Source organism: Hoplias malabaricus, chromosome X2, assembly GCF_029633855.1.
Source record: "Hoplias malabaricus isolate fHopMal1 chromosome X2, fHopMal1.hap1, whole genome shotgun sequence".
NCBI classification, from domain to species: domain Eukaryota; kingdom Metazoa; phylum Chordata; class Actinopteri; order Characiformes; family Erythrinidae; genus Hoplias; species Hoplias malabaricus.
Window position 1 is genome coordinate 23,042,542 of NC_089819.1, and position 121,896 is coordinate 23,164,437.

At 42.0% G+C, this 121,896-nt stretch overlaps 1 protein-coding gene and 1 non-coding gene across 4 annotated transcripts; one reads left to right on the forward strand and one right to left on the reverse strand.

Annotated features, from left to right (window-relative positions):
- The first annotated feature begins 27,668 nt into the window (after positions 1–27,668).
- On the forward strand, positions 27,669–27,739 carry trnat-ugu (transfer RNA threonine (anticodon UGU)). Its single transcript has one exon. It is a non-coding gene; the product is annotated as a tRNA-Thr (tRNA).
- A 16,361-nt stretch (positions 27,740–44,100) lies between these two features.
- Positions 44,101–113,971, reverse strand: LOC136676719 (anthrax toxin receptor 2-like). 3 transcript variants are annotated; one of them, XM_066653907.1, is made up of 21 exons: positions 113,890–113,971; positions 113,470–113,523; positions 109,141–109,325; positions 108,141–108,223; positions 107,470–107,700; positions 102,937–103,008; positions 100,904–100,975; positions 99,064–99,145; positions 97,478–97,582; positions 97,042–97,110; positions 96,536–96,616; positions 92,366–92,426; positions 92,109–92,204; positions 89,757–89,826; positions 81,931–82,009; positions 81,512–81,607; positions 76,633–76,677; positions 76,432–76,527; positions 74,313–74,477; positions 73,768–73,848; positions 44,101–45,773 (listed from the first exon to the last, which is right to left on the reverse strand). In XM_066653907.1, exons 7-21 carry the CDS (start codon positions 100,966–100,968, stop codon positions 45,735–45,737), a joined length of 1,230 nt encoding a protein of 409 aa, XP_066510004.1. In that variant the 5' UTR covers positions 100,969–100,975; positions 102,937–103,008; positions 107,470–107,700; positions 108,141–108,223; positions 109,141–109,325; positions 113,470–113,523; positions 113,890–113,971; the 3' UTR covers positions 44,101–45,734. The 3 variants fall into 3 exon arrangements, with proteins under 3 accessions (XP_066510004.1, XP_066510003.1, XP_066510002.1); XM_066653906.1 differs by lacking the exon at positions 107,470–107,700 and having other exon boundaries at positions 108,141–108,225; XM_066653905.1 differs by lacking the exons at positions 107,470–107,700; positions 108,141–108,223; positions 109,141–109,325; positions 113,470–113,523; positions 113,890–113,971 and adding an exon at positions 105,355–105,856.
- Between the last annotated feature and the right edge of the window lie 7,925 nt (positions 113,972–121,896).

The following is a 121,896-nucleotide window of genomic DNA, read 5'->3' on the forward strand; positions in this document are numbered from 1 at the left end:
GGAAGTAAAAAAGGAGCTATGACAGAGGCAGCCAGTACTGGCTGTTCATTCCACAACCCCCGTTTTTTTTTATACTGGTCCTGGGGATTGAACCGTTGACCGTCTTGTCAAGCCACGTTTCTATCATTTTGACCACAGCTGCCCCATATAAATTCCAACCTAACAATATATTGTATGTAGATGTTTTTCCATAAGAAACTTCAAATGCTTATGTCTCTGCAGAAAGTGCTATCCCCTTTGAACAAGTTTGTTGTGGAGTCATGGAGTGTGACAGTACACAAGGCCAGGACAGGTTCCTAAGCATAATAGATGGCTGCTTTAACAAGGCGACAACTCCTGGAGCCCAGAATCTCAGTGCCCTGAAGGAAAGCAGTGTGCTGGTCTTCCCCCACGAGGTCCTGAAGAGAAAACTCTTCCCCTGTTGACAAATGACAGCAGCATAATGACCCACGTGTGCTAACAAATATAAATGGGTTTTGCTTACATTTAACTGTCATCAAAACAAATGCTCATTAGGCTTTTATGAGGCATTGTTTTAATAATGCATACATCTTGATTAACTCATCACAGTGGCAAATTGATCTCAATAAATATTTTCCAGGCTTAAAGTTGGTGGGTTCGCTGCTCAACATCGCCTTCCCAAGAAGGACAACTTAAGCGTGGTAAGGACAAAACCACAACATGTTTAATCATGTTTTACGGGTTATTGAAATGCATTGTGCTTTTATCAATTAAAGCACTGACATTTACAGGTTCAGGATTGTTCACAGTGTTCCAGTTTGAATGTTGGCGCAATGCATTCATATGGGAAAAATTCCCATTTTGGAAGCTTGTATACCGAAATTCATAATTTGGATCGTTCTAAAAAGCACAAGCAACGTAAATGGCTATAAGTTCTAAAATCTTGTGAAATTTTGTGGTTATAACTTGAAAACCCTAGGAGGAGTAGCATTGCAAAAAACCCAAAAAGGGGTTATTAGGCTCCTGATCCTCAAATGAATGTGCAGTTAAATGTAAACCACTTTGTGCACTTCCCTCTATTTCACCAGAAGAATCTCAGAAGACATGTCTACATTCACTGATGGTTGTGTACGTATAGTAAGTAAAATGGCTATACAAGAGTTGCAGACATTGTGATCCCTGATTCCTATTATCACCACTGTAAAGGAATTATAGCTGGTACATTGTCACACCACTTTCAATGGTTAAAATATGCACTAATTTTGGAAAATCAGTGGAATTTCCTTTTAACATCAGCCCCTGCCAAGGTTTAGCTCCTATTACACTATGCTCATTAAACAAGGGCATATGCAAATTCATTGTCAAACAAACAAACAAAAGAACAAAGAAAAATCCTTGTCATGGCAAAGGTATTAGCGCAGTCGAAACAATACACCTCTATTGTCAAAAGTGAGAGTGCTGGGCATTTGTGGCATAAATCATGGGATAACCTATATTTCCCAGCTTTAATCTGGCTGTGGATCATGTAAATAACCCCTGCAGGGTCTTAGGGATCCCTTTCAAACGAATATCCCGCTGTAATTCCAGTCCATTGTGCTGGGCCATGGCTTACGCTTGTTTAGCATACTGAGTGACAATGGACTTATGTGGCGTTTCTATCTGCCAAAGAAGCTTTGGCACCACAGATTGCCACACAGCTCTCAGCTCGCGGATCTCACCAAGTCCGATCTGCTTTGAAGCTTGACATGTGGCAGCTCCACTACGACCGTCTCCACTGAGGCCTGAGATGCTTCCAAAGCCTCTCAATTTGAGAGCGGAAGTATCCACCCCCGCCCCCTCTTTCCCGTCAATAACCTCTCACTGAACACCAGAGCAGCCACTTACTACTGCCATTACGCAGATTACAAAGGTGGCTGGACTGGACTTTAATTCACATTATTGTTAGACGGCTGGATCGCTGCTTAGTGGTGTATGAGGATTACCAAAGGGCTCTATCCATTTGATGGATAACTGCAATTTGGGATATTAGATATTTTATGCTCCTATGTTCATCTGAAGTGTGATGTAACGAGGGTATTGATAGAGATACTCAGGAGGGGTCAGGTGCACTGTAAAATTAATGAAAAACATTATTGACTGACATATTAAGTCAAAGATGTCCAACTGAGTTTAGAGCTGGAAGGCTTTTTAAATTTGCAACAACTGTTTTCCATCTTAACATATGATAAGAGCTACTATAGCACAAGCTATATACAAAATCAACCTTCGATTCACTCACACACTCACTCATTCACTCTCATACATTCAAATCAGTCACAGACATACACATTCACTCATTCAGTGTTTGCACCAGTGTCACTATGTGTCTTTGTTTAAAGTTTGGAATCACGGTACACATTAATCAGATGTTATTATATACTTTCTCTCTCCAAATAAAATAGTTTGCTACATCATTTGAGCCCAGCTTCTTTACATTATATTGTGTGGAAGTTTCACGTTTCATGATGAATGAACCAATAGAAATGCTTCAAGATCACAAAATTTAATATTTTTACATTAATTTCCACTGAAAGTTAGATAAAGTTATTATTGTGGAAATAAGTATTTTTCTCTGGAGAGGGATGATATACAATAATAACTCACTAAATAACTTTAGGGACTTTATAATGCATTTAAATCACTTTAAATATGGATTTCACAGATAATTTAATAAAATATTGAAAGTTATTATAGAATCAAAAGCAGTTATACTTCAGAATATTTTAGACGGAGCCCCTTTAACATGTAGCTAATAACATCATCTGATAAAATGGGTGTTTCATGATGTATTTCCATATAATAATTTGTAAAGGACAGTTATTTTATTGTGTATTCTTGTTTGAATTAAATGCACATTAACACTACAAAACTGTTCTGTAGTTAGTATAATTGGTGGGATGTTTTGTGCAGGATCATGAAGTGGTAATATTTCTGCCTGGGGTTTGAACAGTGGTGGTTACGATGGAAAGTGGGGGAGGAAAAATAAGCCTAGACACGTTTCCACTGTGACAGACAAAGCCTGTGTGAAAGCATGTCCACTCCAGCTCTTCTCCAGTAACTCCCAGCTGTTCCGGCCTCAAAGGGAACTCTATAGGTGATGGATCCCTCTACTGGTGGGCGTTGGTATTGCATCAGTCACAGCTGTCGTTTATCAGCCGCGTGTTTCCTGTGAGGAGCCCTGCATACCGTTTCTCTGTGGCTCTGTTTTTCTGCGTTTCTTTGTGGTTCTCTTTGCTTTCCTTTGTTTCTCTATGGCTTTGTCTGTTTTTTTTTCCCGTGATTCTCTGTGGCTCTCTTTTCTTCCCTTGTTTTTCTGTGGTCACCTCAGCTTTTTTTTCCGTTTTTGTGTTCCATGTGTTTCTAGTTAATGATTCTCAGTTTCTGTGTATTTTTCTCTGTTGCTTTTGTCTAACCCTCTGTAGTTCTCTAGCATTTTTTGTGCCTTTCTTGGGGCTTCTTTTTGACTATCTGTGTTTTTCAGAGTTTCTCTGTTGCTCTGTTCCTCTCTGAGGCTCGCTTTACATTCCTGTGTGTCTCTATTTCACTGTTCTGTTTTACAGTTCTGCCCAGTCATCTCTTTATTTATAAAACCAAGTGCTCTCTGAACAGCACACACAAATCTACAGCATATGCAAGATCCAAGTTTCTCTTCATAAGCTCAATAACATAAAGGGGATGAACTTGAAACTGTTCTTTAAGCTGCTTACATAGTGCTATGGAGTAATTACTATACCAGGGTCACCATGTAATGATGGTAGAACATTGCTGACCATGTGGAACCAGAAATATTTTTATGGCCAAAAGTTTGTGGACATTGAAATGAATTTGATTCTTAATGAGCTGGTCCCTCTTTGCTTTATGCTAAATGTTGGGACGCTGATGTGAGGATCTTATTGACAGCCACTGGAGCATCAGGATTTTAGGTTATGATATTGGATGATTATGTTTGGAACTCCAACCTATCCCACTGTTACTGGACTGGGGGTCCAGTACTCTAGAGAACATAGTTCCACTCTTTCACACCTCAGTGCTGGGAGGCTTTATACTCCTCAAACTGACATTGGGCATTGAGATCTTATGTATTCGATTCATACTTATCTAAGTAGATTATAGCAACTTTGCATGACTATATATTTGCAGTGGCTTCATGTTTATGTAGTAGCTTTCACAAATTATAAACGGTATCTGCAAAGTTTTAAACATATAATGTATTGTTTGTTGTTATCCATACACTACCTTACATCTACAAGGTGGACCAATGAGGTAGGTATGTCTAAGAGAGTGGACAATGAATGCATGCAGTGTTTAAAAATTCCAGCAGCAGATGCTGTGTCTGATCCACTCATACCAGCTCATCAAACACACCACCACCACTTCAGTGTTATTGCAGCGCAGAGAACAATCCACCACCCAAATCATACCTGGTCTGTGGGGTTCCTGACCATTGAAGAGAGGATAATTGAAGTGGGATAAGAAAGAAGCAGATGGACTACAGTCTGTAATCGTAGATTACTCCTGTGTGGTCAGTGGAGCTGAGTGTAGATTAAAGGTAGATGTTCCTAATCCAGTGATCGATCAGTGTATATCCCAGCGCAAGTCTGTGGTTTCAAACAGAGTCTATAAATGGGCTTCAGCAGCTTATTGTAGTGATGAATTTCCTCCCCCACCTTATCAAAGCTCTATTCATGCACATTTAAGCTAAGGCAACATTTCCTCATCACACATTCCCTGGGTAAAGTAAATGGACAGTCACATAGCACAGACACACTGACAGCACATGGAAAAGCAGTTGGCAAAGCTCTAATAGATGAGCTGTAATTTATTCACTACATTTGGAGAGACAGGGTCATATAGTTAACCTGAGATAGATAGGGTCCTCTAGGTGCAATAGGGAAAGCATTCTCTGATTTAATATGGCAGTGTCATTGGAGGCAATGGAAGCTCCATTCATTACCAAAGCCCTGCAATACAGTCAGCTGCTGAGGAGCCACATCTGTATAACATTAACCAGAACTGCAGCTCATCAGAACAGTGGAATATTTCAAATCAGTCCCATAAGAAAATAAACATGAATAAAAAGTACCTGGAACTTTAAATATAAACACTCATAAATGGTTCTTGTCAAGGTTCTTGAATATCATTTAAATAACATTTTAAAAGGCTTGTATCGTCATTGCACGGCAGTACAATGAAATTGAGCCTTTGCATTTAACCCCTTTGTGGCAGTAAACACAAACACACACTAGAGATCTAGAGGCTGTGAGCGTCGCGTTGATCTATGGTTTATTTTCACTTTTACACTCAGAGAAATACAGTCTTTTCCTGTTCCCTTTGGGAGATATGTGCTTTTAATCGGACAGCGACGAGATAGAGATTTCTCCACATTACGTGGATCTTTTGAAGATCTTTTTTACTGTAGATGGTGAGAAACCTAAAATCCCTGCATCGACTCATAGCGAGGATTTTTTTTTCTGTTCATGAACTTAATTTGGAATATTTTGGTCCATTTCCACAGACAAAAACTGATTTGCACACCAGAAAATTGGTCCCCAGTTGGAATCTAAGAAGAGCTGGTTCTTCAGGGCGTGATGTTGTCCATGGGCTTGTAGAGCTTCAGAAACTCCAGAAAGAGCCAAGAGTTCATGCACTGGAGCTGGCCATTTACAGCATGTTATATATATATATATATATATATATATATATATATATATATATATATATAAAGAATGGAAATAAAACAGGAATGTACACCCCACCCACAATGCCCCACATTGATGATGTATCATTGTTTCCCATAAAAACTAGTGATAACTCAGAGCCCTAAAGAGTAAAAGTGCTATAGTTTCACTTAAAGAAGCACAAGAACACTAGGTAATTTTGGGGTTTTTCCTCCTGGGTCTTCACCTAGTGTCATTTATTTTTAAGGCACTGTACTAAATCAATGGGGAGGGAGCTGATCCGTTTTCCTAACCTCCTCCAAAAGATACACAGTGTTGCTCTGCAGAGCTGAGCCTGTGGCAGCAGTGATATTCTCCCTATTACAGGTCAGTGGATCATCATACTGTAATTTTAAAGTAAAAAATTACAGTGTTCTTTTAAGCTGTTGATTTTTCACTGGTGTATTTTTGGCACCGGAGAGTCTTGGCCCATCCTCACTCATGAAGGCTAAGCTTTTTCTGGTGGCTGTTTTCATATCCAAGAATAATTTTATCACCCAAGATATTTTTGTAGCATTTAACAACATTTATTTTCTAAAACAGCCACTCTCCTAACTTTTCTGGAACATCGTGCAGGCACCAGTTGAGAAGGTTACACACTAAATAGCTTGTGTTAGTGTTTAGCTTCTGTTTTCCCTGAAACACTAGCCAAAACGGATTTACAAATCCAGTCACTGCTTTCTGTTTTGATTTGCATTTGAATACCTGTCACACTGAGTTTGGCACAGATTGCATGAAATCTAAGCTACAAAAAGTTGAATGAACGTCCCCTCGTTTGGTCCTGTGTCTCATACTTTCAGGTTCAAAAAGCCCGAGATAACCTGTTCTAAACAGAACACAGTTACTCTGAGTCTGCTCTGCAAATATTGCGGCCTATTCGAGAAGGGCTGCGAGAGAAAAGGCCTTGGGGAAAACTGGAGTCCGTTTGTCAGAGAAAGTACCAGAGCTTCAAACCTGCGTCACTTTAGATTCTCCCACATGCCGCATGATGCTCCGACTCCCCTCTCGCCCCGAGACAAAAGCCTGGCCAAGGAGCCGCAACAACACACGCCAGGACAAGTGATTGATTCTTTCCTAATTCTCTCAAATAAGATGTGCACGATGAAGGAGGCTCGGAGAGTGGAGAGTGATTAGCTGTGCCACCCTGTGTCAGGTAAACTCTCAGTTTGTAGCTAACTGGACTTGTCAGCTCAGCTAAACGTTACACTGTCAGCCTGGGATAGTGGGGTTAAAGATACAGTGCATAAATAGCTGGACACTGACACATTTTTTTCCTTTTGAATTGTTATTTATTTGTATTCCAGCGCATGTATTCCTCCCGAGAAGGCCTTAGACTACAGGCTGGAACATTGCTCTGAGGAAGCTGTAAGGAACATTGGTGAGGTCAGGTACTCGTGTTAGATGATCAGTTCTGGATCACAAACACCTCCCCAACTCATCCCACAGGTACTGCACTCAGCTCCCTCACTACAGTCCAATGCTGGGAGATTCATACGTCTGTAACCAGCATATGGCATTGAGCATGGGGATCTTGGGCTCAGTGAATGCCGCTCCAGAGCGTCCTCTTTCATTTCATTCTTTTGTTTGAAGTTTTCATTCATTATTCATTCATTATCTGTAACCCTTATCCAGTTCAGGGTCGCGGTGGGTCCGGAGTCTACCTGGAATCATTGGGCACAGGGAACACACCCTGGAGGGGGCGCCAGTCCTTCACAGGGCAACACAGGTGCACACACACACACATTCACTCACACCTACGGACACTTTTTTGAGTCGCCAATCCACCTACCAACGTGTGTTTTTGGACTGTTGGAGGAAACCCACGCAGACACAGGGAGAACACACCAACTCCTCACAGACAGTCACCCGGAGCGGGAATCGAACCCACAACCTTCAGGTCCCTGGAGCTGTGTGACTGCGGCACCAACCTGCTGCACAACCGTGCCACCCTTGTTTGAAGTTTTATAAGCTTTTATAAGAGTCTGTGTGGAGGTCACTCATTATAAAGGTTGTCTACAAACCTTAGGCCATATAATTAACTGTGTGACTGTGTCCAAAATGGCTCCCTTTTGTGTCCGAATCCTACGGTCAGATTCAAGCATGATTTTGAGGGCACTACAATCCCTCACGATGCGCTCATCGTTAATAGTAAACATCGGAGCTCACTGCATGAAATGACTACAGACCAGGATGCATTGCGAGTTTCTTTGTTACTAAGCAACCGACAGTGGAGTGGTGTCTGAATTCACTTGTGTTCCTTAGCGCCCCTTAGTGAACTAAATAGTGCCTCCCTATATAACTCAATATTAATGAGGGATTAGGGAGACATTTCGGTCACAGCCTGTGTATCATTATAGTGCCTCCCTGTGTCTGTATGGGTTTCCTCTTAGTGCTTCAGTTTCCAAACTCACACATGTTGGTACGTATGTGTGAAACTGTCCACAGGTGTGTGTGTGAGTGAGTCATGGGGTGAGTTTGTGACAAAAAGATGAATAATGAAATCAGTAATGAATGGGTGTCAGAGGAAAATGCAGTGGGGAAATAAAATACTCTATTAATCACAGTTCTGAAGATACCTCCCTGTGTTCATTACTGTAATATTCATTCATTCATTCATTCATTGTCTGAAACCGCTTATTAGTTCAGGGTCGTGGTGGGTCCGGAGCCTACCCGGAATCACTGAGCGAAGGGCGGGAACACATCCAGGAGGGGGCGTTAGTCCTTCACAGGGTGACACACACTCACACACTCACACCTACGGACACTTTTGAGTCGCCAATCCACCGACCAACGTGTGTTTCTGGAGCGTGGGAGGAAACCAGAGCCATTACTGTAATAGCCTTAGGTTAAACATTTACAAGGAGTAGTCTATTAAAAGAATTGCTAACATTTTGCAATATGTTATTATTCATAAAGCTTCATGAAACCTATATAAACACTCATAGTCTTATTTTACCAAGTGTCTTCCTAAGATTTTCTAAGGTTTAGCTTTTTACAACCACTGACGCTTATTGTAGTAGGTCTTTGTAGATGTTTATGTAGGTTTCTGTCAGTATGTGACATTCTACATTTAAGACTTAAGCAAAGAATTCAACATATTCTTTTCATCACTGGAAACAGAGGTCAGTGAGTTTTCACAAGAGGCTTTTTTTTTTAACACATACAACTCGAGCTGAAGATCCATCGCGCAAGAGGTGTGCCTACTCATCATTCTACCTCAATCCCCACCTGCTTATCAGCCATAATGAGTCAATTAATGTGCTAAACCAACACGAAGGGCAAAAGGGGACCAAATCTAGCGCTAGCTCCAGTCTGTCTCCTTTTTCGCTGGAAGACTGCTGCCGTTGCCTGGGTTTTAACAGACTTCCCACACAACACATGACTGGTACTACCCTGATTTTCACACTGCTGCTAAAGTCCAAGAGCCTAGTTTTCTTAAGTGATTTTTTTTCACAGATACAGTATGATCTTGACAAAACAAGTACTTCTGTGGAAATGGGCTCTTCATAACATAAGCACTAGCTTTTTCCCTAAAGCAATGTAAATATTTATTTATTTATTTTTTATGAAACCTTATCCAGTCATAGATTGAAAGCATCCGCATCAAACACTGTGCTTGAGTTTTATGCTTTAATTTAAAGTGTGGGGTTACTGTGTCTTTAAGATTGACCTCCTCTGATTGGCTTGGCCTCCTCTGATTGACCTTGCATTTGTTCTCATTTGTGACATCACAGACTTATAACAGGCTATTTTTGTTTTTGCTTTGTGCATCATTTGCATGGTCAGCATAGTAATTGATATGGTTTGAAACATTTGAAATACAGTGAGAAACGCATTATATGGGCCTTTAAACACGGAAGCTATGGAATTCTATGAGTTGATCTCAAGCGCAGGTTAAAGCTGGAATAATTGGCACTCAGATTTAAGACCCCACCCACTACCGTCCCACTTTAACCTTCACCTAACAAGTGTCTCCTCCGGTAAACCAAAGTCAGTGTTTACAAATTAACACAATTTAGGTAGTGCCAGGTCCAATTCATCGTATGGGGCGATATTTCTGAATCGGTTAAGTATCCAGTCATTCCTCTGGGACGAGGTGAAGGCGAGAACTAATAGTTCATTTCTGGAGTCTCTTAGCAGGCAAGCGAGAGCCTGGGCAAACAGCAGATGTGATGGACCAGTTTCAAATTGCAGATGATAGATGCAAATTGCCGGCTTTGATCGCGTTCCAGTGTCCAATCTGACTGTGAGAGAGGTCTTGATTTTCTCCTCTAAGTGTTGTATGGGCTCATTTCCTCATGATGTGACACTCCCTAAGCATTTCAAATGGTTTAAGGAAGCACTTGCTTTATTGTCGCTTTGCTGTCATTAGCTCTAAACGTGCCTCCTTTGGGACATCTGCATAAAAGCGTAAAATACTTTTGCAAAAAATTCTAGTCATCTATCTTGGGATTATGATCTATTATTCACAAAAATACCTTCTGTATCCTTCTCACAGCACTGAGCTGGTACTTTTCTGTGTGTTTTACTGCACAAAATAGAACAGATGTATTTCTTGGAGAAACAAAACACATAATTCCCATTTGGAAGCTTAAAAAGTAATAAAAGTAAAAAAAAAAATAAATAAATAAATAAATATTTAACTTTGTGGCTTGAATCAAAGTAGACTCCATTTCCAAAAAAAAAGGTGGATTTTGGGACACTTCCTAAAAATGCAGTTAAATATAAAACATGTAAAATCATTGTCCAATGAGGTATTCCTCCACAAAGATTACTTTGTCCCAGGAATCCCACGTCTATTTCAGCAGGACAATGGTCTCATTCTGTAAGAGTTCATAGACAGAGTGCATGTGTTGACTGACCTGCCTGCAGTTCAGAACTGTCTCCTATTGAAAATGTATGGAGCATCATGAGTCAGAACACAGCAACCTGACACAAGACTGTTGAACAGCTAATGTTTACAAGAATGGTCATAAAAAAACTACAAAAACTGCAACAGTTAGTTGCTCAGATGATTAAGAAACACAATTAATAGAAAAAGGTGATATCGCCCAGTGGTAAATATTCTTCCATGCCACCTTTCTTTCTGGTGTGTTGAAAGCATCCATTTCTACATTTGTTAATGATTAAAAAATAGTATTAATAGTCATTAAAAACACTGAAAAAACTATGTTCTTTTACCTATCTATACATTTACATTTGAATTAACAAATTACAGATTAGATTTTTTTTACTGTATTTTATTAAAGTGTCCTAGCTTTTCTGGAAATGGAGTTTACTTCGATTCTCTGTAACTGCTTATTGAGCTCAGCGTCATGGTGTAATTAATCGGCACAAGGCAGGAATACAGGACAGGGCACCAGTCCCTCACAGGGAAACACTCACACCTATACATACTTTCACATTGCCAATCCATTTACCAACTGGACCACCTGGAGGGGACTACTTCACATTCACGCAAGGTGGGGTTGCAACATCACCGTGCCACTTCACGTAAAACTTTGTCTGTAGATGGCAACAACTCAATTTTTGGTTTCCAAATGCAATTTGAATTCTTTGTATCACATGCTTAATTCTTTGTTCAGTTTCTGACTTGGTTTGAAAACATTTGTGGGTGTGTGTTTTCACTGATCTCAGATGAGGTGGGTGGTAGTGGTCCTGCATATTAGAATGGGCCAGTATTCTCCTCATTCTCTGAATGTGCTGAATGTGTCATGGCCATTAGTGAGAGATCCCCTGGCTCTATGGCCTTTTACTGTATAGGAATTGATCAGAGTGCTGGACACGTCTCTGTGTGTGGTGCAGCTGGATGAGGACGGACGACAGCATGGCGACTGTATTCTGGGCTCTCTCGCTTTGGGAAGGCGATTTGTAACAGTGTTGCTGATTAGAAAGAACGAGTGCTGGCCTGATGCCATTGTTGACATAAGGCACAAAGCTAACTATGTTTCATGCAGTCTTGGACAGTGAAAATCCCATGCTTCAACACAGACAGCGATGCAGGCAAAACTCCTACTCATCTCCAAATTACAGAACAGATCTATAAACAGCTCCAGAAAAAAAAACAGGATCAAAACTACAGGTGCTGGTCATAAAATTAGAATATCATGAAAAACTTGATTTATTTAAGTAATTTCATTCAAAAAGTGAAACTTGTATATTATACTCATTCATTACACACAGACTGATATATTCCAAGTGTTTATTTTTTTTAATTTGATGATTATAACTGACAACTAGTGAAAACCCCAAATTCAGTATCTCTGAAAATTAGAAAAGGTTCAATACTGAAGACACCTGGTGCCACACTCTAATCAGCTAATTAACTCAAAACACCTGCAAAGGCCTTTAAATGGTCTCTCGGTCTAGTTCTGTGGGCTGCACAATCATGGGGAAGACTGCTGGCTTGACAATTGTCTATAAGACCACCATTGACACCTTACACAAGCAGGGCAAGACACAAAAAAAGCTAAACAGGCTGGCTGTTCACAGAGCTGTGTCCAAGCACATTAATAGAGAAGTGAAGGGAAGGAAAAGATGTGGTAGAAAAAAGTGTGAAAGCAATAGGGATGCCTGCACCCTGGAGGGGATTGTGAAACAAAACCCATTCAAAAATGTGGGGGTGATTACCAAAGACTGGACTGCAGCTGGAGTCAGTGCTTCAAGATCCACCACCACACAGACGTATGCAAGACATGGGTTTCAGCTGTCGCATTCCTTGTGTGGAGCCACTCTTGAACAAGAGGAAGTGTCAGAAGTGTCTCTCTTCCAAAAAGGACTGGACTGCTGCTGAGTGGTCCAAAATGACTTTCTCTGATTAAACTAAACTTTGCATTTCCTTTGGAAATCAAGGTCCCAGGGTTTGGAGGAAGAGCGGAGAGGCACAAAATCCACGTTGCTTGAGGTCCAGTGTAAAGTCAGTGGTGGTTTGGGGTGCCATGTCACCTGCTGGTGTTGGTCCACTGTGTTTTCTGAGGTCAAAGGTCAAAGCAGGTGTCTACCAGGATGTTTTAGAGCACGTCATGCTTCCAGCTGCTGACCAACTTTATGGAGATGCAGATTTCATTTTACAACAGGACTTGGCACCTGCACACAGTGCCCAAGCTACCAGTACCTGGTTTAAGGACTATGGTATCCCTGTTCCTAATTGGCCAACAAACTCGCCTGACCTTAACCCCATAGATTTTCTATTGTGAAGAGTAAGATGCAATACGCCAGACCCAACAAAGCAGAAGAGCTGAAGGCCACTATCAGAGCAACCTGTGCTCTCATATAACACCTGAGCAGTGCCACAGACTGATCGACTCCATGCCATTGCTGCAGTAATTCAGGCAAAAGGAGCCCCAACTAAGTATTGAGTGCTGTACATGCTCATACTTTTCAGTTGGTCAGCATTTCGTAAAATCCTTTTTTTTTTTTAATGGTTCTAAGTGATATTCTAAATTTCTGAGATACTAAATTTGGGGTTTTCTTTAGTTGTTCAGTTATAATCATCAAATTAAAAGAAATAAAAACTTGAAATATATCAGTCTGTGTGTAATGAATGAGTATAATACACAAGTTTCACTTTTTGAATGAAGTTACTGAAATAAATCAACTTTTTCATGGTATTCTAATTTTATGACCAGCTCCTGTATACACTAGCCAGGCAGTTAAGGTTGAAGATATAGAAACACAAATCTGAAAAGACCAGAGAATTTCAAACGAGAAATGGTTCTCAGCCTTGTCTTTCATATCGATTTTAAAGTAAAATTAAACATTACAAAGATAACACATGTAACATAAAGACACAAGGAACAAGACAGTGTTGTTGAATAATTTAGAAAGTAATTATAAAAGTAACTGAAAAACACATATAACCCCCTGTGGCTCAATGCAGTCAGATACTCACTGAAATGTGACATGATGATTACATAAACAATATTTAAAAACAGCAAGACTGCACTTACCTGCCTAATGTTTTTAATATCATATGGATTACATGCCTTGCCCTTAATTCATTCATTTTTGTCTGAAATCGCTTAATTATTTTCAGGGTCATGGTGGGTCTGGTGCCAGCCCAAAGTCACTGGGCACAAGGCATTGAGTGGACAGGGCACCACACACTCACATCTATGGACACGCATGGGTGAATGACATCTGGGAGGGAACCAGATCACCTGGAGGAAACCCACAATAACACAATGAAAAGACACCAAACACCTCACATACAGTGAGGAAGGATTAGAGGAAGGGTGTGACAGTGACACTACCTGTTAAATCACCATGCCACTCCCTGGCCGTATATATCCCTGCCAAACCCAGTCTGGATTTCCAAGGATTTTTGAATAAAAACCCTTCTTCCCTACAAACCTTCTGGCACTCTCAGATCTACCACTGCTGGGCTGTTACATGTCCCTACATTGATTTGGTGATCAAGTTTCTCTAGGCTTGTTCCTTGACTATGGAATGCCCTCCCAACTGTGGTTAAACAATCTCCCTCTTTTTTATTATCGTTACACATATATAACGCCTTTCTAGATACCCAAGGACGCTTTACAATCTAAATTGCTACACACACACACACTGGCGAGAAGCGGCAGCCAAACGCACACAGCGTACTCTCGACCAGAAACGACCGTCCACCTGGAGGACTGCATCGGGCACTAGGATTTCACCCAGGACAGAGCGCCAATCCATATCTGGGCACACACATTCACTCACACATACACACTCATTAACTCACAAACCAGGACAGTTATTACAGAAGCCAATTCACCTACCCTCCATGTTTTTGGACTGTGGGTGGAAACCGGTGCCCCCGGAGGAAACCCACGCAGACACGGGGAGAACATGGAAACTCCACCCAGATGGGACTTGAACCCAAGATCCCAGTGCTGGGAGGCGAACGTGCTAACCACCACCAATTAAACTATTCAATATTCCATATTCAAACCTAATCTTAAGACTCACCTCTTCTCTCTTGCCAATAGCCTCCCTTCTGCCTAACTTGCTAGTTTGAGGTTCCTTGTAATAGTACTGCTGGGTTGATGTTTCTCTGTATCTGTTGAACCTGTGTTGTTTGCGTGTTGAATGTTTCTATACCAATGATTAGAATCGTCTTTGGGTTTTAGAAATGCGCTATATAAAGTATTATTATTATTATTATTAAAGCTGGCTAAACCACTATTTCATTAAGAACAAAGTGTATATAGTAAATTAGTAGTATATTAAATAATTATAAATATAATGGGTTGTACTTCATCCACCTAAAGATTTGAGCAAAAAATAGATTTAGTGAAATTTGCCATTTTCTATAAGAGGAATATGCCGCCTGACTGAGCGTCCGCATGAGAGCCATTTGCGGGAGATTAGCACCCACTCTCATCCTCTGTCTCCATTTTAGTCCAGGTTCTGCTCAGAGAGCTCCTTTAAATGGCAAGTGCGCGGGGGCGAGCCGGTGAGTGATTTTATAAAATGGCAATAAGTGTAATTACTCCTGTTGCTAATTGTTCTTGCAAAATTGATGCACTCCTCTTCATTAGCAAACCCAAAGCTAGCACGCTAGCCTGTGCCCCTTCAATTATTCAGGCCCATTTGCTTTTGAATCTGTCACTGACACGTTAGATAGCAAGTGAGGGGCTTGTAGCGGCACCTGGAGACAGAGCGAGGGTCTGACCCCTGGGACAAAGCTACTTTAAGGATGCCTGCTTCTTTTAGTACGTCACTAAGAATTAGAGGGAACCTTTTTATGCTGTGGGTTTACCCCCTACCACCTTAAATAAATGAACGAGCGCCTCATGGGGTCGGTGTTACACCCCAAGGTCTTTTAAAGTACAGCTTGTCTTGCATATTACGGGATGTAAAACTGTAAGTGGGAGGGGGGAGGGTCAGCTGCTACTGAACTGACTGACAAGTTTAACTGCAGGACTGTAGGCTATGACCACAAGCAGAAAGAGTGCAGGTAATAAAGGAACTCATCAAGTGCAGCAGATGCTTACTGATGTATTATTTATTTTCTTGCATGAAGGGGTGGGTAGAGTCAATTCATAAATCTGTATTATATCTAAATTAAATTATTTGGCTAAAATATTTCCTTCGGGGTTAAGGAACATTAGGTAGTATGTAGTAATGGTAGTGATGCTCCACAGACCTGTAATAGGGACAGTAAAGCCTCATTGTTTAGGGTGACCAGATCTGAGATGGTGAAAAAGAGGACACGTCTCCAGGGGTGGGGGAAGGAGGGGGGGGGGGGGGTGGACGACTACTGACGTGCAGACCAATACCGGTAGCTCTACAGGCAGACTGTCCAATCCGAATATTTTAGGCTACTTCACCACACCCCCTTCTCACTCAAGCGAACCAATCGGAGTAGGGACAAAATGCTTCTCGAAATTCTATGTAAGCTCTTCATTCTCTTCAAACTCAAACTCTTCATTCATTCATTCATTCATTCATTCATTCATTATCTGTAACCCTTATCCAGTTCATGGTTGCAGTGTGTCCAGAGCCTACCTGGAATCATTGGGCGCAAGGCAGGAATACACCCTGGAGGGGGCGCCAGTCCTTCAAAAAGGAGGACATGTCCGGGTAAAAGAGGACGTCTGATTACCCTATCATTGTTACAACTCACGACTCAGAAAATGTTACTTTTGAAAAGGGTGGGTTATGTATTTATTTGGATGGTGGAGGGACCTCAAATGTTGAAAAGCATGAAAAGAGAAGAGGATGTTGCTCTATTCCTGCTCCATTGGTGGGTAATATTGAATTATTTTTGTTGTAACATTACTTAAGTAAGTAACTGCATTAAAGTAAACGCATGCCGCAAATGCTATAGTACACAGCTCAAACACCATTTCCTGGTAATTTAAATATGAATAAAAACCTATAGATAAGTTAAACATCCACAAACAAGCTACAGTCGGCTTCTTATTCAAACATATTACTCTACCTTAAAAGATGTGGAGCTTCTGAATAAATACACATTTCTTGTTAAATTCAGGAAATCTATGGAAATTCTGCTTTATTATTTATTATTTTGTCTAGAAAAACAACAAACCATGTGATTTGGCCGAGACTACATTGCACATGCAGGAGTTTGCATACAACCATATATACCCAATTTCAGCACCATAAGAATAAGCTTGTTTATACCACTCCGACATCTGCAGTCTTAGTTTGGCGTCAATTTATTGCTTAAGAGTTTTTACTGAAATCAGCGCCTATTTTAAATATATTCATTTTATTCATTTTAATACCTATCTCACATTTTAAAGAACAAATCTTGAGTTAATACTACAACATTGCATCATGTGTAGGTTGCAACAGAATAGGAATAGGAAGAATAGAAAGAGGTCAGCGTTTGTTTGTGGTGTGTGTGTGTGTGTGTGTGTGTGTGTGCATGTAAGTCGTGCACATTGCAAGCTGGCAGGACGGCTGTAGATCCATGGCAGCTGTTTTGTTCAATGTTTCATGCTCTCAGCCCCAGCTGCTTCAAATGAGAGTTAATATTGCAGGGGGTGCGTACCACTCAGGACTGGCCTTGTCACATACACTGAGTATCAGGCCTTCTCCATGTGACACTAGCAGAGAGGACACTTTTCACCCTCTCTCTCTCTCTCTTTCTCATTCTTTCTCTCTCTCCCTCCATCTCTGAGAGACAATCAGGGCTTTGGTCTGTCCTTTCGGATCTGCTCTCTGAGACAAGCTGAGTGCCAACGGAACAACACTGAAACAACAACTGCGAACCTCCAGACTGCTGACATAGGCTCCTTGGCTTCCAATGGTCAGCTCGAGTGTTAGCGCCATGGTAAAATGTGCCCCCTGGCTGACGAGGCTCTGTCACGCACACAGATGTGGCAGAAGGCTGGGCTCAGTGTGGGCGTCCAACAACAACTGGTGGAGGAGGGCAAGGAGGGCACTGGATTGGACACTCGCTGGGTCAGCTTGAAGAGGGAAATTGAAATAATGGTAGCATCTGAGTATCAGCTCTAATTTACATCACCAGTAAACATGGACAAACAGTTACAGGGCAACAGCATGAAGACTGCAATAGTGGAGGGCACAATAAACTCTCATTGTGTTGTTTGGTGGGCAGAATAATGTGGCACAGAAGTGCGGTTTAAAGCAGTTATGTTTGGCATGTCAACAACAGACCTCACAATAATAAATTACCTCAAGTGGCTAACCGCATTTCTATATACATACAGTATATATATATATATATATATATATATATATATATATATATATATATATATATATATTCATTCATTATCTGTAAGCGCTTATCCAGTTTAGGGCCGTGGTGGGTCCAGATCCTACCTGGAATCATTGGGCGCAAGGTGGGAATACACCCTGGAGGGGGCGCCAGTCCTTCACAGGGCAACACACACACACACATTCACTCACGCCTACGGACACTTTTGAGTCGCCAATCCACCTACTAACGTGTGTTTTTGGACTGTGGGACGAAACCGGAGCACCCGGAGGAAACCCACGCAGACACGGGGAGAACACACCTCACACTGGAGCGGGACTCGAACCCACAACCTCTAGGTCCCTGGAGCTGTGTGACTGTGACACTACCTGCTGCGCCATATATATATAAAGTTACAAGCTACTAATGTACCACCCCAGGGCCCAGACCTCATCATCACTGAATGTGTTTGGGTAAATTGGGACTTGAGAAACCAACTTTGAAGACTGAACTTGGAGGTGGGTAATGTATAACAAAGGCCAAGTGTGGACACACTAATTAGTGACCAACCTGAAATAATCTTTAGTAGCTGAGGGCTCAGTATAGATTTATGTTACATGCTTTTATTTTTTTCATCCTGAGTGGATGCAGCTGAATGGTGCCTGATATTTTCACAGCATTGTAGAGATGTGGTATTATGTGAATGACCCATGCATGCATATGATGAATGGTATATTACTTATTAAGGGCACCGTTCCAGGTTTGTTTGCATGTAGCATGTTGGGAAAAAAATAGGTGTAATATGCTGTTTGCCTCCCATGGGATGATCACATTTGAAACCATACTGTTAGGAAGCTCCACAGGGTGCACATGACACACACGCGCACACACACAGTGGGAGGGTACATTTGGAAGTGCTCTGTCCATGTTGGTTCAGCTGTAAGAAAAACAGATGCTGAACTATCCCCGGCGCCTTGTGTGTCTCCTGCTATCTATCACAGAGAAACGAGAGTGGCCATCTCAGCCTGTAGAGTCACTATGGAGACACTCTCCGACAAGGACATCTGCAAGATGGCATGGACACACAACCCCATCGTGCAAACACTAGGCCATGGCCCAAACAGGGGCACAAGAGAAGTCTGCATCTATTCCATATACAACCATATTCATATCACGAGCAAATAACAAAAAAAAAAAAAAAAAAAAACAGAAAAAGGCTTATAAAATTCTTCATGAAATACTGCTTTTAAAAGATATGAGCTAAGTTCAAAGCTGTTGAATTATGTATTTCTTTGTGGTTTCAGGTTCTGTAAAGACCCCCTGCACCAAAATCCAAATATTCTTAAATTAATGGCTTGTTAAACATCTATACACTGATATTCATTCATTATCTGTAACCCTTATCCAGTTCAGGGTCGTGGTGGGTCTGGAGTCTACCTGGAATCATTGGGCGCAAGGCGGGAGCCAGTGCTTCACAGGGCAACACACACATATTCACTCACATCTATGGACAATTTTGAGTCACCAATCCACCTACCAACGTGTGTTTTTGGAGCGTGGAAGGAAACCGGAGCACCCGGAGGAAACCCACGCAGACACAGGGAGAACACACCACACTCCTCACAGACAGTCACCCGGAGGAAACCCACGCAGACACAGGGAGAACACACCACACTCCTCACAGTCACCCGGAGGAAACCCACGCAGACACAGAGAGAACACACCACACTCCTCACAGATAGTCACCAGGAGCGGGACTCGAACCCACAACCTCCAGGTCCCTGGAGCTGTGTGACTGCGACACTAACTTGCTGCGCCACCGTGCCGCCCAACACTGATATATATTTACTGTATTACCATCGTGGTTTATGTTTTTACATTGAAAGCAGAGTCAGCTATGCTATATCACACCATGGCTGTGGGAATACCCCTGTGGTCCTAAAAGTCCCCTTCTTGTACTCAGTGAAACCCCTAAACACTGATCTCTGTTTAGAATGACAAGTTTAGAAATTATTTCACAGAAAACATCCCCAAATGGCTCAGTTTCATCTCGCCTTCCTTCAGTACACACAGTCTGTGAATATACAATTAGGCCCTGCCTCTGTCTCCAGCCACCCCTTCTTCTGTTGCCTTCAGCTTGAAAGGTCCATGCAGTGAATCGATGGGATTGGCTCCTTAGGTTTGTGACATAAGAAACCCTGGCTGTCTGAATCCACGCATTTGAGACTGGCTTTTGCAACTTCACCCAATGTTCTGACTGCTTACTTCACTCAGGTTGTTTCTTTTAGGGTATAAAGAGCATCACATTACTAAGGTACAGCACTTCATTTTCAGTGGAGAGGGTCTTTAAGCTAATATTTTTTGATGTGTAAGCCTTCATACTCAGGACACCGTGTAACAAAAAGCAGCAGACAGGTCCTGAAGCATCTGCCCATAAGCTTCAATTGCAAATATGTTTCGAGTCAGGCATTGTTGTTTTACTACGTAGAGGGAATCATGTTCATGTTATTGTCCACTGTAATCCATTATATCCTCTACAGATGCAGGAGTCACTGGAGTATCCCCCAAATACCCAGAGTTTACCAGGCACCTGTTGCCATTAACAATAAGGGGCATCATAACTGGCTCAGAGAGCACAATGACCGCATGCTGCCCACAGCCCTTTCTGCACAGTTTGAGCTACGATGTGATGTGATACAGCTAATAATCTCCAATGGTTCATACTTCATTTGCAATATGCAAATTGAGACATATTCCATGGCCATCACAGACAGTGGGAGCTAACAATAAACGCCTCCATTCCTCCTGACTCAGTCGCATGCCTTTGCACACATTTTTTTCCCTCTTCTTTCCACAGACGACAAAGTTGGGCACTCGTGTGGGGCCCGGCATTTTCGCCACGCATAAATTAATCCCCCGCTTCTTCTCTCCTCCTCATTTTCTGCCTGAGGAAGCCAGACGGACGTTGCATTTCGGAGAACAATTTGTCTCATGTCGGAATCTCTTGCTGCTACATCCCCCATATGGCCATTCTTAAGGAGAAAAAAAAGAGAGAGAAAGAAAGTGGTCACTGCCAGCTTCCTGTCCGGCAGTGTCGAAACTGACCGTCCTCCTCTCACTGCTGAGCAATATCAACACTCACAAAACTATACCGAGAGCTGTCTCGGGATTAATGCATTATCTTTGACTTTAACACCCGCCGGAGGTCCGATGCGACTCAGAGGGAGACGTGAAGGACAATGGTCCATAGTAATTCATTAAGTCCAGAGTAATGTGGGCAGATGAAGAGACTCTTTTTTAGAGACTGTCCATACCACACACACTGCCACTGAACAGCGTTCCCTTCTGCCTAACACCCCTCAATTATACACACTAGTCACACTACATGGCCTGTTTTTATTTACACCTACACTCTTAAAAAAAGAGAGGGTTCTTCAAGGGTTCTCTAGCCAAGGAAACTGTTCAGATTCAAATCATTCGAAGAGTTCATTCATTCATTCATTATTTGTAACCCTTATCCAACGGTAGCGGTGGGTTCAGAGCCTACCTGGAATATTTGGGCGCAAGGCGGGAACACACCCTGGAGGGGGCACCAGTCCTTCACAGGGCAACACAGACACACTCACACCTACAGACACTTTTGAGTCGCCAATCCATCTACCAACGTGTGTTTTTGGACTATGGGAGGAAACTGGAGCACCCGGAGGAAACCCACGCAGACGCAGAGAGAACACACTACACTCCTCACAGACAGTCACCCGGAGGAAACCCATGCGGACACAGAGAGAACACACCACACTCCTCACAGACAGTCACCCGGAGGAAACCCACGCGGACACAGAGAGAACACACCACACTCCTCACAGACAGTCACCCGGAGGAAACCCATGCAGACGCAGAGAGAACACACCACACTCCTCACAGACAGTCACCCGGAGGAAACCCACGCAGACACAGAGAGAACACACCACACTCCTCACAGACAGTCACCCGGAGGAAACCCACGCAGACACAGAGAGAACACACCACACTCCTCACAGACAGTCACCCGGAGCGGGAATCAAACCCACAACCTCCAGGCCCCTGGAGCTGTGTGACTGCGACACTAACCGGCTGCGCCACTGTGCCGCCCATCATTAGTTCTGTATGGAAACATTTGCATGGTGCAATGTTTCCTCATTTTAAGGGTTGCATATATTCTTTATTACCATTATCATCTTGCAATTTTTGTGAATTTCTGTGTGGTTGCATTTATCTGATTTGTAAAGAATCTGTTTTTTAAAAAGCTAAGAAATCCTTAAATTATATTTGTTTTATATCACAAATTAACAATGGAACCAAAAAACTCCAATACTTCAATAATAAAGCTAGTTTCACGCATCTTTTACACAGTGTTAGGCAACTGTGGCTAACTGTAACTCCAATAGTGGCATATGTAACCGGTCCTAAGCCTTGTAAGCGGTCCCATGACTGTGTCCAACTTTGAATGGTTTCACAGTATGAAAATCTCTGCCCGTTTGGTTGAACTGCTGGCAACAGTTTTGCCGGACACAGCTCAGTAAATGAAATGGCATGAGTGGTTCAGAATCTCACGTCTACATCTGGCCCTTGACACAAAAAAAACTGATTGTACATTATTCACACTTATGAATAAGTCAGCGGAAGTCTTCTTTTGTGCAGCATATGTGGAATCGAAGTTTCTTTCATTGCAGATTCTGAGCATCTGTTTGCGATGGCCTCTGGAGCCACGACCCGGCACAGATTGGGAGGACGCAGTTCATGGCCAGCCATGAAATATACATGACTCAGTGCAGGAGAAGGAAACACAGTCAAAATGCTCCTAAATTATGAATTGTGCAGCAGTTGCCAATAAAGTCATCACAGTCTGTGAACAGTATGTGGAGTATCACTGCCCAAAAGATCATCCAATACATAATTCAGGGTAGTAGTGTTGCAAGTGTCCATGGGCGTAAAACTCGAGCCATTGCTTTAGCGTTTACTGAAGCATTCTGAAAACAGGTGCAATGGGTCATCATGCTCAGTGCTAGGTGTAGGCTAGGGGATGTAAAGCCTTTAGCATTTAGCACAGGTGTGGAGTGGTGAAGCACCAATGAGCTGGAGCTGTGTTGTGATTCAGAACATCAAATACTACTGATTACGACGATTCATTTTAATAGGGACATTGGGTTAGCAGGTGTCCACACACTTTTGACTGTCGCATGTATATATAAAGTTGACTTATATTGTCTTGGTGGGGTGCTTGAGAGCTGGGGGGTTCTCCATAGTGCATCAGTCAGAATTAATAAGCGCACCTTCATTCTGAATGTGGGATGCAGAGGAGACAGTTAATTATAAGGCAGCCTTTGGTTTGGGAGTTAATGAATTTCAAAGTGCATCAATTAGAAGCTAATTGGGTTACATGCCTGTATCCTGAGGAGTGTCCAATGAAGGGTACAGACATCAGCGAGCTCGTCTTTTTCGTCCGCCTTATCAACCAGAAATGTGGAGCCTTATTCTTGATGGATTTCATGGTTTTTAATGTCTAGTATTTGGTGGATTTCCTGCCCTGTTACATGGATACCAGAGGAAGTGTCTGCTCAAAACTTTTACATTTTTAAAGCATAATTATGTAATAAAAAAAGAAATGTATAAGAATGAAAGCTTTCACGTTTTAGTGTTTTATTTTAACTATAAGATACAAAGAAAATATGAAATATTAATACTTCAAAGTAAATAAGGCTGGGCATGTCTTAATTTCTGGGCTGTAACGTTTTGATATATTACACTGTTATTAAAAAAGCTTTACTCTCTGTTCTCAGCTCAACCACAGCTCTTCACATTCATTCATTCATTCATTATCTGTAAGCGCTTATCCAGTTCAGGGTCACGGTGGGTCCAGAGCCTACCTGGAATCATTGGGCGCAAGGCGGGAATACACCCTGGAGGGGGCGCCAGTCCTTCACAGGGCAACACACACACACATTCACTCACACACTCACACCTACGGACACTTTTGAGTCACCAATCCACCTACCAACGTGTGTTTTTGGACTGTGGGAGGAAACTGGAGCACCCGGAGGAAACCCACGCGGATACGGGGAGAACACACCAGCTCTTCACACACAGTCACCCGGAGGAAACCCACGCAGACACAGGGAGAACACACTACACTCCTCACAGACAGTCACCCGGAGGAAACCCACACAGACACAGGGAGAACACACCACACTCCTCACAGACAGTCACCCAGAGGAAACCAACGCAGACACAGGGAGAACACACCACACTCCTCACAGACAGTCACCCAGAGGAAACCAACGCAGACACAGGGAGAACACACCAGCTCTTCACACACAGTCACCCGGAGGAAACCCACGCAGACACAGGGAGAACACACTACACTCCTCACAGACAGTCACCCGGAGGAAACCCACACAGACACAGGGAGAACACACCACACTCCTCACAGACAGTCACCCAGAGGAAACCAACGCAGACACAGGGAGAACACACCACACTCCTCACAGACAGTCACCCGGAGGAAACCCACGCAGACACAGGGAGAACACACCACCCTCCTCACAGACAGTCACCCAGACGAAACCCACGCAGACGCAGAGAGAACACACCACACTCCTCACAGACAGTCACCCGGAGGAAACCCACGCAGACACAGAGAGAACACACCACACTCCTCACAGACAGTCACCCGGAGGAAACCCACGCAGACACAGGGAGAACACACCACACTCCTCACAGACAGTCACCCGGAGGAAACCAACGCAGACACAGGGAGAACACAACAACTCTTCACAGACAGTCACCCGGAGGAAACCAACGCAGACACAGGGAGAACACAACAACTCTTCACAGACAGTCACCCGGAGGAAACCCACGCAGACACAGGGAGAACACACCACACTTCTCACAGACAGTCACCCGGAGGAAGCCCACGCAGACACAGGGAGAACACACCACACTCCTCACAGACAGTCACCCGGAGGAAGCCCACGCAGACACAGGGAGAACACACCACACTCCTCACAGACAGTCACCCGGAGGAAACCCACGCAGACACAGGGAGAACACACCACACTCCTCACAGACAGTCACCCGAAGGAAACCCACGCAGACACAGGGAAAAAACACACTCCTCACAGACAGTCACCCGGAGGAAACCCACGCAGACACAGGGAGAACACACCACACTCCTCACAGACAGTCACCCGGAGCGGGAATCGAGCCCACAACCTCCAGGTCCCTGGAACTGTGTGACTGCGACACTAACCTGCTGCGCCAGTGTGCCGCCCTGCTCTTCACAAATGTACTTTATTTTAAACTATAAAAATGTGCAAAAAATGTAAATTTCTATTAACAGAAAACCACAAGATGGACATACAGAACTGAACAAACGCATTGATTAATCTGGTCAGTAAAACAATTTCCTGAGACCTATAAAAGCCTGTGGCAATTTTTGTCACATCTCTGTTAGCAGGTGATTGTCATGTATTATCTTCCATGCGTCTTATTTGTTATCTGAGAGGAAATGTTTAGACATTGTATTGGAATTTAGTTCCCTCTAAATTATGTTTCAACCTGCAAAACTCTCCTGAAACTTATCAACAAGTACAAGAACTTTAATTCAACAAGAATTGTTGCACTTGTGGTGCAACATCTAACTATGAGTGAGTAAATGTTTGAGCGAGTGAGTACACATAAGTGAGTGAGAGTGTATGTGAGGGTGTGTGGGTGTAAGTATGTATGTGAGTTGATTGAGTATGTGAGTGAGTATGTGAGTGAGTGAGTATGTGAGTTGATTGAGCATGTGAGTGAGTGAGTATGTATGTATGTATGAGGGCAACTGAATGAGTGAGTGAGTGAGTGACTGAATATGAGGATGAGTTACAAGCCAGTTTTTTGAGTTGATTCAGATCTAAACATTTTTTCGAGTCATGTCCATAAACAAGGAGTGTGGTGTGTTCTCCCTGTGTCCGCATGGGTCTCCTCAAAATGTCCGTAGGTGTGAGTGTGTGAGTGAATGTGTGTGTGTGTCTGTGTTGCCCTGTGAAGGACTGGCGCCCCCTCCAGGGTGTATTCCCGCTTTGCGCCCAATGATTCCAGGTAGGCTCTGGACCCACCGCGACCCTGAATTGGATAAGGGTTACAGATAATGAATGAATGAATGAATGAATGAATGCCCATAAACGCTACTCTTCATCCATGTAATGTCATTTACTATACAACAGGAAATAAAAGCAAAAACACCAGAATGTCAACAAATGCCAGTGTCAACCTTTCAATACTAAACCTCCACCACATCTACACCCTTGTTTACCAGGTTTGACCATCAAATGGTGTCCGGCTGATCGTCGGGGACAGCCTTTAACATGTCAGTGTGTTGCACTTGTATGAAGAGGATGACCTTCAGATAATGAGAGCTGCCTGCAGGGCCCTATCGCCTGCCTGAGAAGACCTCCACAGCTGTGAGTGCCTCTCTCACTCTCTCTCTCTTTCACTCTCTCTTTCTCACCTGGTGTGCCTCAGGGTTGGGGGTGAGAGCTATCGCGAGTGAAGCCCACCCCCAACCTGCAGCCCCTGTCTATCTGCGATTGTAAATAAACCTGGAGTGGAGAAAACACCAGAGCTAGCTCTTTAAGGAAAGGCAGCAGCATGGTATTAGATATTGTTTTGATGTCTTAGCATGTAAGAGGTTACGTGTGATAACACAAAGTGATTTGATCCAAAGGATCCTGTCCAGGTAAATTTCAATGGGTCAAGTAGAAATTTAAATTGATGTAAATTTAATAGGAATTTAAATTGAGCCTGATTTAGTTCCTATAGCTGTTTATTTGTATGTGAGTTTATGGCATTAATACAAGGACAAGATTTGCAAATAAGACCATGGCCAAAAAACAATAACTTTATTTTTCCAGTACAACAGCTAATGTTAGAAAAGTCGTTAGAGCTTAACATGAATTTAGACACCAATTTAGGGTATAGTTTGTTTCTGTAATTCTGTTTTCTTATCCTGAATTACGATTATTATTATATCCTGAGAAACCCACGCGGACACAGAGAGAACACACCACACTCCTCACAGACAGTCACCCAGAGCGGGAATCGAACCCACAACCTCCAGGTCCCTGGAGCTTTGTGACTGCGACACTAACCTGCTGTGCCACCATGCCACCATGCATCTTACAGTTGTCACAAAGATATGTATTTGACATTCTGTGTATGTATTATTGTATATTGCAGTCTTCCAAAAAAGGGACATTTCTTATATCACCATACGCTTGAATGTGTAGCACTTAATCAGAAATATGTAACACAGCTGGTTGTTAGGGCTGTTTTCATTGCAGAATTCAGTTAAAACTAACGATTGAGTCTCTTGTGTACACACACTTGTAATTTCACCAACCTAGCATTAAAAAGAACACGTCCACCTCCTCACAGACCTCAGTGAACCGAGGTGAAGGTCCCTAGGACACCATATGGCTTGAAAAAACAAAATGCTAGGCTAAACATAAAAAACAAATGAGCAGAAAAGAGTCAGTGTTTATGACAGAACTGTATGAATCAGGCTGAATGAAAAGGGATTTACAGCACTGTCCTTTAAACAGAAGACAAAAAGGTTACAGTGGGGTGAAGAGAAGCAATCATGAAAGATGTAAGACTGGATGAAAGTGATATTCATTGATGAATCAGGAATATGTGCAGGATCTGGTGTCATTCTAATGAAATATGAATATGTCTCATTCAAGGAAGGCCAGGGCGCGGTGGCAAGTGGCAAGGCGTCGGTCTTGTAAACCGAAGATCACGGGTTCAATTCCCGTTCGTGCCTTTGCAGCAAGTAGCAGTCACACAGGTTGTGAGTTCGATTCCCGCTCTGGGTGACTGTCTGTGTGTTCTGCGTGGGTTTCCTCCGGGTGACTGTCTGTGAGGAGTGTGGTGTGTTCTCTCCGGGTGTTCCGGTTTCCTCCCACAGTCCAAAAACATACGTTGGTAGGTGGATTGGTGACTCAAAAGTGTCCGTAGGCGTGTGTCTGTGTTGCCCTGTGAAGGACTGGCGCCCCCTACAGGGTGTATTCCTGCCTTGCGCCCAATGATTCCAGGTAGGCTCTGGACTCACCGTGACCCTGAACTGGATAAGGGTTACAGATAATGAATGAATGATTCAAGGAAACAATCAGATTTCTCACTGATATGGGGTTATTGTCAGGTAAAAGAGCAGAGATAGACACTGACATTTTAAACAATTCTCATTCAATAACTTTATACTTCAATAAAAGATTTGAGTGACAATGCTATTAATGCTACAGTGTTAATTCATTGGAGATGTACAGTGGAAATTTTTAAAAGTTGGTCCATGGCAAGGCTGCTGTTTGTGAAAGTTGGAACCATCCTGATGTGGAACATTGTTTTCATTAGAGAAGTCCATGGCACAAAGAATCAAGGCAACCATAAAAGCAGCAGGAAGAGCATTGATATTCTAGGATATTTTTTGAGAAGTCCATTATTTTCCCTCAGCTTTGAGTGATTCCATTATTTTTCCTATTTCTGATCTGGAAAAAATATGCCATAAAAAGGAAATTCATGGCTAGGCCACTTCTGTCCATGCTTTAGAGTATATGGGACTCCATAATATTGATTGATGAAGGAATCCATCAGATTGATCGCAAGCATTCTCCACAATGAAAATGATTGAATTACAGTGCTCTGATCATTAAAAGACCTCCAGCTCGTAAAAAGTAAGAAGTAAAGACTGCTCCAGTCCTGCTCAATTAAAACGCTGAGGGGTGGCTGCCATCCTCACGGCTCTAAAGTGATGAGTTATGAGACCTAACGTGAGACTTAAGTGCTGAAGAGCACAGGATGGTTTAACATGCTCATTGTGGATATACAAAGATGACCCTGTCGTTGAGTGTTGACAGGTCAATTTCTAGTCCTTTTAGGCTAATATTTGAGATAAGTAATGACCCAAGCAGAGGTGGGTTTACTGGCTTTAATCCATGGTCAGGTAAAAGTACTGTTACTTTGGTAAAATAATGACTCAAATTAAAGTATATTAATTTAATTTCAAGTAATAAAAATGACTTTAGCGTTTAACTTTCAACTTCTAAAAGGACTCAGAACAGTGAAGGTGAAAAGTGCCCAAAGCAGCACAGGAGTGTTGGAGGATGTCACTGATTCACAGGAGTGAATTAAAGGAGTCAGTGATTAAAGGAACAGTAGGTAGCATTTTCATTCATTCATTATCTGTAACCCTTATCCAGTTCAGGGTCACGGTGGGTCCAGAGCCTACCTGGAATCATTGGGCGCAAGGCGGGAATACACCCTGGAGGGGGCGCCAGTCCTTCACAGGGCAACACAGACACACTCACACATTCACTCACACACTCACACCTACAGACACTTTTGAGACACCAATCCACCTACCAACGTGTGTTTTTGGACTGTGGGAGGAAGCCGGAGCACCCGGAGGAAACCCATGCGGACACAGGGAGAACACACCACACTCCTCGTTTATGGACATGACTCGAAAAAATGTTTAGATCTGAATCAATCTTGTAACTCACTCACTCATCCTCATATTCAGTCACTGCTAGCACTGATCATATTAGTAATCTCAGAATCTCATTATTCTGAATATGAACTACAAACCCAGTTAACTGAAGACCACATAATAAAAACAAACTTCAATTAAGAATAAAATACTATGTAACTTACTGTGTAACCTTCCAAATGCATTTTGTAGAAATAAAAAGACATACTAAAAAGCATCTAAATATGAAATTGGAACATATAGAGTATAATCACCACAAAAACACATGTTGGTAGGTGGATTGGCGAATCAAAAAAAGTGTCTGTAGGTGTGAGTGTGTGAGTGAATGTGTGAGTGTGTGTGTGTTGCCCTGTGAGGGACTGGCGCCCCCTCCAGGGTGTATTCCTGCCTTGCGCCCAATGATTCCAGGTAGGCTCTGGACCCACCGCGACCCTGAACTGGATAAGGGTTACAGACAATGGATGGATGGATATACGGATAAACAACTTTACATGGTGATGCCAAGGCTTATGTGTCCTTGTGGTGATATATAATGGATGTTTTAAGATAAAGAGAGTAGAAACACCTGCATTAAGATGTTTTACTGGAAGTCTTTAAATGATTTATTAAATAAGCTGCTACTATTCTATTGCTTCTTTTTATTTGTCAATATATATATATATATATATATATATATATATATATATATATATATATATATATATATATATATATATATTTAGTATATTTTTTTTTATTTCACAGACATAACAATTCTATACTATACTCATTCTGGTGATAGTAGCTATAAAATAACCACCTAGCTGTTGCTAAATGTAAAAATGAAAATGTAGGTAAACAAGTTGAAAAGAGATTAAGAAAGTGTAAATATATTTTGGGGATTTAGAGAAAATCTGCTTAATATAATCATTAAAAACGTCAAAATAACAAAAACAACTCAAGAAGCTGTACCTAAATCCAGGTTCTGATTAACACCAGCCAATTTCTTACATCCATCATAGAAAACAACTGGAAACCTTTTATCCATTTTTAATCTCATTATTATTTAAACCACAGGAAAATAATGACCTATATTCTACCAATCAGTATCCAGTGTTTCTGATAAACACACTCCAGGTGTGAACAGATTACTGTTTTTGTTATTGGGAGGAAAACTCCCTTTTTTTGTTGATGAATTCACGCTGTGGACAAAGTCAATAAAGTTGATCAGATTAACCCCCAAAACACCATAGCGTTACTGAGAGATTACTCACAGATTTTGTTCAACCGGACAAAAACAGAGAGAAAGAACCTGTAATAGTCTGTAAACCGTAGTAAAAAAGTAGGAAAAACAAATGTCAAATTCTGTTCTACCCCCACAACATGCGTACTGTTGATTTTCATTCTAATGGCTTTGTTAACACAAGGCTCAAAATGTGTTTAAATCCCAACACCAATTTTCTACAGTCACCTTTGCTGTAATCCCTGACCTCTACCAGCTGCAGCACGTTTAGTGATTATTATTATGATGATTATTGTTATTATTACTATTAATTGGTATTCATGTAAGTGCTGGAAAATTCTACCAACACTTTCATTCATTAATTAATTCATTCATTATCTGTAACCCTTATCCAGTTCAGGGTCACGGTGGGTCCAGAGCCTACCTGGAATTATTGGGCGCAAGGCAGGAATACACCCTGTAGGGGGCGCCAGTCCTTCACAGGGCAACACACACACACACACACATTCACTCACACCTACGGACACTTTTGATTCGCCAATCCACCTACCAACGTGTGTTTTTGGACCGTGAGAAGAAACCAGAGCACCCGGAGGAAACCCACGCAGACACAGGGAGAACACACCACACTCCTCACAGACAGTCACCCGGAGCAGGAATTGAACCCACAACCTCCAGCTCCCTGGAGCTGTGTGCCGCAAAGTTTATCCGTATAGTTTTTTTTTTTACACAGCACTGGATACAACCCCTTGTGCAGTACTTTCTAACAATGAGTAGCACAACTTTATGAAACATTTTAGAAAGTTACACTCACTTTGTGTGTGTGAGTGAGTGAGTGAGTGAGTGAGTGAGTGGGTAAGTTTTAAGCAGTACCATAAGGTGTTTCTAATTTAAAAAGTGGTGATAAACAGAGCCAATCATTTAATTCCCTGTGCTAGGATGGTGGCCGTATTAAGAAGTTTCTCTGCAGTTCTAGAATTAACTCTATACGTACTGTATGTAGTTGCTCGTTTTGTAACCCAACTACAAGAAGTTATTTTTACAACAGACATTAAAATGGAATCAAATGTTTTTTAGGAAAAATGATGAGGCAAATCAACAAAGGCACGCTGTTGTTGGATACCACAGTGCTGTTGTCAAAGAGATAATTAATGGAAAATATTAAAATAAATATTGTATCAGAAATAGTGGTATATTATTCACCTTAAAAACAAAAGAATGAGATGGTTTTTGTCCAGTGTATGGATGCATTTGTCTACAACAATGCTCTGCCAAAACCGCACTTGTCAGAGAAGCTGACATACGCCAGCTTTTGCCCCAGGTGAGAGGAGACCATAAAAATCCTAACTATGGAGTTTAAATGGAGACTTCAGTTGTTTTAAAAATACATTATGCTGCAGGATGAGCTGAATGTCCCAGTTCTATCATGTTGCATGTACTGTATACCATCTTAAAAATGCCTAGTTTGTACCAATACAATAGAAAAACATCTGAAACTCTGAAGAAAATTCATAAGTACCTCCATGAAATAAAGGTACTCCTAGTTTTAAAGTTTTGGTAACAGCTCCTACACCGTTTATTGTAAACATATTCAAAATAATCTATAAGCACATCTAATGTGTTCTTATTTGATCTAATGTGCAGTTGCTGAAATACAGGGGTTGGACAATGACAGTGAAACACCTGGTTTTAGACCACAATAATTTATTAGTACGGTGTAGGGCCTCCTTTTGCGGCCAATACAGTGTCAGTTCGTCTTGGGAATGACATATACAAGTCCTGCACAGTGGTCAGAGGGATTTGAAGCCATTCTTCTTGCAGGATAGTGGCCAGGTCTCTACGTGATGCTGGTGGAGGAAAACGTTTCCTGACTCGCTCCTCCAAAACACCCCAAAGTGGCTCAATAATATTTAGATCTGGTGACTGTGCAGGCCATGGGAGATGTTCAACTTCACTTTCATGTTCATCAAACCAGTCTTTCACCAGTCTTGCTGTGTGTATTGGTGCATTGTCGTCCTGATACACGGTACCGCCTTCAGGACACAGTGTTTGAACCTTTGGATTTAGCCATGAAACCTCCCACACTAAAATAACAGGTGTTTCAGTTTCATTGTCTAACCCCTGTAGATGTTACCATAGATTTGATTTTGCAGCGAGCAGTTTGGAGATGTTACTTTTCTTATATTAGCTATCTTAAACGCATATCTAATTCTTGCTACATTTCCATGTTATGTAGCCATTATTTATTGTGTTTACAAATGGATAACATGAAGTATCTACTGGGATTTAGCACCTGTTGCATCTCTTAACATTCTACAACATGGAGTATTCTAGCATAGCATTATCAGTTACATTTGAGCAATTAACAGACCCATTAGGCGAGGTATGTTACCTAAAAATAAACAAGAAGTTTAAACAGATATAAACATCACTGTGAAAATGGCAAAAAAAAAAGTGATTTCACTTCAATGGACTAAAGTTTGTTTCCAAACCCAAGTAAGCACACCATGCTACACCCATTAGAATTCATGTCCATTTATTCTTGCCTTACAGGGCTATCCATTTAACTATTACCTCATAACTAATACAGGATACACAAGATGCCTTATCTTACGTGAACTATTAATGCAGGTCATGGAATTCATGTTCGTGATCTGGCGTCTTATCAACTCGTTATTGCTGAGTTCAGATTTGCTGCAGAGTAATGTGATTTGTTTGTTGGAATGCACTCCAGAGACGTGTTCAAGTATGTGACTTATATCAGATGTGCAGATTAAAAATATTTCTTCCTTTCAACTTGAATAGAAAAAAATGTCTTTTGTTCTATGTGACATGAGTTACTTTGTAAGAATATAATGTGTAACCTGAATATATTAAGAATATAACGTGTAACGTGAATAATATAACATGTAACGTGAATATTGTAAGAATATAATGTGTAACCGTGATACTGTAAGAATATAACCTGTAACATGAAGAATATAACATGTAACGTGAATATTGTACGAATATAACGTATAACGTGAATATTGTAAGAATATAACATGTAACGTGAATATTGTACGAATATAACGTGTAACGTGAATATTGTAAGAATATAACATGTAACGTGAATATTGTACGAATATAACGTGTAACGTGAATATTGTACGAATATAACATGTAACGTGAATATTGTAAGAATATAATGTGTAACCGTGATACTGTAAGAATATAACCTGTAACATGAAGAATATAACATGTAACGTGAATATTGTACGAATATAACGTATAACGTGAATATTGTAAGAATATAACATGTAACGTGAATATTGTACGAATATAACGTGTAACGTGAATATTGTACGAATATAACATGTAACGTGAATATTGTAAGAATATAACATGTAACGTGAATATTGTACGAACATAACGTGTAACGTGAATATTGTACGAATATAACATGTAACGTGAATATTGTAAGAATATAACGTGTAAGAATATAAACATCTATCGACGTCTCATAATGCATGCTAAATAAACACTGGATATTACACTTCTTAGTGTAATTCCCCATGAAGTCAGTAATTACCTTAACATATGTTTGTGTTTAGTGTTCATTCGGAATTTGATGTTGAACAGTTTTTTTTGGTGTGTTCTCTGTCCAATAAATCATTCTGCTTCATAGCTTTGTGAAAATCAAAACAATCTAATTCCTTAAAAATGGAGGAAATATGATGCATTACTGTGAAGGACTAGGTCTGTGTCCAGGTTGTGTTCTTGCCTTGTACCCAATGATTGTGGGTAGGCATTGGACCCATTGAGACCTTGACCAGGATGAAGAAGTTACAGAAAATGAATGAATGTTGGATTAGTTTAGTATCCATTAACACGAAGACCATGTGCTAAAGGGATTTTTTTTTTTTTCACAGCAACCTGACAAAAGTGGAAAACAGTTCTTATTAATAATAAGAGGTGAGAGACAGAGAGGTGAAAATAAAGCCGTAATCCAAACGCTTATCCTTTTGTTTGTGTTCCAGGTCCATAACACTGCACAGAAGAGACAAAACATGTTGTTTCTTTTGTCTGCTGCAGGTATTTCCCTTTCATCTTATTTGTTTGATTTAGCACATCAGGCCATGTGTTTTCTATGGTTTTGTGGTATTAATCAGGGGGGAAAGTCACAGATTCTGTGTATTTCACCACTTGCTGACCCAAACAAGGAGATAAGAGGTTGTGCACACCCCACCTTGTGCCTTTTCCATTCACTGAGGATCAAGCATTCATAATCCCTGGATTTTATATCCACCAAAACAGCTTGGGCCCATCAGCAAATTGCGATGGCATATGGTATAGGTTTATGATTCATCTGGCACTTGCATAGCAATGAGGGCCCATCATCCGTGGGCAAACATGGAGAAAATATCGTAATGTTAAACGATGCCAGCGATGGGGAGAGGTGCTGCTGGGCGTGTGGGAGGGCTGTATTTGCTCGGGAACTTGGAGCAGCTGAGGTAGTAAAGCGCTTTCTCTTGGCCTCACTCTCTTGTGACCAGGCTGGATTACAAATCCAAACCCAGCCTGACCAATCTGGAACCCAGCGATCCGCCTTAACACCACTTCATACAGGGAAGGGAAGATGAGATGTGGTACACAAGATGTGGTGTTGGCTTACAGTACCGCAGCAAATCGGAGAGGAACTCAACTTTTAGCTGCTTAACCTCCTTAAACTTGAGGCTCGTTACTTAGTTACTAGGATTGGAAAGGCTTCGACTATTCACTCTAACTTCTCCTATTGTTACCCCATGAGCCATAAAGTGGTTTCGGAAATTCTGGATCTGCTCTTTAAAAGGTGCAGGGTGTAGCTTGTGTAGTTAAAGAGGAACTCCATCTTTGAATATTTCTACATATTGAAGTTGTTGATATGTTTATACCCCAATAGCTGATACCGATACCTGGCACTAGGCATGGTGACCTTAAGGTCATGTGCAGCTACACATCCTATGATTTCCATGATGATCTTGAACACGTGAGTCCACACTGGATGAAACTTGAAGCAGGCGAATAAGACAAAAGTCTAGCTATTTTGTAATATGTACGTTCTATAGTTATGAAACTGTGGGTCCTCAAATGAAAGAGTAAATCTCACATTCATTCATTCATTCATTATCTGTAACCCTTATCCAATTCAGGGTCGCAGTGGGTCCAGAGCCTACCTGGAATCACTGGGTGCAAGGCGGGAATACACCCTGGAGGGGGTGCCAGTCCTTCACAGGGCAACACAGACACTTTTGAGTCGCCAATCCACCTACCAACATGTGTTTTTGGACTGTGGGAGGAAACCGGAGCACCCAGAGGAAACCCACACAGACACAGGGAGAACACACCACACTCCTCACAGACAGTCACCTGGAGGAAACTCATGCAGACACAGGGAGAACACACCACACTCCTCACAGACAGTCACCCGGAGTGGGAATCGAACCCACTACCTCCAGGTCCTTGGGGCTGTGTGACTGCGACACTACCTGCTGCGCCACCGTGCCGCCCGTAAATCTCACAGTTGGTCATTATTATTATGTATTATGATGTAACAGTTACTATTATGTAAACAGTTCTGCTGATATCTGCTGTAAATCAACTGTTCAAAAAAGTCAATTCTAAAACTTCACTAAGACGGGATCAAAATGACCCCCACCCGGTTGCGAGCGGGAGGTGCAATCTCAGGACATTAGCACAAATTTCCATAACATCTGCTCACAAATTCTAAAATCTGTTTGAGGGTTTCTCGTGACACAGGGCCTTGGACACAGGAAATGTGATGAGAGAACCATCACCTCCAGCCATTGTTCCTCTCCATGTTCATTAAGTGAACTTTTCTGACCAGTGGCAAGGTGACTCTCTGAGCTGCTGTAAGTCCCGCCCATCGTCCGGGGCAATTAAAGAGCCCCTGGCTTGGGATTGGCCGAGAGGCTCCTCTGTCAGTTCGGGTGCCAGGTTGAGTGGAAGCAAAGGCTGCCTGGACAATATTTTTGCTCTCATCCGCGAGCCTTGAGTGAACTGCCGCTCGTATGCTGGCTTTTATTAACAGACGGAGCCCTGGCCCTGCAGCTCTGAGGTGAGTGTGTTGGCGTCTGAGTCAACACATGCCTCATGGTAGTTTACTGCACATATTGTGTTGAGCTTTTTGTGTATGTGTGTGTGTGTGTGTGTGTGTGTGTTTTTCTTTTTTTTTTCCCTGAGAGTAGTGGGTGCTCTGTATTATCAGGTTACCATTAAAAAGCCTGGATGAATTCAGACAATAAACTGACAGAGAGAACATCATGTTGATGCAATATTTCCACCTTTCATAATACATTTATTAATAAATTCATAATATTTCAAATGTTTTCCCATATATGACTTATCTATAACTGTACACCATGAGTTACAATAAGTAACTGTAGTAGTGGGTGATAAGGGGTACTTATGTTAAAAATGCATGTAGATGTTATATTGCAAACAAAACACATTAATGTCTGGGTTATGGATTTTGTTACTTATTTTATTCATTCATTTATTCATTATCTGTAACCCTTATACAGTTCAGGGTAACTGTGGGTCCTGACCCTACCTGGAATCATTGGGCGCAAGGCGGGAATACACCCGGGAGGGGGCGCCAGTCCTTCACAGGGCAACACAGACACACACACACACTCACACCTACAGACACTTTTGAGTCGCCAATCCACCTACCAACTTGTGTTTTTTGGACTGTGGGAGGAAACCAGAGCAGACACAGACAGTCACCCAGAGGAAACCCACGCAGACACAGGGAGAACACAACACACTACTCACAGACAGTCACCCGGAGGAAACCCACGCAGACACAGGGAGAACACACCACACTCCTCACAGACAGTCACCCGGAGGAAACCCACGCAGACACAGAGAGAACACACCACACTCCTCACAGACAGTCACCCGGAGGAAACCCACGCTGACACAGGGAGAACACACCACACTCCTCACAGACAGTCACCCGGAGGAACCCCACGCAGACACAGAGAGAACACACCACACTCCTCACAGATAGTCACCCGGAGGAAACCCATGCAGACACAGAGAGAACACACCACACTCCTCACAGACAGTCACCTGGAGGAAACCCACGCAGACACAGGGAGAACACACCACACTCCTCACAGACAGTCACCCGGAGCGGGAATCGAACCCACAACCTCCAGGTCCCTGGAGCTGTGTGACTGCGACACTAACCTTTTATTTTGTATTATTATTATTTTACAAAGGAGCATCCAGCGAAAGGTTCTTTGAGGAACAAGTAGAGGATATTTAATGGCATTAACTTTATACCTAGGAGCCCAAAACGTCTTGATTCAGGTTCACTATTAAGTGCTTTTTAAAATGCTCAAAAGCTTTCCCAGTGCACGTCCTGAAACGAAATATAAAAAGTCTTGTTAACTGTTCACTAAAACAGCTGATTACAGTTTAAGTGGCAAAAATACACTGAGTTGCAGGAAGAAAAAAAAAAAGCTTTAAAACAGTAATCCTCCACCTGCACGTCCCAAATGTTGGATACCAGTATTTTACAATATGAGGGGGATTAGGTTTTATTTGCTTTGAAATACAAACATAAAATCAAGTGTGAAGTCTAACAAGTCGGTCTTAAATGAAACTAGCATCCACTGAGAAGGCTGTGAATGAAAGGTTATCAGCCATAAATATCTGATTCCACACTTCCCCACATTCCAGTAATGACTGTGACAATTGGGATAAACCGGAGGCGCTCCAGGGGCTTTAGGAGCAAACAGCTGCCTGAGCCTGCACTCTCTATTAAAGCCAAGCAAAGGAAGTGTAATTTGATTTTATGACCCTCATAAATAAGCATATGGTTTCAGATTACTCCATTTAGACAAATAGGTATTTGATTTAAAACAATTTGGTATTTAAAAAAATCATATTTACAAAGGTATGTACATACACACACACAAACGGGCACACACACACACACACACAGTGATATGGTAGTGGTAGTCAGATTGGTCAGACTAAATTTGTTTATTTAAAAAGTGAATTTAAGTACTCATCCTACCACAAGGGGTGGCACTGTTGTGCAGCAGGTTAGTGTCGCAGTCACACAGCTCCAGGGACCTGTGTGGGTTCAAGTCCTGCTTTGGGTGACTGTCTGTGAGGAGTGTGGTGTGTTCTCCCTGTGTCTGCGTGGGTTTCCTCCGGGTGACTGTCTATGAGGAGTGTGGTGTGTTCTCCCTGTGTCTGCATGGGTTTCCTCCGGGTGACTATGAGTAGTGTGTTGTGTTCTCCCTGTGTCTGCGTGGGTTTCCTCTGGGTGCTCTGGTTTCCTCCCACAGTCCAAAAACACATGTTGGTAGGTGTTTTGGCAACTCAAAAGTGTCCGTAGATGTGTGTGTGTTGCCCTGTGAAGGACTGGCTTTCCTTCCAGGGTGTGTTCCTGCTTTACGCCCAGTGATTCCAGGTAGGCACCAGATCCACTGCTACCCTGAACTGGATAAGCGCTTATAGACATTGAGATGAGATGAGATACTAATAAAAGTTAATATAAAACAAAATTAGTGCTTTTCTTCTTAATACAAAATTCAACAAATACATAAAATGTATTCAACTATAAAGGTGTGTGTAGGTGTGTGTGTGTGTGTGTGTGTGTGTGTGTGTGTGTGCGTGTGTGTGGGTGGGTAGGTGGGTAAGGGGTTCCTAAATTTACACATAGAAAATCAACAAAAATGTATTATGACCTGATGTATCTGTTTCTGAAATGTTAATGACAGCCTTTTTCAGGATGAAAAAAAATCACATGTATGTAATGCTTCATCAAACGACTGTAAAAGGGGAGATCCATTAAAAACATTGTAAATTTAACTCTCACATTAATACAGTGATCAGACGGTGTGAAGCCTGATGATGAGGTGTGGAGTTTTACTGATTTCTGACACTTTTTTCAGCTTCAGCACATTTCCTCTTCGCTGTAATGCCACATTAAGGGCAGTGGGTTATGACTTTAAGCCAAAGATGTTTTACTACACAATCCAGGTGTGTGAAACTTCAGTTGTGCCTCATTTGTGTAGGAAATCGTCTGGAAAAGTGTCTGTGGACTTACAGAGGGTCTCAGTCATGAATGGTGAGGGTATTAGGTTCGAACGGAGAGCACGGTGGAAGAACAAACATGCTGCTGATTGAAGCAAAGGTCGTGGGTACGGTCAGCAAGGGCCTGACACTTGTAGCTGAATCAAAAGTTAGCTCCTGTCTGAAACAAGAAGCCTGTTTGTGTGGATCAGTAATTTACGGTTCCAAACAAATATCTTACAATTCCTACAGGAATCAATGAAGTGTTATCAATCCTAACTTTACTGCTCCTGGTCAGAGTATATTTTCCGGCCATATTACATTTGTTTAAACATTACACTTTAAAATAAGTGAGGAAACAAAATCACATTTGTTCTGTGCTAAATTTATGGCACGTGTATTTCATGTATTGTTATCATTTTTGTTCAACAAGTAAAACCCATCTGATAATTCGCTATTAAGCACAAAACTAGGGAATATATGCCTTACTGAAGTTTGATCCTAGTGGGGAAGGTTTGAATTTCTTTTCTTTTCTTGACAGTGTGTAAATTAAGGGGTGAATGTCAGTCACTAGGCGGCACGGTGGTGCAGCAGGTTAGTGTCGCACTCACACAGCTCCAGGGACCTGGAGGTTGTGGGTTTGATTCCCGCTCCGAGTGACTGTCTGTGAGGAGTGTGGTGTGTTCTCCCTGTGTCTGCGTGGGTTTCCTCCGGGTGACTGTCTGTGAGGAGTGTGGTGTGTTCTCCCTGTGTCCGCGTGGGTTTCCTCCGGGTGCTCCGGTTACCTCCCACAGTCCAAAAACACACGTTGGTAGGTGGATTGGCGACTCAAAAGTGTCCATAGGTGTGAGTGTGTGTTGCCCTGTGAAGGACTGGCGCCCCCTCCAGGGTGTGCTCCTGCCTTGCGCCCAATGATTCCAGGTAGGCTCTGGACCCACCGCGACCCTGAACTGGATAAGGGTTACAGATAATGAATGAATGAATGTCAGTCACTTTTTAAATCAGGTTTTCAAAGAAATACTGGATATTGCTACATTCCTCCAAAGTTTAGCTGGAAAAGTTGGATGAATCCTAGCCCACAGTTTGAGGGAGAGTTTGATCATTTCAGTGCACTAACCAGGCCTCACTGTCAGGATTCTGCCAGCTGCATTCTGAAACAGTACTTCTGTACTTCCGCATATTTTAACGTGTATTGCCTCCTTCTACACTTCATGCCAAAATAGCAGACTTTGTGATTGGTTCTTTTGCGTTCTATTGTGAGTCAGTCAAATGTCTTTTCCTGCATTAGTAGGCAGTCGAGAGTCTGGCAATGCGAGAATAAAGTTGGTTGGTCTGTTTCCTTTTCTCTGTAAGAGCTTCTGGACAGTTCCAGAGGAAGAGGGAGGAGGTGCCAAACCACTTGAGGGTTTTTTTCAGAACTGAAGCGAGGGTGGAGCTAGATTTTCTCCACTATTTCAAAGATGAAGAGTTATTATATTAAAATGAATCTCTATAAAGTATAGATGACTAGGAATAAAGGACTGCAGAATCATCATTTGCACAGTTTATAAAGCATAATGATAATAAACCAATACATCTTTACTACATTTGATGCTACATTTACAGTTGTTACAAGTAGTGTTTTGCTAACGTTTCGTGCCCCCACCTAGTTGCATGTTTTGCTGGTCTTGAGTCTAGTGAACATCTCATACAGGAGACTCTTACATTAGAACAGAAAATACACTGTGTACTCCCTCAGCATGTTCAAAACTAACCAGCTCAACTTAAAAAGTATAACTCACATTATAGGAAATATGTCATAATTATGTTTGGACCCTGTAGGGGGTTTCTTACCTAATATGATTACTGTGGGCATATTAATATGTGCACTACAGCATATACAATTAGTAAATTTAACTGATAACACACACAGGCATCCACACACATATATCTGCTATATCTATATAAATATATATATAGTATTTGAGGTTGCTATGGCACCGTACTGTATTTAAAACGGGTCAGGGCTATAAAAGGAGCAGATAAGTGGACAGATAAGCAGATATTTTAGCATTAAATGCGGTTCATAAATGTGTGGAATCAAAAGCATATGAAAATATGCTTTTAATATCTTAATATTATTGCTATGTGTTTTAAGCCACGCAAATGGTCAGCTGAGGGGAGTAATCTGCTTATGAGTGGTGACTGATGAATCAGTTAACGGGCAGTGATACCATCTGCGAGCTCAGAGAGAGAGAGAGAGAGGGGCCGCGGCAGCGCTTGACCAAAATATGCTTTTATTTCATACAAACGGACAGAAACAATAATGAGGAATAAAATGTGGATGGAACAATAACGAGGAACAAAAGTGATATGAGTCAAGCGACTGTTACTGCACAGTGGTGCTATTTTAAGTGACATGAAATAAATCTATCAAAGAAACAACAAAGAAAACCCTGCATAAATGAACACAATAATGTTATTAATATTCAAAATTAATAACTCATTTAAACAAAAATAAATCTGACCCACTGTGGCTTGCAACGAGAGCGCTGCAGAGCACAGTTCAATGAGGAAAAGGTGCATTACAATGTTTTTAAAAATGAAACGGTTACAAGAAAAATACATTGCAGTGGTTTAGTGTGAAATGATCCACTGTGAAGAAAGGTACAGTCAGAATTATTCACAGTGGAGGTGATAGGAACCAGACGTCTAAGGAGTTGCTTTCTAAAAGCTTTTATATGAATCCAGTATCTGCCATTGATTTTCTGATTTACTGTTGTTTAATAATAAGATAAAATGCTGTATTTTAGCTGAAGATCATCCTGGTTCATCCTATGACACCTGGTTCCAATCACTGCTACTGTAAACATCAGGCGCTCAGGGGGACTTTTTTCCCATCTCAACTCCTGAATTCTGTGTGATTTTTAGTGAACTGTGCGGCTGCTTGATTCTGGAACAGGTGATGCGCTGATTTACCGGTCAATATTCACATTCCACTGAGCACACAATTAGAAATACTTACAAAGTCCGTCATAACATAGAGCGTGCGGTGCTGTTAGCTACTGCAGCGTGTGCTGATGTCTTTTAAAAAGAGAGGACCATGGATTATTTTAGAGCTGTTATACATTCAGAGGCCAACTTCAGTGATAAACTTCAGGCTAAAAATCACAGCATCGTAGAAAACACATGGACAAACAGTTTCAAAATAGGTTTCAACTTATAGGCAATGTCTACATGAAACACATACCTGTGTCACCATAAAAAATGATATTTACACAAATATTATATTTGGATATAAAGGGATTTTAGGGATCGCAGATTCGTGAATTTCTTTAAAACTAAACCCCAAATTTAGAAACATTCGAAACTCTTTATAAAAAGCTTTGTACAAAAAAAAAAATCATCTCGCAAATTATAAAAGGTGCAAAACGGGCAAAGTGCACATCGTAGGATAAACGTTTAATTTATCGCTCCCCCTCTCTCCACGTACATCAATGTGCACACAACATCGGAACATTTTACATTACATTACATAGAGACGTATAAATATATAATAATATAAAATGAATTTAGAAAATAGCATTGAATAATTTTAATGGTGAAAAAATATATAAAAAAAGGACTTTGAAAGATTTGAAAGAAACCAACCTGGATGCTTCCAACAGAGAGATTCAGCTGGGCTCTATGTGGGGAGTTAGAATGTGACTGATATGTAAACAGCTCATTAGCAAGGGTTAATAACAGTCCTCTGATTTTTGACATAGGGCAAAAAAACAAACATAAAAACAAAAGATTTGACGTTATATGTTTGTGCTATAAACGCTCATTTAACTGGAAAAGTGCATTACACATTCATAGTGCATCTGCGGGGGGACCTTTCTGCCAAACTGTTTATTTATTTATTTATTTCTCTTTGATTTTGCGCCACGAGGAACAATGTAGGCGTCTTCCCATCACAGATGAAGACAACAAAGGAATAATTAGATGTGTATATATATATATGTGTGTGTGTGTGTGTGTGTGATGGCTCCACTGTGTGTGCCTTTTGCAATGGGTGGGTGAATGGGAGCTGCTGCACCCTGTTCCGTTTCCCCCCTCAAACTTGATGGTTGTTGAACTTATTTTTAGTGTCATTTGATAAGCTTCCCTGCTTGCACCGAGACATCCCACTGACCCAGCCACTGGTCATTGTCTATACCGCTTCCCGTCAAAGCTGGCGCGCTTTGTCAGATTTCGACTCGAATATCCATTTTGCATCTGAAGTAGCGTATCGAAAGTGACTGGATCGTTCGAGCCTTTTTCTTCAGCTGCCGCCCCCTCGTCCTCCCTCTCCCCCACCCACCCCCCCGCGGTCCTTCCGCCCGTGCTAGCATCATCTGAACGGCGTCGTGACAGCGCACCGGCAAAAACACACCACATAATATATTGCTCGCTTTTTTTCTGCTTTTCGTTCCCCCCACCACCTTTATTTATTTTATTTTATATTTGTTGCCAGTGTCGGGGCTTTTGAGGGTTGGAAAGCAGCAATGAGGATAATTTCCAGAAATGAACAATATTTAACCATCCATCGCCCCCTTTCTTTTTAGTTTTTTTTTTTGTTTGTGGGGATGGAGCGGGTTCCTCCACGTTGCCATGGCACCAGAGCATTTACAGTAGCACAGTAATAGGTCACTCGGTGTCAAAGAGCGTAGAAAAGGATAGATGAGCAAAAAGCTTCACAGGCTGCTGCTTGCTGTTGCCTTTAATTATTTTAATTAAACTTTGATTTTCAAGCGCCGTGAGAACCTCTGGCTTGAGATGCTGCGAGGTCCTTAAAAGGAGGAATAAAAAGAGAAAAGAGAATGGTCTGACGGTCGTGTTCATCCCGATTGAGCAGAAATGGTCTTCATTTATGAAACACACTGGAATATAATTGAAAATATATATATTTTCTATTCAATAATCACCCCCCAAAAAACTATAATAAATTAAATAGAAAAGTGTCGTCTGTAGACATTTTTCACAAAGGAATTAATCAAAGCAGGTAATTTGATGTGATTCAAGGTGTGTCAAAACTTTTGCATGCCTCTGTATAACTTAAAAACGTGTCAAATCACAGACTAATAAACTTCTATAAAAGCAGGAGCAAGAAGAAAGCTGCAGAAGCATCGGATGAAGGAAAAAAAAACAAAAAATACAACCCCACACCAACTACCATGTCAAGGTCTTGAAGCATCTGTCCCTCAAAAAGTAGCCGCAGTGCTGTGGTCAGGGGTTGTCTGGCGGTGCAATAACGCTCTATTAATTTTTAGGTCCCGAGTGCACAATGATAGAAAGGTGTCTTCACAAACTAAAGGGCAAAGTCTTATTGCGTCCAGCACCTTAGGGCATTCTGTCTACAATTTGTCATGCGTGTGCACTTCTCAGTGTTAAAATGACAAGATCTCCAGTCAGAGAGGTCCCGCCGGGCATCGGGCGATAGTGGACACACAGAGGCTTTGTGGTGAGACATTGCCAAAAGGCACTGGACTTCTGCACTCCCCGAGCCTGCTGGGATTATCTCCACTTCCACGCCAATGGCAAACAGCCTCTTCTCGTTCTGGTTTTTTTTTTTTCTATTTTTTTTTTTAAATAGCCTCCGTCTGTGTCCATTAAAATTAGTCCCCCCCCCCACACAGAAGGCACAATATGGTCAGAATATGTTAAGCCTTTGGTGTGCACAAAGCAGCTAACCAAATCCGGCACAAATTCAGGCACTTTTTGATGTATTTACTTCTTTGGAGCTTGAGTTCAATCCTAAATCGGCAGCTCATTTAAAGCAGATGTAATGGTCAGGGAAAAGCCTAAGCGTGGAATTTAAAGAGCCCTAGATACATTCTGCACTAGCATTTTGTCAACAATAAAGTACATCATTAACAACACAAAGAAAGACCTGAAGTATTTTGTTTGTCTTCCTCTCGGGAAAAAAACTGAAACAACGCTCGCCCCCGTATTTCAGTGACTGAAGACTGGCTAGTGATGAGGCACTCGGCTGAAATTCATACACCGTCCCTGCAAAAGAAGAAAGAATATAAACATTGATTAGTGTCTGTACTATGTTCACATTTAACCACTTTTACAAATAATGAACCTAATTAATAACACTGACAGTGTTTTTTTATTACATTTATCTTAATTTAAAGCATGAATATGTAGTAAATAGTTTACAGTAGATGTGTATAGTGAAATATAACAAAACTCAGAAAATAACTGAAAATGTTAAATAATTAAAATATCTATTTAATAAGCAAAATATTTAATTAAAATGAATGATTTTGTTGCACATTATTAAATACAATAAGACAGTTTTCATATTAAAATATGAAAATACACCTTAAAAATATTTCCTTCCCATATTATTAATTTCAGATTATTTTCTAAAAATAAATTCAAAATGGGCAAAAAAGGAATCAAAATGATATGATTTTTCGAAAAATATGCCACAATGATCTTTGTATATTTCCCACGCAGAAAGCAACAAAATACGCCTGGATATGTTTTGTATATTATCTGTAAATATCTGTTCGTTTCTAGCAAACACAGTCTTGGCCACAGCTCACAGTTCAGGCCACTGGGGGGCTACTGGGGACACTCGACCACTCGCACCAAGAGGGAGCTCTCACACAGCTTATTCCTACCACCCCCCCCCCCCCACACACACACACACACAAAGGTCAGCTGAACCCAAGGCTCTGTGCTCTCTCTGTATGTTGTGTTATATATTGGCACAGCTGTTTTATTTGAGTACGCAAACACTAGAAGTGACATTATCACATTTGAAAATTCCTGTTTAAATTTTCTCTTTAAAACTCTCACTCATGGCTCACTTCTCGAGTCAAAAACTCCAGTCGGAACTATAAATAAGTGGAGGTCCTGAGCAGCCATTGTGTGTGTTTAGATGAGGGCTTGATCACTGCTTTTTTAATATAAAAATACACAGTAGACATGATTTGAAAACTGAAATATATATGGGTTACACATGCCAATAACTTTTTGAGCTTTGCCTTCTGCTAATAAAGGCTTTTGTATTATATGCTATTCCTTTTCAAGTGGACGATCTCTGTTTATTGCAGTCAATTGCCCTAGTTTCCAGGCGGCTAATAAAGACCGGACAAAACAGAGGCAATGTCACGATCGCGGATTCTGTGTGAGTGGTGAGCTTTGTGTCATCTCTCTGCTGTAAGCCGAGCGAGGCGGACCCTCTGTCCTAGATCCCATTCTGTCAACAAATAAGGCGCCTCAGATGCTGTTTTGGCCGAGGCCGACGGCGCGCCTAAGTTCACTGGATTTCCAGGACTTTGGGGAAGGCACTCGGAAAAGCTGTCTTCCCCCCGCTGCTCAGACTGGCTGCGAATAGACTCGGCTCAGAGCGCTGACCAGGTGGGCTACAATACGGTCAGAACCTCCCCCTGCCATTCGATTGGAGGCAGCAGGCTCTGGACTTGGCACAGCTGAGATGGCCCTGAATGAGAAGGCCCACCTGTGCTTCCAGACGAGAGGACAGTGGGCAGGACGTCAGTTTCTGCATGCTGTTATGACGTGGGGAAGTTGTCAGATGGAGGACTGCTTCACAGGCCTGTCCTAAGTGAAGTGGATGGAAGGACATTGAAATATAGGGTAATGCTGGTGCTTCCGTGACTGGACCCTAACACGAGTGAGGGGTCGTGTTGCAGACTTGTGGGTGTTTAGAGTTTTAGGTTTATATGAAACACGACTTGTGTAAAAGCTTTGTTAAATTTTACATTTTACATTTTGTCCCTGTCCCTGTTTTAGTTCACCTGTTCAACACAGTCACTGTCCTTCACAATGTGCACCAATTTCCTGAGGAATGGACCAATAGAAATGCTCCAAAATTACTTGGAAATAAAATCTTTTCACATTGGCTTCCATTGAAAGTTGAGGTTTTTCCTCCTCTATAACATTACTATTCTGGAGATACATTTTTTTTTTGACATCCATGATATATTTTAAATAAATTTCCGGGTTTCCTCCGGGTGACTGTCTGTGAGGAGTGTGGTGTGTTCTCCCTGTGTCTGCGTGGGTTTCCTCCGGGTGTCTGTCTGTGAGGAGTGTGGTGTGTTCTCCCTGTGTCTGTGTGGGTTTCCTCCGGGTGACTGTCTGTGAGGAGTGTGGTGTGTTCTCCCTGTGTCTGCGTGGGTTTCCTCCAGGTGACTGTCTGTGAGGAGTGTGGTGTGTTCTCCCTGTGTCTGCGTGGGTTTCCTCCGGGTGTCTGTCTGTGAGGAGTGTGGTGTGTTCTCCCTGTGTCTGTGTGGGTTTCCTCCGGGTGACTGTCTGTGAGGAGTGCGGTGTGTTCTCCCTGTGTCTGCGTGGGTTTCCTCCGGGTGACTGTCTGTGAGGAGTGTGGTGTGTTCTCCCTGTGTCTGCGTGGGTTTCCTCCGGGTGACTGTCTGTGAGGAGTGCGGTGTGTTCTCCCTGTGTCTGCGTGGGTTTCCTCCGGGTGTCTGTCTGTGAGGAGTGTGGTGTGTTCTCCCTGTGTCTGTGTGGGTTTCCTCCGGGTGACTGTCTGTGAGGAGTGTGGTGTGTTCTCCCTGTGTCTGCGTGTGTATTTTCTCTGGATGCTCCGGTTTCCTCCCACAGTCCAAAAACACGCGTTGGTAGGTGGATTGGCGACTCAAAAGTGTCCGTAGGTGTGAGTGTGTGAGTGAATGTGTGAGTGTGTGTGTTGCCTTGTGAAGACTGGCACCCCCTCCAGGGTGTATTCCCACCTTGCGCCCAATGATTCCAGGTAGGCTCTGGACCCACCGCGACCCTGAACTGGATAAGGGTTACAGATAATGAATGAATGTAGGAATGAATGAATGAATGTTTAAAGTAACCGTTTTAGAATAGTTCAGTTCATTAAAATATATCACAGGTAGTGGACTGTACGGTGATTTCATTTGTAAAAATCTGCGACCCTGAACTGGATAAGTGCTTACAGACAATGAATGAATGAATGAATGAATGAAAGTTGCTTACCAAACTAAAATGAAAAGCTCAGTGTGTAGCAGTTGTGGTATTTTTGCCACTTCTGATGTAATCTGTAAACTAGGCCTGTCACTAATCACATTATCCACTGATTGAACAATATATGACATTTCCTCAATCATTTTTTGCTGACCTCAGTACTGCCCAATGTGTTTACTTTCATGTTTGTGTATATGAGAATGAAAGGCAGTAGTATTTTAGCTATTTGCTAAGTTCTGTACTGTTATGTCCGTTTGCTTGAAAACAGTTGATATATAAATTGAGTTAAAATGAAGTTTTTGCTTGTCATTTCTGAGACAATATATCAACCTCTAAAACGGCCTGTTGTAACAAGTCTGAAACATGAAAAATGACCCTTTTTTTCCATATGTCAGGGATATTAAAATAAATAATATCACAATATTGCACAATGCAATTTTGTCTGTATAATGCATCTTCAATTTGCTGCAAATCCGTGGTGCACGCTGGTTACAAATTGTTTATTTTATCCCTCATATTTTGTACAGAATACTCTCCAACATCATTGAGCAAGATGATACGCAAAGAAATCACAGGCAGCTTACTCTTTGATGAGTGTTTACAGTAACCATCATTTCAAGGCCAAAAACACTGATGTGCACTGCAGCTAGGCTCCAATTACACCACGAGAAAAGAATGTTCTTTCCTTGTGAAGTGGACCGGCATCAAACGTCTCAATACAAAACAGCTCAAAGAGCTCACAAGAACAAGGAGCTAATTAAAAACTTGATAAAGCACTTGGGCTTGATTTCCCTGATCAGAGAGTCTTTCTCTCTGTAGCTGAATCGTAAAGAGAAGACACAAGGCGTAGTTCATCAAGCGCCTGCCGCTTTCTGACCCCCAACATATGCTACACCTATTTACATCAGTCCGACAAAGACGCGATGGTCCTGTCTCTTATCTTTGGAGGGTTCTCCACACCACACGAGGCCGACTAGTGAAGCCACTGGGCTTCAGAGAGACGTGTCAATGGCTCGTATTCTGCAGTGAGCGTGGGCAAGCGTCCAACAGAGAAGTCTGTTTGTGATTCTGCATCTCATCTCCCAATAGCCTGCACTCTGGAACAGCTTGATTTCCCCAATGCTAGAGCTCCCCAAGGAGCCGTCTTGCACTTCCCCTGCTCACTGGGAGTGAGATCCAGGAACCTGAAGGTGAAAGAGTGTGTTTGGACCCTGGCCCATGTCCTTTGGTGGATCCCCTCATTGTAAAATTGTTTGATCAAAATGGGTGAAATGTAAGTGGATAGGGAGCTTGGGGCAAACTAAATTAAAGTTATATGTACATTAACCTGACATACATCCCATGATGCGCATCTTAGTAAACTTAACATAAAGTGCTCAATGTGTTATTATGGTTTAGCAACAATGTTTAATGCAACAGATCGAGACAAGTAAATCTGCTGCAACATTTGTTAAGGACTCTTCTCTGCTTCTCTCTGCAAAAGCTGACAACTCAGCAAAAGTTATCAATTCCACCAACCACATATTGTACATATTAGAAGTTCAAAATGAGACAGAAGTACAGCTGCAAATGGGCTGATAGTAAGCGCCAGAATGTGAGCAATCCTTCGCTCTAGAGCTGGGCTCTCGCTGTCATTCCGCCCATGGTCCACATACGGCCCACATAGCACTGCCATCTGGAGTGCTGAAGAGTCCGGACCAAGACAAGCCAGCCAAAAACATCGCACCTGCTGACAACTTGGATTATTGCTCCATTCGTTAAAAAAGTGACAAAGACACTGAAACATAAAACACGTTCTATGACAAAAAACGGTTAAAGACATTCACTAATTCAACATCACTTTTCTGTAGTACCAGGTTCTACTTATTTGGGACACTTTAGATATTGAAACATTCATTCATTCATTATCTGTAACCGCTTATCCAAGTCAGGGTCGCGGTGGGTCCAGAGCCTACCTGGAATCATTGGGCGCAAGGCAGGAATACACCCTGGAGGGGGCGCCAGTCCTTCACAGGGCAACACACACACACACACACTAACACACATTCACTCACACCTACGGACACTTTTGAGTCGCCAATCCATCTACCAACGTGTGTTTTTGGACTGTGGGAGGAAACCGGAGCACCCGGAGGAAACCCACACGGACACAGAGAGAACACACCAACTCCTCACAGACAGTCACCCGGAGGAAACCCACACAGACACAGGGAGAACACACCAACTCCTCACAGACAGTCACCCAGAGGAAACCCACGCAGACACAGGGAGAACACATCAACTCCTCTCAGACAGTCACCCGGAGCGGGAATCGAACCCACAGGTCCCTGGAGCTGTGTGACTGCGACACTAACCTGCTGCGCCACCGTGCCGCGATATTGAAACATCTCAGTGTAATTTAATGGAATTCTGCTGGAAGGACTTTAATGAGGTTATTAGTTGTGGATCACAAAAAGCTCAGTGAAATCTCCTGGTATTGAGCCTGGTGACTTTAAGCTCATAAGCAGCAGCTCCAGCGCGTCCCGACAGGTGCACCTTCAAGAAGCTGAATTCACATATTACAAGGATAGTCACTGTTTCTAAAACAGGCCCTACAAGACTTTACACTATCACTTCCAGTTTCCCTTAAAAGGCTGTGTTGATTTATACATGCTGGTAATCCATGTAATTCAAGTCTTGAGCCACAATGAGAGAGTCTTTCAAAAGAGGTTCTGCAGCGTAATTTACAAGGACATAAAACTGTCCCTCCTGCTGACACAATATTTACAGCAGAACCCTTTCAACAAAGAGTGCCGGCTCAAATGGAATCTTCTGGGTAAATAAAGTGGCATATGATCAGCAATCAAACCCTGATGAGTTCAGGACTGACCCCAGACACTAGGGTTGAGAGTGATGCTTTTTAATCTTGAGCTGGCAATAAAGAAAAAAAAAAAAAAAAAACGCTACACTGGCATCCAGTGTCAGGCTGTCTGCATACAATTCATCAACGGTCGTGCAAATATATATACATTTTTAAATGATAACAGAGGCAGTGTTTAAGGTAAACACACAAAAAAAATCTTAATTCTTTCTTAGTATCTTACCTTTGCTCATCTGTCCACCCATGGGCTTCACCAAAAATAGATTAATAGATGGACGCACAGGTGTAATGTGTTGTAACCACTTGTGATGTATTCTGTGCATAGTATAAACACCAGTGTCCTACACAAGAGATCCATAGTCCAGGACTATTTTAATCCAAGGAGTTCAGCTCATCCACAGTTTCTGGTTTGAGGCTTAAAAGCTAAGTTTGTAAAATGAAAGACTGACAGGTATTTGTAGGTTATGTGGTCATGTTCATAGCCTGTAGTCGTTTGGTTGCTTCTGGTTGGTCGAACGTAAACCTTAAAGCCTCAGAAGCTGTGATACTTTGTAAAATTCCTCCAAATTTGAATGTTTTTTAATGTTTAAGACATTATTTACAACATAGCCCATGATATAATGCACAGCTCTTCTGATTTGAAAGCTGAGCTCTTTATAAGGATTAGACCTAAGGCGTGGAAATTTTGTAGTTGACCTAAGGGTGCAGTACTGATAGTCAGAGCAGAGGACTTGGTTCTGCTGTTAGGACATTATTGATCACTATCAGTGCTATCAGTGAATTATTAGGGGTTTTTATTAGTAATAAAACAGCAGCAAAGCAGGAGGCATATAACCACAAAGTAATACAAGCAGAGTATCTCAAACTTGAAATCAATACGGTGTATAAATAATTACAGTTCCTATTTAATTGGAGAAGAGGCACAACAATTAACTTTGGCAAATATGGAAAAGAATTAATAACTCACAGCAATGTGTGTAATATTTGCAGCTTCATCAATGTAATTTCCTATTTAAGCCTCATTTACCTCAACCCACTAACACAGTGAATAAGATCCTTCCTACGAAAAAGACATTAGCCACAATAAGCATGCAGATGTTTCCTGCTCACTACCTTTCCTCTTTCCCATGATTTTCCTTTTCCTTTTTTTGTTTTTGGTCAGAGTAAGCACACATGATTGCCAGCTAACAGCTCTGGGCACTGTCCCCTGGTTGTTTGAGAGAAAATGCCAGTCGTTTTGGCGGAGCACAGGCGCTCACAGACGGCAAAGGCGGGCACAGATGGCACTAATGGACAAGTGGAATCCAACAGAGGGAGCGGGACCGAGTCGCAGAGGAGCGCCTTTCCAAATAGCTGCGGTGGAAGCCAGCCCCCCACAGCCGGCTTCCAGTGGGGGCTCCGGCTGCATCGTCCCAAGCATAAAGAATTTAAAGTGATAAAATAATCATAAAGAAGGCAGGGATGTTGTTTGGGCAGATGCCAGTAGGATCAGATGGAGGTTTGTGAGATTGTTCTTGGTTAAACGCGTTCTCAGATGCGGCCACGCCAGAGACGACTGGAACACTCTATGGGGTCTGAAGGATGTTAAAGTTGCATTGTCTCAAGCATCTTTGCTAAGTTCACGTGAAAATTCACCGGTCCCTGAAGCTTATCTGTGATATGGCCTTTGAAGAATATAAAGAAAATATCCTACATCTGCTCTGGAAACATGAATTGGCTGGAAATTATTTAGCGCCCTTCATGTTTTAGAGGCTTGGCTTAGACTGAGGCCATCATTGTTTGGGTAATTGTTGAAAGTGTGGGACACAGGGAGGATGCTCAGTATGAAAATGACTGCAGGTTAAAAATTCACTTTTTACAGTTGAAAGTTGTTGTTTCTAAGAAGAAATGGGCATTGTCCTCTCCTTTGTCTATAATCCCTCCCTATGAACACTACCCAAAGCTACTCACTAATAAAGCCCTGTATCAACAGAACCTGACTTTTACATTTTACAGTGGCAACCATGCAACTTAATACAGTCCAAATTTACTAATCATTATTTTCCCAATGTGGACTGAGCGCTGTTCAATATCAGCTTCTCAAGTCTACATTTCACCATGTAAAAGACAACTTGCAACACTTCCTTCTTGCTGTTTGCTAAGCTGTAGCAGGAAATTAAGTGGGCAGAGGTATGCCCACATGTAAGTGCTTCTGCCAAGTCACTTCACATATCTGTATCAGTGTAAGTAAACACATCTGCTGGAGTGTGTCTCAGTATGGCTGCCTACTTCTCCTCCTCATTTCCTCAGAGAAAGCTTATGACACTTTGGATGAGCGTCCAAACAAAGCCGCTAGGCTCATCTGTACTTTTTAATTTCTGGCCTGTCTCTACACTTCCCCCTCTTCCACTGTGTGGCCTACAGTCATGCCTCCAGACGCTTCACACACTCAACTGCACAAAAACCGTAAGTTTCCATACTGTCTTCCAGGCAAGACCTAATTACACAAGCACAAATAGGAAAGGGGCGTGGAAACAACAGAAAAATGGGCATACAGTTTAGGTAGTGTGCAAAATTGGACTTCAAAGCTATGTTGGGCAGGTCTACAGTCACTGCTAGTTTATCGAGGACTGTGAATTCGTTTGAACTAGTTATTTCAGATGTTTTAAAAAAGGATTTCTCTCACTTGCATAGTGCTTATTACTTAAACATATAAGGCAGTAGCATCTGTATCACAGAGGCATAACTGAATTATAAAACCAATTCTAAAAATAAAGGGTCTGTCCCAAAACCTATTGAAAGTATTTTACGTCATAGTGTGCACGCTCCCGACACGTAGGCCGTCCCAATTCTTGGATACCTCATTATGCTGCCTACCAAGGTATCTTAATCTGGCCGAATTTTAAAGCAGCATCGAACCCTTCCTCAGCCACGAAAGCAATCCCATGATGCAAAGCCTGAACGACTCTATTTTGTTCTTCTCCGAGAACTAACATAATTAAATTCGCACTAAAAACAGGAAGACTAGAAGCCATCGCGTTGAAACGCTGAGGCGACGCTAGCCGCTGAGTTAACACTGGTTGTGTGCGGTGAGTGGGAATGAGCCATGACTCAATTGCTCTCTAACAGTGAGCAATTGAGCGTCTCAATAATTTGCCTCATGAGGACAGATGACCGTTAGAACGTTGTCTACTTAAACAGCTGTCTATTCAGTCAGTGCCTACCTAGGCAGCTCACTAAGTTTTGGGACATTATTTCCTGGTAAAGCCTACAAGGATATATTTGCACTCCCAAGTTCAATCTTATAAACATGTTATTTTCTGCTTCTCACAATCCAATCAACCCCAAATACGTTCAGCGACTTTAGGTCTATGGTATGGGGCAGCCAATCCATTGAAAACACCAGCTTCTGTGATTGACTTGTTCCTTTTCCTTTTTTTCTCAGTAGCAGCTTTTTGACAGCTTCACACAGTTTCAGACTCATAGTTTTGAGTTGGTTTCTCTCAGTGGATGTCACATCCTGTGTTTGTTTTCCTAGCCATGTGCTCATTTAGCACATGGCTCTGTTTATTATTCCTGTCTCCGCCCTTGTCCCGCCTTAGCTCCGCCCTCTCGTCAGAGTCTCCTTTGTAGTCCTGCCCTCTTGTTACTGTCCCCAGGTGTTTCTTATCAGTGCTCTGTGTATACATAGTCCCTTTTTTTCCAGTGTTCCCTTGTCGGTTCTTGTGTGTAGATGTGTTTCTTTGTCTGTTTCCTTACACATTACCACCAGTTCACAGTTATGTTCCTGTTCTAGTTATGTTCCACTGAGTTCTTGCTTCTACAGGATATTCACCAGCTGTGGGTTATCGGGTTAAATTCAACAAATTAAATTTTAGGACAACACTGTTGATGATGTAGCCGACGTGAGACTAGTATTACAGTTGTAGCTTCTCCTCTCCAGGTTTCTCATTCCATCTCAGACCAGCCTTGGAAATGTCAGGGCAGTCGAAAACAAAATTCTGGGAAAGATTCTTACTTGGACCTGAGATTTCCACCTCTCCTGAGAGCATGGGCCAGGCTCTCCATCCCCCTTTTGCCTTCCACCAGCGCAGGGGTCACATGTGATCTGCACAAGAGGGACGAGAGAGGCATGCGACAGGGGGAGCGATAATTGGAGGGAGCTGTCAGGACAGAGCAGCGGTGAGCGAGAGCAAAGCATCCTGTCGTTTGGATGCGGCGCTGCACACGTGCCAGGACGCCCGCCCTCCCGTGGGGTGGCACACATTAAAGCCTATGATGAGGCTAATTCGGGCGGAAATGGCCCTGGCACTTGGCCCACAGGTTCCATTCACTGACCTGCCAGAGGAGCCCCGATGTAAAGGCAAATGTACTGGCATTTAACACTTGATATAGATCTCAGTCCTAACTCACAAGGGGATTTTAGGGATTAGTCTAGACTATCATTTGTGGATCTATGAAATGACTGTCATGATTTCGAAATTTCAATTATTCCTTACATGTTGAACAAAAATAAATCAAATCTGATTATATTAAGAGTATGGAAATATAACAAGAACTGAGCCAAGAACCTGAAACTTTGGGCCAATCCAGATATCGAAGGAAGATAAACATTTACTCAATATAAAAAGGGGAAGTGCTCCTAAATATCTCCTAAATATTATGCTCTTCTGAAATACAGTGAATACAATAAGCATCTGGATCTTCTTACAAGGCTCATTACTTCTCATTCTTTTATGATTGTTCTGAATGTTTTTCCTTTCTTTTTTAATCTGTCTGATGCACACACACACACACACGTATATATGTATCTATATATTTTTGTCAAACCATAATCATTTTACAGTTTAATCAAAAACATAGCAACTTTATGTAATATCAAGGGAATACTTTATTCTTTACTGGTTGAAGAGGTCTAAATAACCACATCCTGTACCCCTCTTTATATTTCCTCTGAAAGTAAAGCATGCACAGCTAAACTGGATTTACGATGTTGGGACGTCTTTAGAAGCAGGTTCAAGCCGTTATTCACTGCCAAAATATTTTTAGCCCTAAATTACAAGACAGAAAAAGTTTTAATTTATGTAATGCCATAAAGCAGGGGGATGTAAATACAGCTCGGCCTGTGTGAGCTGCTGTGCTGGGTGGAAAGCCTCGGCGATAAAACATCTTGTTATGTCTACTGAGGAAAATATGCTTATCAAGCCCCATGGTAATGTAAGCAGTAAATAAGGCGATGGCTTGTGTGAGCACGCTGGAAATCCAGCAGTGTGAAGACGCTTCGGGCTACGCAGCTTTATAAAGGAGCTGTGGGGCTTTATGTAGACCACAACTGTGAGAATTGGGTTAATGTGACCTGAGCTAGTCAGACAACATACTGGACAGGGGTACACAGAACCAAAAAAAAGAGAAAAGAAAATGCACACCCACCAATAGCTCAAACACAAACAAGTACAGTAGAGCTGTGATTTGAGTATCACCACTGAAACAAGCCACAATGCTCACTGTGGAATAACATGGTGAACACTAGTTAATCTATGAAGAATCCTGCACTCTCAGAAGTCACTCGCACTGAAGGTGTACTTAAGAAACAGTGTAAACGAACATTTAAAAGGTACAACGGTGGTTTTAAAGACCACCAGAGTGATCCTTTTTCAGACAGTGTGTAACAAAAAGCTAAAACCTTTATGTGTAACCATCACTGTGTGAACCTCTATGTGTAAAAGCACATGTGAAATATATAACAGCATTTACAGATGTTTGCACATATGAATATGGGTATAAACATGGTAATATACCCAATAATGGAATTCAAATACCTAATTTGCAAACTCCAGGCCTGACTTGATTTTAATGAATATTTTATATTTTTGCTTTGCTTTATCTTTTTATTAAGATGTTTAACCCAGTAAACATTTAGCCGTTGATTCAACATTGAAATAACGCAATGACTGCCGTCTAATCAACGTTCTCTTAAGGTTGAAAATGAAAGTTGAAAGGACGTCCAAACACAGACATTGAAAAGACTTAAATAAATTACTTTTATAAAACGTATTTTGGACGTCCACTGACGTTATTAATTGGTCCCGAAATAAATTACTTGTATAAAACGCATTTTGGACGTCCACTGACGTTATCGATTGGTCACCACTTAACTAACTTATTAGATTTTGGACGTCCATTGACGTTTAAAATATGTCATTGACGGACAGACTATTTTTAGACCTATTTTGAACGTCCAGGGACGTTCCTTGTTTACTGGGAATATACTGTAAATATAACACTGTACCGGGGGGTTTTACAATGTACCACACACAATACTCTAGTCCTGCAGTACAGCATCAGTTTCACTCTCATGCTAAAGTAAACTGGTTCTGACAAAGAGCCTGTGAGAACTGGGACTGTCTCTTTTACACCATCCAGTGTTTACAGTGATGTTCACAAAGCTGCCTCTCCTGTCTCCACCTGACACAGGGACGCCTGGTGACCTTTACTCTAAACACAGGGCTGACGTCCTGGAGAGCATTCTGTACAACAAAGCAGACACCAGTGGAGGCTTTCCACCATCACGACACCTATTGGTTTACAGTCCCCTTATCCTTCCCTTAGAAACTGTGACTATGTTTATATGCAGGGCACATGAATTAAACTGGCCCAGTTCCTCACTAAGCAGCTATTAGATGTGGAGCAATCAACAAGACCCATCTTATATAGATGATTGAAACCATGTTTCAGTGACAAAACCAGGTAGCCAGATAAGAATTCCTTGTAAGTGATATATTTGTTGACCAGTAAACACCAGTAGGTTTCTGGGGAAATACAAGAATAGTGTCAAGCTGCACACTCACACCCAGCTTGAAGTACTTTGCACATTTAACTTCACTTTAATACACAGTCTGACGTAGGCTGTGCCACTGTCTGTTATTTTTTACCCAGGCTCTCAGGATGAAGCAGGAGGAGTAAGATCAGCTCATTTAATCCTGGGCCACCACTGACCATTACAGTTAACATAATAGGGAAATACAGCTATGCTAGTTCCTGACTGGTGTGCCGAACAAGCTTCTTCCAAAACTCCCAAGTTCTGTTTCTCTGTCACTAAAAACACTCATGGAAATCACCGCTGTTCTATATTTATATTTCTCAATAATTATGGTAGTTAGTGTGTGTTACACACAGATGAATTTCTGGCAGAAATATATTTACTGCCAAGATACAAATTAAATTTTTGTTCAAGTGCCTACTTTTACTGGTACTACTAATAAAATGTCTACCACTACTGCTACTACAAATAGTCCTACTACTACTACGACTAAAACTAGTGCTATTAAAACTACTACTACAAACTGTACTATCATTACTGCTACGTCCATTAATACTCCAACTACCACTAAGGCATTACTACTATAACAACTACTACTAATTCTACCACTATTTCTACCAAAGATAATAACAGCAATATTTCATTTTCTAGGTTCTGAGGTGTTCCATCGCGGCAAAAACATTTTAAAGAATAATTATACCATGTGTTTATCATTATTTGAACTAGTAAACCACAAAGATATTTGGCTATTATTATTATTTTTATTATTATTAGTAGTAGTAGTAGTAGTAGGAGGAGGAGGAGGAGAAGGAGGTACGAAAATAAATAGCTACAAAACACCTACCAATAATCTACTGACATCATAATGCAATTTTATAAAAATAATTAATAATCAAATGCTATTGCCTACTTCAAATAATAATAATTTTAGAAGTAAATAGAGCAAGAGGAAAAATATTCCCCTTTGTTCAGCCTGAAGTAACTGATTATAACTGGTTTAAATGTTTGTTTCACTCAGAGGGTTCTGTGGCTGGCCCAGGCCTACAGCATCCTTAGCCTTCACAGTGAACATGGCAGGAGCCCCAGAGCCTCAGAAGGCAGAGAGTCTGTATTCAGCGATGCAGATGTCATGATAATGAGGTGCTTTCTCAGACTGGCCTTACTGTGACTGCAAATGTCTCTATCTGTGTGTGTGTGTGTGTGTGTGTTCCTCTCTTTTAAACCAAACACATGCAGCAGGTTCTGACTTCCTGTTTCCCAGTCACTCTCTTTAAATGCAGTTTGCAAATACTATTTATTCCACTAAGAGCAAATGATAAAGGGGTTGGGGGTGGATGGTGAAGGCCTTCGCTTGCAGCTTTGATGCCCCCATTCAGTGACAGTGTGTGTGTGTGTGTGTGTGTGTGTGTGCGCGTGTTTGAGTCTCTGTGTGTTTGCAAACGAGGGGAACGTGATTCTGCTAGTGTGAGTGTGTGTGTGTGTGCATGAGAGAGAGAGAGAGAGGGAACCGGGGGAGGGGCGCCTATTAAATGGAGGATGACAGGGAGTAATTATTCTAATGCGCTACATCGCGGACTAAAGCACAGTGGCTGGGTGAGGTGTCAGCTGCAAGTCATTAGGGCTGACACGCGCTGAATCCTGGTGAGGCAGCTGTCTCCCTCCCAGGTGGGTTGACCCGCACCGCTGTCGCCACGGTGACCGGACCACCGGCAGAGCAACCGCGAGAGCGGTCTAACACCAGTCTAAGAACGCAAACATATTTCACACAAGTATAAGAACAGCAAGGTGTTGAGAAAAGCAAGTTCATTCAAATTTGTGTGTGGCTGTGTTCCAAAACGTGGCAGTTAGGAGGCGCTATACCAACATCTGGGGCTGCATTCATAATGAAATAGGGGAAAAAAACTAAGACAGAATAAAACTTTGTTCCAAATCAATAAAACAACTTTTGAAGATAATAAAAGAGTCTTTTCACATCGAATCAATTTTAACGGACTAATTACACAGAAACATCAAGTCGGATGCACTTTTATTTCACGCTGGGAATTAAAGAGGACGCTACTGAGCAGAGAGTAACCAGTTTGTTGCTCAGTAACAGCCACAAAAGTATTCTGATTTGATTGAGTTTGACTCAAAGATGCAGACACATTGCTAAGAAAGTACAATAAAAATGTTAAAAGATGTTTAATTGACTCTAAAGGTCTGACTCTCTGTTGTATGTGAAGGCTATGATTCAGCCCACTGTTAAAATACTGACTACTATAAGCCGAGTTATAATCTCCTCTTGAAAAATGACCTTCTCCAATAAACATGCAATACTTGGGGAAAGAGATTGTGAAACATAAAATATAATTAATATGATTAATAAATGTCTGCAAAGACTTTTTTTTATTTTAACCTGGCAGTACAGGCAGTAAATATTATAAGCAAATAGCAAAAAAGCAGGTACATTTATTTATGATGTAATTCCTAAAACTTAGATTGACGGACACAGATTAGCAGACACAGGGAGAACACACCACACTCCTCACAGACAGTCACCCGGAGGAAACCCACACAGACACAGGGAGAACACACCACACTCCTCACAGACAGTCACCCGGAGGAAACCCACACAGACACAGAGAGAACACACCACACTCCTCACAGACAGTCACCCGGAGGAAACCCACACAGACACAGAGAGAACACACCACACTCCTCACAGACAGTCACCCGGAGGAAACCCACACAGACACAGAGAGAACACACCAACTCCTCACAGACAAACCAAACCAAACCAAAAGCAGAATCTGTCTTAGGGACTTTCAGGTGGAAGTACTTGGAGGAACTGGTGTTATATGCAGCAGACTCTGGTTGTGTTGAGTTTTGTAGCTCGTTTGGTGACTGACCAATGAGGATGAACTGTGTGCTGCATAGTTAACCATGAAGTGAGCAGTGATGAATTCTAAAGGGGGCTTTTGTAACTAAACAGAGAGCAGAATGGTACAGAGCATCAAGCCTCGGAAGATAACTTCAGCACACCAATCTATAAACACACATACATGTCTGAAAAAAGGTTAACTTTTACCATAGCTAATTCATTTGCATATGTTCAAATTGTAGACACGTGCCTGGAGCAGGCTGCAGACAGCATTAATGCTAATGTATGCAGCAATAAACAAGAATAAACCTTCTATTATTTCACATTTAATAGGATCGCATGAGTCTGAACCCAGTGGTGAGCTTTATGAAAAGTCATGAGCATCTGCATATGGACAGAGAATCACAGTTAACACGGGGCACGGAGGCCAGTCGTGGTCTTCTCCGCCATCAACACACTGTTATAAAAAGAATAGTTACACAGTTAGCGAGGGATTTATATTAATTACTTTATATATTTTTAAAAGTATATATTTCTTAGCGTATTATGTCAAAAATGCTTTATCTAAAATCAACTGCTGGGTGATATGTTTTATGCATGATTCTGCATACCATTTCCTATCATTTCAGATTTCAGTTTTATGTTTTATTATATTTTACAGAGCGCAGGTTTTGGGCGCTCGCTGCAGATGCTTTCACTTTGATCCACTGCCAACGTACCAGCTTCTCTGAACGCTATATAAAACCTGACACAGTCATAACATTTGGCTAGTTTTGTGTTGTAGAAGGGCTTAATTTTGTCTTCATCTTTATCCAACAGCTAAGTGATGGTAATGAAAATTGTTTTTGTTGCTCGCATGCCAGGTCTGTTATATTTTAACTTAATGGCCACGACAGTGTTTCATTACACTCGAGGAAAATCCCACAGTCCTTTTTGGATGGCCACATTAAGGTGGCTGGTCTCATAAAAGCATTTTTTACTTTATTATTAGATTTAAGGTTTGGTGGTTTGAGCACTCCTTAAAATGACCCCTAATTTTCATTTTAATGACATTAATGAATCTTCAATTCTAGCCTCTGTAATTGTGCTTCCAGACTCGTAAATACCTTTACAAAAGTCATTTCAAACAACACAATACAGTACCGCACATCTTCATAACCTTCATTTAATATCTTCATTAACAATTTTGTTGCAAATAAGGTTTTTTTTCTTTTCATTAAATCCTGTTGTATACAAAATGCTGTTGTATTTATCCATCTATCCATCCATTATCTGTAACCCTTATCCAATTCAGGGTCGCGGTGGGTCCAGAGCCTACTTGGAATCATTGGGCGCAAGGCGGGAATACACCCTGGAGGGGGCGCCAGTCCTACACAAGGCAACACACACACACACTCACTCACACCTACGGACACTTTTGAGTCGCCAATCCACCTACCAACGTGTGTTTTTGGACTGTGGGAGGAAACCAGAGCATCCGGAGGAAACCCACGCAGACACAGGGAGAACACACCACACTCCTCACAGACAGTCACCCGGAGGAAACCCACGCGGACACAGGGAGAACACACCATCTCCTCACAGACAGTGACCCGGAGGAAACCCACGCAGACACAGGGAGAACACACTACACTCCTCACAGACAGTCACCCGGAGCGGGAATGATACTCTCACAAGCTAGTCTTGTGCATCTTGTTATCAAAGACACATCACTGACTCTACACACTGATGTGTTTCACTGTGGAGAATGTGGACATAGTGTGCCATAAACTCCTCTGGTAGTAGATTTAAACGAGTTTAAGAGACCATCATCAAGAGTCCTGCTGTAATGTCTATCACTGCCATGTCACACACGCTCCATTTTAACATTAAAGACTGCTGTCTACTGCTAGTCATTAGGGCTGGTGGAACCCAACATACACACACACACACTACCCAGTTTAAGGTCTCTGTGTCCCCTGACGCCACGCCTTCATTAATGGGCGTTTGCATCAGGGCCTGGTCAAAGCGTCACATGTCATCAGCAGCTTCATCTTTTATCGCTTCCTTCAGTATAGACACAGTAACCTTCAGAAACCTGCTGGCCACAGTTTTATGTCTTAATTAGTGCTAATGTCAGTTGCAGAGACTTTCTCTCATCTTAATTTAAGAAGACAGTGAGGTGGAGAATGAGGTTCAAGTTCATGAACGGTGGCCAGTACGCCTCAGAATGCATTTCACGACGACTACGGTGGATCAGCAGCAGACTAATGAACTATTTGCTAAAACAAAATTAAACACGGGCCCTAAATGTGACTCATTTTCCCATCATTTTGATATTTGATATATAAAATGTGTGTGTTTCAGTAATGACTCTGTAAAAGAAGGACAAAACCGATCCTTTATAAGTAATTCCTTAGTGATTCCATAGCGTTCCTCTTTAAGAGACAGAAAAAAAAATCAAGCTCTACTCTTGCTTCACTTCTGGAAAATGTGAGAACAATGGAACGGGTCTGAAAGGATGTGGCCAAGAGGACCCACATGGTTTTAAGAGACCTGGGTCTCAGAATTCGGTGTCATTTTCAGGTTCTCATGATCTAGAACACATCCAAACACATTCAGTGATGATGAGGTCAGTCCATTGCTCTGAGAGCACAAGCACTTATTTCTCTTTGACAAGTGATGCTTTTCTCAGGAAGGGAAACCGTGATAAAGGGTGGGAATAACTGACTAAATATATATATAAGTGTTAAAGCTTCTGTTTAATGTTCTGTTAAACATTTTTAGCTTTTTTCCCTAATGTTAATAAACAGATATGTAAATTCTATCTAAATTCTAATAGTAATTTCTGACTCTTGCAGAGTACTGCACATATGTTGTGACACTGTATGTGATACAATGTGTGTGTGTGTGTGTGTGTGTGTGTAAATGAGTGTCTAAATCTGTGTATTAGTTGCTGGGAAGTGTAAAAGACCAAACAGCTCTTGATACCAGTGAGCGTAAAAAAAGATAAACAGAAAAAAATAAAAAGGTTTGGGCCATCTGATGGGTTAAAACTAATAAGACCAGAAGAACGGGTCTGCATCTGTGCACACAAGAGTGGGATTCAGAACTACTTACGAGCATTTGTTTTGAGACCCGCAGATACAAAGCCAGACGACTGCGATAAAAACAAAATAAGGTAAACAACGCCATTTTACGCAGATTGCCATCTTCTCCCCCTGCTTCCTCTAAGGCTGAAACAACATCTGATTCTCACCACAGTTCTTTGTCCATCAAACTGAAGAATTTGGCTGGTTAATGATATATGGGACGGCGTGACCTATAACTCATTAAGGCTGACATCATCATTAAGGTTATTATGTTAGATTATAAACTGTTACCATTACCATCACAGCCATCCGTTATGATGATGAATGGCATATTGATTGAAATTCATGTCTCCCTTCTTGCATATCGTACTATTCCAGGTCAGTGTGCGGGAGATAGGGAAGGACAGTGGGGAGGACAGCAATTGTTTGTTCATTTTATATTTTGACATCATTTGTAAATGTGTCCTTCAGCTTTGTGACAGAGGGGCCAATAGAAATGCTCCAAAATAATTTCAGATTATTCAGAATATAACAGAGCAAGTTATATATATCGATAAATCTATATTTGAGTGTGTGTGTGTGTGTGTGTGTGTGTGTGTGTGTGTGAATTTAAAAATCAAAGCCATGATACAGTTCTGTTCTTAAAAACGGAGAAGGGATGAAATGAGTGTTTCTTTACGATGCACAGCACAGATACAAAGTGTTGAAGGTGGCAAAAATCCTCCTCACACCGCACTCAAAGCAGCAACAGTAAAGCTTTTATGAGCACAATTAATTACTGTCAAATACAGATTAATAAAATGCATTTAATTTCAGTTCAGCTGCCAAATTTCTAATAAAAAAAATGTTGTGGCGATTTGCATCACAAAGCTAATTAGCATAATCAGGCTGATTAAGTCGGGGTGTGTGGTGCTGCAAGTGTTGAAAACATGCTGCTGTTACATGAAATTAATTTAGAAAACTATACGTTGCTGTAATTAAACATTATATTAAACTACGCTGTGCTTTTAGAAGTTACACAATGATCTAATGACATCGTGTGTATTTTACATTTACTGTGTGGAACCTAGGCTACCTAAAAATATGTACATACATTTTATTAAACATTATAAACACAAATGTATGGGTTTTTTTTGGTCCGGATCAAGTTTTACTGTGAAAACTAATTTTATTTCAGTACATTCTTAATAATTACAACACATTAAATACTCCTTCAGCTCACTGCAGCATTAAAAACAAGTATATTTATTTCTATTTCCAGGACTGTAAGAATTCAGTTTATTTTCTTGTTCACTTCTTTAAAATGACCCTGAATGTAATGCTGGATTATAACTGACATCTGACATTTTAATGAGTAAATATTACAAACTCCAGTGTATGATAAACACATGAGAACTCAAAAACATAGTTTATTATTAATAATATTCCAAATATAAGTCAATACCTCTATGTAGCAGGGGGAAAAAAAACCCATATGCAGCTTAGGCTCTGTGTCGTCACTTTAAAATTCAAATTGATCAGACGAGGGAAGGAAGGAATTATAATACATTACTAATTCCCTGTGTGATTTCCGTGTAGGTCTGTCACACAGAGACGGGAACGCATGCGACAAAGCGGCCCTCGGAAAAAGCTGACATTAACAATAATGCTAGTTAATTACAGCCGAGGTCCTGGCTCGAGTCGCGCGGGGCTGTTTGATTGTAATGGGTGATGAAGAAACGGTGTGGACGATGACGGCTGTGGTGGTGGCCAGCAGAAAAAACCCACATCGATTCTGATTCAATCAGGGCAGCCAGGGGAAGCTCCCAAGAGTGCTCCAGAGCGCAGGTACCAGCCTACGCAACTAATCACAAACAAGAGGCACATGGCCTTGTCAGGAGCGTCTTCAAACATAATAACACCGCCATCGCCGAAATGCTTAACCTCACAGCACGAGATAAAGCAGCCTGCACCATTAGTGGCAATAAAACACGATTGCACTTTGCAGAAATTCAGATCAAGTGCGTAAATCCATAGCAGCCAAAGAGGAAACTTGGAAAGGAGATTAACAAGATTACCAGCATAAAGTAAACCATAAAGTGATGACATCCAGATACAACGCTAGTTCTCGGACGTTAAATGTTGTGGTACGAATGACATGCCTTCAATATGCCAGATTAATAAGAGTGCAAAGAAATGAAAAGCCTGCAAGCCTGAGGTCTGAGACTATGAGGGTGGGTTTGTGTAAAACGCTGTGTGTTTAAGTGTTACTGGCCTAAAAGGCCAATATCAGCAGTTCCTCCGTGAGCCCGCCCCCGCTGCTTGGATCTCACCAGCCTGAGACCACCATCAGACTCTTTTCTCCCCCCTCCCCTCTATTTGGATCTCGCAACAATCCCTTCCTGTAGGCGTCACCCCTCCAGAACCCTCACTGGGGTCCCCCCCACCTAATCCTTTTACCAGCAGGCCTGGCTGCTTGTGGAGTCTAGCTTAACGCAGCAGACATTAGCCAAATTCACGACCAGCCGCACGGACATCTGCCCTACTTTTCTGCACTTCACCAAATATTGAGAGGAAAAAAAAATAATAAGGGGAAAGGGAGTTGTCGAGGGGGGTGAGGAGGGGGCGGCGGCGTGGATCACTAATCTGGTTCAAAGAGCAAGAGGCCATTTCGGGAAATCAGCAGCACCCTGCCACCGTTAAAGCTGTCACTTCTCCTCTGGGGCGAGGGTGGCTGAATGGAGCTGTCAGCCTCTTGTTTGGGGGAGAGACAGGACATGAGAGTCCACTGATAGCTGCTAATGAGGAGACAGGGAAGGAGAGAGAAAGAGAGAGAGATGCAGAAGCCATGTACCGGTCAGCAGTAGTCAGCGACTCCTTGTCCACGGCAAGTTCCTTCCTGTCCTCCAACACAATCCACCAGCAATAACATTATCACACCAGCCACTTAAGGACAATGCAAGTCCAAGGACGTGCGAAGAGGCAGACACAGGGACACGCTAAAGGTACCAAAGCCAAACTTCCGTAATTGTGTTTGCGCTTTGTTGGCCACTCCACCGCTCCTCCCGCACAAACGGGCGCTTTCTTCTACTGGGAACGCTTCATTATTTGTGACGCTCCGGATTTAATTCCAATTACCCTGTTAATTAGAAATCCCATGCTCTCTGATCTAGGGTGCGTTTCAACTAAAACTGTTTTGCGCCAGATTTCTTTTCCTTTTTTTCACAAGGATCAGGCTTTTTTCAGTTCATAACAAAACCCTGCGTTCAATACAAATACAGCAAGACATTCAGCGCCATGGTCATCCTCAAATAACAAACACTCACTGATACATTAATCATCAGTCATTTGTCTCTGTTACACTGTGCTTTTTATTTATTTTCATTGTAAATACACAGTGCATTGTCCGAGATAATCAGTACAGTGATGCTAATTTATTTGCATGACAAAGGCAGTAATGCGATATTTAAAAAACAAAAAAAACACAAACAGAAACTAATTGAGCAATTTCAATAATTTATTCCTTGTAGATACGCCCCAGGAGTTCAGAACTATATGGGAGTGTAGCCTAATGAAGGAAGCACATGCACAGAATAGTACATTCACTAAAATTCACTAACTACATATTACAAAAAGATATATAGGTGGAAAAACTCGGAATAGCTGTTGAACAGATGACAGCTGAGCATTGCAACTGAGAACCATATACATTAAATATTCTGTAAAAATCTAAGCTAAGCTTAAAACAAAGCAGCCACTAAAATATTTTTTTTTCTGTTATTTAGACTGTTTTTCTTTTTATTTAAACGTAAGCTCACACTGAGAATCTGTTCAAAACTGGACAAGGAAGCAGTGCTCCTCAAAATTGCAAATGGCTGCTGTTATTTGAAAGAACTGAATTAATTTTTGAATTAATTAAAACTCTACATCTTCAAAAGGTTTCTGCCATTTGTTGATATTAACACAAATAAATTCTCGTAATGTAGTTGAATACTAATTCAAACCGAACTCGTCGCAAGGGTTAAGACCTGAAAACCGAGAGGGTTCTGGTGTGTAAACTGTGTTTGCGAGACTAAGCCGAAGCAGCTCGGCTCTATACTCATTAGGACGCTTCCTCCACAAAGCTGCCAGCCTCAGTTCATACTGCTCCGGCTAGTTCATTAGGACCTGAGTCCTCTCACTCATTTGGCTCTTGGGGGGGAGAGAGGGAGGGGGAGGTAATGGAGGCCAGTGCAAACAGTCCAGTGTTGTCAGTGAGCGATGATGCTGCCACTTTCGCCCCTGATCCAGGCTCTTAAATGCTGCCACGACTAAATCTGGCCATGTGTGTCTGCGACCTGAGGGACTGGGGCTGCCAGCCCAGCGACTTAATCTCTCCCTCACTCTCTTTCTCCTCCTCCGCCCAAATGCTCTCTGCCTCTGCCAGCGCAGCCGTCCTTGCTTTCTCTTCCACCCTCCACCCCCTCCGTCCACCCCCTCTTCTAATGGCATTCTTCAAGAGCCGGGGCCCTGTCTTACTGCCCGCTTGCAGTCGCTTAATTAAAACGCTCCCGCCACACTGTTTACGTGACCGACGGCTGTTAAATTAAGACGCTGTCACACTGGGCAGCCCCCCCCCCAGCCTCGTAAGTCCTGATGTAAAGACGAGGCCTCGCTAACCACAATTCGAAAAGACTCCTTTTGTCGACCAGAGTTTCTGTTGTTGTGAAATAAAGCCTCTACCTCGTTACAGCGCTGCCCTTAAGAGGGTCACAGTCAGTCTGGCATGGGCTAATAAGATACGTGTTACACAGAGGTTGCTTTTAATAGGGCTTAATATATGCAGCAGCTAAAGCGACATTTCTATGTCTTTAACAAAGTGGCAGAATACAATTGTGAGGTGGGAAAGTGATGTGTTAATGTTCTGACTGCAGTATGAGACTTTATACCATGCCAAACCTATCCTAGGCTAATAGGATATAATTAAAAATGTGGTGTTGTTGGTGTAGTTACACCAGTGTTATTAATAATGCAATTCGAGTAAGACTCCTAACGCTCTACAGTTGATACCTGTGTAACATGATGGGAATAGTAAGCTGCTCTGGATAGAGCATCTGCTGAGTGCAGTAAACATTATTCAGCTTTAGTTTTGAGTGTGTGAAGTTTGCATTAGATTAGCACCAACTCCACTGCACAAACTGCAGACACACACAATCATATTAGGCGTCCATATAAGGTCTAAATAATTTTTTGTGTAACATATAATTGTAATTAAAATTCAAATATCCATTCGCTCGTTTGTTATTTCATTGTAATTGTTGTGTAGTATAACAATGGGAATTGTCATTTAATTCAATAAAACATGCCTCTAAAATGAAGTCGTTTAAAAAAATGGCAAGTGAGAAAAACTTACAGAAGAGTTCCATTAAGGAAAGTGATGTAAAAGCTTTGATGTGCATTGATTTCTGCTCTTGGGAATAATATTAGATTCAGCCACGTTGTCATTGAACAGAGTACAGCTACAGAGCCAATGGAATGCTGTTAGAATCTCACCTCAAAAAATCTCAAAAATGGTACAGTAGATTGTAAAGAATTAAATATAGCTGTCGCTACTGAGAAATACTGTAATAAACTTAGCAGATATGAAGTACACAAACAGTGCCGAAGGTTCAAGGATGCAGTTAAGTGGCAGTGCCATTGTATAGTTAAAGTGACGGTGCAGAGTTCAGCAGGGTCACGGCCTCTTCCTGAGCTTGCGAGGGTGGGAGCGGAGGCTCCTGTAACGCCTGCCAGACGAAAAGAGGGTGAAAAGTCCATGGTTTGGGTGAGAAGTGCCCAGGCAGCGTTTGTGGTAAATGGTGAGTAACTGGGGGCTTATATTGTGTAGTTTTGGTTTTGGTTTAAAGAGGATTTAGAGACTGTGATCTCAATGTTAATGATCATGAATATAGCTTATTGATACGTCCTTTTGTTGTTGTTGTTGTTTTTTAAATTAAATGACAACTATAATTTTTAAATAATACACAAGTTACGATGAAAATCACAAGATTGTAAGACTGTTTACATTTTTAATTATAGTTACACATTAAAAACATTTCAAACTTATTTTTACACCTAAAACTTTCAGATGACACGTGACTATCTTCTAATAGACACCTGTTTCTCACACTACATTACATACTTTACCCACCTGACTGCAGCATAGACCAAATTCATCAAGATTTAAATATTATAAATACTCTATAAATATGCCTTTGTAGTTTCTAGAACTAGAAACTAACCATTCTTTTTAGAGACTTTATTAGAAAATTGCTGGGAGAGCTGGTAGCAATAGGTTTCCATCACTTGTTAGCGACATTAGCCTCACAGCGCCACTGCAAAATTAAAAGAAGAATATTCTGAACCTCAAGCTACTGTTAGGGGTAAATGTGTTTAAACGTGTTGTGTCCCGGAAGACAACAGACAGTAGAAAAGACGTAACTGCTTGCACTTGCACAGGGAGGCAGAGGTAAGAGCTATTTCCTGAGTTGTGATGAGATGCTGAGCTGCGTTTAGGAAATAAACACTCTCAAGACATCAACTTTACTCCATCAGTTCTACTCATTACCCCCATACAAGCAAAGCCACAATTACTCCCAGGAGGAGCTAAAAAGCAACACCTCACTCTCTCGAACACATTCACACACACACACGCACACATACACACACAAATTAGCAACTCTCTTCTCCAGGTCCATGTGCCTTGACTTTGCCTTTGTGCCGCAGCTCTGCAGGGTTAATGTATGTTAATATATCATTTATAAAGGAGCTTGTTAGTGTGTTTTGCATGCCGCTGCTTTGTAAAACAATAGCGAACCCCGTTGAGGCAGGCGGTTGGTTGGAGGTGGGCGTTAAAGGCAGGCGTTCGTTCAAAAGAGCCCCCCGCCCGTAACAGGGCCAGCCCTCATCGAGACTGCCACCTCCTCATACCTGCTGTCCCCAGCCACCTTTTTCCGGAAACTCGACGGCAGATGTTGCGGCGCTAAGTTGGGCTCTGAAGTGCCTCTCCGGCTCCCCGGTCTCCCCCGACAACACAGTCAAACCGCATTAGATCTCTTTATTTGTGCCCCAGGCAAGTTCGGCTTGTGCAGCTGTGTCCACCCCTGCCTCTACCTTTGGTGTTGGAGCCCCTCAGGCGGTAAATGTGAGACCAGAAAGTGTTTGGGCTGCCTCAGAAAAAAAGAAACCCTACATCTGCTGACAATCCAGCAGTCTGGCTGCAGGCAGGGTGGGGGGTGTGTGTGTGTTGGTGGGGGGGTTGAGTGTGGCAGGGGAGGTGGTGGTGGGTTGGGGGGGTGCAGACCCCAGGGTCCCGGAGCTGAACAGATGTCTACGACAACCTGCTTCCTTACACCTGTATGAGTCCTTGTAACCCGGCAATCCGCCACTGAAAAATTCATGACCCTGGAGGGTTGCTGTCGGCCATCAAAGCCCCCCGCTCTCTCTTTCTCTCGCTCGGCGCCGGCCCACCCTGCCTCTGCTCCTGGCACTGGCGGGGGACTCCTCAGGCTTTGATAGCTCCTGCCTGGGCCCTGCGCACCTGATCAAGGGCTTGAAAGTCAGGCACGCTCGAGCTGTGGCCTGACTGAAGCGTGCCAGGGACTTGCTTCAAGTCTTCCATGTATCCGGTCCATTCCCCCTTCCTCCCTGCCTCACTCTCAGGTTTGATCTAAGTTACTGAGTTTTCAGCACTTTGTTTAGAGAGGAAAAAAAAAAAGTCGGAAGCGAGCATGACTGGAATATTTCCACAGAACAAAAAGAACAATTAACACCGAAGATAGAGGGTGATATTTGGATGGGAATCCTGCGGGGCTCACAGGACCCAGAGGATTCCTGTTTGTAGGAACAACAGGGAAATCCTATCCCCTCCCATGGGACCAGAGGGTGGAGGAGTATAAACCAACAGGAGCATGCAGAAAAGGATTGAATTTGAAATGTGGTGGGCTGAAGTAGGCGCAAGGATAAAAAAAGATTGTATAGTAAAGCACTGTGTCGACAGACAATGCTATACTTCTACAAGGCTCACTGCTCAGAACCACTTGTTATATAAAACATTATCAATAAACAAGCCTGACCGTGACAGGTATCCACAAGTCCCAGCTGTCATGAGCATGAGACCTGGCATAAGTTCACCAGGGATTTGAAGATAACACAGATTAAAATTGTGTGCATTGCTCCATTAAAACTGGTCTTTGTGCTCGCACATGAACACGGGTCCAGGGCTGTGAATGGACAAGTCCTTGCACTCTATGTAAGAAGCAGCACAAAATCAAAAGAAGTAAATCCGGGATGCTAGGTCCGGTATGCTAGGTTTTCTCTCGCTGATCACGGCAGAGAAATGGCATCTGGAGGATTTTAGACAATGAATAGACCTCCAAACTTTGAAAAGCATGAAACGAGATGAGGGTATTGCTCTATTTCTACTTCATAGGTGGGTAATATTGACTTTCTATTTGTGTTTACTTTCATGCAGTTACTGCTCTGCCCAATTTAGAGTCAGTCCTATCTACAACAGAAATAAGTCAATATTACCCGCCTGTGGAGAAGGAATGTTTGTAACTCAAGTTGTTTTGTTTTGTAGTAACTTGATTTACAAATACGTTTCTACGTTAATTCAATCAGTAAATAAAAACAGACAAGTTAAACCTCAGCCAAGTACAGACAACAGTCATTTCCCCCCTCAAATATACCATTCTACCTTTTGAACGTAAATAAACAAGAGAACGGTGTTTCCCCACAATCATAGATGTTGCCTTTAACCTTCAATTTACTATGTAAACAAAAACACAAAAGAAAAAACAAACAAAACAATTCCAATTAATTGGAAGAACTGTCTAATTTAAGAAAATCTTTGATAGGACTTTTATCAACGCTGTTACTTGAAAAATATATACTATAATATACTAAAAAAAAAAACACTGCCAGTGGAAATACTGCTGAATCACAGCGATCACAGTCCTGTAACATATTTGCAGTGGGATAAACCTTGTAGCAAGCTGACCTTCTGTAGCAAGCACTGCAACTGTTGGCTAAACAGTTGCCTAGTAAAATCACACTCAGTAATGCTCAGAGGACCCTATGAACTTCAGTGATAATGGTATTAACTAGGCACCGGTGTCAACTACAGAACACACTGCTCTCTGCTCTAAGCTCATTTGTATTGCTGTTTTCCACAAGCCAGTGTTGTTTGTATATGCAGCTGAGCAGGCTACAGTTCTAAGCCCTGCAGCGGTTTGCCGTATATGGCTGTGAGTGTCATATCCTTCTCTGAGTGTGTGCAGCTGGTTTTCAGTGTGGTAAAGTGCATTTACACAAACCACACACACACACACTCAGTTTCCTGTGGTACACTGGCTGTAGTTATAACGTGGTTGTGTGCTAGTTGTGTGCCAGTGCTTTGGCCTCGTTATTGTTGGTGCAGGTAAAACCCCACTTGGGAGTAAGTGGCCTACCTTTTCTGCATTGGTTGGCCGCATGAGGGAAACTCGGTCATACTGCCTCCGCAGTAAAGCCCACAGCGCATCAAGACGTCCCTGAATAGAGAGAACAGAAACATCTATGTGGTTAATCAGTGCCCCCACACCATTACGATCATAAATGTGCACACACCCTTCATAATCTGTGAAATCTGGTTCTTTAAAGGGCTTTTCTTGAGGACACAGACATCCAGTTGTGTTCGGGAGCAGCTGCACATGAACCTAAGGCCCCTATGCTCAATGTAAAGTTTTGGCTAGAAGGGTATTTAGCCCTCTAGGCTGAGCTGTGAAGCAGTGGAGCTGATCTCTCTGGAGCACAGATTTGGGAATAAGTGGGAGCTACAGTTCTTGTGGCTGAATGTTACAAATCCTCACAGAAAATGTTGCCATATTTAATTTTTAAATTTTCTAGTAAATAAAAAGCTGTCACTGTGACAAAAGGAGAAAATTACCGATTGGTACCCTTCGTTTCAGTAGGTATTGAGGTCACTGAAACGCAGCTGTGGCGTAAATGAACTCACCTTAATCGGTGTGTACCATTTAGTCTCCCGATGATAGTCAGGTGCAGGTGCTCTGGGCTTTTTGATCATAGGCTCTTCTACCTCCTCTGGAACCGACACCACTGCGTTCTTGGCCATCTCCAGCCTCGCTCCTTCTTCTGTGGAGCCTTTCTCACCCCAGCGCACCTGGATATCAAAGACAAATGGTTTGTCTGCTGACAATTCAATTCCTTGATTTCATTCAGCGTCAGTGATGTGCAATGGATTCTAAACAAATCAACAACAGTGACTCTTTAGACTTCTGACTTTGTGCTGCACCGTACAGACAGCTTTGTCTCCATCACCCTGTGCCTCACAACTGTTGCGGGGTATAAGTTTAATTAAGGCAGTTTGCTTCAAGCTGTAGGTTAAGCCACTACAATATAGAACAGCTTTTCTGCATCACCTATGGATATCTGGGCCTCTAAAAAAAAAAAAGGAAAAGAGAAAGTAAAGAAAGACTCCCGATGAATAAAACATTCCCCACGCCGCAAATCTCCCTAGGCAAATGTCAGCGTGGGCTTTAAGCGGAAAGAAGGCAAGAAGGAAAAGAGGACAGGTTGATGTTAGGCGCACCTCTCCCTAGGTCCACAGAGGAAGCCTCAGAAATGGAGATGGGGCCTGTCGGAGTGAATAAAAGCTCCGGGTGTTAAAGAAAGGGGGGAGGAAAGCCCTGTTTGCTGGCGAGACTCCTGGGAAAACTTGGAGGAAAGCTTTCCCTGAGGTTTTGCGGAAAGCACATCGACTGTGCCTCTTCACAGGGCGAAGAGGAGGAGGAGGGGCAGCCGAGCGTGGAGCAACGCCACTCCCCTTTGAGCAGGAGACAGCAATGAGCGGTGCATTATGGCTGAACAAAAGGGACTGACAGGATGAGAGTCCAGGAGATGAATTCATTAAGGCTAGCGCAGCGGATCCGGAGCCTTCACCGTCAGCAGGACTTAAGAGGAGAGGACGTGGAGGAAGCCAAACTGGCAGGAGCCCGTCACGTCTCAGGCGTCACTCAAGGTGTTCTAGATCTGAGGAGACTTCTGTTGAAAACTTTCAGAGGGGGGGTGCAAGGCTTTCCAGTCCTGACACAGAGAGTACGCTCACATGTACGGATCAAAAGAGAGCAATATGCTCGCTTTTGGGGTTTCTTTTGAAAATCTTTATGAGCCGTTTATGTGCTGTGGGTCGCCTCAAAAATCAGCTTTACACAGACTCGGGCTTCCCAAGACGTGTTGGGTCTGATGTATGCGTCTTTAATTTTCACTGGTGCAACAAGGCTAATAAAACTGACACTGGGCTCAAAAGAAAAACAGGTCTGGAAATAGTTAATACATATTAACCATTAAAAAGTAGTTCATTTGTATGGCTTATAAACTCCTTTGTCCTAAACTTTGTTCTGACAACTAAACTGAATCAAGTTGACCAAGTTCTTTTGCTTGTGTTTACTCAATTTCCTCTAACACACTTCAGGGCAGCACAGTGTCGCAGTCACACAGCTCCAGGGGCCTGGAGGTTGTGGGCTTGATTCCCGCTCCGGGTGACTGTCTGTGAGGAGTGTGGTGTGTTCTCCCTGTGTCTTCGTGGGTTTCCTCCGGGTGACTGTCTGTGAGGAGTGTGGTGTGTTCTCCCTGTGTCTGCGTGGGTTTCCTCCCACAGTCCAAAAACACACGTTGGTAGGTGGATTGGCGACTCAAAAAAGTGTCCGTAGGTGTGAGTGTGTGAGTGTGTGTGTGTTGCTCTGTGAAGGACTGACGCCCCCTCCAGGGTGTATTCCCGCCTTGCGCCCAATGATTCCAGGTAGGCTCTGGACCCACCGCGACCCTGAATTGGATAAGCGGTTACAGATAATGAATGAATGAATACTTCACTTCAGCTGATATAGCAATGGAGCTTGTTTTATGGCAGCATCGGGGATTCCTTCGGATGAAATGGTGAGGTAAATGAGCAGAAGTTGAAGTAAAATAAGTGTATTATAAGCTTCCATTATTTGTAGGTGATTTCCCACCATGTGGCACTGAAGTAGCTTTAAGACATGGGGTTCAAAACATTAGAAATGACCTCTCATCATAAGTGATCTCAATGAGATATTGGACAGCCCAAAAGGAGAGCTCACCTCCATGCGTTTAATCCCACCGGCTCCTCTTCCTCCGTAATAAGAGGCATCCACAGTTGGCCATTTCTTCTTGGGCAGGGGGTCCTCCTCTGGTATCTGCAAAATGAGAGCCAACACTATGAATATTACTAACCATTTATTACTCAATCAATAATATAACATCTATTATATTAATCGCATTGTACAGTGCATTGAACTCACTGGGGGTGGTGGAGGAGGTCTTTGAGGAGGTGGATCTTTGATAACCTGGTGAGGATAAAACAAATAATTTTATTTGAGTGTGTTTGGGGGTTTAGACATCACGTATATTGCTCACAGTATGAGGAAATATAAATGAATTACATTCTGAGTCAAGTTTTCACACAATACAAATACGTCCAGCTTTTACAGAGCTGTAAAGAAGCTGTGAACATAAATGGAAGCAGACTTTTCCTTGACTTTGACTGGAAACACTATAGATGAACGGTAACTTGGCTGATACGTTTGTATAATTCCTCTTCCATATGGTGGACCCTCCCAGAAACGAAGAAATCAACAAATCAAGGCTAATGAATGCCTTAGGTATGCTGCAGAAAGGCTGTTTCTCGGTTTCCTCACACACAGACACGCACAGACTCGAAGGAGCAGATTTACAATTGAACAACTGGAGCCTGGCACCTCCCCGCACAGTTGATTACAGGGCTCTGCTTGTAAACCAACACAGTGGGCCCCTGGTGCAAAATAAAGAAAAGCTCAAAATCAACTTGTTGACAGGGGAGTCTTTGGGGTGAGCATGGCAGCCCGTTTATCTCTTAATTAATTGGATGAGGTTCAGCGCTCCGCAGCAATCCCCCAATCATAAGTCCTAAGGAGTTAATTAGCTCCAATGATATGCGGAAGGGAGGCTTAGGCGGCGCTCCAGACCCCGTCTGGAAGAGGAGGGCCTCGTCCCCCGGTACACACACACACACACACACACACACACACACAGACGCTCACGCACAGAGTCAGAATTAACAAGGGGAAATTGACTTTTTGTTACCGAACTGAAAAATCATATTTAATATAGATAATATTTTGAAAATGACTAAAGCTTCATAAAATTATTAACCTATTTCAATTTGACTTTATTAGTTATTTATAAGTTATTGTGGCCAACCATATGAGCATAACAATAGCACGCTATATTTGTGTTGTGACAAAAACACAGTTTATAAAAACAAGGTTTCCATCAGCTCACTTCCCTCTCAGGCGAGATGTCCTCACTTCTGTGAACTGTGTCATAAGAACAAAAGCTTCATTGCTGAAGAGTAAGCACAATGTTCTCGGAAGATATGACACGGCTAACCACAACCAGGAGGACTGCTCTGCTGCAAAACGTCTCAGGGTAGTCACGATTACAGAGCAGCACTAAGAAAATCATGGTGTAACCGTTCTGACTCATAGCTTAATTCAATAATTGCAAAAGCTCAATTAATTTGGCCTGTGATGGTGGCACCAATCTTGAATGTTGAATGTTATTCATTCTCAGAATTAGAGGAGTTCCCTAACAACTGAGCAGGACATTTACTCCCACTGCAACAACTCAACTATGGGTCTGGAAGGATTTGAAGTAGCCAAGGGACAGTTACTGTGAAAAGGAACCTTCCAAAAACAGATAAATCAATAACAGTCTCAGATCTGTAAAAATACAAAGGAAGGTCACTACATAAATATGTATGAATATGGTAATTAGACTAGCAAAGTTAGCATAAAAAAGAAGAAAAAGAAGCTCTGCACTATAAGCTCACTATAAGCTTTCCCTGCAGAGCCGCTCCAAAGCAGGAAGCAAGCCTTGCCCCATTACTCAGGGAAGATGGATAGACCACGGCTTGTAGGTGATGCATTTAGGAAATTAGTTTTCAGAAAAATGCTTCGTAATTATCACATATCATCGGTCGAACAGCTGTTTCATTCACATTAAAGCACATTGATACCATTACACCACTGTTGTCATTAGAATAATGGAAAATGATCAATTAGAGTTAATTAATTGCTCTTTGACTCATAAATGACTGTTGGCAAATCCGTGAAGGCCCGTGGGTGGGGGACACACAGAGCAATGATTAACATATTTTTAGGGAGAACCTTCGGCTAAAGGATTAGCTCTTTTATTGAGTAATTAAGCGGCGGATTTATATTTCCCTGACATATTGTGGGATAAATAAGGCATTACACAAATGACATGCCGAGCTGTTAGGTCTTCAAACTACCTGACGGACAGATGCGGCGCAGACGCAAACCCTCGGAAACGTGGTTCGGGACGATAAAGTAGTACTGTAATTAAATCCAAAACCATCCAATACTTAGCCATCTGACACTCGCCTGAGCGGCTAAAAGCCACCGCTGGAAAACCGACCAATCAGAAGCTGAGGAGACAACATCCCCATATGGCTTTGAGATAATTGTCCAATTGGAGTTTATAATCTGTCCCGTTTTTCCTCTCCGTGCACCATGTTGTGTCAAGCTGTTTCCCGGCTTAAAGAGATCTGGGATAAGTGGCAGGTAGCATATTTGCAAATTAAAATGCACTTTCATTAACAAGAAATTAACCTATTTGTGGGAAAACATCAGTGTAATAATCCAGGAGGGCACATTACAGAGGTGTAGCACAATAAAGATACATTACGGGGTTTGTGGCTATTTGGCTATGTGATGTAGCCAAACACGATATCATTCTAATAGTGTGCATTGTCCGTTCTTAATGATTAGATTTCATCATCTCAGATCAACAGGCCAAGGGCGCAGCTCTATTTTATAAAATGTTAGGCCTGAAAGCATTGCTCATGCTTTTATATTTTAATATTAACCTAGTTTTCTCTTCAAATGTGCCAATGATTATCAGTCCTTTATTAAATTAACTGAAAAATCTGCACTGTCTGTAAAGAATCAATTGTGTAATTTAGTTAACATTAACATGCTCTGTGCCTCAAGTGTAACTCTCAACTCCACACTCACAGTGACCTCCAGCCTTCAGCGACTGTGGATCCAGGCTAAAGGAGAGAGAGAGAGAGAGAGAGAGAGAGAGAGAGAGAGAGAGAGAGAGAGAGAGAGAGAGAGAAAAAAAACGGGGAGGAAGGCTCCCTGCTTCTGAATATTTCTAACTGCTGAAAAATTGGCATGGATGAGTTTAAATATTAACAAAGCACACATGGCCTTTCTCTTCTGCTAGAGGTCCCTGATGGAGGGAGGCAGCAGCTCCTCCACCAAGACAAGCAGGGCCCAGTCCAGACATGCTGCAGGGGGTTTACATTTTAATGCCTTTGTTGGTTTTCCAAAATATGCTTCCATCTCATCCTGGATGAGCTCCCGCCAGGTTCTCAGAGCGAGAGAGTAAGTGAGAGAGAGAGAGAGAGAGAGAGAGAGAGAGAGAAAGAGAGAGAGGTGGCGCATATCATTTTGGGGGCCACATTAACACGCCTCTCTCTTGTTCCTCTTGCCAGCTTCCAGAAGCGTGGACTTTTTCTAAGCACGCCATCTGTATCCCACTCCCCTGGTTAAGCCTCTGAAGTGTAGCTGCTTTCCTTTCCTTTAAATCTGAGACCAAACTTTTTCCTATGAGTTGTTGACTTTGAAAATGTTTGTTTACAGATTATCGTATTAATTCCTGCTTAGGAAAAGCGTGGGTTGATATGAGGTATAAGGGAATTTTATATTTGACAAACAGTAAGTTATTTTTTATAAAGGAACATGTATCAAACACAATTCTAATGGAAAAATCATCTTGTGTATTTCACCTTCGTTATGAAATTAAAACCAACTGGGCCAAAATCACTCTATAAAATTGGCTGATTGCATGTTTGTGCCTGTCTCAGTGCCACATCTTTGTTTACAGACGAAAGTCTTGTTTTTGTTCAGGGGTCACGTTTTACACCTTATTTCCATGATCACAATGACCTGAAATTGCCATAAATTAAAGTCTAGCTTCATAATTTATTCATTATCTGTAACCCTTATCCACTTCAGGGTTGCGGTGGGTCCGGAGCCTACCTGGAATCATTGGGCGCAAGGTGGGAATACACCCTGGAGGGGGCGCCAGTCCTTCACAGGGCAACACACACACACACACATTCACTCACACCAACGGACAATTTTGAGTCGCCAATCCACCTACCAACGTGTGTTTTTGGACTGTGGGAGGAAACCAGAGCACCCGGAGGAAACCCACGCCGACACATGGAGAACACACCAACTCCATAATAACACTCCAGCTTCATAATAGTTTATATTATTATATTTAAACAGTACCGCAAACAATGCAAAATAAAATATATTATTGGCTTAAAACAAGGACATTATTGTGTACAAAGGCAGTGTTGCTCAGAACCGTTGCAGTGCTGGGTTCACAGTGGGTTTTATTGCTGAAACAGTCTTGTATTCCTCCCCTTGAACTTTGTTTGACTTGTTGAGAAAAAAAAAACGCAGGATGTGGCAAGAATGCTATCTTAGCTTTGTTTCATCTCTCTGTAGAACTCACAGAGGACAGTTTAATGGTCATAATATTTGTGCAAAACAAACCTCAAATAAGTGCACAGATTGTACACAATGGCCTCAATTCAGCCGACACTATCCTCACTCAAACCTCTCAGCGCTGATCTGATCTGAATATGAAATGGTTATAATCAGGGCATCCATATTAGCTGTACATACACAGCTTGTTCCACCATAAGAAAAAAGGTGAAAAAGATGGGATGCTCGGGAGCAGCTGCACATGGATTGTGCTCTCTGGATTGACCAATCTCCAGACAATACCTCCACACATACATACATCCAAAACTGTAACAGGCTTCACTTAGGTTCTCCTGGTTAAATGCAATCAAGTCAAAACAGAAAATGTTCCAACATTTAGTGTCCAGGCTAAAAACAGGCTGTTCCTGCAGCAAACGCAGGAACAAACTACCCCTAAGTGTATAAACATATTAAACATTATGTTTTAAATGATTTATTGTTAAATCCACTATTATAAGTATGTTAGAACCCTTTAGCAGGTGGAGAACGATATGACTGTGATTAGAAAGTGACGCTCAGAAGAATCACATCGATTAAAGGGTCTATCACTCACCACGGTGCAGCAGAGAGGCCAGAACCACCACATCAGAGCCAGAGCCAGGACCAGCAGCAGCACCAGCAACACAATCCACACCACAGAACCATCTGACTGAAAAAGGACATAACAGATTTCAGCTACATTTATTTGGATGTTCTACCGCATCACTATACTCCTATATAACACCTGGTAAAGCTTCCCTGTACGTCATCTTTCAGAAGGCTATACAACCACTGCACCGCTGATGCTTGCTGTAATAAGCCTTTATAGATGTTTAAAAGGGTTTATGGCAGTTGTCATGAAATGCTTATGTGGGTGTTATATAGCCTTATGAACAATAACCTACATACGACTCTGTATCTCTATTTTTTACAATGTTCGTTCTGATATTACATAAAAAAACAAAAAACATCTGTCATTTACATGTTACTTACACAACTTATGGCTGTGATCGTGAAGGGACTTGTGAGGTAGGAAGCCCCACCATTCAAGCTGATGAGAACCTCCATTTGTCTGTGGAAATTGAAATGATATATTAAGGTCATTGTGGACACTTTAAAAGCTACTCTACATCCCTCTATTCATTCATTATCTGTAACCCTTGTCCAATTCAGGGTCGCAGTGGGTCCAGAGCCTACCTGGAATCATTGGGTGCAAGGCGGGAATACACCCTGGAGGGGGCGCCAGTCCTTCACAGGGCAACACACACACACACACATTCACTCACACACACACACCTACGGACACTTTTTGAGTCGCCAATCCACCTACCAACATGTGTTTTTGGACTGTGGGAGGAAACCAGAGCACCTGGAGGACACCCACGCAGACACAGAGAGAACACACCACACTCCTCACAGACAGTCACCCGGAGCGGGAATTGAACCCACAACCTCCAGGTCCCTGGAGCTGTGTGACTGCGACACTACCTGCTGCACCACCGTGCCGCCCACATCCCTCTATCTTACTCCAAAATAGTTTTGAGACATCTTTTCCAATAAGTGAAATCAGATACTTTAATGTGCTCCATCACTGAAACATTTTAACTGTAGAGGCTGTGTGCATAATCTCTACAGAACTGCACTGATTCATCCAATGAAGCGTTCTGAATGAGCTGCGTATGAGCCTGAGGTCACTGCATCTGACTCTATATTGAAAGTACAACAGAAATATTTTAAACAACAGTATGTTTCCAAAGAAAAGCGCAGAATGTTCACATTGTTTACAAAATAAACCAACTGCGCTGTAGATATGTAGCAGAAGTTATGTTTACTGTAGACATGTCAAGACTAATCTTTAAGAAGTGTTTAAAAACGCAGACAGAGAAAAGGGAATTCGATCACTTATTTACTGCAGAAGAAGCCGGAAGGTGCTTGCAATTAAGGCACTAATGATGAACGGCATTGTAATTTCCATATGTCTATTATGCGAGAGACAATTACCATGGAGCTAATGAGAATCCATGACCACGAAATCGACTGAGTGAACGCCTGAGATCCCTCCAAAAATGAGAGAATGTGGAAAAAAAAAAAAAAAAAAAAAAGAGGAGCCCATACTGTCCATGCGCAACAATAGGCAACAATACAGCAGGCTTGTGGGTGAGTTGTGAGTTCCTGGAAAAAAGAGTCATCTGGGAAAAGTGTGTTTAGTCACATGAGGAGCCTTGATATAAAGTCCTTCCTGAGAATATCTACAATATGATTATGTAAAGGGGATTCTGCTCTGTGTCATATTTGGTTGTGTTTTGTCTTAGGGGTGGGTGATACTGGAAAAAAATATAAAGAGTATTTAAAATATGTATTTTTACACCATCTATATCATAATGTTAATAAAAAACCCATAATAATAAAGCTGAATTTAAAAATGAGCTTGGGTTCAATGGATTTTATTTAACTGTATACAGCATGCACTGCATTAAACCAGCTATTTCAAACTTTTATTTAAATTACATTTTTTACCAAACGTTTTAATTAAATATGTAGTTGGTTATATATAAAATGTTAATTAATTAAGTAGTATCCAATGTATATAGTGTATATCGTTCTTAAAATAACTTGTTAGCAATTGTTCCATATAGAAATATATAGTTCCAGGATTGTTACACGACCTAGAAATTATTATGATTACTTTTAAACTGGTGTAATATATTTATTCAATATTACACCGCAAAAAATTAAATCTAAACAAGTAAAATTTACTTAAATCTAGTCTAAATATCTAGTGTTACTCGTGGAAATTGTCGTAAGAATATAATACGATTATTCAACTTATTTCTAGCTTATTTTTACCTGTTTTAAATAATTTTACCTACAGAAAGTGTCTTATTCCATTGGCAGATATTCAAGAAAATTCAAGAAAATAACATAAAATTATGCTTAAAAGAAACAAAAATATCTGCCAATGGAATAAGCCACTTTCTGTAGGTAAAAATAAGTTAGAAATAAGTTGAATAATCATATTATATTCTTACGACAATTTCCAAATGAGTAACACTAGATATTTAGACTGGATTTAACTCAATTTTACTTGTTTAGATTTCGTTTTTTGCAGTGTAAATATATACTTTATTGCACAAAATCAATGTAAAAGGTTTAAACCTGCCCTGTTTGTAATGGAATACGTGATAGGTCAGTGCTCTGTAAATTCAGAGCAGTAAAAAAGAAACATTTCCCAATAACAATGACACTCTGTAACTTTGTAAATGCTTTCAAAGAATCAATGAAGTCCTAGCAATCCCTTAGTGATAAAGTTAGTTTTCTAATGATGATGCTGAAATGTTTCTGAACTGTCTGCCTTTGCTCTGGCTGTAATCCGCTTCATCGCTTTGTGAGAACCCTTTAAAAGGTTCTTGCATGTTAACTAGGGGCGTCTACTAAATGGATGAGAGGAGAGGCTAATTTAGCTGACATATTCGATACATGCAAATGTTGGGCAGGTTGTTAATCAAGCTGGATATGTGGACACCGGATGGGGGCGGGTTGCTTCAAATGTGTCCAATCAAACCCACAGAGATGGGATATTCTGACCATATCTTCCAGAATTTTTCAAAGATTCACTTTTATAAATCTATCACGTGTCTTTCTTTCTGTTTATACAGCATCTAAATTCCAACCTAAAGCTTGATAAAGGGATCCTTGAGGAAATCGTAGCCCTAAATGATCCAGGTTCTCAAACACAATTAGCTCTGTATATGGACCAAAGATTGAGACAGTTGCAATAATTCACTGTATGTTATAGACGTCCAACAAACATGAATGAATAACACTGAGCTTATAAACTACCTGCAGAAGAATTTGTTCAATCAGAGTCAAGCTAACCTCCATACAACGCCACAAACACAACTAACTAGCTGTTTGGCACACTACATTCAATATTTGAGTCAGAAAAGGTAGATAAAAAAATAGCCCTGGACCTTAACTCATAGAATATAACAATAATTTATATTCACAAGATAAGTGAACAAAAAAGCCTTTTTGAAAATGTCTCCAAATCATTCAGTCCCTCCCTCTCTTTTGCAGGATTCAGGAGATTGAAAGACACAGTGACAGTGGCAGATGTTGAAAAGGCATAAGGTCCCCTAAGCTCCCTGGGCTTGGACATAAAATAAGCCTTGATGATGAAATAGCCACTCAAAGCATCACCAGAGACTTGGAGAGATGTCTTTGGGTTTGGTTTGGCGTCAGAATCCACACGGTGATGGAGAGCGATACTGAAGTGATGCAGCTGGACTGGCTGACATTGGTGTCACTAATGGCTTTCAAAGTTTCCTTAAACATGTGAAAATGTATGATCTGAATTATTAATGATTCTTCTTCTTCGGCAGCAACCAGCTCTGACAATCTGCCAAACAAAAGGGAACTGACCGAGCTCGGGGAACTTGGGAAGCCCATCGGTTCCAACCCTGGAAGATGCTGTAAAAGTCTGTGTCTGTAAGTTTAGAGAGCTCAGAGACGAAAAAAAAAATGATAATCTTTAAGAAACAAAGGCAAAGTTTGGTTATAATGCCAAAGGAACATTGGGGTCATGAAAATGATTGTGAAACTACACTGCAGTTTAAAAGTTTATCACTATTCATTAAAGTAGTAAACCCCAAAGTATTAAAAATCACTAGGGAGCCGAGCAACTAATCGAATAATTAATTGAAATAGACATTCAGAACTTTTTTTGAAGTATTCTTGCCTGTACTGAATATATAGATTTTCTTCTGTTCATCATTTGGAGTTAATTCTGTTGTTAATACGACCCCCATTGTGTGCTCATGTACTGTCCCCTTAAAACCACACTACCGAAGTGTAGTCACATAAATCTGCCCCATCCAATCTGCCACATGGAAACAACATGGAGGAAAACCTAAAAACAGAGGCCAGCCGAGCAACTCGAGCAATTTGAACCAAAGAAAAATGCTGTGTCCATGTTTTAACTTTAGCGAATATGACACTGAACATAAAGAACTCAAATGTAAACACTGACATACAACAATATCAGTGTCCAAATATGAAACACAATCACACCACCCATATTAACCACCATATTAACAGCACTTGGCATTAAAAAAGATATATGATAAGCTCCCAGTAACATTAGAAAACATATCTCAGATTTAATACTTGAGAATATACAGCACAAGCCTTATCTGTGAACTATGAGGGGAAAAAATCTAAATAATCATTAGTTGGAATTTAGGTAAAATGTTAATTTAATTGTGATATTGATTTGTGGTAATATCGCCCAGCACTGGGGAATTATACCTGCTTTCACACAAAACAGTTCACAATAAGTGAATACAGGACTGTCATGGCCAAAAACACTTGGTGCAATGGTGTCATTCCAGATTCTCAAAATTATAGGAGAGCTCAGCTCTCATGAGCAGTGATATCCACTATACTCTTCAAAGAATCTCTGGCCTCACTCACACACACACACACACACACACACACACACACACACACACACACACACACACACAGTGGAGTATTAGTGCACTGGTGAGCTTATTTAAATATAAGGGTGTGACCATAGCGATGCAATAATGCTACCGTGCCAGTGACTGTGTGGTACCTTTGATCTTAAGTTATTTTAAGCTGTTTTAGAGCAATTAATTAATTGTGAATTAATAATTAACAAAAATGTCATTCCAAACACGTAATCTGTATCAACTTCTGTGATTTGAACCACTATATATTTAACTATTTATTATTAAACTATTCATTCAGACTATTTGCATAGGCCTTTCCCACTGGCACGTATTTAACTTTGGCTGGAGTTAGCCTCCCTCTATCGAGCGTGGGCAGAGGAAGGCAGGCGTGCTGTCTGGGCTCAGCTCCAGATGTTAGTAGAAGTGATCAGATCGATTATTGATGAGCGCTGCTGTATATGGTGGCTTGCCCTGTGAGCAGGTGTCAGCCCTGGCCCCTCAGTTATTTTCTTCCTCTGTCGTGGCTGTGAAAAACGCAGGTGAGGACATGCCCCTGCCAGAGCCCAGCTCCTGGCTCTCGGCTTGGCCGGGGCCCAGAGGGGCGGCACCGGTCCACACTAATATGGGGAGGCTGACAGATGCCGTGGATCCTCAGCCTGACGACACAACAGCTGTCGCCGCAGATGAGGCCTCCATAACCAAGCATTTACAGACGTGGACCACCAGGACCCTCGCAAATCCCAGATGAGAAAATCTCAGGGGTCCGTAGTTGTTCAGTCCAACATGTGTCTTCGCTTAATCTCAAACTACAAGGACACCACTTCAATTACTGACTGAGAAAAGGTGAAGTTCATTTAGTCACTGCTGAATTTTAATCCAAGCAACCCCTGGATCTCTATTGGGCCGTGCCTCATGAAACACACAGTGTAAAGTACAGCTAATTAACCATTAAATAAACAGTCTGCCTACAAAGTGTTAAAAAAAGCCCTATACATGAAGAATCTTTTCAGTTCTACTCTCATTTCTGTTCCTCCTTTCACTATGAGAAAACAACTCAGCACTGCGAGTCTGAAAGGACATGAAGCTGTAAAAAAAAAAAATACAGAGAAGCTAGCACACATCCAGTTTACAGACTGGCCTCGGGTACACAGTTATAGTGATGTAGACAGATGGAGAGACAGTGAGAGAATGAGACAGAGAGAGAAGAGAGAAACAGGAAGGAAGAGAGAGAGAGAGAGAGAGAGAGAGAGAGAGAGAGAGAGATATCCTTCCTGCACTCAGACAAGATGCAGGTGGTACGTGATGCCGATTGTCAGGGCATGGTGAATTATTTAAATGGAAGCGTGGAAAAGGGAATCGCTGCATCTGTCGCACATCCTTTTAAAGCCCTCCACCAGATGTGTTTACTCGCCGCTCATAGCAGCTAACCACTTAATGGGTCATAGTCGCCAGCCAAAAGTTAATTAAGCACATCCTTTAAATAGCGATCACCTACAGGGGTTCTGCTGTTATAACACGCTGCATTATGTGCACAAGTCTCAGCATAATCTCAGAGAGACTCAGTTCAATGTTTATCATAAGGCCCTCTGACTCAGTGAGATGTTGCTAAAGCACTAAATAGAACAGCAGAGAGGAAGTACTGTAGAGGTCATCAGGAGCAGAGAAGTGGCTATAAGCATGAGGTCAATTCCAAGGGATTATTTTCGCTATACTCTGCATTTTTTAGATGTTATTCATATTACAGAAGAAGCTAAGTTGCATTAGGAGTCTTGCCTGAGGAATCTTACTGGTGTAGTATAGTGTTCCTGCTGGAGCTGGGGAACCTGCCATAAAAAGCCACAGGGTTTTCCACTATCTATAAGTTGAACCTCTTAATTGTGGGATTCCAGAGCCTACCTGGAATCATTGAGCGCAAGGCGGGAACAAACCCTGGAGGGGGCGCCAGTCCTTCACAGGGCAACACACACACACTCACACACACATTCACTCACACACTCACACCTACGGACACTTTTTTTGAGTCGCCAATCCACCTACCAACGTGTGTTTTTTTGGACTGTGGGAGGAAACCGGAGCACCCGGTCACACAGGGAGGAAGACAGGGAGAACACACCACACTCCTCACAGACAGTCACCCGGAGGAAACTCACGCAGACACAGGGTGAACACACCACACTCCTCACAGACAGTCACTCGGAGGAAACTCACGCAGACACAGGGTGAACACACCACACCCCTCACAGACAGTCACCCGGAGGAAACCCACACAGACACAGGGAGAACACACCACACTCCTCACAGACAGTCACCCGGAGGAAACCCACGCAGACACAGGGAGAACACTAACCCTAGAGCTGCAAAGTGTAATTCACTTTTACAACACTGTCCTACAAAAAAAAGTGGTGGGAGGGGAAGCAAGTGGGGTAGGTGGTTTCCTACCCTCCTCCAAAAGTTACATAGCGCAGGTTCTGCAGTGCTGAGCAGGGAATAGCAATGACAGAGGCCCTGTTATCTGCATTACAGGACAGTGAAGCATGGCAATGATTTCGAAGCTGTAATATTAAAGTATTTATACAACTTAGTGTTCCTTTACTTGATTAAACAGAGAAAGAAAACATGGGGTAATAGTCAATAATAACGTAATATTAGTAGTCTCCTGTAAACTGATCTGCGCTGGGTCCCGAGTCTACCTTACCCTGACAAAAGGCAGGAACACACCAGGGCATCACACACTCACACCTACGAATACTTTAACTCCACCTACCAACATGTCGACTGTTTTTGGATTGTGGAGGAAACCCTTGCAGACACAGGGAGAACACACCTCACAGACAGTGACATGAGGTGAGGATTGAATCCAGATTATATTAAATGATGTTAAACTTCAGTGTTTCAAATTCTGTTCTCTGTGTTTGTTCAACATCTAAGCAATACATTTTTCGGATTTTATTTATTTATTTATTTATTTATTGCAGTTTTATAGTGCAGCAGCCACCTTTCTGAGCTTGTGCTACAGCCCTGTTTCTCTCAGGCTGCTCCCCACTCAGAGTGCATATTATACAACTAGACAGAGCTTTGTCAATAACTGAACTAATAAAAGCGACATGTTAAGCAACCTGTCAGGACACTTAAATAATGCTGAGATGGAGTGAGAAGAGCAGGATGCCTGACAAATATTTCATTTGACTTTCAGACCTCTGCTGACCTCAGCCAATAGAAATGATGTCCACATGGCAAACCAAACACAGTGCAGCTTAACAACTAAGGCTTGGCCCTCCCACTCCTTTACACAAACACACACACACCCACGTCATTTGTTTCAACAAGCCACTTTTGGATACTCACTGTCCAGCATACTGTAGCACGGGAGCAGGACACAGCACATAGTCATGTCTCACTGTGGTTGGCTTCTCGTCTGGAAAATAAAAGAGAGCATTCATGAAGCTTTAAGCTCATTGGAGAATAACCTCCACTCCAGATGCACAACATTCCACCATTTGTCATTGTGCAGGACTCAGTGGGACTCTGCACATGTGCAGCACACAATCCAAGGCCAAAATGATTGCTCACTCAGTTACAGGAGCAATAACTCATAACACACATAACATTATAATCACACATAGTGGAGTAAACTTCTCTTAACATGGCTGCTCCAATTATTATGGGTCATTAATATTCTACAAAGCAATTTAATACTTTATCTCATACATTTTGCTATTTGACGTTTTTTTAACACTTTCATCAATACTGTTTGTTAAGTTTTGGTTTAAAAAAGACCTATCGCTCCTTTAAAGTTATTTCTGCGTAGATAAGGACAGAACTGGAATACAGTCACTGAAAGAAGTTTCTAAATTTAACGGCGTACTTCCTCTATTCCACTTCCAAAACAAAGAAGAGACACATGTCTTCCACATGAGTCTCTTTTTGTCTGATCTAGGGACAGACAACGCAGCAGAGTAGATATCGTGTGAGAAAGCACACGTCTTCACGTTCAGGCTAAATTTGGCAATAATTTGCAGGATGTGGTTAACTCCAAGGTGCTTTTCACAGCTTGAACTCACGGTCTCTGTTTTAGTCTCTCATACTTTTGGTTGTAATTCTTAATCAAAAACTTTTCCACGGTTGAGGCAGAGTTTCTAAATAACAAAGTTTAAAGTTACAGCTTTGCTGAATAAGTTCAGTGGGTTTAGGTCCAATGCGCAATATGTGTTTGCAGAGCAACTATTTGAAAGCAAGCCCATTTGGAGAAGTAATATTAAGGCAAATCAGAACATCTGGCACACTCTTTATCCTTCCTGTTCAGCACATTTCAGACTCAAACTCATAACAATTCACGTTACCTAACCATTATTTGGTTAGAGTTTGAAGGCTAAGCAGCAGCTCTATGAAAGTGTCAAACAAATAAATACAGTGGAATTTGAGTTCCTAACTTGTGTTTATTGATAGTCAGAAAACATGTTATTTCTTACTAATTGAAGGAATAAGGTTTAAAAGACCGTTGGTCCCCCCCCCAACGGTTTTGGGAAACTCTAATAGGCGTCTTGCCTGTGACGTAGATGGTGGACAACAACTTTAGAAGCTGCACTTAATTTAATGCAAAATGACGAAAAGGTGAGTTGTTTTTGGCTGCAATCATTCAATGTACAGTGGGACATCTGTGCACAAATGGCCCATGATCCCAAAATATCCAGAAAATGGACTAAATTTGTCCACTTTAAACGGGCACTTTGGAAAGGACCCTCCGCTCACTCCGTTATCTGTAGCTCATTTCACTGGCGCTTTTCCAACAATATGGGCATGTAAGGACACCAACGAAAGGTGTTCAAGAGCCTCTGTAACATGGAGGTAAACAGGGTAAGGACACTCACTTCGCCTGTTTTAGTTGGTGTTAGTTAACGTTAGCTTGACTTGCTAAACTCGGTGGCTCAGATTATACTCGGCTATGTAGCTGCATTACGGAGGTTTATAGTGTCGGATGAATTTGAGTTCGACCTCGATCACATTTACAAGAATAACGGTACCTCTAAATTTGAGTTTAGCTTATTGCTAGGCTATTGTCATGAATAATGTTGGTTATTTAGCTAGCTAGATACTGTCATAACAGTCAGTCATAACTGTGTTTTACCGCGGCGTTGTTCAGCTGTTGTCCACCAGTGACGTCACGGCTGCGTTCAAGAATTTCCGTAGCGAGCTCGGGTTTTTCCGTCAATTTAATAAAATTGTCCGTTTTAAAGCAAATTAAGCTGCTATTTTCATTTTAATTCATACTTATATATGTCAGTAACTAAAATAATGTGAAATATTTATGGAGGTCCATTAAGTGGTGCTTAGCCTTAAAAACTTGTAGTTGGTGGTATGATATGTGTGGTATAACGTAGAGCTGGCAACAGCACCATTGATATTGAACCAATAAAAGGATCAAAGAAATAAAATTAAATATAATAACATAAGAAATTTCAAATTGCTTTGGAGTCCCTTATTGGTACGTATCAGTATTCATTACATGAAGAATCATTGGTGAAAAATTACTTAAACCCATTAAGAAAAAACAACACTGCAATGATAAAACATACTAAATTTGTGACTCGAAAACTGCACTTGGAAAATGATTTCTTCTGTTCAGCCCTTACTCTGTTTTTATTGTTTGTATAATAAGTGAGTGTTAAGGCATGTGTGAGTGGGTCAGACTGTACTGACAGTAGGTAATGCCGTCCACCATGAAGCTGCAGAGGACTCCCTCCTTAGTTCTCCCAAGTGTGAACCCGTTGCCTCTCAGGACCATGTCAAAGGACTCTGCAGTATGTAAACCAGATGAGGACATAATGAGAAGCATGCTTGGGCGCAGACCCAACAAACCGGTCACACATACACACACACACTCACACTGAGGCAGGTACACACACACACACACACACAAACATATTTGAAAACATAAGACCAGCAAAAGTGCTCACGATTCACACAGGCACTGGACGGCTCCACCGTTAAGATCTCTGTGCACGACCGCTTGAGTATCTGCAAAGTAAAAAAAATAAAAAATTCTAAGCACACTGTTTACCATCAGTGTAAATAAATACATCGCCTCTATTTGTTCCCTCCTGCTTCTTTCCCAACCATAGCGCACCTAATAGAGATTTTGCATTGCTCATGCTAAGCCATATCTGGATCAATGGGAGGACTGTCACATAAGAGTGTGGCGAGGGGAAAGAACTATGTCGGCCGTTATGGGAAAATTATGCGTGATCGTTCCCTCCTCTTCAGCTCTATTAGAAGCTCCAGGCTGACATTATCATATAAAAAGGCCTGTGTGAGCCGCCGGTCGCCTCAGCTATCATCCGTATAAATCAGAGGAGGACAAACTATGCAAATCTCCATACACACACAGCAGAAAAAAGACAATATTAACCAAAATATATGGTGCTTGGAATCGGCAGCGCTGGAGATGAGGCTTCAGTTTCAAGTGCTGGGAAGAGTATAAAAAGAACTGATTAAATATGACGTATGATAAACAAACCCATCATTAGAGTAGGGAAGTAAACATCGGCTTAATATAGGCCGAGCGAGCCGAATATCTCTCGTTTACCCCGTTATCTATAGCTCTCTCAGCTCTGCATCAGATGGAAAAGCTGGGGCCATTTCACACACTTGACATGTATACAGGTGTAGACGTGGAGGAAAAGAATTAAGCTTCATGAGGTGAGATGATGCTCCAAACGGAAGTGTCTCTAAATATGTATTGATAGCGATGCTATTACAGAATGTGGTTCCGTTTATGGCCTGCTGTGAGTGGTGGGTGCCAACTGCTAAGGGACTTTTCTAAGTATAAAACTATTTAAAAAACTTGCACTGACAGATGATCCAATAAACCACAGGGGCACTCAACAGACCAAAGGTTCATAATATTCGCTGGTAAATGTACAAATGCATTGCAGTACAGTGCCGACCAGTCGTTACTGTTAAACGGGTCCAGCAGCTCGGTCTCTGTCTGTAACAGAGAGACACGCATTGCGTTTAAAAGCACCGACACTCCTTTAATAAAAGGCTCTGTCTCAGCAGCAGTGGGGATAAAGCTGTGAGAAAGGCAGCACTGCGAAATATTAGACATCATAAGAAAATAAGATCCATATCTTAAGGTAAGTGGGTCAATGTTAACAAAACCAAGTAGCAGCTCTTTCTGTGATATTATTGGCTGTTAAAAAGAAGAACCAAGTTCATTGCCAGACTGAGTCTGAGTATTCCCATTATCCGATTTCCCAAGTGCATGTAAACACATTAATCAAATTACTCACAAAATCTGATTTTGTTCAGTTATCTGATTATTATTATTACTGCACCTTTGTGAATTTCCAGTTAAATATCATTTTATACATTTTCCATAGAAAAGTATTTAACCATGTCTTTTTGACTGGTGAATTATAAAATAAAGTAATAATAAATAGACAATCAATAACTTAAGTACCATTCATTAGTGAGGAACATTTACATTAGTCATTCATTATTTGTAAGCGCTTATCCAGTTCAGTCGCGGTGTGTCCAGAGCCTACCTGGAATCATTGGGCGCAAGGTGGGAATACAACCTGGAGGGGAAGCCAACAACACACACACTTCACAGACAGTCACTCGGAGGAAACCCACGCAGACACAGGGAGAATACACCACACTCCTCACAGACAGTCACACGGAGGAAACCCACGCAGACACAGGGAGAACACACCACACTCCTCACAGACAGTCACCCGGAGGAAACCCACGCGGACACAGGGAGAACACACCACACTCCTCACAGACAGTCACCCGGAGGAAACCCACGCGGACACAGGGAGAACACACCACACTCCTCACAGACAGTCACCCGGAGGAAACCCACGCGGACACAGGGAGAACACACCACACTCCTCACAGACAGTCACACGGAGGAAACCCACGGAGACACAGGGAGAACACACCACACTCCTCACAGACAGTCACCCGGAGGAAACCCACGCGGACACAGGGAGAACACACCACACTCCTCACAGGCAGTCACCCGGAGGAAACCCACGCAGACACAGGGAGAACACACCACACTCCTCACAGACAGTCACCCGGAGGAAACCCACACAGACACAGGGAGAACACACCACACTCCTCACAGACAGTCACCCGAAGGAAACCCACGCGGACACGGGGAAAACACCAACTCCTCACAGACAGTCACACGGAGGAAACCCACGGAGACACAGGGAGAACACACCACACTCCTCACAGACAGTCACCCGGAGGAAACCCACGCAGACACAGGGAGAACACACCACACTCCTCACAGACAGTCACCCGAAGGAAACCCACGCGGACACAGGGAGAACACACCACACTCCTCACAGACAGTCACCCGGAGGAAACCCACGCGGACACAGGGAGAACACACCACACTCCTCACAGGCAGTCACCCGGAGGAAACCCACGCAGACACAGGGAGAACACACCACACTCCTCACAGACAGTCACCCGGAGGAAACCCACGCAGACACAGGGAGAACACACCACACTCCTCACAGACAGTCACCCGAAGGGGACTCGTACCCAGAACTTCCAGGTCCCTGGAGCTGTAACTGAGACACTACCTGCTGCGCCACCGTGCAGCGGAACATTTACATTAGTTAAAGTAAAAGCAGCACAGCAGGAAATAAGGTGGCACATTAGAGAGCACCAATAGAAGAGACCCATAAGAGGAGCTAGAGAAAATAAGCTCAGTCAGTCGTGCACTCTACGCGGTAGATCTGTCACTTGACTTTATCAGTAGAAAATAAGTTGTTTTCTATATTTTGGTGCTGTTGCAGAAATCTCCCCCAAATCTACTTTAGACCTTAGCTGCAAAGCTGCACAGATGATCTCAAATCCTGGAAATCTGAGCAGAGAACGACATGAGGCCAACTAGCCCAGCCTCCAGGATAACTAATCACTGGAGAATGCCTATGTTTTGCTAGGCCTGAATCTCCATTTGGCCAAATAGGCTTATTCAGTGATGAGACGATAGGAGAGGTTTTTGTTTTCACTCTTCTCTGGACAAAAACATTTATGCAAAAACATATTTCAATCGATGAGAAAATGCACTCTGGATCATCGAATGCCTGCTGTGACTGCAAATACATTTTCAGAAATTGATCTCTGTGGACATGAGGCACACCCAACTGAAACAATGTTGACTTCAGGGGTTCTGGATATTCTCCGCCTGGAGTACAAGAGCGTACGATCATTTTACTTTTACCAAACCAACAGATACTGGGGAAAACCCTTGTCTTAAACCAATGCCTGAACACAGCTCTGTTCAAATGCAGCTCAACACAAAGAATGACAAACAAGTGGAAAACTGGAGGTTGAAGAAGAAGCTTTGGCAGCTTTGTTTACCAAAATCAACACTATACCATTGAAAAGCACTGTTTTGGGTCTTTGAGATAACTCTGCTGTGACGAGGCACCAAAAACTATCAAACAATTGTTCTGAAAATGATTATAGCCTTTATGTTTGTCTCTAAACTGTAGCTGAGACAGGGGATGAAGGATCAAATTGCTTTGGTTTCTGAATGACACACGTGCAAAGGATTTCTGATGCATCCAGACCACTAGGTGTCAGTATAATGACTTTCCCATAACATGAAGATGAATTGTTGAAGAAAACGACAAACTGCTCCTATAAACTAAAGCATGTATTATATTGTATACAAATTCTGGTTACACTTATTCATGTGTTTTACTCTGTACTGATACCCTCTACACTTCCTACAGATGAATCCAAAAATGGAAAATTATCGGTTATGAAAACTGTTATATTCATACTTAATAAGGCTATATCTAACACACTATAAATTTGGTATTGGTGCATCCTCAAATAAAACAGAAGGTCTAGGCTAAAATAAGAGCACACTCTACAAACAACCCACATCCGCAAATTTTACTGCACAATAACTATGTATTAATAACACAATAATATTGAATTAAGTCCAGGACAAAATATATATTTGGCAGCTAAATTCTATATTTAAGATTACTTCCTGTATAGGATGTTATTTTAACAAAGAAAACAGTGTCCAACCTTTGCCAGTTGCAACTGTACCATACACATAACTAAAAGAAAAAGAGGCTCACCGAGTTAACGATTCCTTTGAGGGCCTGAAAGCCATCTTCAACTGGAAACACTTGGTCTACTGTGTCCGCCACCTCCGCCAGCTGTGGGCAGACACATAAAAAGATTTAAGAATGGACAGAAATAAACCACGGCATTCCAAACCACTGGCCACTGCTGGCCATTTCCTTTTTAGTATCTACGTCTTTGATCAAGGGCGAGAGGAAAGAGATCATTTGGAGAATACGCTATGTTAATAATGTTAATGTTAATACTCAGCAGAATGCACAAAGTGAATTAAAGGTGCTGACGATAAGAATTTGTTTCAAGTCTAGTGGTGAGGAATGGCCCAGATATGATGTCTTTAATATTTCGTTATTTTATTACAAAACAATAACACTTTGTAGACTATGAGCCACTTCAGTTATTTGAATTCAGGCTTTCCAAGATTTAGACTTCTCTGATTATTTTGTAACTAATATGAAAAGTAGTTATTACATCATAGTAAAAGCTTTGAAATTTTATTTACCTGATCTTTGTCAAAGTCCTTGACACCAACACAGTAAACCCGTGCCCCATAACTCCTTGCTGTTTTTGCCTACATATAAAACATAAAAGTGCTCATTACTACATATCACTTCTTTACAGATCCCCAAATGAGCAGAGTTATAACAGACTGGATAAAAGTGATACAGTCTGACCCCTGTGTTTTCTTTAGAACATAATACTGTATAATTAAAACGAGATGTGCAAGTCCGCTCTCATTCATTCTTACATTCATTCATCTTCTATCTTCTTCTAACTGCTCCAGCCAGGAACACACTCCAAACAGGGTGTTAGTCCGTCAGAGGGCATCACACTCTCACTCAGTCAATCACACCCTCACCCAGTCAATTTTACACACTCACTATAGCCAGTTAATTTACTACTCTACAGTTATACTGCTTGCAGTACTGAGCCCTCACCTCAGCTGTCGTAAGTTCATGGACATAAACATCCAGTTTCCCGTCAGTCAATGCAACAATGATGCTGGAAGACTTCTGGGGTTGTGCTTTCATTTGCTCAGTTGCCTGGAGAGTAATAAAAGTAAAAAATTATCAAGCAACATACTCAAGCAATGAACACCCAAGCAGCAGTAAGCTAAAATACCCCGACCTCACTGGCCTTAGAGAAGGAAAGCAGAATATGGGTCAATCACTACACTTTGTGACCTTTTCCGGAAAAAAGATAAACAGCTGATTATTCCTTATCTAGATCCTGAGTGTACCCAAGTGAATGTGCTGAGCTTTGAAAGCTGAACAGATTCAAACTCAGACTTAAAGGCTAAGCACCAGCAGCAGCGATATGAAAGTGTCAAACAAATAAATACAGTGGAATTTGAGTTCCTAACTTGTGTTTATTGATAGTCAGAAAACATGTTATTTCTTACTAATTCAAGGAATAAGGTTTAAAAGACCGTTGGTCCCCCACCTCCCTCCCCCCCCCCCGCCAGTTGGGACACTCTAATAGGCGTCTTACATGTGACATAGATGGTGGACAATGGAGGTAAACAGGGTAAGGACACTCACTTCGCCTGTTTTAGTTGGTGTTAGTTAACGTTAGCTTGACTTGCTAAACTCGGTGGCTCAGATCATACTCGGCTACGTAGCTGCATTACGGAGGTTTATAGTGACGGATGAATTCGAGTTCGACTTCGATCACATTTACAAGAATAACGGTACCTCTAAATTTGAGTTTAGCTTATTGCTAGGCTATTGTCATGAATAATGTTGGTTATTTAGCTAGCTAGATACTGTCATAACAGTCAGTCATAACGGTGTTTTACCGCGGCGTTGTTCAGCTGTTGTCCACCAGTGACGTCACGGCTGCGTTCAAGAATTTCCGAAGGGAGCTCGGGTTTTTCCGTCAATTTAATAAAATTGTCAGTTTTACAGCAAATTAAGCTGCTATTTTCATTTTAATTCATACTTATATATGTCAGTAACTAAAATAATGTGAAATATTCATGGAGGTCCATTAAGTGGTGCTTAGCCTTTAAAGCTAGCACTGAAAAATTCGGAAAAAAATGTGGAATTGTGATTTTTCTGACCATTACCTTGACAGAGACTTAAAATGTGATCAATTTTCCTAAGAACTATGATACAGACCTGTCTTCAGCAGGTTACTGTAATAATGTCACAACATATGAATCTGGTACCGTTTGGTGAAATTTACAGCCTTTAAACTAAGACAACACTATAAAAGACTGAATTTACAGTCATGCTGATCATAATGGTGTCAAGCACTTTCAACATTACATGACTACATTACTGTTTGGGGGGGGGGGTAAATATAGCGTGTGAAAAAACATGACACATCCCGTACACTCAGAAACTAATAGGGTCCTAGTCCTGCTCAAAAAACCCAGTAGGCGTTGTTCCCTATTCTGCAAAATGATTACACATCTTTTTCTCATGTAAACACCACACCACAAATTTATAGAACATTTTAGTAAAAAATATCAAACAAGCACATATTCATCATTCATAAACATCAAAGTATTCTCATGTACCATTTCAATCCCTTTATGCATGAACGTGTCACCTGCAGGTGTGACCTCACTCAGCTTCTTCAAGCCGGCCTCTATCTTCGATCTGAAACGATACGATTGCCGGGATCAAAAGTAAAGAAAGAATAAGTCATTGCTTTCAGTGATTTTTATCATGAATTTTTCTTTACCCCCAATGTCTCACACCAGCCCACTAACCACACATCAGCAATTAGGTGGAGAGGAGACAGGAGGGAATTACTGAAGATGATGATACATTTTAAAAATTACACAGTAGTACAGTTCAGTAGACATCAGGTAACATCCCAACACTTTCCAAGGAAATGCACATGTTTTTAACGATCTTATCTGAAAGAAGGCATCGTTTATTCATTCATTAGGATTCACACAGACCACAAGGACAGCTCCCATTAACACTGCCACCCAGTCTTTTCTGGGTCTCCCATTTAAGTCCCATTTGATTCAATGGATTTGTACGCTGTGGGGTAAACCTCGCTCTACGGAGCATAAATGGGTTTATTTATGGACTAAAGAACAATATGATTCTTCTCTTGTGAGGTGCAGTTTATAAAACAGGTAAAAGCAATAAAAAAATACTTTTATAAATACTTTGCTACATATTTTAAAATATATTATTACTTAGGGGTGGGCGATATGGCCCTAGAATTATATCACAATATTTCAGGGTGTTTTGGCAATAACGATATTCTAGGCCATATGACAAACACTGAAATATACTTTTATTAATTTCAAAAATACATTATTGCAGCAAAATAAATGTAATATGAATATTAATTATATAAAATTTAAAAAATATTAATAATATTAAATGGTTTTGTTTATTAAACATTTTTTTACTACAAATGTAACTGTTCCAAGCATTCAGAAGAATTGACAAAAAAATCTGTAAACATTTGCTTATTTTGTAAACGAGAGTAACTTACCAAGAGTCTGATTTTGAATAACAAAAACAACGTAGCATAAATCTACCAAAAAAACGTAAACAATTATATAAAAAGTGACCTCAAAGCTTCGCAGTAACAGTAACAAAACAAACACAGAATAGTGGCTGTGCTGAGTCAGTGGAGTTTAATCTGCTGGGGTTAGAGCTCATTGGCTGTTGAACTATTTTAACAACATTTTTGATTTTCCTCGTCCTCAACCAGGTGCTTCTGCTCGAGGTGGTGAAACAGATAAGTTGTGTTTCCCCCTTCTGTTGTTACATAACACCATGGTTTATTGTACTGATATTTTGTAACTGAACCACCTCCACATGACTTAAGTCACTACCCGTTTATTTCCCACCATACTTCACTGTGCCTAAATGACTCATGTAAAGAATGTATGCCACATTACAGGCAACTGCATGACGTCATTATATAAACAAGTCGGATTGTCACGATTATCACAATACTGTTTTTTTAATTGTTTTAAAATGTATGACAATATTATCGCGAACGATACGATACGGCACAGACCTGTTATTATTTTCAAAATACAGCACAATCTATGAAGACTTTTGTAGTTAGGACACAAACACACTGCAATTAAAGTAAATAAATTTAAGGAAGCATTCCAGTCAGCGCTGGTAATGTGGATAACCACATGCAATGTTTCATCATCAGCCATGTTAGCATGCTATATTGATTCATTCCATTAAACGGTTTATGTTTTATGAAGGACTGAATTGTGTAATATTGGCCTTTTAATTGCGCTATTCCTTTTTTGGACGTAATGCAGGACTATTTTATTTGAATCATACAGACACATAGACACTCAGACTGTCTGTACACATGTTCTCCAAGGATTACTTCACAAAACAACCAATGCAAAAGGACTGTACCTGTCTCCAGTCAGTGGTAAAATTAGCTCGGCTCTTGAGGAGAACACAATGAAGGACACCTTCATTTTTGGGCTAAAGTGGGAAAAAAATAAACAAACACACTATTATTAATGACCTAGACACATCATTAGCTTTTTATGTAACAGCAAACACAATTAATGCACTGTAAATGGGAAATGATTCAGTATTTAAATCAGTTTGAATTTTAAAAATCCTTATGTATATTTCTTCCGTTTCTAGAGTATTTTTGATAGGTGTATGTGGTGATGTAACCCATTCATATTTTCCCAACCCTATCAAACATCAGGAGATATATTTTGAGGTAAATAAAAAAACAAGAGCTATTTTCTAAATGACCTTATATTAGCCAAATTGCTTGATATCAGGTACAGTACCTAACAACGTTAAATAAAAGGTCTTTATTTGGTCTGAAGTTTATTTGAATTATTATGTTTGTGCACTGTCAGACACGTCTCCTGAAGCGACACACAAGCACAGCTTGAGCTTTTATGTATGTCTCCTGTAAACAACAGAGTTCAGCTATGAGTAAGACACCCAGTATGGACAGCTAATAAAAGCGTGTCACTTTTTTTTGTAAAAAAATTCCCTACATTGAGGAGGGAAGGAAGTGATTAATTAGCATTGAGACAGGAAACAGGTTGTCCTAAGAGTGACTCAACCCAAACACGCCAGGAACACATCCTGGTACGTTTTTATACCTGTGACATCACAAAGACGATGAACAAATGAACAAAGGGTAAGTAGTCAGCAACTTCGTTCACCCACAGATTACTGATGTAACTTATGTTTGTGATAGTTCCCAATAAAGCAAGACGTAATAAACCTCCGTGGTTTGGCTTGGCGTCTTCCCTTCCCTCACTCTGCCTCTCCCTTACAGATAATCAATTAATCTAAAGTATATTTCAATCAAGCAGTTGGTCTTTCTCACGACCTTCTGCTACAAAAGCTGACACGGCACTCAAACATGTTGGGTTTTCTGGCCTCGCAGCGAGTCAGGTCTCAGGACTCTGAGCATAAGGAGAGGTGCTGCTTTTTCACACTTCGATGACACGTCCAACCCGCAATCATCTCACCACATGAGATACTCATGAACACGCAGCCAAACGTGCTCCGCCAGCCAAACGCCGCTGATGAAAAAAAATAAAAATCAAAGACGAAATCAATACAGCGATCTTTCAAACCGAACATGCCGCCGAGTTATCAGGGTGTGCGATAAAAAGAAAAGTCTAACTCGAGCAGATTGGGGAGAGGGACCGTAAACTCTTCAGCAGCCGTCAAATTCATTTCCAACGTCATCGGGTTCAGGCTTAGGCGGTCACATCTGCTCTCAGGGCAGAACTGCCGGGCCTTCTGCTGCACAATACTGAAGCAACTAGGGATCTCCTCTCAAATCTCTTTGAGCTAATGATTTTAATTAAGGTTTGATACAGCTGGTCCGTCCAACACTGAACAAAGGCCCGCAAAACGGCAAGAGAGAGCAAGAGCAGGAAAAGGGCCAGCAGCTTCCACATGGCGCAACAGAAGAGCGTCAAAGTCAACAGCAGACTGTACTGGTCTTCCCGCGTGCCGTGCCTTAAAGTACATTCGCTGCTTCTTCTCCCATTATGTGTGAGGGATAAGTGTGGTGTTGGAAGGTTTCAGTGCAAATGGCCATTCTCACAGCCCAGAAGACTGAGCCTCCCTGCCACCCACTCCCACCTGCTCCCTTTGCTATTTTCTCAAGCAGACTGCTTTCTTCTGGCTAGGTCGCTACCGTCTGTACTGGCACATACATTGAGTCAACGTTACATAAGTTCAACATTCATCGGGCCTTTTTTTTTTTTGTTTATTCCACGTCTCTCTCTCTCTCTCTCTCTCTCTCTCGCTCTCTCTTTCCCCCCACTTTCCTTTCTCGAATCCTGTCCAATCCGGAAACTGTGCTGAGCTGATTTATGCAGTCGGTGTGGTATCTCTCAGGACATAAGCCTAAATAACTGAAAACAATCTTCTTAAGGAAAAGAAGTCTCTCTTACCTCACAAATCGGTCTACAAGGTTTTTCACAAAGTCATAGATCTGAGGCCAATCAGTGGAAACACTTCCAGATCTGTATTAGGAAAAAAAACACAAAATAAAAGTCAAAGAATGAAACAAAGTCAGCAAAGCAAGGCCACCAAACAGCTTGTTGTAATTAGATATATCCTGCAGCCAGATATAGCGTTGGAGTGTAGTATCTGATGTGGTTCTCACATGCTATGTTTGCTTACTCAGCTGAGCTTGAGTCGCAGAGTTGAAGAGAAAGACAATAACATAAAAAATGGGAAGTGTGACCCTAAATAAGACGTTATGCCAACGATCACGCTGAACCCTGATACTGGAACCCTGCTGTACCCCTGGCCCCTGGATTCAATCACCGTTTTTGATGATTTCACAAAACCAGGATCAAGTCATTGTCAGGAATATGATTGAGAACGCTGAAGTATATTTTATGGGAGGGATTTCAAATTGAATTACATTGGCGATGGCCATCTTAGGCCTGTGGCATTAACCTCGATGCAAATGTATCTTAAGTGAGTAAAGTGTGTAAAATGTGCCCTTGGTCTAATGGCGACAAGGTAATTGAACTAATAATTACAGTCTACTGTATGTGCTGAGAACATAAAACACAAGAGTGAGATCATTAGAAAATCATCTTTTATGCATTTCCTTCTCCCTTGTCTTAGCCAAGGTCAATGAGTGTAGTCAGAAGCCCAGGGCATTAGCACTTATGTGCCTTATATATATATATATGTGTGTGTGTGTTTGTGTGTGTGTGTGTGTTTGATTACTTTCTACACTCCCTGTCCAATCTCTCAGCTAAGAAGCACTTTGTAATTCTACAATTAGACTGTAATTCATATGTGGCTCTGCATACTTTATTTGCCTTCAATGGTCAGGAACCCACCACCACAGAACAGGTGTGTCTTGGGCAGTGGATCATTCTTAGCCCTGCAGTGACACTGACATGGTGGTAGTGCGGTAGTGTGTGTTGTACTGCGATGATTGGATCAGACACAGCAATGATCCTGGAATTTTTAGGCCCCTCGTGTCACTGCTTCACGGAGAATAGTCCACTGACCAAAAATATCAAACCAACCGCGTCCTGTGGGCAGTGTAACAGATAAGCTGCAGTCTCTAATTTGGTATTTACAAGGTGGATCAACATGGTAGATGATGTGGTGGTTCTGTGGGTGGGTGGGTGGTCCTGACCATGTATGCTAAGTATACAAAGCCATGTGTGCAAGCAACAGATGGACTACAGTCTCTAACTGCAGAAATACAAAGCGTTTTTGTATGGTCAGTGGAGTTGAGAGAATTGACAGTGAGCGTACAAAGTGTTTATATATATATATATTTATATACACACATTCACACGTGCATATGTCCAAGCTCAAGCAAATGCAGAGTCAAGACGGTGCTCTTAGAAGATAAAATCTCTTCCGCATGTGATTTTCTTGTTGTCTGGGTGGTCACATGTTTGGCCTGCAATCCTCTAGAGATGCCACTTCTTAGAGAGGAGGAGATAAATGTATCTAACCCAAACAAACACTATCATAAAGCTCAAACATCTGCAACCGTCAGTGCTGCAGGCTCAGGCAGAATACAGCCCAAACTTTCACAAGGCCCACAGCTACAGAAAATGACTGTAGCTCCCTTTATTCCAACAGGAGTGTGTTTTAAAGACAACATGAAAACACAAACAAAACTGCTCTCAGATCAATGCACGTCCACTGTGTCAGCGTCAAAATTTGATGCATGTTGTTTATTACAGCACATATTTGCCATGTAGCTTTTGATTTTGCTACACTAGGCCATATGAAGAGACAGGATGCTACATAGAAGGCGAGTAAATATCAAACCCTACTTCTGTGACACTGTTGGATCAGAACCACAGATCTACAAAATGGTATCTGTTTAGGAAAAGGACGAAAATAATTTGAATACTTGAACAGCAGTAACAGAATTATACCATTTCTATCAGTTAATTCACTGTGAAAAGGTTAGTACAATTTAATCACAACTTTGGTTTTGTTTAAATGGAAACATGACAAAATAATGAGGTTTATTTTTATTATTTATAAAGTGAGTAAGGTTTTATTAGAACAGTGAGTGACCATATGCTGAGATTTGTATGCTGTTTGCTGCATGCTGGATGACTGACCATTCTGGGTGACCAGCTAAACCTGACCCAGACTAGCACAGACCATGAACTCCAAAAAAAATAATAATAATAAATAATAATTAATAATAATAAAGCTTGTTTGTTCCTTCTGTTGAAAAAATAATCTTATTCAAGAGGAGGGCAGTGCTTATTTGACCTATTTTGTAAGTGCCTACTATTTACATACATTCAGTCTGATATAAGACAAAACAAAGACCCACAAGGCATCCCCCCACCACCACCACCACTGACCTGTCCAACACAAAGTAGAGGTCGAAGGCTCCATGGCAGGACGCATCTTCCGCTAGAAACGGGGAGATGAAACTCAGGAGGAGAACCGCAGTCACTGCCACGGCGCAGTTGTTTCTCGCGTTAAAACTTTCCTTTGACATAATTACAAACGTCGTCGTGTACCGGTATCAGTAGGACGTGCACGTATAAATAATAAATGCGCTATAAAAACAGACTCGGGACGTCTACTGGAAGTGTGGCGTCAATGAAGCGAACCGAATGAGGACGAGGGAAGGCGAAAGACAACGGCTACAGCAACAACAACGGCGCTCTGAAGCAGCATGACCGAGTCGAAGAAGTTTTAAGCAAACTTCAACAAACTCCTTCCTATATTCGCACAGCGACGTCAGCGGCTATTTCTTCATCTTCCCTTCCTCCTTAATAGCGTCGTCCTCCTCTCATTTTGGCGAAGGAGGCCAGAGAAAGAGGAGAAGTCCGAGAAGGGACGATTTTCGCACGACGGTTTCGCGTCCAGTGGAAGTTAACCCCGTGCTTAATGAGCATGCGCGGCCAGATGTTTGGGAGGTTTGCTGAGGTCGCGCTCGTTTGTAGCCCACACCCAACATCTGTCTGAGAGAAAGAGAGCTCGGTTAAACACAGGATGTGTTCAGCACCAGGCGATACAGTCAATATGAGTAATGACAGTTTACACAACCCTTCCCTTTCGTAGATTCATACCGTAACGGCCGTCCCTCAGATAGGCCACAGAAACCGGGCTGCGGCTGAGGTAAAAGCAGGCCCCAGTCCCTAACTCTGCGTGATAAAACAAGCCTGGGGGGAACGGATTTCCCATCAAAATCCCGGGATGTTGTAAGAGCTGGCACACAGCCTCAATCATTTATACAAATATGTGACAATAAAGTTGGTTCGACATTAAAGGACCCCTCCAGTGATACTCAAGTGTTTAATCTTATTAGCCTCCACAAGTGGTGGTGTTTATAGCATTTATCAGGAATCAAACAAGCCAACACCATTTTGGCTGAGCATTTCGGCTTTGAAATTGCAGTGTTCCAAAGCCGGGTAGATTCAGACAACCAGGGTTTTTTACATCACAAACCTAAGAAACCAATCCCATCAACCATCATGGGTGGGGCTTTCAAGCTACTGGTGAGCCTCAGATGGCTGGGTGGTAATTATATTAGGCGTCCAGATATGTTTTAAAGTGTTTTTATGTAACATAATTATAACAAAACATTCAAACATTCTTCTGATGTTTTGTCACTTTATAGTAACTTGCTTAGTATTAAAAATGGCAATTTTAATACTATTTTACTATGTTATTTTATTAAAAAAAAAAAAAAGCATTAATACGTTAGCATTAATGCTAACACTGAAATCACCGTCTTTAAATCTTCTGAACCAAACTTCACACATACTTTTGGATACAATATCCTCAAGAACAGAACGATTTGATGCACATTTTTTTTTATGCAGTACGTTTTCCAGATGGTTTTTTTAACGATTTCAGTGAAAAATAAATTCTTCTTTCTTGCCATTTTCAGACAAATTTTTTTGTTGAATGAAATGACAACTGTCATTTTTAATAACCATTTTAATACTCATTTTTAATAGGAGGATGTTTGTAATTTCAATTAAAATTATATGTGTCACACACACACACAAAAGAATGTTTTAAATCTTACTCGTACACCTAATATTTTCACAAATCCACAGGTGAATGAATGTGAAGGTGTAGAGCTAGTCGCATTTGTGAGTTTTAGGGGGATAATCAATAATTATCAAATAATTCATTGAAAATAGGGAAGAAAATAATAAAATAGCTAACCTTAAGATTCATAAATGAAACGCAATGTCTGTGCCTTTAAAGCAAAGCGTATGTGTTTAATTAAGAAGAATACTTCTGTAAATCAGTTATGGCTAATATAACTAAATGGTGGAAAGGCTTTCTCTCTTAAAGCCTGTGTGAGCAAGAACCTGTAATATTAAAAATGTATTCTAGTCAACTAGAAATCCAAATGGCCTTTTTAGACACAATGGAATTGGCTTATAACTCATTCACTCACTCACAAACTATATACACTCATGCATGGTTAAAGACAAGTTGTCCTTGTTTACCTTGTTAGATCATGTCCCTGATCATTCTTTCATTCAAGTTCTGCAACCACTTCATCCTGATGAGGGTCACTGTGGGTGGAGTGCTTAGTGGTGGAGGCCACCCAAAATTACTGGGCACTTGGCAGGAACACACCCTGGACGTGTTTTATATGTTGATCAAAGTGCAGTACTCTTTGGCTGACCTGAATACTTGTTCTGATGGCAGTGTATGCCACTCTGGACCCGTGAACACTGAAACATATTAACCTATAACATTAGAACTAGGTTATATAAAACAAAACTTAACTTTAAATATAAAACCCAACACTATTCCTCACAAAAAGAAACATCAGTAAAAACTAAGTCATTGTTTGACAATCTTGAGTTTAAGGCTCTAAGTCTAACCAAGGCCTGTTTGTAAAAACCTCTTTTAAAAACGTGTTCTCAATAGAACAAAATCAAGTGCCTTGCAGGGATTTCTCCAACAAAAGAATCCAGATTGAAAACTCTTGTGAATATTTTCTCAAGAGACTGTGAGCATGCAGCTTAATCATTAATGAAACATTCAGGGGATGTTCTGTGTTTGGTAATCACCTCTTACATCAGACTTCCTTTTGTTGCGTGTTTGCCAGGAAGCACACCTTAAAGGTTGTATACATTTATATAACAATATGAAAAAAAGTAAGCCTTACGTGTAATTCTGGTAGCAGTATTCCTCCTATTTTGGGCCATCCCCTAATTCTGGCCACTGCCGTATATGGTGCAATTCCGCTCTCTCTTCGCCAATCGCATTGGGTAAAACAATAAAACATAAGATCAAGCCTTAGTAGGGCATTTAAACATCAGTCTTGCAAGAAATCACACTAAACAATATTTAAGTATCTCTAACAGTGTTGTAATTCTTTGTGTGCAAAACTGCATGTGGAACACAACACATTTCCATTTCGCGACAGATATTTCCCTCGGTGTAAAAGTTAGCTTACAGGTTAGCTTCCTTTTCTCTGAGGGGAAAATCTACCGCCATTGAAATCCTTACATGTAGAGTACGGATACCAACACGGGACAAACGTAATCTCATTGTGAACCTCTCAAAAACCTTGGATGTGGTAGCAACTGTCTCTTTTGACTGTCACAAGCAGGGGAAGTGGCCGAAGTTAGGGGGCACTAATAATCTTAGCAGTATTGGCACCTACTTAAACAAAAGCGCTTTTATCTAAAAACATATTTTCTTTCAAAGTCAAGCAAGTCTTGGACATTAATCTACACATATTTGACTCCTGAAAAATTGTCAAATGTTCAAATGTTGATTTGAGTGAGTAAAGTACTTCTATTTATTTACAGTTAGCTAAGATTTCCAATATTGTAATTAAAGTGGCCAGAAATTGGGGTAATTACGCTAGTTATTTTTACATGCTACAGTCTGTGTTCATTAAATTCTGTATTTTTGTGCCGCTTTTGTTTCTAGGGAAAGATTAATGCTTTGATAGCATACATCAATATGTTATCATACTTTACAACTCTATCACATGATGCCTGAACTAAGACGACATTATTTTAAGCTCTAATCAGATTGGATTATTTTATTCTGGGGATGAATCTCACAGGAGAATTCCATGTAGGTTGGGTTTTCCAAAAGCTCTAATATTCACATCACATTGTCATGGGATCATAAAATATAAAGTAGTTTTATACCTATAGCTGCCATTATAATCTCTCCTATAATCGCTCTTCTCAATGAAACTCTTTCTCCTCCTGGAAATGTTCTCTCAATGCATGGAGTATAGGTTTCAGCACCCAGACCAAGGAAACGTTTGCAAGGTTCTTAAAAACGCATCCACACGGTCGATCCAGATGACAGTAACATCAAAGAGGAGCACCTGTAAAAGAGATAAAGAAAGCCAGGACCCCATGGAAATGTATTGCTGTTCAAATAGTGCTCTAGTAGCATTACTTAGAGATAAACTTCCTCCTTAGAGTTGAATATCCACTCGGCAAGTGTCTCTTCTTCTAGTGCGTTACTGATGTGTCGTATCACAAATGATTATTTATCCTGATTAGCTCTGTTGATGGAAGTCCTACTGTTTGTCATTGCATTTGTTTAACTCACGTATCACGAGCAAAAGCCTGCATCTACATTCTGATTAAAGCAACGAAGGCCTACAAATGTCATGCTTTGAGCAGCAGAAAGCACTCTAAAGCACAATGCATTTTTAATGAGAATGTGAATCAAACTCAATCAAATCTCACTAATTACCATACATTGTTACATACACAATTATCATATTTGGTCTATTCACTTGACGCAGCCTAAGTGGTATGGTGTTGTAAACAGGGTGTGTGTTTCAAATGCTTGATTATGGTGATGTCTTTGAGCTGTACTGGAATTTAGAAGTTCTATTGCGGTTATTTGGTCATGGACATTACAGTGGTATGAATAATCAGAAGTGACAGGGAAAACAATTCGACTAATTGTGGAATTCACTGAGGTGTTGAAACTCATTAAGAGTAAGACTCCATGACAAAACACCAAGGTGTACTCGTAATTTCATGCCAAAATTCCCAAGCCTTGAAAATAGCAAACAAAGATGGTTTAAGTGTAAGACAAGTTTACTTCAGGCCCCAAGTCGGACATGTTGTGTCTGGCAGGTTGGCTTTTGACACCAGGATATGAGAGGCCTTTAGAGAACAACAATGCCACAAGAGTGCAACCATGTACTTGTAAGACATGTAAATGTACAGTGCCCTCTTCCAGTAAACCAACAACAACGTGCCTTGTGGTGGCTCTTTTGCTGTTTTTGTCCTTCTCATACACTTTTTGAAAGCATTGTACAACAGCTGAATGGCTATGATCAGAGCCTGTTTTGGGATGAGTGAATTCAAACTCGAACAACAAGAGGGAAGGACTGTGCTGGGTCCCTCCGGTCAAGTCTGGGAGTCATTAATTTGCATAGATGTCCTCTGTTTCATTGTGCAGATGAGTTCCACATTAATAGAATTGCAGGCATGTGCATTTCTCTTACTGCAGACTGCACAGTAAAGCGATTAAGGAATTACAAATCAGCAGATTAATCTGTCTTGAGCTTTTCTTTCAGTTCACTCCATAGAAACATGTTTCACAGTGACAGGGCCTCGGCACTGATGCTTAATTGGATTAAAACATCTCCAGCTTGGGTCCAAAGCAGGTGATGGAGTCATGTTGAAGGAACTGTAAGCTCTAGCGGTAGTGGAGGATGGTTTCAAGGGCTGGAATCAAGGCAAAGAGGCTTCAGCAGCAGAATTGGTAAGATATATTAGTAGGAAAACATGGGGAAAAAAAGGAGAATCTGATATTTTGCTGCTGGTTAAGTCTCTTTCGCAGGTAACAGTTTACAAAGCAATTGCATTAGGTGCTAAGAAGCGGTCTGCCATCAGTGTTAAATCAGAAGAGCATTGGCTGCAATGGAGCGTCCATTCAGGGTGCCAAACCTGCTGATGCAGCACATATCCGCAGCACGAGGCGCGCTGTTGGACAGGCCGTGGACAGACGTCCATCACTGACGTGCTGAATATGGACAGGCCGGCTTCCACCGGGCCTTGGATGAGTCGCAGCCAAATCCGACCCCCACCCCTCCTGTGTCTCCTCTCATTCGTCTCTCGGTCCCTCTCTGCCTAGCTCTCTCTGGAAGCAGGGACGATTTTTGCCCGAATGGAGTTAATTGTTGCTGGGACCGGGCCTGTCAGCTTAATGAGTGGATTCAGCGGAGTGCCTGCACTTTCCCTCTCGCTCTCCACAGGGAAAGGCGCCAGAGTGGGAGCAAGGACAGGAGAAATCAAAGCAGACAAGGCTGCGGCGGTGAAGATTGACCTGTAAAGAAGACGCAATCAACACAGTTAATGGGCGTTCGTTGTGAAGGGTGCATGGCAGAAAAAAGGGGCAGGGTGGTGGTGGTGGTGGTGGTGGGGTGGGGTGAGGGGGGGGGTTGGGATTGGGTGTTGGTGGTGGATGTAGTGGGAGTCTGAAGCCAGAGCAGAATGTGACTGAATAGATAGGCTCTGTCCTGGATGAAGCTGAAGTCACATGTACATTATTCCCATTCCTACAAATTCACAAATGTTTGGATAGGTCTAGTGACAAGTTTTGCAGATTGTTTGAACACATTTAAATATTGTGTAAGTCTGCCATTTTAGATCACATCTTCTGTTCATTTGCTTTAACATCGTTATTAAAATTAAAGCAATAATTAATTATAAACCATCACCAAGAGTGATAAGCCAGTAACTAAATCAATATCATTTTTTTGCACTTGTTAGAGTATTTACCGAAGTGTAAAACTGTGTATATTTGATCATTTTATTAATTTTCTTCTCACAAAGTAACATTGCAAATTTACCCATTGTAAGATTAATAAAGGATTATTTTATCATATAAAACAGACCATTTTAAATGATATTAACATGTTATATTCAGTAAATAAACTGTAATTATTCATGAGTGTGCATAAGTGTGTTCTCTGTAAATGACAGACACTTTATTTTCACTTTGAAATACAACAAAACCACTGAAACACTGAAACGGGGTTTTCCAGCGCTGAAGATCAGAGGCTGTTTGTGCACCTTTTTAATAAACAATCTAGATTTAGCAGCATTTCCTAACTGCAAATTAGCACAACTGTGGAAATCCAGCTCAAATGAAATTGCAAACATTTGACGTTGGAGTTGGACTCAGCAGTCGTAGCTTTTCTCCTGGTTTCATTCGCCTGAAATTGCTTTTTGTTATTCCTGCGAATCTTCCATGAGATCGGGATGACTTTCACATCCCCGGCTCTTCCACTCTACCGGAACCCTTCCCTAAATGGTCATTTCATTTTTAACGTTTCCATTGACTCCATTATTTTGTTTTGCGATAACATCAGCCAAAGCCATTTGGGAGGCGAGCAAATAAAATTCCTCCTTCACCACGATTTGAATATGACATCGCTCTCTCTCTCTCTGTCTGTCTCTCTCCTGCTCGCTCTCATCTCTCTATTTACACCCTTGACAAGCAGCCTTGTGCTGGCAGCTTTGTCCATCAAATGACACCTGCTCCCCCTGATTGTTTGCTCAACTTCCTGTCCAGAGCTGTATGGATGAATGTCAGCAACATTTTGTTTCTCCTTCTAAGGCAATGTCTCTTATTTCCCAGGAGCTTTGACTGTGGGTAAACAGCTGAAATGCAGTAGAGGCCTACACACTGGTGCTGACGCTGTCCCATGTGGACACGTGCCAAAGGTGTACACTTAGAGACATACAAACAGACTAGCGCTAATGTGGAGTTAATAGATTTATAGTGAAACAAATCACTGACGCCAAAAATGGCTATAAGACTGAATCCATAACAACCAAAGATCAAAATATATCTGTGTAGCAACACATCACTGTAGTTTCCCAGAGAAAACAATGAAATCAGAGGGAAAGATACTAGCTGAAGTCTCAGATATTTAGCTACCACTTTAGAACAAGACTACACTTATTCATTCATTCATTCATTATCTGTAACCCTTATCCAGTTCAGGGTCGCGTGGGTCCAGAGCCTACCTGGAATCATTGGGCGCAAGGCGGGGACTACACCCTGGAGGGGGCGCCAGTCCTTCACAGGGCAACACAGACACACACAATCACTCACACCTACGGACACTTTTGAGTCGCCAATCCACCTACCAACGTGTGTTTTTGGACTGTGGGAGGAAACTGGAGCACCCAGAGGAAACCCACGTGGACACAGGGAGAACACACCACACTCCTCACCGACAGTCGCCCAGAGCGGGAATCGAACCCACAACCTCCAGGCCCCTGGAGCTATGTGACTGCAACATTAACCTGCTGCGCCACCGTGCCGCCCAGACTACACTTATGAATGGTTTAAAATCTCATTCTTGATTATGTTGTTAATACATTAATAATCAGTTCTAACACACAGAGAAAGGGCATCAGTGACTTGTTGTTTGCCAAATAGTGACCCCACATCCATCTACCGTTAAACCCCAGACCTTGCCGGATACTGACCTCACTCTGTCTTCTCCCTCAGTCAGCATTAAGCTTGTTGGCTTCAGCACATATCTGTTGACAGATTTAACAAGGTTAAAACAGGTCTTTTAATACATCAGTGATAATATGGTGTGTCTTAACAAATACAAAGTCTAAATTCACATTATCAGGTCTGAGCTTATTCTGAAACTTGCCAATTTCAGTTCTCTGACACTTTCAGTATTAAAAAGAGGTCAGTGTCGCACTTCCTATCTCTGTGTTACAAATGATTAATAATGAGCTTTAAGGTATTTACAAACTAAGTAACAACCATGTCATAAACCTGCTTTGAAAGGTTTTATAATGCTTTATGAGTGTAGCCACATTTTAAAGTGGGATGAGTATTTCTCCAGAGGTAATTTGAACTTGGACTAAACCCTAATCTAGCCTTTATCTCACCTGTGTCTCATGACCTCTTTTCATCTAATGCGGTTCCTCCTACGGAAGAAAAGTTGTACCAGTGGCCATCAAGCCTCCTGACAAAATTGACCTCAAACTCTTTTCTGGAACTCAGACCTGACAAACACAAAGAAGCTTTGATACAGTTGTTGGCAAAGTGAGTTATGCTTCACAGTTTTAGTGAATGATCCTTATGCATCACTGAATCCCTCGAGGGAGAGCGCTCTTTCAAAGAAGCACATCTATGGTCCTAGCTGTGACTTAACACTCAGCAAAGAGCTGTGGTTCGCCCTGTGCACACGCTCTATTTACATTTGCCCGAGGTACTTTTCCAAAGCAAGAGTCGTATAGTATTGTTATTTGATGAACATTAATCCAGAGATTTCCTTATTTCAGATCAAGTCTCACTTGTCGGCTCTCTGGAAGTTTCCAAAGATGCTGAAGTTGATGCTCACAGCTCTTTCCCACTTACAAAACTAGGTTCTATTAGCGAACTTTCAACATTTTTATAGACTGTAATTTTAAAGTAATTTCAGACCACAACTAATGAGCTGTTCTTCTGGGAATTTTACCTAAATGCAAAGAGGTATTGGGAAATGACAAACAAGGAGACACAAGGTCTTTGTGAGGCAGCACATAGTTGAATCTGAACGGCATGCTGTCAGTCCGAAGATATCTGTCTGATTTAGCTTTGCTTTGCATGTTAGCCTGTCTAGCAAGATAATTCTAAAACTTTCCAACACTGAGACATCATCCAAGGCCAGGGTCAGTCACTTGTGATTCAGCAGCTATTTAATCAAGTTGAATTGGATTGAGCAACTGTGATTTGTGGGTGTACTCTTTTTAAAACTGTGTAAAAGAGTCTCGTAAAAGCCTTATGTAAATGTTCCAGAATGGTTTCATGCAAAATTTCTAAAGTATGTACATATGTGGGTTTGTGGATTTGACTAGTAAGACAATAGAACAGCGTTATTTTGCCCCAGAGAGAGAGAGAGAGAGAGAGAGAGAGAGAGAGAGAGAAAGCAAATATGCAGTTATTAAAATAACCCATTTGTTTTTGTTGTTGTTCAGATTTCTTTTGAAAAATTTTTTTGGCCCTCTTTCTTGTACAAATTTACATTCGGGCAAAAATAATGGGAGAAAAATGTTCCTCTTTAGTGCAGAGCATTTCGACAGTTGTTAGAGAACTCTGTACTTGCATCGTTAAAAGCCAATTTGGACTTGGCTCATCGTGTTGTCATAGAGTGTTCTTGTAAAAAATACATCATAAATAAGTAACAGTCAAAGACCGCATGACAGGTTCACGAAACTGTCACCTTCAAAGCTACTTATGCACTTTTAGTTAGGGAACATAGCTGTATCTTATTCTATATTCATTGTAGATATTTGTGTTGGTTTTATACGCTACATTTCATCTAAAGGACATGGACACGGGAAGAACACACCACACTCCTCACAGACAGTCACCCGGAGGAAACCCACGCAGACACAGGGAGAACACACCACACTCCTCACAGACAGTCACCCGGAGGAAACCCACGCAGACACAGGGACAACACACCACACTCCTCACAGACAGTCACCCGGAGGAAACCCACGCAGACACAGGGAGAACACACCACACTCCTCACAGACAGTCACCCGGAGGAAACCCACGCAGACACAGGGAGAACACACCACACTCCTCACAGACAGTCACCCGGAGGAAACCCACGCAGACACAGGGAGAACACACCACACTCCTCACAGACAGTCACCCGGAGGAAACCCACGCAGACACAGGGAGAACACACCACACTCCTCACAGACAGTCACCCGCAGGAAACCCACGCAGACACAGGGAGAACACACCACACTCCTCACAGACAGTCACTCGGAGTAAACCCACGCAGACACAGGGAGAACACACCACACTCCTCACAGACAGTCACCCGGAGGAAACCCACGCAGACACAGGGAGAACACACCACACTCCTCACAGACAGTCACCCGGAGGAAACCCACGCAGACACAGGGAGAACACACCACACTCCTCACAGACAGTCACCCGGAGGAAACCCACGCAGACACAGGGAGAACACACCACACTCCTCACAGACAGTCACCCGCAGGAAACCCACGCAGACACAGGGAGAACACACCACACTCCTCACAGACAGTCACTCGGAGTAAACCCACGCAGACACAGGGAGAACACACCACACTCCTCACAGACAGTCACCCGGAGGAAACCCACGCAGACACAGAGAGAACACACCACACTCCTCACAGACAGTCACCCGGAGGAAACCTACGCTGACACAGGGAGAACACACCACACTCCTCACAGCCAGGCCCCCAGAGCTGGACTTGAACCCACAACCTTCAGGTCCCTGGAACTGTGTGATTGCGACACTAACCTGCTGCAGCACCGTGCCGCCTGTAATTAAAGTTAACAAATATTCAAGAGAATATAATGTACTTTAGGAACACAACTATACTTTAACCACTGTTGTAACTTTTAAAGGTACATTTACACTGTTTCGTAGCTTTAGGGACAATGATACACCCTAACCGTACTTTTTTTTCTGAGAGTGTACCTTATGCTGAATTAGGGCCTACACTAAAAAACAACTAAAGAACTCTTTGTGTAATACATTTACCTAGACATTCACGCCTGGCTTCACATCTGCAGGAGGGAGGTGGCTCTTCAGTCAATTTGACAAGCTTGCCGCCCCAGATCTCCTCCGCAGCTCTTGAAGAATCTACAGCATGTGACAAAGTCTTCAGACAGCGGGTCTTCCGCTCGCTCTCTTCGCTGTCAGCTCGCTTGACAGCTGCCATTTTCAGCGCCCCCGCCGCCTTTCCTGCATTTGTTATTCCTCCACCTCGCCTTTCTCAGGATGGAGATCTCAACAGCCAGGAAAAGCACCATGTCACCACTGATTAACACTAAAGAAAAAGTGGGGAGGGAGTTCTCAAAAGCCAGGCAAGAACTTTAAAGCAAGGTTTGAGGCAGACTTTGGGGATTTTTGGTGCATCTTTAGACTGGTTTCTTTATTTCGCGTATGCATAGTGTTTTTATCCTCTCTTTTTGATGTTTTTGTTCTGGTTTTTGGACTGAAGATGGTGCAGTTTGGGTGATGGATTTCACTGACACCTTTGGACTGGTTGCACACGCTAACTAAAGCATGCTCGTCCTTTTCCTGGTCTTTTTTTTCTCCTGAATGAATATTCGGCCCTTTTTAGACTGAAAAAATGAAACAGGAGGAAACAATTGAGTGTTCTCTGCTAGTTAGGCAGAGCACCAAAAGTCAACAAAAACAAAACCAACCAAACCCAAATGTAAAAAAGCTCCACACAAAATCAGCGTGAGAGAGCAACACATGATCTGCTGCTAGTCCTCTATGTGTGGTTCTTTCTGTCACTCGGTGGAGAGAGCTGGCTGCGATGCCAGTGCATATCACAGATGATTATATCAGTCATTTCAGCCAAGCATAACACAAATGGCCAAAGCAAGTGAGATGCAGTCACATCTGCAGTGTCCACTGTTCCACCATAGTTCCGCATCTAGAGCCTGGACCAACACCAGCACGCCACATTTTCCAGACAGATGGACACGCACACCTTTTGCTTTGCCTTTTCGAGGTGCCAATCATTTAGAAGAGAGGCTGGTCACATTAGCATACACAAACAATCAGTGGGCAGTGTCTGTGCACTGAACTCAAAGCCTTCACTGGACATGCATTTACAGGAACAGATGACAAGTTACAAAGCCCAAATTACCACAACTGCTCTTGACCCGTCTCTGCTTACACTTTTCCTACAAATATTGATGAATTCCATGCCATCCAAGGAGAAATGTCTTGTAAACAAATAAGCCAGACATATCAAAAACACATGACGGTTTCACCATTGTTTTCTCTTTGAAAGTATTTCAGTTGAACAAATAACGCTGTTGTTTGGGAGATGTATACACTGGTCTGAGTCACACTGTCATAATAGTAATACTGTGTTGACTGCCTTGAGAACACATTCTGAGGTCAACATTTCGGGTGGTACAACATTTTAACCGCACTTACATGTGGCTATTCGTTTATCGTCAAAGAAAAATAAGAATGAAGTTTGGGCTTAAGGTCCAACTGGGCTCAAAGTCAGCAGTCCTCTTTTGCACTGTCTTTTCTAGACCCAGATACAGGAGATATTATCGTAGCTACCATAGGTCCTGGACAAGAAAATGTGAAGGCAACATAGACGATTCTGGAGAAGTACTGTTCTCACCCCCCCACACACTTATTTGAAGCTCCATAACTTTGGAACTGGGTGGCACGGTGGTGCAGCAGGTTGGTGTCGCAGTCACACAGCTCCAGGGGCCTGGAGGTTGTGGGTTTGATTCCCGCTCCGGGTGACTGTCTGTGAGGAGTGTGGTGTGTTCTCCCCGTGTCTGCGTGGGTTTCCTCCGGGTGCTCCGGTTTCCTCCCACAGTCCAAAAACACACGTTGCAGGTGGATTGGCGACTCGAAAGTGTCCGTAGGTGTGAGTGTGTGAGTGAATGTGTGAGTGTGTGTGTTGCCCTGTGAAGGACTGGCGCCCCCTCCAGGGTGTGTTCCCGCCTTGCGCCCAATGATTCCAGGTAGGCTCTGGACCCACCGCGACCCTGAACTGGATAAGGGTTACAGACAATGAATGAATGAATGAATGAATGAATGAACTTTGGAACGGTTTGTTTGAGTAGGAAGCTGACTGTAGCTTGTTCGTTGCTGAAGTGTAACTTACCACAGCAACTCATTTGTTACTCGAGCTGTTTAGTTGTGTAGCACTTTCCTTATGAGTTTACTTTCGTGCAGTCAGCACTCTTCTGAATCAGTTCCACCTTAAGAAATGCATTTGAAACAGCAAATTAACCACGTATGCGACAGGAATAGAGGAACATCATCATCTCTTTTCATGCTTTTCAATGTTCTCAGGGGTCTGTCCATTGTCCAAATGCCTCCAGATGTCTTTTATCAGCCGTGCCTGAGAGAGAGAGAGAGAGAGAGAGAGAGAGAGAGAGAGAGAGATAGAGAGAGAGAGAGAGAGAGAGAGAGAGAGAGAGAGAGAGAATCATCTGAACCAGTTTGGACAGAGACATGAACCAGAGCTGCGTACAAGCCACCAGACCATTTTTCAGCTCGCAAACAAACCCAAAAGAACACAAATGGTGAGGAAACATTCTCTGAATTTTACAAAAAATCATAAACTTTTGGGATCTCTTAAAATGGCAAAGGTATTGCTTTTACATTTATTAGCTGCATACTGTCTGCAGTTTAAGGGATAAGTAGGACCATGTAGATGGGAATTTAAAATTGGTTTCCCTGGAACTATCCTCGGAAACATATTCGTATGAACTTTTAACCAGGTTGCACTCTACACGGTGTGACATGAGCGTCAAGACCACGTTCCAAGGCCAGCAAATGAGTCCTGTGTAATGATGGGCAGTGTCCTTCCAAATAGCTCCTGCACTCTCACAGCAAGTGTCTCCCTTCCACAGGGTCACTAATCATCCATTAAGTGACTCTGACAGTAATGAGCAATGGGGATGTATGTGTCCAGAGCGCCTAAACGAGACTAAACGAGAGCACTTATGATACCAGTAAACTTCGGCCAATCTTCACAATATTTCATTGGACGTTGAGCTGCAGAGCTGTGACCTCAACCCATATTAACCTAATGCGAAGCGCCACGCTCTCTCTTAGGGACGGGGGAACGGACACCACGCTTCATTAGAACTTTCACTCGGCTGATGAGCGATCATTGACAAACCCAACAGCCAGTCCCAGGCGAAGGAACGCGGCGAGCCTGTGTCTCCTTGAGAGCAGCATTCTCTGTGCTACATTGGGTCTTTTCCTTGAGGCCAAATGTATGGGAGTGATTAGAGAAGAAGCGAAGGCAGGGGCTGCCTTCATTTCTGGACAGCTTCCTAGTAACACGTCTCCCATTCTGGGCTCAGAGAGGTCGACGCTGTCACAATTTCCCCAACCACAATAGACAGGCACAAAGGCTGCAGCAGGGAAGTAAATGCTGAAGCATTTGTGAATGAAACAAAGATAATCCGCGGAGGGATTAGGAACGGGCCTGTTGTTTCTGAGCTGGGGAAGGATGTTTGGGATGGAATGCTTCATGAACTGAATTTCACTTGGATGGCCTTTTGATGGCATGACACAGCAGGCGTACAACACAAAGGAAAACTTTTCCAATGGCCCAATAAATTTCCATTTTCAGCATCCGGCTTTCAGACTCCTCGTCCTTCTGTTTACGATGCAGTATCTTGGGTTTGACCTGTTGTTTGCTCTTTGCTAGAAAGTCTTGGTAAATATGTCACTTCTGATTGCAACTCTAATGGAACTTGGAACTGTGATGAAACCAGTTCTGATTTGCATCAAAACAATCAAATCCTAATGTGTTGGGCCTTCCTGTATCTCGCTCTTGCACTTCCATGCTTCCCCTGATATTTTGCCAGTTTAAACTTTGATGAACTTTCTGCTGAGTGCTGCAGCCTGGCTCCCGGCGCAGCGAGGCAAAGAGCAGGGCCATACGTGCTAGAGAGAGAGATACAGAGGCAGAAAGAGAGAGGGGAAACTGCAGCTGTGTACCTAAGTTTCCTCAAAAACCCTGCCGATTTGAGGCCTGGCCCTTGGAGCCTCGTGTTCGCTGGCAAGCTTTGATTCACGCCACTCCAGTCAGCTCGAGCCACGAGGGCTTTCAGAGGTAACCGGCTGTGCTGACAGCCCCTCCTCAAGGCATTCGCCATCAACTTGTCATCTCGCCCCTCTCTTGCTGCAACATCAAAAACACCACTGCTTACAGAAAAATAACGAGAGAGGAACTGAAAAAACAGCTTCAAAAACACCATGCACCCATGAGAGCATAGACCTAGTGCACCAGCTGGATTTTGTTTACGGCCAAAAACAACAATTGGCCTTTGGCGTAGTCAAAAGGTGTGCTTTTTTAACATTTAATGAGATTCTTTTTTTGTAGCTCTACTATGTAAATATTCTGTCCAATATTAAAACATTTAATAAAAAATATGTTGAAGGAAAATCAATTCATTTAACCATAAGCATTACATCAGCGTTCCCACATATTTACATATTCATTATAACATATTTATTCATTTGTTGCTATTCATTAGATTTAAATCTCATAATTGTTTATTACTTTTATATATGGGTTTCCTCCGGGTGACTGTCTGTGAGGAGTGTGGTGTGTTCTCCCTGTGTCTGCGTGGGTTTCCTCCGGGTGACTGTCTGTGAGGAGTGTGGTGTGTTCTCCCTGTGTCTGCGTGGGTTTCCTCCGGGTGACTGTCTGTGAGGAGTGTGGTGTGTTCTCTCTGTGTCTGCGTGGGTTTCCTCCGGGTGACTGTCTGTGAGGAGTGTGGTGTGTTCTCTCTGTGTCTGCGTGGGTTTCCTCCGGGTGACTGTCTGTGAGGAGTGTGGTGTGTTCTCCCTGTGTCTGCGTGGGTTTCCTCCGGGTGACTGTCTGTGAGGGGTGTGGTGTGTTCTCTCTGTGTCTGCGTGGGTTTCCTCCGGGTGACTGTCTGTGAGGAGTGTGGTGTGTTCTCCCTGTGTCTGCATGGGTTTCCTCCGGGTGACTGTCTGTGAGGAGTGTGGTGTGTTCTCTTTGTGTCTGCGTGGGTTTCCTCCGGGTGACTGTCTGTGAGGAGTGTGGTGTGTTCTCCATGTGTCTGCGTAGGTTTCCTCCGGGTGACTGTCTGTGAGGAGTGTGATGTGTTCTCCCTGTGTCTGCGTGGGTTTCCTCCGGGTGACTGTCTGTGAGGAGTGTGGTGTGTTCTCCCTGTGTCTGCGTGGGTTTCCTCCGGGTGACTGTCTGTGAGGAGTGTGGTGTGTTCTCCCTGTGTCTGCGTGGGTTTCCTCCGGGTGACTGTCTGTGAGGAGTGTGGTGTGTTCTCCCTGAGTCTGCGTGGGTTTCCTCCGGGTGACTGTCTGTGAGGAGTGTGGTGTGTTCTCCCTGTGTCTGCGTGGGTTTCCT

Excerpts from the sequence above, each read along its gene's own strand:
- LOC136676719 (XM_066653905.1), bottom strand. The coding sequence starts at position 105,494 with ATGTCAAAGGAAAGTTTTAACGCGAGAAACAACTGCGCCGTGGCAGTG. Across the intron at positions 103,009-105,354 it reads CTCTACTTTGTGTTGGACAG|ATCTGGAAGTGTTTCCACTG; the intron begins GTCAGTGGTGGT and ends TTCCTAATACAG. Across the intron at positions 100,976-102,936 it reads CTTGTAGACCGATTTGTGAG|CCCAAAAATGAAGGTGTCCT; the intron begins GTAAGAGAGACT and ends TTCCCACTTTAG.